The sequence below is a fragment of the Pagrus pagrus genome (assembly GCF_965226575.1).
Source record: "Pagrus pagrus genome assembly, chromosome: 10".
NCBI classification, from domain to species: Eukaryota; Metazoa; Chordata; class Actinopteri; order Spariformes; family Sparidae; genus Pagrus; species Pagrus pagrus.
This window is the reverse complement of record NC_140194.1, coordinates 26,547,852-26,659,315: the sequence shown is the minus strand read 5'-3', so window position 1 is coordinate 26,659,315 and position 111,464 is coordinate 26,547,852. Positions and strand designations below refer to the sequence as shown.

General features: G+C 43.0%; 1 protein-coding gene across 1 annotated transcript; it reads left to right on the top strand.

The window, feature by feature from the left end:
- The first annotated feature begins 4,506 nt into the window (after positions 1-4,506).
- Positions 4,507-106,062, top strand: tmtc2b (transmembrane O-mannosyltransferase targeting cadherins 2b). Its single transcript, XM_084364092.1, has 12 exons — positions 4,507-5,013; positions 49,228-49,804; positions 71,622-72,468; positions 74,915-75,029; positions 75,553-75,638; positions 77,391-77,575; positions 78,723-78,801; positions 82,148-82,269; positions 89,330-89,411; positions 91,214-91,328; positions 96,309-96,372; positions 103,667-106,062. The coding sequence occupies exons 1-12, from the start codon at positions 4,931-4,933 to the stop codon at positions 103,844-103,846; spliced, it is 2,535 nt and encodes an 844-aa protein (XP_084220218.1). The 5' UTR covers positions 4,507-4,930; the 3' UTR covers positions 103,847-106,062.
- Positions 106,063-111,464: the final 5,402 nt, after the last annotated feature.

Genomic DNA, 111,464 nt, shown 5'->3' with positions numbered 1-111,464 from the left:
CTCTCAGCGCTTCTGTACATTTCTTCTGCTGCTTTATGTGTTTTCTTGTTTGGTATTGTGCTGAATGTCAGTCCCTCCGAAACACCCACAAAGCACATTAAGCCTCATGGCTTCGTGCAAAGCCCTATTTAAGAAAGCCTGCGTTAAGCATCACTTTCTGTTTTTACCACACTCACGTTTCTTCTTTTTTTTCCCATGCAGAAGTGATTTGGCCCTCAGACGTGGGGCTGAACCTGTAATTATCGAACAGCCAGAACAGTGTCCCTGTAATTCCTTCAAACCGTCCAGGATCCCAAGACATTCAGGGAGGTCTCCTACTGTCCCACACATCAGCCAAGAGCCCCCAGTACCCCCCAGTACCCCCCAGTACCCCCCCGCCCTTTTCACTCCATCACCCACACACACATGTTTTCACTTTACACGTGTGAAGCTGAGAACTTCTCATCATTATGTACAGTCCCTGTGATTCCCTCACACAGACGTCCCAATGCAAATGCTTTCAATAATAAATTGTGTTTTAGACGTTCAAATATTTAACTATTAATATAGAAATGGCAGGTAGTTAAAAATTAATTCCTCGAATCCACAAGTCTTTATTTATTTATTCAAGTTGTTAATCCAAGTTCCCGAAAGCCCCGAGATCCCAGATTGATTTGAAAAGACGTTATTTTTACCCCCTCGACACACTTGTCGAGTTCATGCACCAACCTCAGATGCATATAAATAATCTATTAGTCTTTTTAAAGTTTTTAAAAAAAAAGTGTTTTTGTTTTTTGTTTGTTTGTTTGTTGTTGTTCTGTGCGCTGGTTTGTTTTGCAAACTTTATCACCAATAAAAAAAATAAACACATGTAAAAGTCCTGCATTTTAAATCTTTAAAAAGTTAATATCATCAGCAAAACACAAGGTATCAAAAGCAATAGTGCTCATTCTGTAGAAAAAATACTATATACTGTATACTGTTGTGTACTTTCATCCATTAGAATGTGTCATATTTTACATATAACAGTACATTTACTCAAGTACTGTAATAAAGTATAATTTTCAGGTAACGTCAACATTATTTCCAATTCATGGCACCGTATAGCTCTTCTAAATGTTGTGCTTTTATCTCCACCACATTTATTGAACTCTTATAGTTTATTTCAGAGAGAGATTATAAATACAAACATACAATACGGCAAGCTTACAAAATATGAAGCGTTCATTATTATTTATCAGACTACCACAGCAACAGTCAGCTGACAGTTTAGCTGCTTAATTGTGTGAAACTGTATAATTGTTTAAATCTGCTATCATGCAAAAATGCAAAACACTTCACGGTTGAAGCTCCTCAGATGAGAGGAAGTGCTGCTGGTCTTTGTCTTAAATTACAATAAACTGCAGAGTTTTGAGATAAGGAATATTATCCTTCGCACAAAACAACGGCAGCATTGCAAATGCATCTGACAGAATAATTGAATGATATAAGAAATATTAATACGGCAGTCACAGGGCAGCTTTTATGCATCAACCACTTTAACATTCATATCTTTCACTATTTTCTCATCATACAGCAATTTAAATGCATGCTTTCACATGTATTGGAGTATTTCTTTGTGGTATTACTACTTTTACTCAAGTAAAGTATCTTAATACTTCCACCACCACTGATATTTCACCAGCTGTATGGTGTGTAATGTCTTAATGTGTGAAGTATAGGGCTGAAACTGAGGAGTGTTTTCTTTATTAATTATGTTTATATTAATTAATTAATCCTGTTTTCTTTGTTTTTAAACAAATAACCAATCAATTGCTTGCTGTATAAAATATCAGAAAATGTCCAAAACCCAAATATATCCACTATCACACAAGGCAAAGAAAAGCAGCATATTCTCAGAAATGATTTGCTGGAATTAGGGAGTGTTTATTTGAAAAATGACAAATTGATTATCAGAATAGCTGCCAGTTCATTTTCCATTGATCAACTTCTCATCTCATCTCTACTGATGTAAATAGTAACTATAGCCGGCAAATCAAAGCCACAAAATGTACTGGAATATAAGCAGAACATGGAAATGGATGAAACTACTCAAGTGAAGGACGAGTACCTCAGATTCGTACAGTGCAGCGCTGCAGCCAGTGGTGGATGATCAAGAACAAGCAAACATCCTCAGCTGAGATACAGCCTATCAACCCCCTGTTACTTCTTCTGTGGTGTTTGGGGAGACAGACAGAGAGACAAATGTTAAGTAGAAGAAGAGCAGCTATAAAAACACATTACGTAACTTTTTGCATTTGATCATTTATTCCTCTAATAATCAGATTATTTGATCACAGTATTTGATCACAGCAAAAGTTTCTGTTTGTGGTCTCCTGCAGTGAGAAACGGTCAAAACACACACATGCTTTTGAACTTGATGGCTGGATCTTTCATTTTTGGATATTTAATCCAGTTGCCAACTAGAAGCAAAACTCTCGTGCCGGTCGCTCGGACCGGTCTAATTAATTCCTTAAATGTGTAACATGGAAGTGTCCTGCTGCCGTCCTGTGAAAGGCCACATTGAAGTCTGCTCCGACAGATGGGGCCTGTCCATTGAAACAACTCTGAATCAATATGCAGTGGGCCAGGCTACTTGCTTTGTCTGTGAAGCACTTTTTTTTCTCGTCGCTTAGCTGCTGCTGTCTTACATCTTTATATTGTGTAATATCCTCTGTGGAGAGGGGTCCAAGAACATTTTAACAGTCGGGAACATGAAGACCTCTGATGTTAAAATGCCACGTATTGATGTTGGAAATTAAAAAATAAAATTGATGAAACAAGATCCAATCTAGAAAAGTATAATAACTACCAGACATTACACTCATCATGGAAAAGAACACTTGTGTTATTTTATTCTATTAGTATTTTAAATGGGCCATTTTGGAATGATGGGATAATCATCCCTCATCAACTGAAACAATCTTGTTTTTTAATTAAGGACGACGAATTTAGTACAACAGAGACTGAAATAATGACCGTCCCCACAGACATCATGCACTGTGAGCCCTCTACTGGCCACTGTGGGGTCAGCTGATCTGTACGCTCATCTTTTAGCCTGCTCACACCTAAATCAATAGAAAACAATCACCATAGTGATGCTGAAGAGACTCTCAGTAGCCGGTGTGACGAACATGTCACCTAAAAAGGTCTTTTCCCTTTGAGATTTGATCTGAAGGACAACCAGTCTTTGAGATTGAAGTGGTCTCTACTCTGACAGAACTCCACTCACAAAACGATGATTTTTTACTAAAGGCAAACTATAAAGTAGCTTTAAAAACCAAATGTTCTCTTTTTATCAATATATAAATTGAAAGAAAAAACATAAAATGCTATTTATAACCGTTTTTTGCATTTACGTTCAGTTTATTGAAGCCGGATTAGTATTGAAGGCCTTATGAACGTTCAATAAAATCATCCACGACACACTGGATGATTTCATGGTTTAATCATTATGTATCTAATTACAGACTATTAAAGATATACATATTAGCCTGTATCATAATGTGCTGTATTCGTCTGATGATCAGAATGACATTACTGACTGAAATCATATCCCATTCATTATAGTGTAATCCCTAAGGAGGGACATAATGGTGAAAATAAATCAGATATTCAGGATTCTGCTCAGAGTCCACAGCACCCACCTGAATGTCTCCTAGATGTCCTTGAACGTCACAGCGAGGACCACCTCCACATTATGGACTACTGTTAGTGGTAGCAAGTGACCCTTAACCAACTGATCTCAGCATCATGTGCTGTGATTTATCCCCATCTCCGTTGGTGGCGCAGCGCGCATGCGCTTGAAAGCTCCCACACCACATGGATCGCGGCTGCGTCAATAACCCAGAGACAGCAGGAGCAGAAGCGGAAGTAAAGCAGGTTTATATCAAAATTAAAGCATAAATATATAGCTACATTACAAGGCACCTTACCTTACCTTTAAAGGTAATTTACCTTTCAGAATCACGTTTTAAAAGGTGATATGTATCTTATATATTTATGCTGTATTATTTGTTGACCTGGGGGAAATTAATCCCCCATGTGGACAATAAAGAACATGTGATATAAGGTTATCTTAATTTATTGTAGAAAAAAAATGTGACTATGATATGAATACTTTTAAATTATTTGCACTACATGTTAATCATGAAGCTAGGTGATTGATCGGCTATTTTAAATTGGGCATCGGTATAATGTATTAAGGTATAAATGGCAGAGGTAATAGGAAATTCACATGCATACATTGCAAATAATATCAGTTAGTAACACTTTTTTTCTTTTTTTTTTCCTGACCTAATGCAGTTGACAGATGATTTTAATGTCACAAAACCACATGAAAACTTTCTCATCTCACCATGTGTCGCCCACTAGAATGTGAGCTTTATCAGCGTGACATTATTCTGAAAGTCCAGCCGGAAGTAGCGCATGCCACTGCGGCTGTCTTGACGTCGGTGTGGCTCGCGTCGCTGATCCGGCAGCGGCCGCTGAGCATCAGAGCGCTGATCCTCCTCCTGTGTGTCGGGAGGGAAGGCGTGCTGTACGCTGCTGCTGCTGCTGCTGCCGCTGCCGCTGCTGTCACACATCCACTGAACGCTGCTCGTCCTTTATTTCCTGTCCAACTCCCAGCAGGATAAAACAGCTCACACTCAACATGGGTTAGAGAGAGAGGAGAGAGGAGAGGAGAGGAGCGACCGATGGATTATCCACTTTGTGCACTTCAGCGAGGATGATGGGGGGGGAGACGGACTTGTTTTCGCGGAGACATCCTGACAAAGACGGGGACTGAGAGGGAGACCGGGACTCGCTGCTGCTTTCTCTCTGTCTCGCTTTGCATCTCTTTTGTTTTTGATTTCTTTATTATTATATATTTTTTCATCACTTCCCCCCCGCGTGTGTGCGAGACAGAGAAATGTTTGCAGAATTGCTGTGCGGCGCCGTGGCTCTGGTCCTGTATGTCAACACTCTGGGCGCCGATTTCTGCTACGATGACAGGTACTTGTTGGCTGAATGACTGAATGACACATCCAGCCCCGTGTTACTAACACCACTGTCTCCACTGTGCCTCCACGCTGCACGACAGCATAGCATCACTGACGGGCTTTCATTCATTGTGATGCCATAACTGTGAATGAGCGGTGTGTCGGTGCACCAGCAGCACTGGCACTGGGGGCTTTTCATTAATAAAAACAGTCAGCCTGAGGGTGGTTATCACTTCATCATTAGAGCTGATACTGTGATGCAATGCTCTTCTTGGTATTCTTTCTTATTAGGTGTGCCAGTAACTTAGAAATCACTACATTCCTGTCTCCTGCAGACACTTGTTTTTGGAGAGTTCACAGGGATCATGATCATACACTGTTTCCGCATATTCCTGTCATGTTCCTGCAGCAGCAGGAGGTCATTTTCTTACAGGGTGAGTGCAATCAGAAGCACGTAGCCTCGGTGCAAAGTGTTGCAGCCTCCAGAGTCTAAACTTTCTCCAAGTCTCTGAGTTGTGCTGGAGAAATAATTGATCTCTGGAGGAGAAATTATGTCTTCCTACTCCGCAGCACGGGTCCCAAACTGTTGCGAATGTGCAGCCTGCTGAAAGTCTTTCCTGTTATGAATCCGCCTCGAAGTGAACAGCGAGTTGTTGCCCTCCGCTTGAAACCATCAGTCTGAGAGATGGAGCTCAGTGCCCGGGTTCAGCGGGGTAATGCATTACTCATAGCTGGCCTTTTGATATTTGATGGCTGAATGGCTGTCAGAGCCTCGGGCTCATTAATGCAGCACCCATGCCTTGATGTGGGTCAGAGGCGTCGTTAGTTCTTCCTGCCGCTAAAGGTTGATTAATAATGAGATATAAATATTAGGAGCGAGTGTTAATCTGCTGCATGTGCCAGCAGGTGTTGTGCATTATGTAGGTTCGGAGAGGACATGTAATATTTACAACATTAATGAGGTTATAATACAAACATTGTTTTCCATAACTGAGTAAACAAGCTGTTCTCAAGGGAAAATCAGGTCCCCAGAACTCTGTTTGAAGCTTGAAAGGTGGCAGGGTCCGCCACATATAAACAAAGTGTTGTCCTTTAAGGGCAGTTTGTTGTTTATTCAGTTTGTTCCAGAGGAGAGATGAAAGAGGAATCAGTCAATGAAGATCTTTCTCTTCCGATTAAAACTACGTAGTGCACCTTTAAAACCACCCAGAGGGAGCATCTCGGTGTAGAAACAGCGCATTAACACTCTCCACATCAGCCGGTGCTGTATTTTCCTTTACATCTCCGCTCCCCGCTGTGTGTATAGAACACTTCCTGTGTAACACGCTCCCCGAGGCCTCTTCTTGCTGAAAGTACGATGCTGTTCTTGCAGCGTGCCTGTGCGCTCTGCGTTGTGTTCAGGTGCAGCTCCTTTGCGAGAACGATGGCGTTCAGCGTCCGTAAAGCTGTCAGGGAGCAGCCTCGCCCGCGCAGAGGTGAGAGGCTACGGCTTTGCCGAGTCGGCTGCTGCTGCTGCTGCTGTGTGGCTGCCGGAGAGCCTCCAAGATCTTAATGCAAGACAGGAATCCAAACCATGATCATTCAGTGAGGAGATGTTAGCATAATGTTATTTATTACCACGCCAAGTTATTGCAGGCTTCTTAGGGAACAGATGAATGACACAGTCGTTCAGTGCCAGCCAGGGATATTTCTAGGCTTTTTTTTGTTGTCTGACGTGCTCTGCCTCTGATGTGTTTTTCATCGCAGGCTAATCTGTCAGGCAGCATTATCTGTTTTTAACACCATGTGTTTTGGTTGGGGCTTGTAATTAGCAGCCGTCTCCTGTCCCCTCGGGCTCCACTGGGGAGGGAGGGAGGGAGGGAGATAGAGAGGGAGAGAGGGTGCGACTCAGATGTATAATTTCCCGGCCGTGGACACACGGGCTGATCTAACTTGGTAATGCTGCGGAGGAAAAGAAGCTGATGTGTAAAGAAGCTGTCATCGTGGAAAATAGTGAACCTGTGCATGACGATAAATCAAACCGCGAGCCTGCCATTACCCCTGCAGCCTGTAGGAAGGATTCATTTCAGCTGCGAGTCTTGACAGTAATTTATGGATCATTCAGATGTTTTTCAGCAACTCAAAGGACATCAGTGCTGCACAATGTAAGGGCGCAGAAGTAAAGACGTGTCGCCGATGTCTCCTTTAAATGAGAGTAAACTCTGTCGCTCTTCCGTTGAATGAGGGTGGATGACGATGAGGAGTTGCAGAAGAATTGAATGTGGATAGTTTGTCACAGAGCAGCATTGATTCCTCTGTGAGGAGACAGATTGTGCCTCCCGTTCGCTCCTGGCTGTGAAACAGATTCATTAGCACGACTGAGCGTAGAAAGTTAGGATGCAGAATTGTGGTGTGTGTTTGGGACGGCTTCAGGCTGCTTCAGCGCCGGCGTTAACGACACCTGAGGAGCTGCAATCGATTGGCTGCTTGTATATGGCAGTGGAATACATAATGATTGGCTGCGTTCCCTTTATTTGTTCTTCTCGTGGTGAAGGGAGGGTTGTGTTTTTGAGTCCCATACTATATTATTTGCTACTTTATACTTTATAAATTACTTTTACTTGTACTTTTGATACCTAAGTACGTTTATTTCTGGAAAATTACTTTTAATACTCAAGTGCATCTAATATCAGATACTTTTACTCAAGTACTGTTCCTATGGGTGACTTTTTATTTTAACCCCATCTACTCAATAATGACTTTTGAGTACCTTATACAACGCTGAAGGTGAGTCCAGTGGCTACACATTAACTTAAGCAAACTATGCGTTCAAGGCCACCAGGAGTTCACGGTTAAAGCAAACACTAAACAGTTTACATGTTATCCGTCAGGCTTTGCAAAGCAGTTTTCCGACCCTGCAGTCAGCAACGGGCCCCTCCCTCGATTAAAAAAGACAGCCTGGACGAGTGGCCTGCTCCGCGGTGCCAAATCGCCTTCGGGGAGCTTTTCCTCTCCCTCCCGCGGACACACTCATCATGAGCACGTACACAGCTTTGACACCTGCGCTGGAAAACGGGGATCATACGTCATGTAGTTCATATCTCTGTAGCCTCACGGTTAGTGAAGGAATGGGAGAGCCCAGATAAATGTCAGAGGAGAAATACCGGTGCAATATGCTGTGAGGCTGCACACTCCAAACATGCGGTATCATAACAGCAAAACCTGGTTCAGGCATGAGTGCACATCAGCCTGATGCATGAATTAAAAAAGCTTTTCAGCCACAGGTTAACCAAGGTGAAAATATCAAGTGAAGTCAGAAAGGCAGAGATTTTCTCCATTCAGTTGAAAACACTGAGCTCTTTTCATGGCATATTTCAGCCTACACACACACACACACACACACACACACACACTGGTATTATGGATTACCGTTCTCTGTCTGGAGCTTGACGGATGTGATGAACTGCACCCACCTCATTTCTCCGCCCTGGTGTGATGTCGTGAGGTTTGACTGTGTGAGGATGTGTGAAGGTTGCGGGTCACGCTGAAGGACGCAGCCTCCCTGGGCATGGCCGATGATTTATAACGCTCAGACAGTTGGTAAAGGCGACCCGCTCCTGCTCTGCTCCGTGCCCCCTGAAAGCTTTATTAGAGAAGTCGGGATTGAACCGAACGCTTCGCGCTGATGCAGTTTGATGTGAGCTCCGGGTCCATGACGGCAAAGAAGCCACTCGGCTTTTTGGGCGGTGACTCATGTTGTTTAGTGGTCGTACCAACCGGGTTACGGGGAAACAAACAACAGTTAACGTTTTCATTTTTACTGTTTGGTGTATTTTTTATGTTTTCAAATTCATTTTTTAGGCAGAAGAGTAGACTTGAATATTCGATAAAATCAGTTTTTGCACAGCCGTACTGAAAGCTCTGTGTGGTCCGGCCTGTGCTGACCTACCTGGCCTGACGTGGACTCTGTGGACTCCATCTGTGGCCGTGGCTGCCTCTTCCTTGGCACCATCTCTCAGTGCAATGATCTGGAACCCTCCTCTTCATGGCCTGCGCCGTAGGACGGGCTGGTTGCGGTTATGTTGAGGGCGGCAACCCAGCAGTTTGAGTATCTCCGCTTTCCTCCCCAGTAAGGCTTTCTCCATCTGCGCCCTGTAATTACCGTCCTGTCTGCAGAGAGGGACTCACGACATGGTTTGGTAGACGTAGCTGCTCCACTGTCTCTCTCCTCTCTCCTCTCTCTTTCTCTGTCTGCCTTCTCTTCCACAACCCCCCAAAGCCTTTCAGGCCTCCAGCTCCCATCATCCAACGACTGCCTCCAGATGGTCCCGTTTGGTAAGCAGTTTAGGGTTTTTCTCCCTTCTGCAGTTTGAAGGGGAAGGTTTGAAGTGGATTCAAATGGAGGATGTTGTGTTTGCTCGGAGCTGCCAGGATGGAGACATCAAAGTTCCCAACGACACAGACAGTGCGTAATAGAGTCAGTGAGGATGGCCTCATTACAAAAGCACATGTCACATGTTCTAGTCATTTTAAGGCAGCTATAATCAATAATTTTAAAATAGCGGTGGATGAGTTATAATAATTATAGCTCTAAAAAGCCACTGTACACTACTTTTCCAGCAACTAATAGCAGATAAACAACTTAGCAACAAGCTAGCAACAAGCTACTGAACATGGAGTCAGTCATATTAGCTGACTCTGTCTGGGTCTGGGAGCTCAGGGCACCAGGGGAGCGTTGGTGTTGTTTACTATCGGAAGTGGCGAGGGGCTAGCCGTTTAGCATGCTACTTTTTAATAGATATCTCTGCAAGACAATACGTACACGTCTATGACATAACATCAAATGTTATTTCTTCACATTCTGTTGAAAAGTTTTCTTTTTTTTATGTTTTAAAGTAAAATTCTTACATATTCCACCTTTTAAAGACACACGTTCCTTCAAGAGTTGGTGGAGAACAAAAACGGAGCTAAAAGAAGAGTAAATATTGGACTTACCTTTGCTAGGTGGCCAAAAAATAGGACTCCAAATGTATGCTCACGTTGTTATGTATATGCGAGGTGTGCAACTAGCTAACTGTTGCTAACAAGTTAGCCGTAGCAACTTAGTAACAGCTTGTGAACACTGGACCCAAGTGGCAAATAAAATCAGGTATTGCAGGTTTAAATAAATGTCAAATAGAAATACAAACTGATGGTACAAATGACTGATGATCAGTGTGATGGTGGCTAATTTCAATGTGCAATGCATCTTTTGCTTAGAAGGTGAAGCTTTGATGTTCCTGCATTTCCTTCCTCAAACCACCAGAGTACAGTCTGTTGGCAGGAGAGCAGGGAGATATGTGGGAGGCATCCTTCCCAATCCTATTGGCCCCACACTTTCTCGGATAGATCGTCTCAAACAAGGGGAAGACGGTGTTTGTGATTTCTGAGCAACGTTTACAGATCGCTCGCAATTACTCTGCGCCAACTTAAGATTGTTCGCATTCCTGGCACAGAAGCGAGTAAACAAACTTGGATGTGAAAAGTTCTCGGCAATTTTCACTCCAATTACTCTCCCATTTTACAACACAGAAACAATAACTAATCTCCCGACACTGAGTTATTTTACAGAATTGGATAAATCCCTAATTAGGAATATGCCTCCACTGTTACCAGCTTTACTTGAGCTACGCCAGCCTGGAAACATCAGCTCAGTGTCTAACCACAGATAGATTGGCTCTCCGTTTTCCTAACCTCTCATTTTCCAACAGATAGCCGACGAGGGTAGAAATTATTTTCACCCTTGCCACAATTGCAAGATAAGCTACCCTGGCAGAATGCATTTGTGTCTAAAAATATCATTAATGAGGGGGTTTGATATGTTTGTGAGTTGCTTCCCTTACCCACAAAACCCTACAGAATTACTTGAAGCGTCAGAGTCTTGGATAGAGTGAGTTCATATTTAGGTCAATAGGAAACAGCTGACTAGATATGATGCTCCTTCTTCTCCCTCACTGTCAACAGGCCCAGAATGAGACTTCATTATTCTGTATCTTGGTTATTGAATTTCACCTTTTTAAAAATGTTGGCCTTTGTGCTGCACTCCCTGCGGTGAGAGCAGAGAGGAAAAATCTGAAATACCTGCATATCTGGAAAATGTGCAACGGCAATTTGAGAAAGTGTTTCACTGGTGTGCTTCCTAACATGTAAAACGTGTGGAAACGCACACATCGCGGCAGAACAGTGCATTCCTGTTGCCTAACCGTGAACTTCCTTTACCTCTCCATTCTGGGTCACCAGGTTTCTCAGTGACTGTCAAAACAGTTAAATTAGCTCCTCAGACTGCTGTGTGGCCCAGAGTGGAAAGGCAGCTTCCACTGTGATCTGTGTGTTGGTGGGTGTGACGCCGGCTGGCTTTCGGCAAACTTTCTCCTTCCAGTAGCTCTGTCACTGCTCTGGCAATTGAAAGGTTCGAAACGATTTTCTTCTCCAGAGGAAACAGAGGAAATGTAACAATTATTTTTGGTTTTGGATGCTTGCAATATTTTGCACTTTCAGCTAGCCAAGCATGTCGGCTGATGAATAATTGCAGTATAGACGTGCCAAACATCTAAATTAACAATAAAACCCACAACAACATCTTTATTAGCCACACTAGCAGCATTGGTCTGTGACGGATGGCAATTTGGGGCCGGTCAGTCCATCACTTTGGTTATTGGGTCTCATCACTTGGATTGCCATTAGATAGATTAGATAGTTTTAGCTGGCTTCCTGTCTGTTTTGCAGTTAGCCATCCCCTCCCTCCTCTCCACGTCACCACGCTTGCGCTACTCCTTTCTTGTTTCCGAGGCAGCCTCTTTGCCGCTTTCTTTTCTCGTTTGTCATTGCTTGGCCTGTTGGGTAGCATAAGCCGTCCCCTGCAGTGCTGGAATTGGCAGCTTACCCTGTTGTGTCAATAAGAGATCCTCATTGAATATATGTTGTTATGTAATGTGTTTACCTAAAATATCAGGTGGGTTAAAAGCCAGACAACAAGATATCTATTCACAGACCTTGCATTTATTATAAAGAAGATGCAGTTTGGCTGCAACTGATTAGTGTGTGAAAACAGGAGGCTGTAGAGCAGAGCAAGTGATTCACTCATTCACAGTAAACCTGAATGACATTTTTCACAGGAAACACGCTCCTTCAACGCCACCAGATACCCATAACCTCTGGATCCAGATGACGTCTGGACTCTTAGAGAAACTCGATACGCGCACGAGTCTTAAATACCTGTGATAGCTTGATCACAGTGTGGAGCTGAAGGCACCTTCCTTTGATTACTGGAGCGAACTGCAATCTGCTGTAACTGAATATGTCTGGCAGGGTGAAGAGAATCACTGAATCACTCCTGTGATTGCTCGCTTCAGCTGATTGTCGTTTGTGATACACTGCAGCACTGGGTCACCGGTCTTGCTGTGGGATCGAAAGCTGCTCATGAGCGGTCCCCGTGCCCATTGTTTCTTGAAAGCCCTCGTTGTGCTCAAACCCGGCCAGAGCAGGCTGCTTCAAAGCTGCATTAATCAGGCTCTAATGCTTTTAAATCACCCAACTGGTATGCAGTGGGATGAGAAATGGACCATATGTAGATGCCTGGTGGTAGATTGAGACATTGGAGATTGTCCTCGCTGCGCCGCACAAGGCGTTAACCTTAGTCCTCTTTGAATACTCTCAGTGCTCCTTGCCTGGCTATTTAATTAAAAGCCAACAGATAATCTCTCTTAATACATCATGCGGTTATAGCAGCACACACACATACAGTATACTTAGACAGACAGACTGACAGACAGACACACACACACAGCAATATTAATCGCCTTAAATGGGAATGGTGTGTAAAACCGGACTGAATCATCCAATAAGCAAATCCATCACATGGTCAGTGTTGCGTGGCAGACGTTCAACACAGCTACTCAATAAAGTGGGAAAGGCATTAAAGCTGCCAAGGAATACACTGAGTCAAAGTGATGGATCAAATGTGGTGTTTGACCAACAGAAACAGATTAGTCATGATGCATCTGGTGCGGCGGCTCCTGAAAATAACGTTTGAACGCGAGCAGAGATCAGTAAATGCTGGCTATAGGTTATGCTCCCGTCATTAAACATGAGTCCCAAATGATTTGACTCTGCCGGGGCTAAGTTGTTAATGGGTCTAGACAAGGGTTTGGATTTCGAGGGCTAATGCTGGCTGATGGCTCTTAAGCCGTGGCCACTCTCAGGCTCTTGGCCCTCTTCATATTAATGGGATTAACAGGACTGTGGATGAGAGGGGGCACGACGTGTAAGCAGAGAACCCCAAGCTATTAGAAACAAAAACTCCCCTGTCCCCCATACCCAACAGGGATGCTATAGTTTGTCCTTTTCAGTAAGGAAGAGGAGAAGGCTACCCCTCTTCACTGGGCCTCTCCATCTCGGTGGCCTTATTCTCCAACGAGGACCACTGGCGCGTTTCGATAAGGTTATGACACAAGTTGGCCGGTTCGGGGGCAATGCCTTTGTCCATTCTAAGACGAAGGGGCTGTGTGGTCCCTCTGTTCTCCCTGGACCCAATGAAGGAGGCCATTTGTCCCCTAAACAGAGGGGAATTAAGCCCTGGTTGTGTTGGCCTGTTGTTTATGGAGGACAAAGAAGCAAGACCTCAGCGTTCAGCGTTTGAACAAAGCAGAAAACTGCTGCAGCTCTGCGGACCAAACCTGTCAGAACCAATTGGGTGAACTCATTACGGTCGTACGTGCTCTGGTTAGCGTTTTCAAGAGGCGAGATGGAGCAAGGAGGGCAGAGGATTCATAGCTAGTGAGCTAACAGAAGCTGCTTTGTGTTAGGAATATGCCCGTTCAACCTGTGGCATGGATGTTTCGCTGGAAAGATGATTCGTCCGTCAGTGCTCTTGTGGGAATGAGGTCCGACAAGTTTTAGAACCGGTTGCCAGGCTGGAAACCGTCCATCAGCTATTGATTGCCAAAGCTGACAGAATGGTTGCCATGTTTCAGTCATTTATGATTAGAGCAATTATATTCTGGTGTAATTATAAACCATATTGTAGGAATGAAACGGTGACATCAAGACTGGTTGGGGCTGTGTAAAATATGGTCAATCTCTCACTGTGGAAGGTTTGCTGTGTTTGAGAATGAGGTAAACAATTGTGAAGCTTTCAAGAATGACCTGACTTGCTGCATTCCTGTCCTGACGTGTGTCGCACAGTACGTGGTTACTCCTGTGGCTATCTACTCCAACACTATACTAGTTTCTGATTCTCTCTCATTTTCATTTTGCAGTTAATTGTGCTGAATTGTGGGTTAATGTTCATATCATATTGATCAAATCGGTACACCAGCGGCACCGACATTCACTTTTTCTCCAGTGAAGACTACGTACAAAGGAAGAAAGTGTCCCAAAACGACCTGTAGTACTTATGATGGAAGCAAAGGAGGAAGTTGTTGTTATGAAGCAAAGTCTGCATACGGAGGAGGTCACGGTGGATGGTTGGGTCAACAAGACATCAGACTTGAACATTTTCTTTTCGCATAACTCAGATCCCTCCCTAACCCTAAACATATGTTTATCACTGTAACCATGACGACATAGCTCCCCTAACCTTTACGATGTAGTCATTTAAATCCAAACCATGATATTTCCCACAACCTAACCAAGTCATTTTTGTGCCCAAGCCTAACCAAACCCTAACCATAGCATTGTCACATCATAAAATGTATTTATTTTTCCACAGTGGTTTGTAACGGATTTGAGAGGCACAGACAAATGCTCTTCCTGCTGATAGGGTTGTAAAATTAGAAGACGCTTCCGTGTGTCGTACCAGACGGCAGATTCAAATGATTTTTTATGTCAGTTACATCTTGAGCACTTGTTGGGACTTTTTAAAACACGGTAGCAGTGGCAGATAAACCAGATGAAATGGTTTATCCCAGGGGAATAAATCTGGCACTGTCCAGAGACCCACCAGTGAAGACGAGTGATTGTGATGTGTTTTATTAAACACGTTTAATAAAATGTTTTATTAATTCAACTTTAATCCTCAGTCTTGTCAAGCTCAGGTTCAATTCTTGAAGGACACATGTGTTGGGATTTCTCTGACTTGTGTTACTATTGTGGTTAAAGTGGTTTTCAAATATGATTACAGTATCTGGTGTTTCCTAACTGTGGTGAGTGAGTCACGTTGAGAGCAGAAGGGCCTGCGGTCTGGCTAGTTTAGCCACTGTGGGTAACCTGCAGCTCCCCTTGGGCTTGTAACACTGGGACACAACTAAACATGTGCCCTCTGTGGCCTTTAATCTGATGCTGTGTGTTCTCTGAAGTCATTTGAGGTATCTGTACAGATGGAGCACACTGTACACCTCAGACGAGGGGAAGGAAATAGTAAGGGACCGTTCGAGTATTGTTATACACTCTTCTTTATTTGTGGACTTGTGAACAAGCTGACAGAGCGAATTGTGGACTGAATTCTGGTCCCCCACTGCCGGAGTCGCCTCCTCCCACTCTCTTCCCTCACTTCCTACCTCTGTCAGACCACAGCAGCGGAGGAAGCACATCTTTTCACAAGCTGCCTCTAATTGATACCGTTGAGCCCTGGGAACCCAGTGCGTGGTTTCAGTGCTCTGCAAAATGCGTGCAAAGCACAACAGCCTGCAGTATGCCACCCTCTGGGACACCACAGGTTATTTACAACCCGACGACCGGTCTGGCCCGGGCTCCTCGTATACTTTCATTTAAGTAAGTTTAGAAAAAAACATACCCACCGCACTTGGATGTGACCCTTGCCAAGCCTTTCATCAAATAGCTACAGTGAGAGAGGGCAAGAGTTGAATCCAATCCAGGGCTGTAATCTCAGCCTAAGGGGGCTTTTCACTAAATGCCCGTGTGGGTTATGAAGGAATGAAACCAGATATATACAGTATGTAGGTTAAGTTCCTACCGTCGGTGCTGGCTTTCTGCTACTGTTTCCTCACCAGCTACACCTGTAAAACACACAGTTGTTAAATAAATGATTTCATTTTCAATTAGTCGTGTCGAGAAAGGTGTTGGACCGTTTGTTTTTAGTGTTTGCATACATGTATGTCGCATTACCAGGTCCAATCAAACGTGGTGTAAATTGACAAGTTCTAATGTAGCTTGTCACGGCTCGGTGAGGCAGACGAGTCTGACATGTCTCCAGATGGGGAACAGCTTGTGTTGTATTGTATTTCACAGACAGAGCCAACTCTCTCATACGCTCTCTCGTGCTCACTCTTGCTCGCTCTCTGTCATCATGAATAAAATCACGCCGGTGACAGATTGATGGAATCATGATGGTTTGCGGGGTTTGACTCCAGTGGTTTATTTTGGCTGAGCGCTGACCCTCAGTATCTGCGGCCACGGTGTTCCCCCTCATCCTTGACCTCTCGCATGTGTGACTTTACCCTCCGGCTGTTTTGCCAAGTGAGGTCTTCCTCTTCGGCGGGAGGTGGATGCACACAATTGGCCCGAGTTTATTTTTGATCCGAGGAGGAAGTTTGGGTTGGGAGAAAGTGTGCACAAGTGTTTTTCCTTTAGCAGCCCCTGGAGTTCGAGGATCTGGGGGGAAGCGCTGTCAGCTGCTCTGACAGAATAATGAGACTTCTTCAATGCGCTCTCAAGAAAAATATTTTTTTCAACTGGGAGAAATTGACAGAGCATTATGGCATTAGATGGAAGGTCTGATCCCTCATTGTTTAAGTGTGACAGTGAAGGCCTGGAGCACGTGTTGTCCTGGCTGTGAACTCCAGCTGCTAAGGGTCTTACAACTTTACCTGATGAGATGTTAAGAGGGCCCGAAACCACACCGGATCCCCCAAGTGGCTCCTCCGAACGTGTCCAACCTGTACAGTAGACATATTTCTCTCCAACACATGGTAGAAACATCAGCGGCTGTTTTAATCAGGAAGCAGTTGGAGGGAAACTCATCCACGGCCCTGCTGGCTTGTAAGCTTTGTTTTCATATGTGTGAGTGACTGCTGAGGTCCTGATGAAGACCCTAACCTTCAGACACATGAAGCGCACCGCCTTTCAAACAAACTGTCACTCAGAAACCTCAAACCTTAGCAAGTCTTTGAGACTTTTTTTCATAGAAACAAGCACCATCATCTCAGAAAAAGACTAATTACGCTGAGCAGACTGACACTTATATCAGGAAACTTGGTGAGGCAAGTCGATTTCTGTCTGTGAAGAAGTGAAATTATCTGTCCCTGCTGGCAGATTTCCTTTACTTGGGTAAAGAAAAATGCATTTTCAGCACTAAACATTAGATGAAATGACTTGTGCGCTGCTCTCACCCGCCTCTGCTTCTCATTTCGTACTAGCGAAACATTTGCTAATGCAGCGCGCCCATCACTCCGCTTGATTGATGGAGCTGATGACTCTCCCACATGACAGCTGAAATAAAGCAGGCGGGCCTCCGGGGTACCTGCCGTGCCGGCTCCCTCGGGACCTTGTTGCCGGGAGACAATAGACCTTGATTGGCGTGTATGATTATGTCACCTCCCCAAAACTGCACGTCCTGCAGCTCGCGTTCTCATTCTCATCAGGGGCTATGCCATCAACCACTGGCAGCTCATTGAGAGGTTATTGATTTTTAGCGATGGAATAATCCACCATAGTTTCCCAGTGAGCACACAGATGGCTGGCCCTTATTAGGTGAATGAGGATTTCATCTATTTCTTCCTGCAGCTGTCCCATTCATTCATTTAATGAAGTGTAAATCCATAATGAGAAATGAATGGCTTATACCGTGCGCCTATTTCCTGCAGCGTCACAGCATCGCCCATTTGTAGGTAAAGTATATTCTCTGTGGGAGAGGGTAGCGTCCGAAAAAGAGGTTACGTTTATTATGGAGATGTGCTCGCATGTGGAAGTAAAACATCACGAAATCTGTTGCATGTGGCCAACGAGTACAGTTCAGACGTGAGGTGATGATCCATCTGACGCTCTACTGCTGGAGACGTTCGGCTGTAAATCATCCGGATGAATGATTTATACAGGTTGTCACAATGAACAGATGAGTTGGCAGGACACACGCTGGCATGTTTTCCTGCACAATGAGCTTCTAATTTGCGGTAACGACTCGACATCAGCAAATTAGGGCTCTTTGGAAAGCAGAAAATGAGATTTCGGTGGACGAATCAAAGGGCTGTTTCCTCTCTGGACTGCGTACAAAACGACAAAGATTGATAATGTTGTTCATTTTTTGCAGAGGGTTTTAGAAATTAAAGGTGCACTACGTAAGACAAACAGTTTTGCCGTTATGACGTCTATCTGAAGTTAGCATGCTAACCAGCTAGCCCCGGCCCATCTCAGTCCAAAGCTCTTATGCTAAAGGCTAACACCCTCCTGGTGCACCAAGCTAGTCAGTCCAGACCGCTAGCTGAATGGCTAACTGCGCTAACTAGCTGACAATGGCGACAGTAGGCCGCAGTTAGTTATCGCTGCCCCATGTCTGTTTTGAGTATGAATTCATTAAGATGCCAATTCTTACATACTGCACCTTTAAAGCTGAAAAAATCAGAAACAGTGTTGATGGGAACGTTTCATGCACAGACAGGTAAAAAATGCAATTCCATTCAAAGGAAACGTGCAAGAGAAAAGTGGTGCTATGCATCTTGGAGAAAGCTCCTTGACATGAGGCATTAGTCAGTAAACTGATCCTTCACTTCTGGTGCCAGTACCCCTCGACTTATTTAAAGACACTTCACAGTTGCCTCCATGGCTAGTTTATTAATCTTTATTGTATTTATTTATTTAGCACACAGAATTATCCCTCGCTCTCAGTTTGGCTGTGATTATGCATTCTGTTTCTTCCAGTGTAATTGGCTGTTGTTTTCATGGGTAGTTTGTGTTTTCACACTAAATTGCAAACTTGGCTTTCACTCCGCGCAATCATGATTTCCCATCTGAGAGCCGTGATTAGGCCGTGCTTGTTCTCAGCAACCTGCTTAACGCGACGAGGCCTCCTGTTGCACTAACCCAAAAATCAATGTTTTAAATAGAAATAAGAATATTTTTGGTAGAAATTTGAAATGATGTGCTTCAAAGTGCTTCCTCAATATGTTACTTGGATTTTTGTCCTGACATTCATGCTGCGTGTTGCCAAGGCCTAATAGTTTTACAATACACCGCCTGTGTGAGGATATGGTTGGACAGGAGTCATTCGGAGCCGTGCCATAATCACATAATCATCATTACGGATGATCTCATGGCATTTATTGAGAAGACCTCTGGTTTTCTTCAAGAGAGCAGCTCTGCTGTCTCACATCATGTCTATCATGTGATTGATGGAGAAAATAGCTGTATGAAATATGGCTTATTTATTCTTGGAAGCCATCAGTGGTCGTTTTTTTTCCGCAGTATTACATTTCCAGTTCATAACCTAACCAGTTCATCTCTGTTCAAATATCTTTAATCATTGGGAGCAGGGGGATCCTCGGCCTGAGAGTGAAGAAAGGGTAGTGAGGACTGTGTGGGAAGAAGAGAAGCCCACTGGCTGCTTTAAGTTGCCTGGTTTTATACGTGCAGCATAGTTACTGTGCTGCCCACAATAATCAAAAAACTGATTTTTATATGTGGTTCCTTCATCTGAACTGCTACTGATAATAATGATAATAATAATAGTATCGGCAAAGTTACTTCTTCTCATCTCGTCAAAAATATTTTGTTTTGTTGGCTGGAAAATGTCCTCACATCTCGTTAAAGTCTTCTTAATCTAAAACCATTTAACAGATGCTTTTCTCACATAGACAAATTATCCTCAAATTAGATTTGGGATGCATTAATTAATAAAACAGAGGATTCCCTCAAAAGCTTAAATTATTTGCAGATTTGTCCGACTTAGGAGGCTTTCTGTGTAACTGTCATTGGACTCCCAGGGGTGAGTCAGCTGCTGCAGCAGTAGACGCCTGCAGTCTAAACCAGATTAAGAGTTTAAACCTTTTAGTCGCCGGCCGAGAGGCAGTTAAACATCTCCCAATTTAGACCCATACCTTTCTTGCAGGGGGATTTCTGCATTCAAAGGACTGGAATTCTAAACTTTGTTCAATTTCTTACAAAGTAAAATATAATAATCGCCGGTTGATTCTTGACTACACTGAGAGATGATAAAAAGATAAAAGGGAGAGGGTTGAAAGAAAGGTGCATTTGATCTTGATCAGAAAGAGAAAGAAAAGACGGAGATCAAAGTGTATCAACACTGGTCAAACATCTTGATCATATTTAAAAAATTGATCAAAGAATGAACATTTCTTATTGACCGCAGCTGGAGATAAAACCCAGTTTCTCCTCTGCGAGTGTATGCACAGTGTTTCCACCTGAACACAGCTACACACTCTGACAGCTCAAACCTTTGAGCGGCGGTCTCTGGCATATTCAAAAACATCCGTGCGGTGGAGCTGATGTCTACCTGGAATTTCAGCTCTGAACATGTTCGCAGGTCTGCGTATGATGTAGTGTGGGTGACTTGTTGAGGATGCAGAACAATGATAGGCAGCTTCTCTCTACACGGATACATCATGATGGTGCATCGAGTATCATAATGAATCCAGAGTTGTCAGTCTCAGCACGCTTACTGTAGTAAACACGACCCGTCAGAACGCTGCTTTCAGTCTGACTATGAATGTACCATGTGGTGCAGCTGGGAGCCTTCACCTTGTCGATCCCATAAAGCGGCCATGATGCAAGTCTAGCTGTGTGTGGTGCAACCTTTGGCTGATCTATGACTCTCTCTCTTCCTGCCAGCGTCCTTCAGTAGCCAGCATTAAGTCTTACTGGAACACTCGGCTTAGCTTATCACGACGTGACTTCATAAACCTGAGCTGCTTTCCGCATTTTCCGCTTTTATTTTTTCACGCCATACGTATTGGACTCTCTTCTAATGCCCTCATTAGCAAATACTTAGGAGGTCAAGCAGACTTTATTAGCAGGAACACACAGTGTGTTGTTGGATGAAAGCACAGAAATATGAAATCAATCCTGAGGCCTTATGGTGTTAACTGCAAATGATGCAGGTTAATGAGGCAGTCCAACAATGGAAAGAACATCATGTACAAACTCAATACTTTTGCAAACATCCTGGCATGTCTCCAGCATCATTCAGCCAAACGCAGGAAGTAAACACTATTTTCCTCTATATGCTTACAGGGCCTGGCAGCACACACTTGCTTGCCTTATTCTCAGCAGCTTCGGTTTGGGTTATTAGCTCAGTTAGTGATGTGTTTATGGCTGTTGGGACTGTGTTTATTTGAGCAGGATTTAAGGCTGTTTGTTTGGGACCAGCTTCTGCAGGATACAGTAGGCCCACTTAGATAATTGTGAGATTTATGAGGAGGATAAAACACCAGCTCAGTGTTGTTTAGAGTTTCGGTACAGCTAAATCACTCTGTCTTACAGATAACCATGGCATGGTTTTGCCTGGCTCAGAATGAACAGAAAATACCTGTTAAATTTCCCTGAATGCTCTCTGATTAGGAGGAACTGCAAGTATGAGTGATGTTGAGTAGCCAAGGTGATTATCCTGCTGCTTTAGCTGTAAATAGACTGAAACAGATGTGCTGGGGTTACTCTTCTTTTCTGTGGCCTTCGCCCATGTGTTATTCCTGAAGACGTGAAAATAAAAAAGAATCACAAATATCCTCTTATTGAAAAAGACACTCAGTTATTTCCTTAAACAGCTGGGCACCGGAGGGTTTAGTAAACATTTAGTTAAAGGGGAGTAAATAGTGCACTTGTGGAGGACTACTTTCAGCGGGGCATGAATACGCATATATACACATTTCTGGTGCTCTAGTCTGTGAGTTTAAACACAAGCAGGATGATGTGGGATTGAAAATAAACTGAAGTGCCGTGCCTACGCTCACTGTAATGATGGAACACATCACTCAGTGCAACAGTGTGGCTCATTGATGTGGTTTTGGACAACAGCGGCGTTCTGTGGCACAGAGAAATAAGATATATCTGGCTCTGGCCACACTTGTTCCACTAAGGGATAATATGGTCACATTTCCTTTGAAGACCACAGCTGGCTTCATATCAAGACAGAGCTTTTTTTTAGTGTAAGTACGACTGAGATAATAATCCCAAATAGCGTTTTTATGACTATCTGAATTGGTGGTGTGTTTTTTTGTCCAGTTGCCAGTAAAATAGATTAATAATGTGAATCTGCAAAGTAATTAGGAGTCATTTTTGCAACATTTCCCTTTAAAATGTAGTGGAGTGGCAGTTTAAAGTAGCAGAACGTGGACGTCCTCAAATAAAGACACCAAGCTTTTCATTACCGCAAATTTTAGATTTTTATTCGTCATTTGGTGTCTTATTACTAATAATTCTGCCTGATCTCATGCCGAAGCGCGTAATAGACCTGGCGATCCAGTAGAGGTCAGCGTGTGAGGGTGACGGTTTGGCTCGCCTAGGTACAAAAGTGCATGCGAGTATGAAGGTGCAGTACCAGCAGGGGGCGATAATGCGAGGACAGCGGACAAACGCAATTCAAAAAGCCAGAGAGTCGACATCGGGAGCAGGTCGGGGATGGTTGGATGGTTCGTTTATAGGACTGTATCCCTGGCGATAAAGGTTTGACACCCACGTGAAGCAAGCAGCTGGTGGTGACTGTTTTCAGGAAGCAGTTGTTTTAAGTGAACCCATGATCTTTGATCCTTTTTAACCTAAGAAGTTTTGGTGCTTTTGTTTTGAACACGGAACCGGAGCATGTGTGTTATTGGTAACTTGACCACATAAAAGTGTTGTCTTCACAGATAAGTGAGGCTAAACGCTACAGTGACACAGTGGACAGGCTGGTCTGGTTGCGCCTCGTGGCTTTGAACGAGTCGAACGTAAAGCTGCACTGGCAGACGGAAACATTGTGGTTTCCCCCAGAATCAAGGGCTGGTGGTGGCCTCCATTAGAGCTAACCAGCGAGAGGCTGGTAATTGATTTGTTAAAGCCCCCCTACTGGCTCGGTGAAATGAGATGACAAGTACAGTCCGGAGGCGTAGTTGAGTGGAGGGAGGGATGATGGGGGGGGGGGAAAAGGTGGTCCATGACCCACAGAGGAGATCAATACTACATGATGAGGGTGTGGAAATGGTGCCGCACCTCTTTGTTCTCAGCCTGGCCTCAGCTATAAACCAGAGCATTTTGCCACAGTCCACTTGTGATGTTATTTGAAAAGAAACGTATCTCAGTGACACAGGCCGTTTGTTTTTACTGGCCATATGTTTGACCATGTGGTTTTCCATGCTACAGGCGGAGAATCATTCTTTTTAACTGCCCATCATTTTGAGTGATATCAAGGACATAAAGTGCAAACAAAGGCTTTTCATATACGATGTAATGGAGTCCCACTACAAAGGAATGGAGACGCCACACACTTGTGCTGTATTGTGTGCGGTTCAAATGCCACATTAGAAGTCGTTCGAAAGATTAATAACCGCAATTCTGCTCTATTGGAAGTAGATGATCTCACATCTCTGGGATGTAGGTTAGATTGCAGTGGACTACACCTGATGTGTGGGGAAAAATGGCGTCCATTAATTTCACCAAACGCTGGTATTTGCTTGAGGCAAGGTCTAAATAATTTGTTGGTATAACATGAATAATACAAGCGGAGGACACCAGTGCAGAGATGGCACGAGCCTTTCCTGCGGTCTGTCTCCCACTTTAAAAGAGAGACAGACCGTCGTGCTTTGTTCATCTCTTTGCGTGCACAGTATAGGATCCGGCCGTACGGTGCAGTATTTGGCAGCGACGCTTTCCAACTCAGCTTTTCTAAGCCAAAAAAGGGGATAGGTCAATTGCAAGTACACTTTTCAAGTCATAAAAATCCATAGACATGTATTTTTCTTTGGGGTTTAGAGAGAATTCCTCGCCCTCAGGAAAGGCAGCTGAAGGGGTTGGAGGGAATAATAGCTCACTTTGCACCTCATAAAAACCCTAGCACACCTCGAGTGCTGCTGCTGGAGGCCTCTCACTGAAGGTCCCTCACCTGCGGCCCTCAAAGCAGTCCCTGAGGATAATAGAAGTGATGAGGAGGGCAGTAGAGAGGATGATGTTTGCCTTCACACCACTGATGTGTGTGTTTTAGCCCTCCTCGCTCAGATTCAGCGTGATACAGGAGTGACAGAACATCAAGAATTTCTTTCTTTTTTTTCTCTTTTTTTGAGTGATAGCTGAGCAGCCTTTTCCTGCTGGCTCCTCTGGACGGCCGCAGCTGCCAGTCGACACTCCGGAGCGCTAAAGTGTGTATTTCTTTGCCACGAGTGCAAGAGTCTGGCCTGAGCCCTCGGCTACTGAGCTGGACTAAATGTGTGCGCTGTGTGGCGTTTTAACCCAGTTTGCGTGACTTATATTTTTAATATCTGCTAAGTAAATAATCCAGGAATGTGCTGTGTTGCACATGGCAGAGAGCAGGGGGGGTCTCCGTTGCATCTGCTGCAAGTGATTACGTAATTCTGTACACTGACTGCTACTTTTTGGCAGTGATACTGAACTTAAGTGGATGAATTACGAGTGGATAAACCGGCAGATGAGACCTTTGATTCATCCTTACTGACAAAACTAGGAAATTAATCTTAAACCTATTTTGCTGTTTGGGCTGAGACCAGAATTAGCTCAGGTTCGTCAGCCCAGAAGGCAGTGGCTTGGTCTCATCAGTTTGTAGTCGCTCTCCTTTAAAGGTGCATTATGTGAGAATTGGCCACCTGTCTAAGCACGGCCACTCCAAACAAAAAGGTGCAGCGTACACCAAAGTAATCGCTTACTGCTACTCACTGTAGCTGTTGTTGGCTAGTTAGCTCAGTTAGCCATGCAGCAAGTGGTCCATACTGGGAGCTTGGGGTGGCAGGACGTGCTGGGGCTAGCTGGTTAGCATGCTAAGTTCAGTAGGAAGTTTTGCTTGTATTTGTAAATTCAGCTTTGAACTGATGATTGCCAGAGATGAACAGTCAGAGGAATCACCAAATTCTTACAATGTATCCTTTGGGGACATGGAAAAGGCCATATCTGTCAGTCCATCCAGTAGTTGTCAAGATATTTCACTTCAAACCACAAATGCTGATTAGTTGGCGCTGGAGATAAAGTCAGGGGAACACCTGATATCTGTAGGATTTATCCACATGGGACCATGAATTCCACAGCAGTGAATTTAATGGTTTTATTTTAGTCTGAACTAATGTGGCAAACGATCAACCGACATCACCATCCAAGCAGCCATGGATGGTGATGTCAGATATTGTAATATTAATAAAAGAAATGCTTTGCTCTGCACCTGCATCGTAAGTCTAGATCTAAGAATTAGATGTATACAGTATGTAGCCAAAAATGGTTGACCTTATCATAATTCTGGATTGTATGGGCCCACTAGGTAGGAGGCTGAGATGAATCATTCCTCCCACTCTTAATTCACCGACTGCTTCTAGGTCAGACAGGAAGGTAGATCGTTCCTCTGAGAAGGCCTGTCCTCCTCTGAACTCTGTTATCAGTGATCTGACGTGCTCGCAGGTTCATATAATTAAAGCCCTCTGCTTTGTTCAAATCTGCATGCAGCCGTGTCTTACATGATCCGTCTCTGACTCTATCGCTTCAACATGATCTGCCCTCCACTGTGCCCTGCCGTTAATCATTAAGCATGCAGTTTGGCCCTAATTAAGTACATCAGTGAGTTAAGGGCTCACTGGTGCTGATTTGTTCTGGCGGTAGAGACGACAGTTTGTCTCTGTCGCTCGTTCAGGCACAGATATGCAAACACAAAACCTCGCCCACGCAACTTTCTGACACTGATTGGACCGAAGCCGCAGGATTTGCAGAGGACGTAAGCTTAGCAGTTTAGAGACTGCACCACAAATAGCCCATGGAGACGTCACATGCAGGTGTTGTCCTGGAAGAACTCATGTCACATTTATCCTACAAGACATTACGACCAACGCATGAGGGAGCCGGCTGTGTTTACCAGCAGGGATATTCATGTTCTTTGTTCATGTTCATGTTTGAATTTTATTATTTACCTTTCAGTGTTTTGCGGGAATTCGCCCGGTTTCTTCTTCTTCTAAATTTGTTGACATTGATCACACGTTTAAAGTCTTCACATCACCATGTTTTGTGATGTTCGATGTTTAGCTCACAAATTCAATTACTTTAATGCTTTTTGGGGCTCTCTGGATATCAATGTCAGTCCATCACATTAGTTCAGACTGGAATATGTCAATAACTATTGGATGATGCATGAAAGTTGGTACAGACATTCATGTTCCCCTCAGAGCGAAAGGGGGTGATCCTCTGACCTTTCTCCTATCGCCATCATCTGGTCCAAATTTCAGTTCCTCCAATACCTTGCATACTGTATGTTTGCATGTCTTGTCACTGAGAGCTTGTTAGCATGCTAACATTAGCATTTACACTGGTTGTAGACTACTTCTAAATAGCTTCAAGGCTGCAGCTAATAGTTATTTTCTTTATAGATTAGTCTGTGATTACGGTATTTTTAATTGATTAATCCCCTAGTCAAATAATTGTGAAAAAATTAACGATTTTACAGAGCTCAAGGTGACATTTTTGAAGTTGTTTGTTTAGCCAATGCCAAAGTTGTCAATAAAATAGAAAAAAGCTACAAATTGTCCTATCCGAGAACCTTGGAAAAAAATATATTTAGCATTTTTGCCTAATAAATGACGATTAATCATTTATTAAAACACCTGTCAGTAAATTTTCTAATCATTTCAACAGGTTATCTTTTACATTCTGTTTTTATTCAGGAATATCATAAACTACTATGTCAGGTGGATTGGGATGGAAGTTTATTCCTTCCCGCAGTGGTCTTGAATATTTCATAACTACTAATCTGCTCCTGTGAGTCAGAGGATCACAAACCGGGGCCAGTCTAATTTCTGCGCACTTCGCTGCTTTGGTCATTACCACGACAGCACTGGTAGCAAGACGAACGCACACCTTCTGTCAACATGTTATTTTTGCGATTATGGCTTCCTCGCTCCTTCACGAGGAAATTGGGTTGACACAGTGAATTTCTTTCCATTTAAGCAGCCTTAATACTTAATGCTGTTTTGTCTGCCCCTGGGGCCCGCTGAGTGCGCTTTGCACTTTTCTGAGGCTGGCACAGATTCTCATTACCCCTGGAAAAACTTCCCGTGTTCATGTAAAACACTGTAACCTGATCCAGAGACTCGAAATAGTTTGCCGGAGAGTCGACATCCTCCGTGATGTGGTGGAGGCAATGCTGCTTCCCAAGAAAAGTCATATAAATAACAAAGGGCCCGGCAGACGATGTAAGGAACCGGCATGTGCTCGTTTAACACCTATAAATACCTGAGGTGAGCTCGGCATCATCTGTTCTCTCTAGTGGGAGGAACTCTGGGTAATCGAAGGACAGAATGGGACCTGCAGAGTGGTGATATCTCACTTTCCTAAACTGTGTAAGGTATGTCTTTGGCTTAACTGGGAGAATATAGTACAGCTACCACAGTAATGGAAACCAGTAAAGGCTGACGACATTTACTCCATCAGAAGAATGGGACTGCAGAATGCTTACAAGACATCATCTGTTGTGTGCTGGAGGGAGTTATTTCTTGCTCCCTGGAGAGATAATCTTTTTTTCACCAGTAACTCTGGAGTCACGCTGGAGCCACCCGAACAGAAAATCAAACCTGCTGGATAATGGGCTTTTGAATCCTTCAGGACCGTTGATAGTGATTGCCTCTGCGTTCACTGGTACGCAGTTCAGTGTGTTTGTTTGTGCATATTCGGGCTAAGTGTGTGTGTGTGTGTGTGTGTGTGAGTAAACGCTCGTGTGTGCCTTTTTATGAGCTCGTCTGAGCGATTTCCCAGCGAGAGTTCGCTTTACAGCCGGATTCCTCCAGGATGAGTCTGGCTGTTTGATAGAACAGCCCCATGGCGGCCTCCCAGTCTCCAGCCTAATGAGCATCAAGTCTAACAGGTGGTCCATCAGAGCGCAGAGAACATGGGGAATTAGGCGGTTTGTGTCTAAGTTGCTTCTTTGCCGTGTGGAGAGCCTTTTTCTTTTTGTACCGCCGGTGTTACTTTTTTCTCGGCCCGGTGAGGAAATGGAATCATAAACACAATATTTCTTGGATCAGCGATTGGCAGCCTCAGATGCTCTGAGGTTTGTAGAGAGAGTCATCAAACAACTTCAGCAAACCTTGAAGGTAGTCGCAGTTTATTGGCTGATTTAAGGTTGTTGACATTTCATACATTCTGAGTTGTGCCGTGAACAAGCTGCTTTGTTTCATGATCCCCACATCAAGACCTTATAAAACAGGGGCACAATTTATACAGCTGGAATAAAAAGAGCTGTAAAAGTGTTAATTGTTTCCAGTCGCACTTCCAGTTTATGTAATGTGGACGACATGGCTCATTCCATATTTCAGGAAGATTATTTGTGGAATGTTAAGCAGCAGCTGCTTTAATGACTCAGTGGTCTATAAGATGAGCATGTAAAACATTGGCAGCCGTCCAATTCAGTTCCATTTTTGCATTCATTGTACTTGCATTGATAAAGATGTATTTATATCATTCTCATTTGAAAATGTAATGTTAGGTCAAGGCACACACAAAACGAAGACTTGGTTAGGGTCAGGAAAAGATCATATATTGGCTTACCCGGTTCTGTCGCCACAAGCTCAGCTGCAAAATGTCCTGACGTCTCTTCAAAAACATCCGCTTATGTTGCCATTAAATTGTCCTGACATTAATAATATACAATTGTTTGCGCTGACAAATGTTGAAATGCTGTGCTGAACAGTGGTCTGTGGCTTGGCAGCCGTCTCTTCTAGCTGTAAGGGCACCGACATCCCCTCCACCTTTAGGCATGGAAGCAGTTACAGTACATGACATCTGAACTGGATATGGCACGTTTTGTAGAAATCTTGACATGATAGGTATAAAAAGGCTCAAACTTAACACATTGGTGGTTTTTGCAGAAATGTACAATTGCAACATTTTACGCTGTCGACTAGGCTGTGAAAGTTATGACAACAGTACATTTGTAAAGTGCTGAACTAACGAAGGTTACATAATGATTTTTATTTGCTAGCAGGCTGACGATGTTGGTCTGTTGGTTAGTTTTTCCACCTCTTTGGTCAGAGACTGAAATATCTCAACAACTATTTGAGGGATTGACATTAAACTTTTGTCTTGCATGGTCCCCAGAGGATGAATCCTCATGACTTTGGGAATCTAATGACTTTTCCTCTGGTGGCACTATGAGGTTCAGATTTGTAGATTTCTGACACATCTAGTGCCTCAGCTGGTCTTTGTGTTTAATGAGAGTTACCAATTGCAATACAAATGTGTGAGCATATTAGCATGTTGCTGTCAACACTTAGCTCAAAGCCCCCTGTTGTACCTGGAGTGTAACTGACTGTGATGGTTTGTTGGGATCAAAAATTCATTTTTCAGGAGGTTATTGCCAGAAGCCCAGCGTAGTTGTGCTATAAACCATCAGTGATTCATCAAACATTCACAAACAGAAAGAGGAGGGAAATCGAAAGAAGTGTTTGATGACTAAAAAGCGAAAATACAGAACATTTTATTATCTCCCACATAGCACAGGGGCAACATCTTATTTCCTGTCCCTGCTGAATCTACTTAGGCTTCTCCCTGCGTTACTGGTCTTGAAAGGAGACGATAAACATGAAAAGAGGTTGTGCCTTGCTCCCAGCTGTAGTTGCTGCTGTGGTAAATGTCTGAGTCATGATGAATAACTGTGGTCTTCATGAGTCTGCACAGTTCGCTGATTTATCTGCGTTATATGAAACGTTTTATTTTTTCCCGCAGTGACGCCCTTATCTGAAATTACACCCTGCTACACTGGGTTTTAATTGGGTTTAGTTAGGTTAATTACTTCAATCATACTTGTATCTAATTATAATAAGATCCATATATCTGCTAATGGAAAAACATTATATGAGCTTTAGATATTGAATTCTTTGATTTTTTTTTGTAAGGCTGACAACAAATATATCTCTTTAATCTTCTTTCTACACTTTTAGTATCATCACCAGCATAAGAAGAATAAAATGTCATTTTATCTTTTCCTCTCCACTGTCCTCGTTTTATGACGATTTGAACCAATATACAGTCGGTTGGAAACAAAGCACCAGTGTTTAGCATGAATGTCTTTTGTTTTGAGCTCATTAAACAATGGTGTGTTAGAATGCAGGGGCACCGGGTGGGTTGGGTACGTCCCCCCCCCTCCTGCTGCAGCTGACTTTTAATGGAATCTGATTTAAAAGCTTGTGAATAATTCCTGTGGGGTTGTGGTTTGTAGGTCATTGTGCCATTATGGTTTGTTACTGGTCTGTCTGAGGGGAGATGTATGCGTGTGTGTGTACGTCTGGGGGTGTGTGTGTGTGTGTGTGTGTGTGTGTGTGTGTGTGTGTTGGTGGGGGAGGGGGAGCGAGGCGCGGAGGCTTCGCCCGCCTGTCTGGCCGAGGCATCGCAGCATCTCTCTCCACGCTGCTGTAGGTGGACACGGAGCGAAACCCACCCGCCCCCTCAGGGTTGACCCACAAATCCCTTCCTCTGGGCAACAAAGGGATTATGGGAGAAACAGACTAATCTACTTCTGTGAATTTACTTATGCAAAGTGTTTGCTGCACAAGCCCTGATATTAGAGAGCAAAAACTGCTTAAAGGTGCACTATGTAGTTTTGGTGAAGAAGAGACAGATCTTCATTGGCTGATTTTTTTTTATGCGTAAACAAACCAAATAAACAAACTCTCTTTGTTTTCATGACTGAATAAACAAACTGACCTTAAAGGACAACACACTTTCATACTGTTTTACTTTGTTTATATGTGGCGGACCCTGCCACCTTTCTAGCTTCAAACAGTGTTGTGGTGACCTTATTTTCCTCTGAGGACCGCTTGTTTATTCAGTTATGGAAAAAAATAAATACTTCTGAGTTTGTATTATCACCTCATTAACATTGTAAACATTAAAATTCAGAGATTGAAATTCTTCTCCAAAATTTCATAGTGCCCCTTTAAATATTGTTTTTACTGTTTTTTTAATCATCCAAAGCTGCACTTTTTTTAATACTTCATGCTCTCTGTGCAGAGCAAAGAAAGAGAAAGCTCTATATCCAATCTGAGAGCCTTTGTTTTCTTTATTTGGGATACTTGAGAAGGAACACTGGGCTTGTAAGGGGCCACCTGCAATAACAAATTACTCCCCAGTGTGCAGGAAACATCCAAAAGCAGCACTCCGGATGATTTCTGTCTTGATTTATTAATATTCTGCATATGCCTGAGGGTTGTGCATGAAATATAGCTGGAGGTGTTGCAAGATGAAAAATGCACCTTTGTGCGGGCCTTCCCAGCCAATTATATTCAGTAGCACATACCAGAAATGACAGTTTGTTACTTGGACAAATACTCTGAGAGCAACCTTCACCCCCCAAATGGTATTTCTGGCCCGCTTCAGTCAAACATCGTTGATCTCTTCTCTCAGTTTATATCTGGACGTCATGTCTTTATCTGGGAGTGGAGTGACGGTGAGTGGAGGAGACTGAATAATGATGAACTTATCACCTTGTCTTTGGCCAGACTGATCATGTGGAGGGTTTCACCATCGCTGGCTCGCTTTCACTTGTTTAAATGTTCCTGTCTCCACGGTGTGATACGGTGCATCCCAGGCTAATTCAAACAGTCCAGAGAGAAATAAGCCGAGGGAGTTTCTGCAGTAAAGGGTAGCACGCTGGACTGGCTGCAAACAAAGATACAATGAGAAGCTTCTTGGCAGCGATCACATTATTGTTCCTCCTCAGACTCCCTCAACATTTGTGAATTAGCCTCCATGTTTGCACGTACTGTAAAGTGATTGTTCCTCCTCCATGTTTGGCCTGATGATTAAAGAGCGTGTGATGCTCTTGATGGGTGATATTTATCTTAGAGGGAAGAGCTTTGATTTTGCACCACAGGAGGAACATGTGGGTTGTCTTTGTGTTGCACACTGCAGGACTCATTTCCAGACTAGATCCCAGATGCTGGACCTGGGTGGTCACACCCATAGCGATGTTGCACAATGGCTTCAGCTTGTTTGTTAACCAAATGTTGTTTCTGTCTTTTTCCTGGTTCTGGAAAAATTAACCCCACACATCAGGGGCGTTTAACTGGTGGACCACACTGTTTAACAGACAAAGCCACAGAACTGGCATTGTGATATTTCCCCTCCAGATGTTCTAATGATGGTCTCATCAGCTCTCAGCACCTCTGTTTTCACAGAGCGTTCACAATGTGAGCCAGATGGGTTGTTCTCCTCTGAGGGAGGAACACACACTGGACTATCATTTGGCCAGAATATAAGATTTGGATTACAAGACGACTTTCCAACATCTATTTTTGCAAACAGGCTCTCTGATAATAACAAACTCTTCATATCAAACTAGTCCTCTTGGGAAAGTTCCCTTGAGATACTGTCAGTCGGAGGAGTACTCTTTCTGTAAAAGTGAAACAGGAAATACCTCCATTAAACCAGAGCCTAATCTCTTATGTGCAAGCTTGTCCGCACAGCAAAATCCTCAATTTGTTTATCGCTCACAGACTCTCACACACTCTCATGCTCTTGGAAATGTTGACTCATTTTCACTTTGTTTTCCGCTGTTGCAGTTAATCACCTCACATTAGTCATCAGAAAGTCCTGCAGGTCAAACTCAACTAAGAACTGTTCAGGCTGACTAAGTCTAAATAGGCTTAAAGAAACTCGGCAACAGTGCAACAAAAGGAAACATCTGCTCCTCCAAACACATGAATGTCGTGTCCTCAGATATTAAACGCTCCTCCTTTTTGAAACATAATCGCCAGAAACACGCCGACTTCTGACCTCTGTACCATCGTAAGACTGCGACAGAATGAAAACAAGTGTGTTGCTGCTCAGTGCAACATTACGTCTCCATGTGTCCAGTTATGCATCCCAAGACGCTGGGTTACATTGTTGGCAGCAGTGTTTCTTCTCTGCGGGCCGCTGTTAGCCTGTTTCTCTCAATTGTGCCATTGTTATTTGCATTCCCTCGGCATAACGTTGTACGGCCATATGCCAGTTCGGACATCGCCCTACCCTACTTTGTACTCGTCGTATTATTTCATAAACTTTACCTCAAACCTAGTTTTCTTGTTAGCCAACACCTACAAAATACTGATGTACAGTATCTGCATATCCCGGAAAGCTCTAATTCAATGGCATTAATTGAACAATAAACATAGAAAGACACTGAAAACTGTTTGAATATTACATTGAAATGAGTAGAGCATGCAGATTTACTGTATATTAATGGCTGAAAGGTTCAAGCAGGCCTCTTGCACAAGTCTGAGTGTCCCCGCTCAGCTCTCTATAAGACATGAATGGCCCTCTGGTGACTTGTTGATCTTGTTACTCACAGTGTGAACGCGCGGTCAGACTGACCTGCTCACTTTATCGTTTAAATGCTGCCATGAGAGCAGCCTGGATATAAAAAAATATGTAGCTTTTGCAGCTGCGTGACATTAACTCACCGTGTTTTACAACAGTGAGACAAACCGCTCTGTCCAGGAGTAGAAAGCGCTCTCTGTGTTGCCGTTTATTTAACCTTATCAGAGCTGATTTCAAACACGGCCTGTTGTGTGGAAACAGGAGTACTGTTAAACCTCTCGAGCACAACCGGGCCACTCCCAGGCATCCATCACGGACTGCGACAAGCTGCTGAGCGATGTTTGAAGTGTGCGTGCTCATGTGCCGTGCGTGCTCAGCGCTGACGGATATGTAGTGACAGTTGTGAGATATGGTGTGCTGGACACCCGGCACAGGGATCGTAGTGTCTGATGAGAAGGATCGGGATAATGCAGCTCTAAAGCCTCTTGTGTAAGAGACCTGGTCGCACAAGACGGGACGGGAGGGGACAGGGGATGACGTAAGTGTCCTCCCGTTCTTCCTTCCATCCTCCCCTGATCTGTGATCCTGAGCGTTGGGAGGTCGTCGGAGCAGAGCCACTGACCCCAATTCCTTAAGGAAAGGTTTCCTGAGAACTGCCCCCCCCTTTTGGCGGCTGACCTGGAAACAGCGCGGGGAGCAGCTGACGTAGACGGCGGCTGCGTGTTTGTAGTGCCTGCAGACGGGGCGCTGAAGGGCCTGAACTGCCCGCCTGGGTTTTTGATCTGATGAAGGACACGGCTCCATCTGTTTCCTGCTCCCGACGGCTGCGGCATTCGCAGTCAGATCGGATGAAGACAAATGGATAAACGGAAGGATGAGTCACGGCTCTGCTCTCCTGTTATGACACGTCCTTCTGCTCGAGCGCGGTCGGCGGAAAATATTGACAAGTTTGCTAAATGACTACGAGGGTTGTTGTGTGTCAGGCATCATTACAAACAGACAAACAATAAGCAGTTCCGCCGACAACATCGCTGTCTGTAACTGTTTCAGTTCAACATGGCCGTGTTTGCTCGGCGGGGCTCCATTGTTTGCTCCGTCAATAAACAAGCCAACTCAAAATGTAGGACATAAATACTCGCGCTCCCCTCAGGAAGCCTGCCGCTTCTTAGGAGTGTCTCGCCTTTCTCTCGGCTCGTCACCCACCTCCACGCTCAAGCCGTGCCCTTTCTCTCGCCCTGTCCGTCTTCCTCCAACACCTGTCAGCTCCATTGTCCTCCCCCTGAAGAAGAGCAAGCCCATGCAGGCATGCTCCCGCGACCTTTTCAATGGCCCTCTCCCAACGGGGCGGGTGCCTTTGTTCCTCGCGCCTTTCTTAACAGGTTTTGGGGCAATCAGCAAGGGGGCATCCGTCTTCCAATTGAGGGAGGCGTGGTGCTCGCTCGCTGCTCGCTGGGTGTGATAATGGACCACACATGGTCGTGCTCCAGCAGCTCACCAAGACCTGGGCCCTCGGTGCGTGGGCACAGGGCTCCTCTCCCCTCCAACAGGCCCATAAAGCGCTCTTCTTCTCAGCCTTTTGTCTGGGGCCCTTTCACTTAGCCCGAGCCTTTCCCGGGCCCTTTGTCCTCCTATCTGGGGGCCCGGTGCCTCAGCATCCACTCCCTCAGCTTTGTTCACTCCACCTACAATATGCCACCAACAAGTATTCCAGAAATGCAATGAATGCAGGTCTTTCTGTCAGTGTGAATGTGCCTAAGTAAAGACGGAGAAAAGGAGGTTTTGATTTCATGTTGCTCAGGAGGTCTCGCTGACGATTCGGTGCCGTTTATTGAGCTGAGCTGATGATGTGGAGAAACAAATTCATGGGAGTACATGAAATCCCAGCATTCCTTGCCTTGCTAAATGAGATGCTCGCTTTAAGGGGTTTAATTAACATTTTTCCTGAGTGAGGGATTGTTGTTTACGTGCTGCAGTTTCTGAAAACTTGCTCTAAATGAAATGCAAGTATTATCAGGGAATTAAAACCACATGCATGCTTTAATTGCGGACGACTCAACAATAAGGAGCAGACCTCAGCCCCAGCAGTCCCCGCCAGTTGAGTAACCCCAATCACAGACCACATGAATCCAAGAAAGGGCTTTTTTTTTTGATCGAACCTGTAGACATATTTATCATACTTGACTGAATTATAGGGCCGGAACACAGACGTCGTCAGAAGTCTGGATACTACACTAAAAACTCAATATATATCCCCACGTCTCCACGTCCACCAACATGCCTGACTCTGCAACCATAAATCTTTATATCCGAGGCTTATTAACGTTGCTTTTTCTCTTTTTATCGGAGCTTTTTGATGTTTGACACACACGTCGGCGAGGTTTCTTTCTTCTTTCTCTCATTATGTCGGAGGCTTCGCTAATTTAGAAAACTCCTGTCAGGCCTCACAGCGATTGTACCACTGACACTTTATTAACATGCTGCCTGATGGTAATAATGTATATGTAATGAAATCCCCATCCTTCCTTGAAGAGGATTTCATTTTAAACAGTTTAAACTGTTAAAGGGATGTCATTTTACGTCCCTCGTGAACTCATTCTCCGCCCTGTCGTACGAGTGGCAGTGATTTGTCGCTGCCTGCACAGATCAGCAGGAGTGAAGCGTAACTGCAGCGCTTAATGCCGGTCCACTCAAGTAATAAGTCCTCCACACCACATGGTCCTTTGTTGTTTCGCCGCAAACCAGGGATACAGTGTGGGGAGACTTCAAAGGGAAACAGTTACCTCTTGGGTAGCCTTCGCAGGGGCCTTGAAAAAAATCCTGTTTCTTCTTCCCGTTCCACTCATTCAGGTCACCGAGCTGCCTGTAGTATTTGACACAGTTTTTATAAAGGCCAGTAAGTTTTTGATGTATCAGTGGGCTGGAAAAACTTTCACTTGGGGAGCTCGATACATGATGTCTAACTGATTCATATACAGAACTACGCACGTTAAATACTCAGTGCTGGACATGTAGACATCTAGATGTAAGAAAAGATATTATTTAGCACAGACCCAAACAAGTGTAACATCGTCATTATTTATATCATTTATCATTTCACAATCACATTATCCGTCAAAATCATGGCTATATGATTTTTTGTTATCGCATCATGCAGCTGTAATATGAAGGTATAAGGTCACTGTTTCATCACCTGGGGCTCTTTCTCAGTTTCATCGCAGGCCTCTCAGGGGAATATTGACATTGAGCGACTCTCCCTGTGGAGTCACATGACTCTGATCATTTACGTCAGCCAATTAGGAACAAGAAAACAAGCAGCTGTCTGTTCAACAATCAGGCCTGCCCTCGGGACGGAGCAGCTATAGATCGCCTTTTTGTGATACCAGCTCTCAGAAGTCGGCCGAACACATTGATTACCCACTTTATCCAATTGACTCTGCTCAGTTCATCCCACAGTAATTCAGAGCTAGTGATGCAGCCTCATCAACATGTACAGTTAATAAGATTTTTCTTATTTTATTATGAATATTACTTCATTTTTGGTATTGTATATTGTAGAATGAGGCAGTCTCTAAGCCCACTACTGCCTGTGTTGAACAAATGGTTTTAGGGAATCCAATAGTGCTGACTGTGGCGGTATATACGGTATCTTATTTTGGAATTCAATTTAAGCTGACAATGGGAACTGAAGAAAATTGCCTCTGAATGTTATTGAGTCAGAGAAGGAGATTTGCTGGGGGAAGTCTTTTGTGGTGCAGTGAGTGGAGTGACAGTACAATACAGAGGAGACATGAAGACACAGGAGGAAACATCGCCGTTAACGCAGGAGGGTTTTTGTACATTTCAGGACACAAAGGCCTTTCATTAAATGCCTTTATGCTGGATTTGTTTCAGTAACAGTGTTTCATTCAGTTGTGATTTTATTTTAACATTGTGCACTTAGGAGAGCAAAGAGGTTTATGCGCCGTGAAAGAAGAGCTGCGTGCGACGACGATTTGAACTCAGTGAATCAACTTCCGTCTGGTCACTGTGTTTACGTGTGTTGATTTATGTATTTTAGAGAGATTCTGTAGTGGAAAACTAAATGAGGAAATCCAAAGTCTGTTAAAAGCACGGGCCCTGGTTACGGGGGCGGTGTGGTTTGAGTGATTTGGTGGCCATAAACTTTCAAAATGCGTAAATGAGCTCCTTTGCAAAAATGCAAATTGACACCATGTGGAAGACAAAGCATTTAGAAACACGTAAGAGGCTATTTGTGTTCCTCGTGGACATGTTTATAGGTTCACCAGGCAGCGCTGTCTCACGCAATGGCAGGCAGCGCTGGAGATATTTACTTTTGCATTAAAAGCGAGCTTCAGGCCACAGAGATGGACTTGATATAAAGTTTTGCCTTTCTTGTTGTTTCCTCCCTATTATATTCATCTGTTTCACTCTTTCAGTTCCACATTTAAAAAATACTAAAGGGGCAGTGTGTAGTTTTGGAAAAGAAATTAAAATTCAGAACTCAGAGGAAAATAAGCTCCCAGAACACTGTTTGAAGCTAGAAAGGTGGCAGGGTCCAAAACTACATAATGCACCTTTAACCTGCAGTGTAGCCGATCTCTCAAGCCCCCTGAAGCCCTGTTTTCCATTTGCAGTTTAAATTAAAAATGAATAACAGATTACCATCATGCCTTAACCTGATTTCCTCCCGGTGCACAAGCTCACATCGACTATACGAGAGCAGGCAAAAGCTAACGAGCCGGCGATACCAGCTAGCTTTCAATGCGCCTGTCATCGGAAGACTGATCCCGGGAGGAGCGCCAGACCCCCTCCCTCCACGTTAACGCTGACAGCCTCCGCACACTCACGTGGCTGTCGATGGGGGCTCTCCATCTCTTTGTGAGTTACTTACATGTGCCTTCAATTATAGGGCCTGCAACTGGAGCCCAAATGGGAGAGGTTAAAAAAGGCTGGGCTGAGAGCAGTATGAGAACACTGGCCTGTTGTGATAGCATCTAATGAGATCACTCAGAGCTGCATCTCTGAACGCTGTCATTCATTAATGTAATGACTCTGTGTGCGTGTGTTCCAATTCACCGAATAAGCTTACACGCTGTGTTGTGGTTGCTGCCGCGTGGTGAGCAGAGGGAAGAAAGGGTTTATATAAAGCTAATGACAGTGAATGAAGTAATCAATTCTTTTCTGCTGGTCTCCATCTGCCTGCTCTCTCCAGTGCTGTCAGTGCCTTTAGCTGATTGGTTTGCTCTTGAATTTGTTTGCACAGGGCTTCTTGAAAGTAGCCACTAATCACAACAGCCCCCCGAGTGCTCCTGCACTTAGGCAGCGTCTTCATATTTAAACAGAAAGAGCCTCATGGCCGTGAGCAGAACTGGGACAAGTCACAGCTGTTTCAAATGCTGGAGATGTAAGATGGTCGGGGCACTAAAGATGTCTTCTCCTTTCTGCTCCACTGGCATCCTCAAAGGCTCTTCCTCCACCTAAGCCCCCATGCAATAAACATCAGTGAGCAGAGGCCTCTGCATTGATGTGCCATGATTCAGGCTCATCCTTCAGGGCTGCTGTGCCTCGTAAAAAGCCCCTCCATGCAAAAAAGGTTTGGGAAGAAGAATGGGAAATGCCGGACAGAGTATCCATTCACTCATTTGTTGCTTCTCTGCTCAGACGTCTGAACCTCTCTGGCTTGCGCAGGGTTTTTCCATCCCTCTCTGCCGGTCCCCTCCATGCGGCGCTGGTCTCGCTAACCCTCTCCATGGGTCAACATCTTCCGAGCCCAGACTAGAATGTTTAAACAGCCCAGTGGTCGCACAGGCCGGATGGGTCTTGCACGCAACGCGGCCGCAAGCTAGGAGAGAGCGGACTCCCTTTGCATTGATCGGCCTCTCCGTGTGAAAGAGGAGCACTCCAAACAGGAGAGGAGGAACAAATCAAACAAATTTATTACCACATGGCCGAAAAGGTCAGAGCATGACAAAAGGCCTCCTGTTGTGAGGAGGAGTGCAGTGGAGTATCTCCCCCCCCCATCTCCAAACAGGGCCTGTGTGACTGCGGCAGCATTAGACATGGGTCAGTCTGAGGGGAGACATGGAGGTAGAACTATTTAGAGGACAAAGAGCTTGTTCTTGTTTCTTGTTGCGCTGTGACATTAATTTAATAAAAACCTGTTTGGTTAAATTTTCCACTTTAGTGTTAAATTGGCTAAATAGCCTGAACAGACGGTGAGAAATTAAATTTTTCAATTTGGTGACCATCATTGGAAATTCAAGTCAGTATAGACAGTCAAGTTCATGGAGATTTTATTTCTCTGGCAGTCTGGTTGGCGGATCGGTATTTGATACCATTTATTTTTTAAACCTTTATTCCAGGAAGTATTCAGCGGTGATTTATCAGCTTCTTCTCTTTTTCTTTCATTGTTTTGAAAATCATTTGTCTTCAGCTGTAAGACTGTTTTTGTTGGCTACGCTAGAATGGCTGTAGGGATGCTAATGTCAGTCTGTGGGTTGGATGGTCCCTCTCTTTCAGTCCTGACTGAAATATCTCAACAACTATTGGATGGATTGCCTCGATACAGGCCCTCAAATCTTTACCCCCGCCAAGGAGGTTATGTTCTGGCTCGTGGTCCGTTGGTTGGTTGGTTTGTCAGCGGGATAACAAAGGAATTACAGATTTCCACGAAACTTGGATGGAGGATGGGTCTCGGCCCAGAATGGACCTCAATAAATTTTGCGGACGGATCCAGGAATTTTTTTCCCACTTTCTTTTACATTGTGAGATAGGTAGACATTTGCATGGGTTTCTCAGGGATTATTTGCATGGATCTTGATGAAAAAACTGTCTGTCAGTACTTTGGTGTTTGCTAATGAATTTTAGAATGCTAACGTGCTAAACTAGCGTGGAAAGATTATATCTGCTAGTTGCATGAGTGTATAAGCATGCTAATGTTAGCATTTAGCCCAAGTTTAGCCTCACAGTAGGCCTGGGGCAGTAAGGCCTCCAAATATATTTTTAGGCCATATCACAATATACAACATATATCTAGATATTTCATATTTTTGACCAAATAGGCCCTACTACAATATCAGTAATCACCAGTAATGGGAATAGTATGAAGAAGTGGGTGAAAGCAAGTATTAGAACAAGAACAGTCTGGTAATACTTCACTTTACTGTAATGCAGCCTTTAAAACAAGGAAAAGACAACACTTATGCCACATCAGGATAGAACAATATCCAGAATCTAAGACGATATATAGACTCATATCACAATAAATAAATATATTGTAAATATTGCCCAGCCGTACCCCACAGAGCTGCTAGCATGGCTACAGACTCTTTCCTACTTGAACAAACAGGTACTCGTACATCAATACATGTATGCGACTCTCCCACCAGGAGGGAAACAACTCTTATGAAAACCATCTGAGCTGCAGCCGTGGAGAGTCCTTACCTCTGACTGCCCACCACACTCTCCCATCTGAAGAGAGAGATCCAAAGCAGCAATTTCTGTTTGGACAGAAGAAAAGAGAAAGAGAGGAGAGTGTGTGTGTGTGTGTGTGAGAGAGAGAGAGAGAGAGAGAGAGAGGGGCCTACAGGGGTGACCCAGCAGCTCTTTGCTATCTCGCCACAGCCCTGCACATGCTGACAGATTTATTGGCTACAATAATCAGAGTGTATATCACGCTGCTCTGCTCTGCACAGGCAGCTCCTGTAATTGCCTCCTACACCTGCGATCGGCTATAAACATGACACAACTGTACACTTGGCTGCAAAATGTGACTTTTGTGATTTGTTTAGAGCGATCCTGGTTTGGACAGAGAGCAGCACGCTTCAGCCCTCTCAGGTTTAGCTTGAACACAAAGAGCAGCAACAACATCCCGAGCCAGTGTAAGGTAAAATGAGGCCGCATCCTACCTCACCGAGAAACAATGTTTCCATTTAACTGAAGTTGTTCAATTATATTTTGGATTCTTCAGCTTGCAAAATACTGTTTTTGCAGGCTGTACTGTCTGGGTTTAGATTGCCATCTAGTTGGTCAGAGAGTAATAGAGACAGGCTTCCAGACAGCTTTATCAAACAGAGCAGTGGCCCCGAGGCCTCTGCTGGACATCAGAGGATTGAGCAGGTCTCATACGTGCCCCTGGCAACTTTTCACCATTCAGTTCTGGGCTGCCAGGATTCCTTCTCTGTCAGCCCGGTTGGCTGGACAGAAGTGTGGCTCGCTGGTTGGTCCGTCCGCAGACTGGTTAGCTCTGGAGATCAGCATTCAGGTCATGCCCTACTGTGCCCACCCCGTACAGGACAAAGGGCTGATCAGGGATGCTAAACGGCAGGCACGGGTATTCACCGAGCTAAAACACACTGCAGAGCTGGATGAGCCTGCCCTGCTCCAGACTCAGTGTCTCAGTGTTTGCTTGTCTACTGTGCCATGAAATGCAGTGAGTGTGTATGACTGTGCCAGTGGAGCAATCCAAATAACCTCCCTGTAGGGAAGAGCCATTCCACTTAGTTAGGGAGTGTTGTGGATGAATTGGACACACTGTTGCATGTTGCACTTTGATAAACTCTCCGATCCTTTTTGGTGAGCCTTTTGTGAGATCTCTTTATGTGCATTTTACATGGATGCAGATTTGCAATATAAAACAGAACGTTACACAACATAATCTACTCTTTCAGCTGTGATTGAAGCACTGGATCCTGTATTCATACATCTGTTTCACTGTTCAAAAGAGCAGTTTTCTTGATTGATTGGCCAAGTTGCAACTTGACGATACTTTGATTGGGTAATATCAAATGCTAACATTGTGAAACATCATGTATATCTTGGTATTTTGAAATCTCCTCAAAAGCAACAGAATCATGGCCTTTCTGACTAAATACCACAATAAGAATATTTTGACAATATTGTTGGGATGACTATAGAGAATGGCAGGGATGGTGTATATTTGTTGGCTAACCCGGTAGTTAGCATTGCGGTGAGTCCCGCAGCAAAAAGCCTATTGGATTTTTTAATAGGATTTTGGATTATTGGAAGAAAAAAAGCTCAAAACTCAAACTATCAGGTGTAAGAACAGTGAAACGAAGAACTGTTCGTTCGAAGCAAAGAGTAGATTCAGTCCAGATCCACCCCTAATTACCATAGTCCCTGACCTTTATCCTGATTGTCCGTCGCCAGGGTCTCATCCATCCTTACTCTCCTGCCTTTCATCAATTAGCCTGCAGTGATGGAGGGAGGCATCAGGTCTCCACCGCCAAAAATAATAGTGTAACACCCTCTGCTTAATTTGCCCACAGGAACAGTTAAAATAAAGGACAAGACCGCACAAAAATTAAGAAAATGTTTTTCTGGTCCTGTAATTAAAGGTGCAGTCTGTCAGAATTTTAGTTCAAAACATTAAAAAAGTGACTAGAATTTTTAACAGAACGTGAAGAAATAACTCTATATAACAAATAACAATATCTCAAAGACATCTAGCCAGAATGCTAACCAGCTAGCCACTACCCACTTTGTTGTGACAGTAAGGATCAGCAACACGCCCCCTGTGCTCTGATCTCCCAGTGTGGGCAGAGAATACTAGCTTTGGGCACTAGCTTCACAGCAAACTGAGCTAACTAGCTAGTCGCTAACGGCAGCTACAGTTATTGACAGGCAGCCAATTCTTACATATTGCACCTTTAACACAATATTGGTTAGTTTGATGGGGCAAAAAAAGATGAAGGTGAACGTTGTATGTCACTCAGAAGACCTGTCGATATTTGCCAAATATTTTCAGGTCTGTTAATTAAAATGAAGTAGCATCACATACTGGTTTTTTTTTTGCGTTAAAAACTAAAAAATAGTAAGAAATTCTAAGAATTTTGTCCCGTGTGAAAAAATGTGCTCTTCAACACTCCCTGAGGCTGTTTTTCTTTTATCAAGGGCTTTTATTACAGGCTTACTAATCACATATGTCAAGCAGAAGAAAGCAGCCATTCATTCTCCACAATAGGGATTTTACGGCGCCCTCAGTGGTGGTGTGTTGGCTACAGTGAGCTTCCCCGAAACCACTTTCTCTGTTTGTCCTCAAGCCTTCCTCATCTTTCATTCGCTGTGCGGCCCTCTTGTTAAAGCTAAAATATCAAAACATTCAGTGACACTTTGATTCTGGAGTTATTAATTACATTTTAGCCTGAAGATATGGAGAGCTCTGAATAGAAGCCAAGACAAATGTGGACTTTTTCTCCATGTTGAACGGGACCCTGGTGCTTTTTTTTCTCCCTGGCTGAGCTAGACTTAAAATGTTAAAGTTTGAATACATTTTATCTTGTTTGGCAGCCCATGCCAGTTGTTTGCGGGTCTCATCCCCGTGCTTCAGGAAGCTGTTCGTAACAATGCCCCAAAATAGTAATTTTCCCCCTCTCATTTGGCAAATTATTTCCCCCTCCGTCTTTGTGCATTTCATCTCCATCACTGTCTGCATTAATAATTGATGTATTCAAATGAGCTTTTTGAGAGTTGGATTGCTTTTCTGAAGCCACTGAATACATTAATCACAGCACCCTGCGGGCACAAAATAGGACATTATTTATTTTTCTGTTGTTAAATAGCCCGTTAAAATGTGATTGTTAAGATGTTATTTTTAATTAATTTCCTTAGTTATACAACATTCTCATTAAATAAAATAAAATAAATATGATTATGAACTCTCAGCCATAGGAAAATACTGTCTTTCCTACATTAGGTACCATAAGTGCAGTGGAGGTATGCCATTAATGACCTGCTAGCATGCCCATGGGAAGAAACATTAGACAAAAGAGCTTGCCGGAAACAGTGAGCGGGCTACCCCGGTGTCTCTGTGGGCTGTCTAAAAATACCACTGTGCCTCTTTCAGATATTGAAGCCGGCTGATGACATATAGTTGGCAGACCTTCGATCACTTTCCCCTGACTCCCACCAGAGTTGATATTCTTTTCACATGCTGTCACAAATGGAAATCCTTATTTGCCTTGTAGTTTAACAGGCTGACTTTCTCTTCAGTGTTTCAGTATCCAAACTGGGCAACTTGTTAGTGTGCTTATGTCAGTGTGAACGTTAATAAGTGGTTTTCTTTGTCATTCTTTTGTTTTTCTGTCCATTTTGTGATTTTTCTGAGGTGATAATTTGTCTAATTATTGTGTTGTTGTTGTTTTAATCTGTTTTATTCTCCTGCGAACATTTGTGCAGTCAGTCTCAACGTGCTTTCCCTTCCTCAATGGATTAGGTGTCTGATGTAGAAGCAGCTCAGTTGAAGGTAGCTGTTGTGGTAGAAAATACGACTCAAGTTTTAAAGGTTGTGACTCATGAAACTGAAACATTTATACCAGACTGTTTCCTTCTCTCTGAAGGCTTTTGCCAAATTTCAACCAGATTGTTAAAAAGTGCAAGTGTAACCAAACACTGAAGTTCCCATTCAAAAACCTTACCCAACAGGAATGGTTTGACATTTTTCAGAAATACTCTTATTCACTTGCTTGCCAAAATAAGAAAGCAAGAAAGTGAATAACCTAATCGCTTGAATGTGTTGAAGTGTGGCTTTAACCTTGAGTTATCTTCTCCTTCTCAGATGTATTCAATAGAAAACTTCTATAATTGCTGAAATAGGATCAAGGTTGTGGTTGTGCACCCTGTATGTTTTGCAGACGGATACGTGCATATACATTCTTTGGTCGCAGTAGTTTGCCTATTTCTATGTGCTTTTCCTTCGGGCTTTGGAGGATTTCACAAAGGTTGTATTCTGGTCCTACAGCTCGATTTCACTCACAGCTTCATCTCAAATTCATTGAGTGATTGCAAAGGGAAGAACCAGATGACATGTCCTTGCTTTTCAATCTCCTTTCTAATATCCAGTCCCATCTCCCGTGTGCGCCCGCTGCTTAGACTCGGCGCCGAAGAGCCAATCAATCTTCAATTTTAGATAGCCTCTTTACGCGAGATCCTGTAGTCACTGGACCTGCCTATTTTTCTCCACCCTGCTGGTGCATTCACATTATAAGTGAAGCTGTTCCAGGGGTAAAGAGGTTGGCTCTCATGCGATTACTTCTCAGCTGAGGAGATAAAGAGATAGTGGGAGCATTTTTCATGGAAATGATTTTGAACTCAGCAGAAAGGACTCAGGGTACACCTAAACAGGGAACCGTTACCATACTCTTGGGTTATAATTACACGGTCAGCCATTGTCTTTCCTTCGAGGTTCATTTATGCAAATGCTAAATTGCATAAGAAAATTATCTCTGTGCTGGAGAAGAAATGGGTTATGTTTTCATAGTCCTGTCGTCTGTTGTGTTGAAGCAAAAGTGATCTTTTTTGTGATGCAGTAAGAAGAGTTAGTCAGTTAGCCTGCGACATGAGCAACAGACACAATGCTCTCTTTGTTTTCTCTCTTCAGCGGGATTCACAATTGTTTTGGTGAAGTCATGCAGCACTATTCTAAAAATACTGAGTTGAGGAAACGCTGCTAACATTTCAAGGGTCCCTGGGTTCACCACAGTTATTCTAATTAGTGCTATTGTGTACAGCGTAATGTATAGGCACAGAGAGCTTAGATTATAGCATTATCTGTCTTCATATTCCATACTATAAGTAAACAAGCCTTTACTTTAATAATCAAAGACTTTGCTTGCTTAAGGAAAATCTAAACAAGGATAAAACTTTTTGTTCTGACTTCACCTCTTGTTTCAGTCCACATTGTGACTAGCAAACAGACCGAGGCACATGACTGAGATCCAGACAAGTTGTGGTGGAATTGAGGTTGGCAGCGAGAAGTAGATGCTCGAGCCTGAGTAATGGGAGGTAAAAAGTTTTTCAGGGGCTTCTCTTGTTAGTGGCCACATGATCCCCTCGTTCCTCTGGGAGTCGGCGCACAGGCGCGCGGTCGGGGGAGGAATGTGCTCTCGGCTGGATAAGGTTTGCAGTGCACAGAGAGGTCCTCCCTGCCTCCAGCTCGACTGAGAAATGGGCCCAGCCGGCCGCAGAAACTCAATCTACCTCTGCAGCTGGCCTTTTAGCCCTCAGAGAGTCTGATGATGATGAAGATCTGCAGTGGATTAGTGATTTGACATAGATTGGAACGATCCGTCCTCATACCTGAACGTCTGAATTTCGGAGATTGCCAGTGACACCTGAAAAAGACATATAAAACACAAAAAGTTGGGACACTGTGTAAAACACAAATAAAAACAGAAGAGGTGAACCTCACCTTATTCTTCCCCAACTGAGCCTTTTGAGGAAGCTCATTTCCCACCCATCATGAAACTATCACCTGTTACCCATGTACCTGTTTACCTGTGGGATATTCCAAACAGGTGTTTATGGAACATGTTGCTGTATCAAAGTAAATATATACAAAATATAATGAAGTAAATGAGGCAAAACCTTAAAGGTCTTATGAATTTTGAGTCTCATTCCCAACTCGTCAAATACTGACGCTTTGGGTTTCATCATCATTATTTGACGAGTTCGTTAGTAGCTCAGTTGGTAGAGCATGCGACCCACGTACAGAGGCTTCGTCCTCACTGCAGCGGCCCAGTGTTTGAGTCCGACCTGCGGCCATTTGCTGCACGTCATCCCCCTTCTCTCATCCCATTGCTTGTCATCGCTCAAGCTGTCCTTACAAATTCGACCTTTAAATACAGTATATTTACTGTAAGTGTACCATACGTCAAAAACAATAAGCAAATCACATTCTGTTTTATTAGTTTTACCCAGTGTCCCAACCGTTTTGGAATTGGGTTTGTATGAATTTAAAACGACATACCATATATGACCGTTTGACAGTACCAGCGACAAGTGTGCTAGACGTTCTATGTCACGTGGTTAACATTTGGGAAGTGGTTGCTGTATGCTTAGGTTTAGGCACCAAACTACTTGGTTAAGTTTTGGTGAAGATCATGCACAGTGTGCTAGGTGCTCGCGTACCTCTGTCACTTAAAAGTAGTAGACAATCTGAGAACCTCCTACACACAAACTCAGGAGGTTCACCAAGGCTGTAAACGCGGTGGTCTTTTGACCGACTGGCACTGGCTCCTGTCTGTTCCCTCGCTGCCAAAAAACCTTAGTGTGGTTTCAAGTCAATATATAATGTATCTGGCCTTGCTGGCTCCACCGCACTGTGCAATGGAAAAAGAGCGCACTTGTCTCCAAAACGGCTTTGAGATGTAATTGAACCATAATACCTCTTATGTGAGCATCTTGCGGTGGACTGAAGATCTCACTTGACAAATGGGCCAGAGAAAATAAACTGGCATATCTGAGTCATTAAGTAGAGAGTTGGGCTACCGACGCTTAAGCCTGCTGGTGAAGGACTGGAGCCTCCGCCAGGCCGTCGGAGAAGCTTGAGAAACCCAATCATCTGTGCACTGACATCCAAGGCATTTCTATTAGATCCCAGCTGATTATTTCTATGCCTCTTCCAACATCCTGAGGCCAGGTTGTCTTTATTTCCCCTAGATCTAACACGTTTGCCGACCCTTCTCAGAGAAAGCCGGTCCTTTTTGTGATTTGATGAATGCTGCACCTCGCCGAACTCCCCGTGAGCTTTCTGGTATTGAGAGGTGTCAGTTGCCAAGGTAAAGTGTTTGGCTTAAGAGCTTCAGAACAGCCGAGAAAGACGTTCATCACTTTTTAGCGAATAGCTTTCTAGCTCATATTTATGCTGAATTTCACAGATAGAACGAATCATTTACCTTCTCTCATGTTGTCTCTGGCTCCCTCCCATCTTTTTCCCACCCATCTCTTTCTGAACTAATTGAGTGTGCTAATTGTGACTGCTGTGATGACACACCGCAACCTGGTGCACTTGGCTTGTTATCACGTCCCATCTATCTCGCCTTTAATTGCAACACCTCTGTTCTGCTTTTTGCCAACCACCCTCTCTCTGCGGAGGTTTATTCTGTTGCCTTCAAATCAGCAACACCGACATCTCCCACTGAAAGCACCAGAGACCTCGTAACGTGACGGAAAACATAGGAAAAACGTTTACCACTCCTGAAAGGAGAGCATGCCTTCCTGTTTCCCTCCTTTGACCCCTGCTGGCCCCCTTTCCCCAGCCATGACACTCGTAGCTTGTGGCTGATGTAGCATCGTTAGGTTAGGTCACGCAGGTTCATCCCTGACAAGGGAAGTCAAACCGGCCCCTTACTTAGTGGCCACGCCAAGTCAAGCTGAAAGCACACATTTGGTGTTTAGAATTGTCCTTAAAAATGGTCATATCTCTGTTCATGCACCACTGCTGCTTCATCCCCAGACAGACTCTGAGCTGCCATGTCGATTGTCGCCGCAGGTCGCCTCTCTCTCAGCTGCGTTTGCCAACATGGCGTTCCCCTACTGCGTGCCAGTATATGTTTGTGGTTAAGGGTGTGGCGCTTTTGCTTAATCCCCAGTTCCCCAGCTGTGAGAGCTGTGGCTGTGGTGGCAAAGCTGCCCAGAGCACGAAGCTCGCCCTCTGATTTTCTGTTTGTGAATGCCACATGACCACACTCCCGGGGTAAAGCTGTAAGCAAATGTGAAGTCTCAGTTCATTGCAACCTATATTTTCTGCCTAGTCTGCACTGGTAAAGAATAGATGTGCATCCTCCTTGGAGAGTCGGCCAGTGCGTTGCCAGAAGAAGTGCTGTACGCCATAAACACTGTTTTGAGACGGAGTGCTTTTCCTGAATGAGGCAGAGCATCGAAGTGGTCTGACAGGGAGGCAGTCTGACATTAATTGATTTGACAGAAGCATCAGTGTTCAGTACTGTATCAAATAGTTGATCTTTCCATCTACGGTATATAAATCATCTTCTTCTTTCCCAAGACGTGCTCTTCTAATCTTTTGCTCTTCTCTCTACAGCCGTGCAATCAAGACCAATCAGGACCTGCTTCCAGAGACCCCCTGGACAAACATCTTCTACGATGACTTCTGGGGCACCTTACTCACTCACAGTGGCAGCCATAAGTCTTATCGGCCCCTCTGCACCCTCTCCTTCCGCCTCAACTATGCCGCGGGTGGGCTGGAGCCCTGGGGTTACCACCTGGTTAACGTGGCTGTCCACGGAGCTGTGACAGGCCTGTTTACCTCCCTGGCTCGCCTGCTGCTCGGAGGAGGCCTGTGGAGCCTGCTGGCCGGCCTGCTCTTCGCCTCTCACCCAATCCACACCGAGGCGGTGGCGGGCGTCGTGGGTCGCGCCGATGAAGGCGCCGCCCTGTTCTTTCTGCTGTCCCTGCTGTGCTACATACGTCACTGTAAGCTACGGGGCCATGCCGGGCCCTGGCGGCTCTTGGCCTGGTTCCTGTGCAGCCTGGGCTGCGCTGCGTGCAGCATGCTATGGAAGGAGCTCGGAGTGACCGTCCTGGCTGTGTCAGCGCTTTACGACGTCTGTGTTTTCCACAGGCTCAAATTGCGGCAGGTCATCATGCTCCTCTACAAGGTAAACAGTTTGCTCTTGCTCTGTGTTGCTGCTTTTCACTTGCATTAGATTTCCTGCACCTGCTGCTGCTGTCAAACAGCAGGGGAAAGTTGATATACTGTAGGCGTGTGCGCCTGTGTGTGCTATATATGTGTGTTTTGTTTGCTTTTCATCACGATATAATTCGAACAGCATTTGCCGGTATATGCACAGCTGTGTCATTGACGCCAGATTGTTGTGTTTTCTGTTCAACGCAAGGAAACACACATTAGGAAAAGAAAGCAAACAGAATATTTATTCCTGTTTGTGAAGAAGGTGTTTATAAATGCATCTATTGATGAATAAAGTACCATTATGGTAATCAAGTATCACTATATCTGCAAGAGGTAGGTTATTGCTGAATTCATCCTCAGGACTAAACCCAGTCTAAAGCTCAAACCTACAGCTAACTGGCCTGTTACACTATTTAGGTCCCAACTTATAATTCAAATTGTTGCCTGTGTGAATCCAAATGTGTCTCTCCATGTGACTCTGTTTTCTTGTCTTGGAGAAAATTCAATTCTAAACATCACAATTAAGAACCAATTTATCGAATGAGAAGTTAATAAAACCCAACCCAGTGTGAGAATAAATAGCTTATTGACCCATTAGTGTTTATTATCTTGAAATGGATGATGTCTTTATAAAACATAATGACATAAAGTGAGCTGTTTGCCACATGTTACCCATTAGCATTGCAACCAATCATTTTGTGCACGTCTCTTAAGAGCAGGGCTGCCTGAAGTTGGCTTGCCATAAGGTTCAGATTGGCACACCAGATGTTTCTAGAGAGAAAAAAAATTATATTTAAAGGTGCAATTTTAGTCAGAAACATTAAAAAATTAACTAAAATTATCAACAGAATGTGAAGTATCATGTTGAGGAGGTATCTACTGGAGTTAGCATGCTAACCAGCTAGCTCTGGCCTGGCCTGTCCTAGTCCAAAGCTCCTGTGTTAGTGGTGTAAGCACCTACACTTCCCTGGCCTCTAAGCTCACAGTCTGGACCACTAGCTCTATAGCTACCTAACTCGCTAATGGTAGCTAGTGTTAGCAGCATTTAACGCTAACTCTGGTGAAATACTGCCCCCTATGTGTTCTTATTATGAATTCAACAGGTGGTAAATTCTTACATACTGCACCTTTAAATAATTATGATATAGACACTTTGAAGTCAGTTGGGATCCTAGTAACATTTTGCACCTTCAAGGGTTTTCCCCCCTTATGTGTGTGCTATACAATACCTGTACATTGGTGTGTGTGTGTGTGTGTGTGTGTGTTTGTGAATGTGTGTGTGTGCACGCCTACGTTTGTATATTCACAACACTCAAGGTGAGAGCAAGAAAAGAAAATGAAAACATGTTTCAAAAGAAATTGCTGAGATAACAGAAAGCGATGACCATTTTATATTTCCTTGTCGCTTCCGACGCGTTCAGCCATTAAGTTGCCTTTTTCCCCAACAGCTCCTGTCAGAAGTGTTTACTGTTTGCTCTCTAGTCAATGTGACACCCATGACTCTCTACCCATCATAACAAATTCAACAAGACGTGTGCACAAACGTGACAAAAGGCCTCCGGAGCAGCCAATGAGAGGTTGGCTCTCCGGCATGCCCCGGCAAAGAACAACACTTTGAGATGCGTTATGTGGCAAGGAGGGGTTGGGGTCAGCAGGGATAGAAACAAAGAGAGAAAATGGTTAAGTGAAGAGCAAATCCAGCCTCTCCTTTTCCCTGCCCAGCAGAGTGTTGAAGTGAGGCATGAGGGCCTATGCAGCCATCTTCTCCTCGCTGTCCTCTCATGATTTAAGCCTTATCCGACTCCCCGTGTCCTCTGGAGTATGGCCCATCCATTGCCGCAGGCAGACAGGCCTTCTAATGGCTTGTCAGGCATGGCTAGACTAGAGAGGAAGCCGGGCCAAGAGGGCTGAAGGAGATGATGCCTCATAGCTGACAGTTTTTCAACTTTTTGATTGAAAATCCACAAAGCCTGCTGATCCCATTGTCTTTGGAAAAAGAAATGGACTGGCAGATAGTTACAAGCCCTACAGATTTCTTTCATGGTGTGCCATCTTGGGTAACTAACTTGGCAAGGGTCTCCAGGGGCAGATGTGTTAGGCTAGAGGAAGACACAGCCAGTGTGGTGTCTCTACTTCAGACAGCAGCGCTTGTAGATTTTATTTAAAATTGTATCTTTGTTCAGTGGTGACCATAGGAACAATTCATAGAGTAAATAATTGCACCTTTCATACTTAAAAAGCAGCTCAAAGCTCTTTACAACGACCACAATTTTTAAAACATTTAAAAGGTTAAAAGCTCTCAGACAATTCAGAATACAATGAAACTATGTAGAGAGGAAAATAAGTGACCCAATGAGAAACTCCATCGTTTTTGTTTCTTGGCGTTGATTTACATTTGCAAGTTGCACGTTGAATGTTCACAGCCAGGCTTTTCCACGTTTTTGGTCAGTAACATGTTTAGGCGCCTTCTTGATTCTCCTCTGTTTTAACTGCTGTAACATCTAAAGCTGTAGCGTTTGATGACCGAAGTGGAGGCTAGACGAACAGAGGGAGATACAGTTGACCAAGTATTAAAGTGCTAAATCATTCAGAGCCTAATAGATTTTAAGATTGACTTTAAAGAGACGGGGAGGCGGTGTAGAGCTGATGAAAAGGGTGTGATGTGCTCTCCTTGACTTATTCTGGTCGAGGCTCAGGCAGCCTTTTATTTTTACATGCTGAAGTCTATTTAGTTTCATTGGTAATCCAGTTAAAAGAGCAGTGCAAAGTCCAAAAAGCAATGAAACCAGGCCAAAACAATGAAGCCCAGAGAATGAATCACTCTCTGTCTATTTTTTTTTTAACTACTCATTGAACCTGTTTGGCAGGAATTTTTAGGCCTCTCTAAATGATGGCTTTCTTTACCAGCAAGTGAAGCTAATGTTGGTTATATAGCAATGTCAAAGTCGCAGCTTTTCAGTTTGCTCCATTTACGACACCCTCTGTCTTGAGACCTTTGTGATATTAGAAACTCTGAAGCCATTTCTATTTAAAGCGTTAAAGCAGCAGGGTGTACTTTAACAGCTAGAGCCAAAAGATTCATCACTTCACACTCATTTGTAAGATATTAATACAAAAGTGAACTGTGACTCACTGAACAGCAACCATCCAGCCTGTTTCTATATTGTAGACTTAAAGGTGCACTATGTAGTTTTGGGGACGAAATTTAATCAGAAGAGAAAGATCTTTATTGTATTTATTATTGGATAAACTGAATAAACAAACTGACCTTAAAGGACAAAACTTCATTTATATGTGGCGGACCCTGCCACCTTTTCTAGCTTCAAACAGTGTTCTGAGGACCTTATCTTCCTCTGAGAACAGCTTGTTTATTCAGTTATGGAAAATGTTTTATGTAAATGTGTTATTACCTCATTAGTATTGCAAATACTGAAATTCTGAGTTTGAATTTCTCCTCCATAACTACATAGTGCCCTTTTAAATCACAAAGAAAGTGTCATGTCCAAAGGTTTTAAGTGAATTCGCCAGAAAAAAAATAGAAAAAACAAACACATATGATAGAGGCTGAAGAGAGAAATCCTTTTTCTTGCAGTAAAGAGGAAAAGAAAGGCTCACTGTGGGTAACTCGTGCACTGAAGAGGAAAATAAGGGACTGTGTGGGTTGTCAGGCACTTTGAGAAAACACTCTGCAAAACAACTAACTGTTTTTCAGAGAAAAGACCGTAAAACAGCACATTTTTCTGAAAATATATATCCATATATGGCTCGCTTTTCCTGACGTGCAACTCTGAGCTGACAATAGTCATTATGGCAGCATGTCATTTAGTCGCTCCACAGACAACATAAGAGGAAGCAGAGACGCAGAGCTGTCATCACCGCTTCAATCATCTTCACTTGGGAGGTTTCTGCCATATAAGTCTGCTCTGTAATGCGATGGTGCTGTGTGATCATAGATTCATATGTATGAGTGTTGTGACCTGATCTGTTATCCTCATGGAGCGCGAGCATTTGTCTCGATGTCTCTGAGGAGCGAGGCAGCCACTTTGAATGATGAGAAGCAACGGGGAGTTATTCCTCAGGGCGAGTCCAGCCTCCAACCGCCGCCTGCATGAACATGAGTTGTGTACAGAGCTGAAAATGATCACAGTGATGATAAATACAGTCCCCTCCCTGAAGTTAGGGCTCCAGATCTATCAGGTGCTGAAATCTCGGCGGCTAACTCCCCATACGGAAGTGTGTGCTGTAAATGGGAAAGCAGGACTGTAACATTAATGTTGTGTGATAAGAGGGGAAACAAAGCGTGAAAAAGGAGCCGTCGCCGTGTTGCAGCGTTTCCACTTGTTTGACTGCGTAAAAGTCATCCTTCAGTCGAACTAAGGCGTCCGGCTGGTCGTGTGACTGACAGGCCACAACGAGCCAGCGCCACGTTTTATCACCCGGCTCTCCACTCCAGCTGCAGTCATTTGACATTTAACGTTGGAAGCGGTGAAATGGGGCCTGCTTATCTGATCGTGGCACACAGTCAATTACATTACAGTTTCATATCTGCTGCAAATCTCCCGTCATGTTATTACGGCTTTTGTGTGCGGTCTGAAGGTTGAAGGGAGACTGAGCGCTTCGCTGCAATTCCGCGTAGGTTCATCAGGACGTCAAATGTAAACTCGCTGCATGCAAATCAGAGGGAAGAGGGAATGCAAGGACGGATGTTATCTTCATTTATTGCTTATATGTTGCAGAACAGAAGAATCATGCTCCATAATTAACTGTATGTAAAAATACATCTCCAAAATAACAGCTTTGTTTTAGGATTTTAGCAAAATGCAAGAAAGAATTGTGTAAAAAGAGACATTGCGTCAAAGCATGCTGTATTTAAATTAGGTCGTACCATATTGTCAATTTGAAAAGATTATAATTTGTTTGTACTGTTCATGGGTTTCTTATTGCGTGCTTTTGTCTGTGTAATGTCAGCTTTAGGGCTTACAAGGATCCATTTCTGCCATTCATCAAACCAAACTGTCCCTGGGCAATATAAAATCCTTAAAGGGATTAGACGAACACATATTCTCCAATAGACTCTTTAAATATTCAACATTCAGAGTCGTTCATTCAAGTTTAGCACACCTCCCGCCTGTGTTCATGTTAGTGCAGGGTCTTCTCTGACTGAAAGACTCATAGAGGGATCAGAGGCGGCGAGAGGGAAACAATAGTGCCCAGTCAGTAATTGAATAAGCACATGTTAGGTTAACGCTGACGCTGGAGTCAAAGCTCTTGGCATCCGAACTGTGAGGAAAGCTCTTATTAAGAGATTTGGTGTAACCTTTGCATGTGAGTGACCTTTCGAGGAAAATCCCAGTGCTCTCAAGTCTCCCATCAGCTCTTTAGAAAGTTGCTTTGAGGGTAAAATTTGAACTAAAATTTTCAAGATTTTGAGATTATGTGGAGGATGGAGTTAGCATGCTAACCAGCTAGCCCCCATGCAAGAGTTTGTAAGAGTTTGTCAAGAGGTGATAGTCCGATATCAAACAACACCAACCAGCATGTAGCTGCAGCTACAGTTAACAGTTACAGTTAGCAGCAGTTAGTGGCTACTCTGGTGATATGCTGCCCCCTATTTGTCTGGAGTATGAATTCGACAGGTGTCCAATTCTTACATCTTGCACCTTTTAATGAATATATACATACAAAACACCTCTTTATTACGGATCATGCATGGATTAAGTTTAACTTGTCATGATCCATAATCTCCTGTATGCCTCTGAACAAACGTTACCCCCGTCCTCTCCCTCCTCCCAGTCATTAGTGTGTATGTTTAGAGCTGAACCCAGCAGCCCTTACAGTGTTCATAACTGGTGCCAGTGTGAGCCGACAGCCTACAGTGTGTTCTAATTAGTTCTTTCCAAGACTTGTCTTCAGAACGTGGAACAAAAACCTGTCATTAAACTGTTTACTCAAGCTGACCTTTACAGTGCTGGTATTCTCCAGTTGCCTTTGTGCCTGATTAAAGCATTTACGGCCATGTGTTCTTATGTTTTGAGCTACTCTCAGGCAATGAGTTTACTGCATTCAAATGTAACATAGCTGGCGATGGATGGTGTGCGGTGTGACCACAGTTTATGTGGAAAAAACGTGCTTTTTTACGAGGCTGTTTCCTGCACAGCGTTAGTTAATAAGGCTCATTTTCAGCGAGAGATAGTGAAACACAATTGGAGCTCGTGATTTAGTTGAGGAAGGAATGTGTTTTAATGTGATCTCACAGTGTTTTTTTGTTTATTCCATAGCATGAGGCAATGAATCGTCTGTCCTGAGGACTTGGCCGGTCTTTGTTTGTTAGTTGACCAATAAATGTTTGGACAACTGAAGAGGTGAAATGGGCCTGAACACAAACTCTAACGATGGGAAAAACAGGACCTGTTTGGCTCCATAAATCAATGTAAACATCTCCACTATGATTGCAGTCCTTTTCTTTTTGATGGGCGGCTTTGTTTAATCACGACGGTCCATTGTTCTTTTTGTTTGACAGTCCTGCCCACATAATGCTACAGTCCTTGTCCACATTTGTAACCAGAAGCAGAAAGTGTCAGTGAGTTCTTTTCACACAGGAGAGAAGATACTGTTAACACACAGGTACTGCGTGAGCCGCACCGCCCGGGGGCCTCACACTCACGACGAGAACACCCTTTGAAAACATAATAGAGAAATCTGATGCTTTGAAAGTGTAAACCGGATAAAGAGGGTTATCTCGGTGATGTCATGTTGGTGCTGTAGGTCCATCAGGACTACACAGAGGCTCGGATATATCTTGAGAGAAACTTGAGGCGTCCCTCTGCGATCGCCTTTGTTCACGCCCATCGTACGACGACGCGGCCACCGGAAAATTATTTCCAAATCTGGGACGAGACCCAGCTGGCCCTTAGTGAATGTCAAGCTCACGCACTTTATCTTTTCACACTTCCCGTTTTCTGTTCACACTTTGGCTATTAGCGCAAGGTCACTGCTTTCAGCATGTGTGTGTTATGTGTCTGGAGGGTGATGGAGCTGACAGAGTTTACCTGTGCTGAGAGCTCAGGTGTCGGGGAGCTGGTGAGGCCGGCGAGGCCTGACCTTAGTGATGGGGAGGGAGGTCCCTCTGAACATATGTATGTGTGCGGCCACGTCTACATGCCATGGTGTGTGTGTGCGGGTGTGAGCTATAGACCCTGCATACCAAATATGACATCCATACATACCCTTGCTGTGTATTAGATGAGGTAAAAGGAAACACAGCCCAGCCAATACATTCTTACCTGGGGCTCCACAGATGCTCCTGCATGCTCTAATGGCTCCTGTCACCGTGTGATGGATTGGGCCTGGTGGGCTCTGCTAGTGCCCCCTGCCCTCACCCACCTGCCTCTCACATGGGGATACACACCACCGCTTCTGGTCTGGATATGGAGATGGGCAGTTGGAGGCATGCATAATGGAAACACATTTGTAGATAAAGGGTAACGCATAGAGATTTTACGTTGTCGCGAAACAAGCATGGTTTTCTTGCTGGAAATGAAACGAGAATACCACTCTTACATCTGTACAGTGAATAGGTAGCTAAGGCTAGCAGCTGAATAGCTTGACTTAGCGCACAGAGTGATCACACGTGAACATGGACCATATTCTGTCATTCTGAAGAACAGCACGTACAGCAGCAGAGTAAAAGCAAAGATATTCCCAGCACAGATGAATGAACAGGTCTGAAAGTCTTCGCTTTGGGGTAAAACGAGGCAAGAGCAGCCACACTGATAGAAAGTGACTTGAGCTGGGTTTGCTTCAGCCTACCGTCCATCAGGCATAAGTGAAGCTGACAGGCAGGGTGCCAGCGACAGCCAGCGCCGTGACCCTGACTCTGCTTAATGTGGAAAGATGGAAGCTGGTAGAAAGAATGAAAGGCCCCTAAAACAAAGCCTGGCGAGGGTACGAGAGCAAATGTGAAAAACAGCAAGAAATATTTCACATTGTCCCTCGCCTTCGCTCCCCGCTGAAAACGATCGCACGCCCTGTTCTTTTTATAGCCGGCATGTCTGTGAATCGATAGTGGCGTGTTATGTAAGACCTCAGTCGTGGAAAGGAATGTCCCGCAGCACCAGCGTCCTGCATGCATGCATCGGGCTGTCTTAATGGAGCCGTATAGATTTGCTGGTTTGCCTGTTTTCTGTAAATCATTAAGCTCTTACAAAGGGATAATCGATTCAACCGGAAGTATTACCGCAAATGACAGACGTACAATTAAGGAAATCACCTACTTTTAATGCTTTCAGTGTATTATTTCACATTTTGTCTTCCTCTGGACAGTCCTGAGACCCGCTCGTCCAGCTCATTCTAAGGTCAATTGATATTTTGCATTTAAAGTTCTGCAAATTATAGCTTCGAGCTTCAACACAAGTGAAATATAGTGTGGGCCTTTGTTTCAGTTGCTGACCATAGCGCCTATTTATGGCTCCTTTTTATGGTCTTAGCAAATAAACTGGCATGTAAAATCAGTCAGCCAGAACTGCATTACTCGAGACTTCCAGCTACAGTACCAGTAAAAAGCAGACTGGTGGAGGCCTTCGTTAGGCCTCATGTGGACGTGTGGTGCAGTTTCAGATTGAATCTACGTTTCTCTTTCTGTTTCTCCATGTCGTTTTGTAACTCGAATTACACTCAAAGGAGTATTTCATCCCAAACAATACTGTTTTGATTATGCACATAATTTGACACAAAGCGAAAAAAAAAAAAGCCACAGTTGTTCACAAACTCAATTAGTTTTGAGACATTTTGTGAGCTATTGTTTGGTGAGGCTCAACAATGGGGACGAATATAAAAACTGGAATAGCTCAAAGCCTCGTGACAGGTTTACTGTGCACGCGGGAGTTTTTCATGTTAGTTGTTTGTGTGCTTTGTACAGTTAATACGGCCTGTAGGAATCCTAATCAAAACAAGCATAACCAGATATCCAATAAACTCCAAACTGCTGCCAGAATCTTTCAGACGGATAAGAGAAATGAAATCATTCAGATGTGGAATGGGCAAGCGGCCTATTTCAACAAACAAGGGAAAGAGAAACAAATGTAGGGATATCTGCAAAAACCACTGCTGCCTCATTTCATCATGTCCTGTAATATCCCCAACGGCTCCTGAAGGCAGAGCGGTGTGGTCTATTACCTGAATAGGTTTGGTCCCAGCAGAAACTCCCCGTGTGCGTGTATCTACAAAGGCCTGCTGCAGAGGTCCTATCGTCACCGTGGGCACTCCCATCGCAGAGGAAGAGAGCTGAAGAGAAACAGAGCACGTGCGATGGAGACAGAGCAATACTGTGCTTAAGAGGAGGCAGAGAGACATTATTGGACGGGGCAGCCAGGGGACAGCGAGAGGGAGAGGGAGAGGGAGAGAGTCTGCCGGAGACATTTCCACTGAGCATTTCTTCTGTTAGATGGCCTGTCGCTCCCCATGAACCATCAGCCACTGGGTGCTCTATTTTAGGATACGCAGAGTAGAGATGGATTCATACCAAGCTGGTGTTACAGCTCTGTAGTAAACACAGGATGTGAATCAGTCAGAGAGCTTTCTCTCTGAGCACATGTCAAACCTGCAATGGCGCTCACTGCTCATTTTTACTGTTATTTATTTGTTCAGTAACATTTTAGACGTTTGTTCTGTATTTAACTGTAATATGTTCAGAGTTAAAGGCTGGAAGTGCTGCTAAACCTTAAATTATGTAAGCTGTCTTGGATTCAATATACAGCTATGATTCAGAGGCTTTACTCCCTTGTATTTATATTCTCTTTTTTTTTAATACTGTTAGTACTGACATTATTGATCATGTGCCTCATATGTATACAATAGACACAGGGTGTACAGATGTGTTCTCCAGGAAGACGAGTGTTCAGGACAAGGTTTAGGATCACGACTTGCAGCTTCATAAGTGTCTCTGTGTGTACACATGTATATAACAGAGCCCAGCCCATATATCATAGATCTGTATCTGCATATACTGTTACAGAATGTTGTCTGTTTACAAGACACAACGCAGAAAAAAAAGCTTAGGTAATTTATAATGACAACTATAAATGAAAATCATGCTAAATGCACGGCTAACTGAGCTAACTAGCTAATGGCAGCTACAGTTGGCAGCAGCCAGCAGTTACTCAGCCGTCTAGTTTTTAAGAGTTTGAATTCAAATGGTGGCAAATTCTTACATAATGCACCTTTAATCATGTAACTGTAAAATATCCTGCCTCCAATACAAACTTTGTCAGTGTTTGATGACTACATTTGAGGGATCACTGGAAAAAAAATGTTTGTGTATATATACATATATGAATACACACAAGCATATATCTTATATACGCATGTAGGCTACACACATCTTACATATGTGTATATACATAAAATATGTATCAATTGGAATTGGAATTCTGTAATATTCCTGCGAAATATGTTTAAGAAATGCAAGACAAAACTGGTGAAAAGAGGGATTTTGAAAAGGATTTAACAGCTGTTGAAACTGTAACTGGTACAACTGTAGGAAGATAAAGGCTCAATATTGAGCTGATTGATTTTTTCTGCTTTGAAACCTGAGAAAAAGTCCATGCGGCGTATGTAATGGTGAGGTTTCAAGGGACATTTGAGGATATGTCATTACGTCTTGCACAGTCCTCACATGAGGATTGTGAGCGGATCACAGTGCAGATATTGGAATTGCGTATCGATTCAAAATGTCAATGTAATCCATCTTAAACCACAGTAAGTACAGTCGTTATATAAGAGTCATAATAATGCTGTCGGCAGTGTGTGTGGCTTTTTTAATGGTTACTTTATCAACTAAATCCAGACATGATTTGATGATCAAGAGTTAGTCTCTCCTGTGAGATGAACCAAAGAAGACATTAAGCATTCTGAGTTCTTCTGAACTACTTCAAGACTCCTCCACTCACAGTACTTTTTGATTTATCTAATTTCTCAGCCTCACTAAAGTGCCATTTTCAGTTTGATGTTACATTCTCAGATTATATTCTCTTTAATATGTCAAAGCATTAAAGCAAAGTGATGAATGAGCAGCCAGGGAGCGCTCTTGCATCCTAATGAACTTCAAAATCCTTGTGATTAAACAAACTCATCTCACTGCCGGGCATGTTGCTGCTGCAGCCCCTCAAAGACTGAGAACTGCTCCTCAGCTGTTTTCCCACTCGTTCCTGCTCTCACACTGCTACCTAATTGCTTTCCAGTCTCTCTTGTTTAGCTGCTGAGTTGCAGTTTTTGTCCTTAAACATTAAGTCGACCGTGTGGACTAAATGGACCCTGGCCCACACCCAATTGCAATTTCTCTTCTGTGACACGTTGGAATGATTATCGCAGCGGTAAAGCGAAGCCACGCGGGACAATCTGCCGGTTGTAAACATCGATGCAAACAGTGGAAAGAATCCTCCTCCGCAAAAGGATCTATAAAAGGAAATTTAACTATTGAGACTCACATTGATGAAATCCTGTGTGATTAAGCCTTTGCTTTGTGAGCAACAAGATGTTAACTCAGCCCAAATAACTGTATTTTGTTGGCTTTGAACCGTTTGGCGTTGCATCTCACCATCATGTCTCAGACTGATGGAGTGCTGAACCGAATGGAGACACACAGGTGCTTGATTTCTGTGCCAGCACATGTGGGAATTCTTCTCTCAATCCCCAGATTCATTGGTAATCTGGGAGCGTATTAGTGTAGAATTGAGTTATCATGCCCTTGTGGGAGTTCAAGCCTGTATGGAGACACGTGGAGGCTCACAGACCTACAGAAAGACGTCTGGCAGGCCCAACGTTAACAGTCTCTGGGCTTTGTGTTTGATGTCTCGGGCTCTGTCTCTCTGTCTTTTCATCAGTTCTTTCTTCCCTGCCATTCCCTCTTCAGTGCTCTAAATATTTCTGTCTTTGTGGCCATTTTTGATTTACAGTCTTTGCTGAAAACTACAAATTAAAGTAATTTCAAGGTCCTCCAGTGAGTTTTATGATTCCATGATGATTTTATGAGTCTGATCTATGGCACTGTGACTTCACAAATTAAACAGGGCCCTGTTGGTGTTCTGAGTTTATTCTACCTGGTGATTTTCTCTGTGAGCTTTTATTTTGTGAAAGTCGTATTCTCTTTTACTTCTCAGGAATAGTGTTTGAACTGACAATGATTCATTGTTATTACTTATATATATTGCACTTGTGTTTTTACAGTGTTTAGTTTTATTCACTGAGGACGATTACTTTATTATTTTTTTAGCTGCATGGATCTCTTATCTTGTCTGTCCACACTGCAATATCTCAATCACTATTCGATGGATTGCCTTTAACATTTTGACATTAACGTTCCCATCAGTTGTAACAACTTTGGCAGTCTTAAGTTTTCATCTAGCTAAAATTTAAGTTTGTCAATTACTTTGGTTTATGACAAAAAAAACTGAAAACTATGACATTCCCATCAGCCTCAGCTGTACTTTACATGCTAATTAGCAAATGTTAGCACGCTAAAACACTAGAAAGCAAAGAAGGTAAACCTAGTGAACAGTAGCCTAGCTGCGAAACATTAAGGCTGTTACTAGCATGCTGGCATTAGCATTTAGTTCAAGTTATAAGTTGTATGTCAAAAATAAAGTACTAAGTACAGAAATGTTAATGACAGATGTGAAAACAAATACATGTACAATTGTTGTATATTAAATATATAAATTGTTGTTTGTTGTGCTTATTAAATATCATTTGTTGAATAAACTTTATTGTAACTGTTCCAACCCAATGTACTTAAGTTAAACATTAAGTCAGACCAAACCCGTGTATATACAGAAAGTTAAGTCAACTATAATACATTATGTTGACCTAACATAAGTACATTCAGTTGGACCAATAGAATTGCTCAATGCTGAAAGAAAGCCATTTAATCTTGTATAAAATACTGTCCATGATCTTTTAAAGTTCAGTCAAAGAGTTCACTTGGAGTGGTGTTTCTGGCCAGATGCTCCACTAAATTCCCAAGCTAGTTGCTAACTGTCTGCCGTTCGGTGCTGAGTAGGTCGTGTACAGTGAGGTTTTACAGCTTTTTTGCTGAAAACAGCTGCCTGTTGCATTTGGAAAGGATGCTGTGAAAGTGGTGAGATTGAACCAAAACAGTAAAGTTGTGGGCCGGACGGGAAAACAATGAGCTGAAAGTCACCATAAATCTCTGTAAAGCTGAGCGGAGCTGCAGACTCAGCGGATGATTAACGCCAAGTTCATTATTACCAGGCAAACGACCCCTTTCACCTTGTGCCATTGTTGTCACTTACATTTGATTTCATTTGATTTATCTGTGAAAGAGCATTTAATGTAAAGTTCCACAAGGTAAAAAGTGGAGCGTTGTCATCAGATGAGAAGCTCAGACTGGATCTTGACCTTGACTGCTTCATGGCCGACGCTTGTTTCTGCTCTTCGTCATCGTCCCACACCACAAGTCATCTTTTTATAATTGCTGAGCTCCTCTCGTGCTCGTTACCAGCCAGTATAAACAGAAACAAATGGCATGCTGTCACTGGGATTTGGTGGTCAACCGTAACATGACACACCAGAGAGCTATTTTCAAAATGCGGTTCGGATAAAAAAAATGCAATCGGAGCAATTTTCTACATCCAAAATCTGACATCCCTCTGACAGTATATCTGCTTAGCTGTGGACCCAGCTCTGGCTTTGTGTGTCTCATTCATTCATGTTCTGTAGGAGCTTACCGCCTCTGTAAAACCCTGCAATACAAAAGCTCTGATCTCCCAAATGCATAGTAATGACTAAGAATCCATGCATGGACAGGACTAATCTGGTTTGGATACAACTGGCAGCATCCCTCAGAAACAGTAAATTTTGGTTTATTTTCTTTCGGTATATTCTTTTACGTTTATCACTGAAGTCCTCGAGGGTCCGTGAGCATAAAGCACTTCCCTCAAACCCACATCTCACCCCCCTCTGTAGAGCTTGAATCAGCATCTTGTCACAGCAAATTTGCAGCAGCGGTCACACCGGCTAGTTGGCCCTCGCAGTACAAATAAATACGGGAAACGAAAGACCAGAAATCAGGAACACTCAGTTTATTTTTCAAACAATTACTGTGGTTTCACTCAATAAATATCTCCTCTGAAATGTTAAGGACTCTGAGTCGAAGTTGGTTTTCCATTGTCATTATGTTCTTATTGTTTGGTCTGCCTGAAGCTGTTGCCTTTTCCGGATAGGACTTCAGTGTGTACCGACTACTAATGAAGATGAGTTTGGAGTTTTTTCCTTTTTCCGGGACTTCCAGCTAATGAAATGCGATGCGTGACCTCGATGCAACCGGCAAGTACATCTTGAAAACAACAGAAAACAAGATGGCATTGGTATTTTTCTTACCACTTTGAGTCAATGGGCTGAGTGGTTGCGTGAGTTCGACTTTAAGAGGACAAACTCTCAAGACTTTTGGGAAATATTGTGAGACGCTTTGTTGCTTTTCCATAGCCTACACTTTAACAACTCAGGTTTTAGCAACCGCTAAGAACTTGGCAAACTGCAGGATTTTCCGCTGATTAACTGTTTATGTATCTTTGCCTTAGGCACTCCTTCATCGTCCTCCTGCTTACAGTACCTATAACACACTTCTCCATTTAAAGTCTGCCAGAAGTTCAGATTTCATCCCCTCCGGTGACACCGAGAGATCTCTCCTATCCCGTTATAAATCTATCCACATCTGATTACCGCTGATGACAAAATAAATGTACGCTGATTATGGCACAGGGAGAGGGAGACCTTCTCTGACCCCGAAACAAGGATCGTCTGGCTTCGGCATGACAAGGAGACATTTTGTGGCATGATTGGGCCATCTCAAATGAGTGTGTTCAAGGGTGAGACGAGCAGGAATGTCGAATGAAGGTTTCAGGGGAAATGGATCCCGTGTTGGTTCAGTGATTATGGTTAATAAAGGCTGACCAGGAGAGCATGAGCTGGCCTGTTTTACGACGTCTCGGTTGGAAATTTTCTTACTCGGATTTATTTGCTTTCGTCACATTCAAATTTCACCTTATTTCACAGTAGGACTCTGGAAATGGGCAGCGACAAAGAGAAAATGTTTTCATATTCAGTTTAGAAATGAATACTGTCAGTGCCTTTCATCATGTTGTGTGTTGCACTTGGTCTCCTTCCCGCTGCCTCCTTTGCGGTCTCCCTCAGCGCTGGAAGCTGCATGTCTTTAAGTCTCTTATCTTTAATGTTTCACAGTCAATAAAAGTCTGCTTTTTTTATCTCCAACCGACTCCTGCTCATCACTGGCCCTCTTCCAGAGCTTCTCGCTCTCCCGGCTCTCTGCTCCGTCTATCCACCAGCCAGATCGACCAGCTGACTCTGTGGGTTTTCTGATGGGTTCAAACAGGTTGAAAGCTTTGATGATTAGCGGTGCGAGGCAGGTCCGCTCTGGAGTTTGACCCGACGGCCTTTTGCACCATGAGGCCTCGCAAATCCAGCAGTTGTCCACTTGACTTAAAGTAAACTATCCACCGCAGCTATGAACACTCATTTTTAGAGGGTTATCTGAAGTGAGGACAGGACTGATGTAGCTTATCTTAGCTATGTGACAAATTGAGGAATGTGAATTTATTGCATGTGCCTTGAGAGGATTCACAGTCTGATTTGAACATCTGTTCATACAGTAGACTGTGAGAAATAGTTAAGAGACAGTTCTTGGGTGTTCGGCAACGCTCTGAGACAAGTGAGTGCACCTGTCACCTTTCACCTTTACATTTATCAAAACTCAGTGTTACATTCCTGTTTTACTAGTTTGGCATTTTGGTAGATATGCATTTTTGCTTTCCTGCCAAGTTTTTGATGCGAACATTGATACCACTCTCATGTCTGAAGCTAGCTGGGTAGCTTAGCTTGGCACAATGACTGGAAACAGGTAAACAAGCTAGGCTCCAGGAGGAACAACACATTTTTTGTACAATTGAAATTAGCAATGTAAAACGTGTTAATTAATTAGCTTTAGAGGTGCTGTTAAGCTGATTTTGTTTCTTTTGGACAGAGCCAAAGTAGGCATTTCCCTGCTTCCTCTCTTTGTGCATAGCTAAGCTAACTGGCTGCTGGCTTTTGCCCCATATTTATTCAAAAGGGGCTGTGTGTGTACCCAGGGAATAGAGTTCTTTCTCCAGACTAATTAATTAATAGTTTGGCATTTTGAGAATATGCTTATTTTACTTTCCTGCCAAGTGTTCGATGAGAACATTGACACTACTTTCATATCTGTACAGGATATATGAAGCTAGCTGGTTAGCTTTGCTTAGCACAATGACTGGAAACACAGAAACAAGGTAGATTCCAGAAAGCTACCACCATGTTGGATTGACAACATGTTGTTTTTACACTTCCACTTTTGTACAAATGAAATTAGCGATGTAAAACATGATAATTAATTAGCTTTAGAGGTATTGATGAGCAGATTTTGCTACTTTTGGACAGAGCCAAACTAGCCATTTCACTACCTCCTGTCTTTTCTGCTAAGCTAAGCTAATTGGCTGCTTGCTTTAGCTCCATATTTATCAAACTCCCTTCATCAGATCAAGTTAGCATATTTCCCCATCTGCAAATTTAGCCATTAGAAACATTTCCCCAATTTATTTCTGTTATTCTGCCATGAAATTGGCCAAAACAACAAAACAACAATATTCTGTGTGTGAGGATGAATTGTCAGGCATGAGCTTAATCACATTTTGAAAGCATGAGCCAGCTGGTGGTAATCCATAACATGTTGTTAGGAAGTGAAATAGTCGGGCTCTTATCTTGTCTTGCCCGCTTACTATCAGGTTCTTTACTGTCTCTAAGGACGGGAACACAACAGCTGCAGCTGATAACAAAGACAAAAGATAGGTGGTGAATTTGTGGTTCATCAGCCACGAGCTTGATTAGTTGATCCAGCAGTCAGGGAACAAGGACACAGGTCGAGAAAATGTCCACCCATCAAACCTGTAGAAAGATTTATGCAGACTTTTTAAGGGGATCTGCTGTTCTTCCCAAAATTGAGCGTTTTTTCTGTTTGCGTGTGCACGTGTGTGTGTGTGCACGGAGGCTTTGAAGGTGGCTTAACTCTCAGATTGGTACCCTGAGCTCATTTTCACTTTCATTACGAGTCCATCAATGTGAAGCAGGATCTTGATGAAAGGCCCTCTGCAGACAATTGATCTCAGTAATGATGAAGAGGAGGGGATAGGTCGGACACGCCACTTCTTCTTTCACAGGATTTTCTCCCCGGTGCTCGCTGTAGTGTGAGCCAGTCACGGCGGTGCAGTTTGATGGGCTAGTTAGATGTGTCATGTGATGGATTGTTCTTAAAACGCTCTTGAAAAATGGTATGGTGTGCGTCAGCCAATTATGCAGAAGAGGCTGTGTGTGTATGTACCCGGGGAATAGGGTACTTTCTCCAAAGCAATTTAATTAAATTTCTCTCTGAGCTCTTTTTACTTTATTTTGCTTCTTTTCACATCACCAAAACGGACATTTAGAAAAAAAAAACTTTTAGATTGAGTTTTCTTCTCAGTCAATTCAACCTAATCAAAGTGTGGTGGAGTAAAAAGACGGGCACAGGCACAAATGGGGATTCAGTAATTGGCCTGTTTTGCATTTCATCTCCAAGGATATTTTATTCACACGCTTTCCTTATAAAGGCTAAATTGTTTCAATTCTGAACTGATTGCGCTTGAAACACAAAAGGGAAGAAAAAAGCACTGCCCTCATGCCTCCTACAGGGTTGTGCTAAACCACTTATTTCAAACTAAACTGGATTAGAGACAAAAGACACAAAGCTGGAATGCTTTGGTTTTCCTGCATAATAGAGCCACAGCACCCGGGGAGCCGTTGCCCGGCTGGTAATTGAACTTATGTTTTTGAATGGTAGACATATTAACCGCAGGCATATTAGGGAGGATGCATATGTTTGTTTAAGAGATAATCGACTTCGGGCTCATGTCGTCCCCCCAGTAATGTGTCCTCCAGAACATCTCTGGAGCGCTTCCTGTTTGCTTCTTCCTTATGCACTTCTTTGCTTTCACATTTATTTTTCTTAGAAAGTCAGCGCAGTTGGCAAAGTAGGCCAAGAGGAGGAGCAGCGGGGTTACGACTGTGTGCTGAAGTGCAATCAAAGGATTGTTTTATGTTCTCAATGCTGCTCAAAGACTTTATTCTGAAAGACTGAAAAATTGAAATCTCGATGCGCAAGTGCAGCACAAGAATGTAAATGAAACTCCTTGGGATAGACAGATGGATGTGGTTAAGGTGGTGGTGTCTGAGTGTGTGCTGCGTCTGGGAAGAGTCAGGATGACATATCTGTTTGTAGCAGAGCCAGGGATGAGTATGTATGGGAGTGGCTGGCATCAGCACTTAAAGGGCTTCAGAGGTGTATACACAAAAACATGAAACGTGTACCTAACCGTTGCCCTCAATCAAAGGTTCTGCAGAAATCAGCCATAAACAGCACAGAAATTTGCTCTGAGGTGATGTGGGTGTTGTCTCCATATAACACCCAATTTCCGATGACCTGCTCACTCCAAAAATAGAAGAAGCCTTTCTTCTAGTATCTCCTCACGAGTAAACTCTCAGGTGGTGTCTCATAAACTCGTGCCTGGGCCAGAGAGACGACTTAAGAGCCTTGTGAATCAAAGCTGGATCTCCCCGAAGCAGAGATTGAGATGTATTAGCACTGCTCAGCAAGTCGGAAAAGTCAGCACGAAGTACAGCCCCCGGGCCTCACAGACCCCTTCAGTCCACTTCATTTCTTTGTAGAGTTTCTGCTCACCTGCTTAGATTAAAGGGCGGCCACGGGACCTCTGCCTCTCCGCTACAGTGATTTTTAGGGATTGACTCCAAGTGCACGATGAAATGTGGTGTGTGAGATTTGAAGAGGATGATCTCCATATATCCATCCATCCATCCATTCATCCATCAAAAGAGTTCATGTGAAGTTCAGATGGCAGATTTTTAGTTTGAGCTGTTGGAGGGAGTGTTGCTTTTGAGGGACTGTTGGAGCTGCAAAATCAAATATTTCATATTTTTGATCAAATCGATATTGGTACTTTCACAAAATAGTAACACGATGAGATTTTTGATAAATAATCATCACCAATTGTGGTTTTATAGTGTGTTGTATGCCGGACTTTCTTACACTAATAGTTGGCAAACTTAACATAACCAGCTGCTAGCTGTAGCTCCATATTTCTCATACAGACATGAGTGGTATCAAACTTCCCGTCTGACTCTCAGCAAGAATGTTTTTTTGAAAAATAATGAACTACTCTTTTAACCTTTATAAAAGCATCCGTCTCATCTGGTTGTTATGGTTGTGTTTGCTTTTGTGGTGAATCCCACAATCAGCAGGAACAGCGAGGCTACACTGCTGTCTGTCACTTAAGGCCTAATTAAAGTGATGCATAGACATGGTCTTAACCTTTGTTCGTCAGGAAGCGGGCTTATTTACGTCTTTTTTTTTTACCGGACCATTTGAACATAATTCTCGCTTCATGACCCATGTGCTTTCTGTTCCAACCCCGGCACAGTTGCAGTCACTCGCACCGGGTTTTCACATGGCAAAACCCTGTTTTAGTGCCACGTTTGGAGCCATGTTATCAGTCGTATCTGTATAGAATAACAGATGGTAGTACTTTTTTAGTTATGTTTAATAAGATTGCGATAATGATGATTGTTTGGCATAGACTCCAGTGTTTGATATCCAGTTGCCTGGCTGTGGTCGTTTTTATGTTCGAGCAATCATTGACGCAGTGGGTTTCCAGCTAAAGTAGGTTCATTATGGCTGAATAATTGAAATGGTTCATCCATTAAGCCCCTGCACGGCACCTTGACTTTATACACTTAATTGAGTGTTATTTAACAGCATCTGTTGCTATTTCTCATCATTCTAGCCTCCTTTATATTCATACTACATATATACTATATACTGTAAAATAGCTCACTGTGTCCTGTCTACATGTGGGATTCATGAGGAGCTGACTGTATCACCTTTGGCAGTTGCTCAAACTAATGAGAAATGGTGATATGGATTGACATGTTGACCTTTTGTTGCCAAGCGACTGAATAACTTCTTCAGCAGTGGCATATCTTCATGAAATACCGAAGCACTATGGGTTGTTGTCAGGTCTTCCTCATAGCTTTTGACAGAGCTGACCTTATGGATGTTGTTTCCTCATGTAAATGTAATATTTAAAAAAAAAAAAAAAAAAAACCCTGCTGTGAATATTGTATACCGATATTCAGCCACACTTGGTGCTCTACTAACTACTCAAGATGGTACTGCTCTACATGTTGCATCTTATTGCGTTGCATTTCAGTTATTTTATCGCACCGCAGTAAGAATTACAATTGATTGGTTTGCATATCAGTTTCATGATGTTGACTCCTGTGTTTCCAGTCTCATTTCCTGTGAGGAGGAGGGTTGGGCTGCAGCTCTTTGCATTAGTGGTGATGATGAGCAGACAACAAAGCTTTTCCCCTGCAGTCAGACGTCCCCAGAGGTTACTGAAGCCTCTCTTCACGGATGAGATCTGTAAATGACAATGGGCAGGCGAGGAAATCAATAGTACGCCCCCGAAATCAGTGGTGTTATGACGTTTATGATCACAGATGAGACATGCTCGTGGCCTTTGGCGTGTGGGGATGGAGAAAGATCACAGTCACTGAAGCAAAGGTACTGTGAGGTTAGCCTGTGTTTCCTTGGGTTTAAGTTTAAATAATGAAAAGGATTCCATCTCGGCCCTGGAGTTTTAGATTCAGACTGCTGAGAGTAATGCAGCAAGCCACTGGTGCATAGTTCATTTATTGATTGTCTACTTTTTGTCGTATTCTGTAGTGTTGAATTACTTTATATTCTTGAGGCAGAGTACAAGTTAATACTGCAGCAAACAAGTGGACATGGCTGTGCTGAATCTAGAAAAAGTTGTAAATGTGGTTGCTTGGTTGGATTTCCAACATGAACGCAATAAGACAGGTCAGTTGGTCCTAACACTGGAACATGCTTGCGGGGAAATATGTCCAGTCATTTTTCAGAGCTCTGCCAGCAAAAGTATTAAACAACCAAACACACTATAAATATTTCATAAGCGGTTCCCCACAGCATTCGGGAAAGTGTTTAATAATAAGTCTGGATTTTGATGAATGGAGTTCATATAGTTGTGTTTGTTTTGATATGTCTGTGGAGGCCATGGAGGAAAGAACTGAGCATGAATAGAAAGCTATTATGTAAGGTCACCTTCATTTATAAACAATGAAGGGATTGACTCAGTGTGAATGAGCTGGCTTCAATAAAAGTTAGTGTTCCGCTTCTTGGTCGGTTGAGAAAGTGGTTTAAAGAGTCGAGAAGAAAAAAGATACAGATGGCAGTGAACTGATTTGCGTAAACAAAACTTTTTCATGAAAAGGCATAAAAACTTCTCTACAAAGTCAACACTTTGTAAATTGTCATTCAGACTCATTTTGTTCCAGATGGCCTTGTGCAGCTGCTCTGTGGAGGCTGTGTAGTAGTCATTTTATTCCTGAGAGGTGAAGTGATGTAAGATCAGGCCGTCCTTTGATCAATCCCTAACCTTGGTCAGAGTGAATATAACGGTCCAAGAGTCATAAATATTACAACCATCCGGAAAACTAGCTTTGGCTTGATGCTCTCATATGCGCAGTATATTTTCTCCAACAATCTTTTTTTTCCCTCACAGTGAATTGAGGATCTGATCCCTGTTTCTGTTTTCTTTGTCTTCCAGAGAAAGAACGTCCACCTGCTGCTGAATGTATTTTTGCTGGCAGCCTGGGGAGCCATCCTGTTGGCCTGCCGCTTCTACTGGATGGGTAACAAACCTCCAAACTTCTCCAACTCTGACAACCCGGCGGCCGACGCGCCCTCGCTCCTCACCAGGGTGCTTACCTTTTTCTATCTGCCTGCCATCAACTTTTGGCTCCTCCTTTGCCCGGACAGGCTCAGCTTTGACTGGTCAATGGACGCCCTGCCGTTGATCAGGAGCCTTGCTGATTGGAGGAACTTTCATACGGTCGCCTTCTACCTTGGATTGCTCTTGCTGGCTTGGTTCAGCCTGATGACGCACCATACGGCTAAGGGCAAGGACACCAATGGCAAAGCGCATCATTACACCAATGGCAAAAATGGGAACACGAACGGACACAGTTACCAATATAACAATCATGAACATGTGAACAATTCCCACACAGATGCTCATATTAATAGTGCGCAAAATGGTACCAAAAAGCACTATGAGAGCAGGACTCCACTGCCCACCACTGAAAATGTCGTGGTGTTCTCTCTTGGCCTGTTGGCTATCCCCTTCCTCCCTGCCACAAACCTGTTTTTCTACGTGGGCTTTGTGATAGCAGAGAGAGTACTGTACATCCCCAGTATGGGCTTCTGCTTGCTGGTGGCAGTGGGGATGAGGTCCCTTTACGTCCGTCTGCGACGCAGGTCCTCCAGGGCTGTGTTGGTGTACTGCAGCGCCGCCCTGGTTCTGCTCTTTGGGGTCAAAACTGTTCTGAGGAACCGGGACTGGCAGAATGAGGAGATGCTCTACAAGTCAGGGATTTATGTCAATCCTGCTAAAGGTAACACCCGACACATGCACCGCATGCACTGTTACACGCACCGAATCCTCTTTCATCCATCATATTTGGTTGTCTGAATAGTGAGCGAGCTTTTAGGCAAGGTTTAGAACTACTGCCGCCATGAATAATTCAAAGTAAAGCTGCTTCAACATGTCTTCTCTCCATCACTCAGCCTTACCACTGAATATACAAGCACTCACGACTTGAACTCTATGCCCCAGAAGCAAATTTAAACTGGTGTGGGTTGTAACCAGTCAAGGCTAAAAGCACATGATTTTGCTGTTGTTCTATCTCTTCATCGCACGTTTTTATACCCAGCATGCAATCTGTTTAATGACACCAGATGCCCTGTCTCACTTGGAAGGGCACCATCTCCCGTCTCTGACTGGCACCTTTAACAGCAGATAAAATATTCAGTAGCCTTCACAGTCAAGGTCATCAGACACAGATTCCCATCCAGAGCAAAGTTCTGAGGAGGGAAAGCAGGGCAGGGTACTCGCAAGGCAACAGCGGGACACGTTGTGTTAGCTAATTTCCCTTTCAGATTCAGCAGCAGAGCTGAGGCATGACAGCTGTTTGTTTTGGCAGGCCATCAGCCGAACAGAGCAGCGGCAATGTCCTCGACTCACATTCATTATGGCTAATATGAGATTTGAACAGAGCCCAGCCTCAAACACAGACACACTCAGCGGATGCTCTGGACTGTGAAATTTCAGAATGCACAACTCTTTGCTGTAAAAGAAACGTCATGAATGAACTCGTGCACTAGCGGATGCACAGTTGAAGGCAGCTTTGGGTTGTTTTTCTGCTTGTTTATATTGAGTCGTCTTCTAGGATTTCATAGATGTTATGATTTTCAACAACTGCAGTCTGTAAGCACATTGCTTAAAGGCACACTGCATATTTTAGCACTTCAGACACTTATCTGCAAAAGCAGCATGAGCCAAGGCTTTGTATTCCTATTTGATATACCAAGTGGAAAAAGAACATCTTTAAACATACTGTTCTGAAACTTTAACTGGCAATAGAAGACTTTTCTGCTTCAATGTTTCATTATGAAGTAAATGTTGATTGCACAGTGTGATAGATACTGTATAGAATAATAGAACCATCTGTGTTTACTTTGCTTAGCTTTAAACATCAATATCACTACAATTTTGTCTGCCACTGAGAAAAAGAAAGTTAGCAGGTGATCCATTTCTGTTATAGACTAAGTGACGAGACTTATGTTTTGTCCTGTGTTATTGTTATTTGTGACTCTGAGGAAAATAAAAAAGATCCAGTTGTCTTTGCAACAGCGGCACCAACAATAATACCACTTGTAAACACTAGGGTTAAGTTGTCACTTAAAGTAAAATGAAACAAAATACTGTCTGCAATACTGTCATGCCAATTATGATGGTAAAGTTCACCCTCAAATCTATTATTACAGTTATACAACAGTTAGCAACAAAATAAAAGATTTCATCAAAATGTATTCATGTGTTTGGGGCAATTCACTTTAAATAAAAAACATATTGCTAGTGTTATCTCTGGTCCCCTGGTCAGACTAATAACTGGAAAACAATCCCCTCAGTAGATATGTGCAGAAAAAATGATTTATCCACGGACAAATTAGCTACACAAAGTCCACAGATTGGATGTTTTTGTAAGCTTGTACTGCCATGGAAGTGGCAAGGTAATATTTTTAGGTTTTTTTAGATGAGCAAGGAGAGCTGTCATGCCACCTTGATCACATTCTAAATGTCTAGTTGACCAATAAGATTGCTTGGTTGGAACTTCCTGTTGTGTAATTGTGCTGTGTATTCATGCACCATAAATGGCCTCTTTATACCTGTCGGTGTGTCTGTAATTCAGTTGACTTTTTCTGAAGAAATTCATTCTGGTATCGCAATTATTATCATAAAATGACCTTAAAAACACATCAGTGATGATATTATGTTACTGTATATAGCTATCAACCTTGGCTACTATTTTACATCCAATTATTTTCTTTTTATTCAATCACGCCCCTCTACCTCTATTTTTTTACTTTCCACAGCCTCTGCACAAAATGTGCAAAAGCTTTTAGAAACCTTATTTCACCTGTCAATTACTTCACTCTGCCATTCAGCAGCACTGCCATTAGCTGTGCAATAGCTCTGCGGTGGTCCTCCTTTCATTCACCGCGGTGCGTATGGCACAAACCTCCCCCGGTGCGTCAGCTCTCTTTACTCCTAATGTCTTCTTGGTATACCAGCTGCAGCAGAACAGCATTTTCTTTAGAGATTAAAAATCACTGAACCCATGTCAGTGAGTGGCTCTGAATAACAAAAGAGAATGATTACTTGACACAGAAATGGCCTCTCCTGCTGCTCCAATCAAAGAGCTTTCTGTGAGAGTTGTATTGAAGAAGTTTTTCCTTTTTTTTCTGTTCGATTAATCTTTTTCCTTTGTGATCCGTCAGCATGGGGCAACCTTGGAAATGTCCTGAAGAGCCAGGGCAAGATGGACGAGGCTGAGCAGGCGTACAGAAATGCCCTGTATTACCGCAGCAACATGGCCGACATGCTGTATAACCTGTGAGTTTGTGTTTCATCATATTTTTTACGCTGTAGTTTACATTTTCGTTATCCTCAATGCTCGTTTGCCTTTCATGTCGTTTAGCATCTGTCTGTGTCAAAGTGTGCCTGTAAGGCTCTCGTGCTCGACTTTCTTCTAAGTGCGTCTCCACTCGCGGCTGTTTCAATGACATACGACTGTGTGCGAACAAATGAACGAGTTCTCCGCTTACGTGCGTGCGTCCATTGATCAGAGCTGTTCTCTCAGAGGAAGTGCCTGTTGTCTTGTATTCCCCAGAGTGCTGTCTGTCTGACAGGATTATTAATGATGCTGTTTGAGCCTGAGGGGGAAACGCACAACATCCACAGCCAACACTCGCAGTGTGCTCAAATGTCTGTGGTTTGCTAAGATCTAAATCTCCCTCCTCAGTTTAATCAGCTGCCTGTCTGATCCTGACAGAGGCTTTTTAAGTTTCAGCATCTCCTCTTTGGAGTTTTTCAAGCTCTAAACTGTCTGTGCTGTCTTGTCTTTTGTCTGTTTCAGTGGTTTGCTGCTGCAGGAGAGCAACAAGTTCTCAGAGGCTCTCCACTACTATAAGCTGGCCATTGGGAGCCGGCCAACTCTGGCTTGTAAGTACAGCTCTTCTTTTTTATTGACAATCTCCAGCTCTTGTGGTTGTGGCTGTGCTGTGTCCAGGCAACAGTGAACACAGGCTGTGGTTATGTGGAGGGAGAGTAATAGGTGGCAAAGGGCAGTGGGTATACGACTGAATTGTGCATTCGAGACAGCTGTCTGACTTGGCTTTCAAAGCCGATTCACGTCAACAGATCAAGCAACTGCATGATGTAATTTATTATGAATTCAGGCCGTGACACTCTTGTTTCATTTCATCCTTCCTTCCTTCACTACATCTACTTCTTTGTGTCAGTTTTTTCGACTTTGCTCTTCAATCTTCCTCTCCTGCCTTTGCTGGAATAAAATATTCCATACAGTGTCATCGTCAGCAGCCTCACTCTCCTGATTAGTACAAATAGCTCGCAATCTTACCTGATCATGCAATAAATTAGCTCCCTATTGTTCCCGGCATCAGTCAATGACAGATAAACAGAGAATCTTAAACGTCCCCTCCTCTTCTTCCCGGATTAATTATAGACCTAATCAAGATCCCGGTTAGACTTGAAAATTTCCATCCAGCGTGCAATTATTCATTCTGTTCCAGCCGATAACAAGGTTAATTAATTACCTTAAGCAGAAGACATGTTGAAAGGAGAGCGAGGTTGTGACAGTTAAAGCGCTTTTCAAGGTTACACCATCACTCACTGCCTAATTGGGAGCTAACTCAAGCAAACTGTAGCACACTTTTATTTGATATGCAGAGCTCTCCTGTCTGTGATAACGTGCCATTGATTTCTGTCACATTTTCTGCACATAGAAAATCACTTAAGAAGGCTGATGAGGTAGAAAGAAACTTGCTTTTGTCCGTCTGTTCGGTGGGTTTTTTCTTATCTGCTCCGCTTTCAGTGCACAAGTCTAGTTATTGATCCAGAAGTGCAACACCATGCAGGACAGATAAGACTATGAGGTGTTAAGAATGTGTAGTAAAAATAATGTGAGCTTTTGAGATAACACATTCCAAGGACAGAAAAGAGAAGATAACATGTATGTTGAGGGATAAACAGGCCTGTTTGATTCTCAGCCTCCCCCCTCTGACTCGATTATACGTCAGCAGCTGATAGAGGAGCCTTCCAGATTGATCTGTTGTATCAAGTTAATGTATTCCAACAGCCACACTTGATGGGAAGTTGTTTAGAGAGGCAGGTCCACAGAGACTAATTACTCTCACCTACATATTGATCATTTGATGCTGTCTTTGGACACTCAAGAAAAGTTTAGCGAGAATCCAAAGCACACCCACAGGAACAGTCAAACTTACAGAACAGCAAAGATTGTTTCATATGAAAATGATCTTCCGCATCGTTTTAGCACCGTTGATGTCTGTTGCTTCAGGCCAGTGAGAGATGTCAAAGAATCGACCACTTAGGGAAAATGGTCTGCGCCTCGACAGCCCCAGCTGCAGAAACACAAACATGTCTGTTTAATTACAAATGAAATGGCTCTTGTCTTCGATGGAGCTCTCAAAGAATCCAAGCAGCAACAAGGTTCTGCTGGAAGAGCCGACCTCCCTTAATAAACACGTACATGAGCATTAAATGTCAGTCAGATCAACAGAACAATAAAATACATCACATACAGTAAGGAGGAGGTTGGGATGGGGGAGTAAGCAAATGAATGGTGTTGGCATGAACATATCTGCAGGTTGTAGTGACCTGAGCTTAAGCACTCCTCCCTGAACTGATCTCCATGTTTTGTTTTCCCACCAGCGGCCTACTTGAACACAGGCATCATCCTGATGAACCAGGGTCGTCTAGATGAGTCCAAGCGCACATTCCTGACCTGCGCCGATATCCCAGACGAGAACCTGAAGGACCCCCACGCCCACAAGAGCTCAGTCACCAGCTGCTTGTACAACCTGGGCAAGCTGCTCCACGAGCAGGGACACCAGGAGGTAAAGACCTGATTAGTGTTAGGTTCACATAATTCCACCATATACAATTTCATTAAAAGCATCAGTTTACCATAAAGAAATGTATATATCAGACTTACAGTAGCTAAGTGCAAAGTTGACCAACTCCCCAATGTGAGCAATGGCTTTGCCTCGTTGTTAATAAATGGTTTGTAACATTACATTGTAAACAGTGAATTAACTGTTAAAGGAAGTTCAGTTGACTATAAATGTACCGTCTATTAATGATGGTTATTATAAAGTGTTACTCTACCTTTACCTTTGAACTCAGTAGTAAACATAGTGTTGAATTTATACGTTACGGACAAGGTCAGCGAATAAAGTGTATTTTGCAACATATCTGTGACACACTCTGACAGTCAAACAGCTCCACTGCTAACAAGGGAGTCCAGAGAGTGCTCCTTTTCATGCAGGACACGCTGGAAAATGTAAAACCATGGTGAATTGAGATAAAAAATGCACGCAGTCGCCTGAGGAGCCTTTGGGGGACACCGAGAAAATGCTCCGTTTTATATGGACATGTTCCAGAATTGCCTGTGTCATTGGGGACTGAGTGTTTTGTGCAGATAATCTTCAGGCTGTCTCTAACAAATTCGCTCTCTTTCATGCCCCCAAAGACCTACAGTGCTGGCTAAAATAACGCTTTCCCAACGCTGCACATTTATATTGTACACAAGCACTGATGCTGCTGATTCAATCAGGACTGAAGCAGTGGTACCGCAGATTCAATAAAGGCTTTTATAAATTGTTGGCGTGCAGGAGAAAGCGAGCAGCCCCACTTCCTCCGACCTCTAACCACAACATTTCCCTTCGGCTATAAAGTAGTTCCAGCTCCCTCCACCATTTAAACTCCGAGGTGAATCGCTGTACCTCCACTCTATACATACCAGAGTCAATATGTGACACCGCTCTAGTCGTCTTAACAGCCGTGACACTGAGGATAGACCCTTTCTCTTTAGACTCTGTATGAACCAGCCTCCCAGCGACCCCCAATTCCACGCTGTGTATTCACTGTGTCAGGGCCCCTGGCTGCAGGGGAGGAATGACTAGTTACTCCAACGCCAGTTTCTCTCCACTTTCTAATGCAAACATCCCCCTCCTTCTCTTTTTTTATTTGTTTCATTCACAGGAGGCCCTCACAGTGTTTAAAGAAGCAATACAGAAAATGCCAAGACAATTTGCACCACAGAGCCTCTACAACATGATGGGTAAGAGCGGCTTTTGTTTCAAGACCTGGAGCATAAAATCTGTTGCTTTGTGGAACTGGACAGTGGAACGAATGCTTAAAGGTTATTTTTGGGCTATTTTTTCAGCAATTGGCAGCTATTTCTTTGTTTTTCTGGGTCGCGTAAAACATAAAACCTTTGCGTTTCCTCTGGACATGCACCTTAAACGCACAGTATGTATTTTCTGTCTGTCTCTGCCTAAAAACAATGCCAACAAAAGACCAACAACAGAGTTTGATGATGTTATAAAGTAGCGTGGCATCATGGGAGTTGTTGTCTTCATTATTAAACCACCGCCACCGCTGATCAAAGTCTATCTGACAGCGACTCGAGCAAAGTCAGGTTCACAGCCGAGGTAATGTATTAAAGTTTAACATTATTTGTAGACACATACATAGACTTCCTTCCTGACACGCATATCGTCTAATTGTTTTTTGTGGGTAATACCGATAGACGACCAAATGAAATGCACTGTTACCTTGAGAAATATTACAGATTTCTCTGGTTTGAACATTGTTGGAAACATTTGGTACAATTAAAAAATGTAGAATTAGGTTTTTTTCATGACAAGGTCTTGATGCCGCAACATGTTAGAGCTTGTTTTTAAGGACTAACATGGTGTGACAGTAAAGGAATTTTAATAGTTTAAAATAGTTTTGAGTTTTCTTGAAATTTTTATGTTGACATTTGGGATTATGTAAGTAAACAACAATAGAATAACCAAATGCAGGTTAAAATCACCGATTTCAGCTGAAGTTGCCACAAAACCAACAGTTGTTTGTGTTTGTAGATTTCCATTAATGATTCAAAATTTTCATGTGTACAAAAAATGGTAAAACATTTGATATCAGCTTTTCCCACACATAGACTTTACTCGCGCAGTCCTCTAAAGTACATCTGGTGAATGGCTTTAGCATTTTATAATCTTACTTTTTCTTTATCCTCACGAGAGAACGACGCTATCGGCAATCGGTTAACGAGTGGACGGTTCGCGCTCGCTCTTCGCCTGCCGTCCACTGTCAATCACACATGCATCCCTCCAGTAAACGCACTGATTGTGATGCCATGTCTGTGAGGTTTCAGAAGATATTAACCCCGGGTTCAGATTTCTGGGGGCTTACTGTAAGCCCTCGCTCAATGAATGTGAAGATGAAAATGAGATAGAGCTCTAGCTTCTAGCTCTAGCTTCCTGTGGAAAAGTGTTCAGCTTGAACCAGGGCTAAGATATATATACTGCAGAAAGTTTTCTGGAGTGTTGCAGTAAAAAATATTGTCAGATAATTGTGTATAATCAGCTTTAGATACACATCAAGCAAAAAGTAATATATCTATTTATATCAGTGAAAAATTTAATGTGAATTAATGCTGTTTACAGCCTTAAGACCAGACGGTTGTGAGGTTTACAAAACCATGTTAATTAGAGTTAATTTGCTTTTCACTACAAGAACAACCCAGCCTGTTAGACTACAGCTGGAGAACAGCTGCTTTCAGACTCATTATAGCTGCTTTCTCTTTGCCTTTTTTTTCTTTCTCTGTCTTACTTCTGCTTTTAACCCTCTCACACACATGTAGCCACTTACACACACACACACACACAAAACATGTCTGTAATCCAGACTAGGTAGTGCCACAGGTTCACTTATGCGTTGGCAAAATGCAATTTGACAGGCCGACTGAGATTATGTCAAAATGTTGATGAAAGCTCCAGTCACCGTTAAGGAGCAGCTCTGCGTCTGTAATGGCGGTGCAGGGCCAGAGTTCCGTGATTTCTGCATCTTAGCGTTGTTTCCTCGCTGGACTGATTTGCACACTTGGCCCACCTGCTCATATGTATTTCCAGTTCCAGTCACCGCGCAGCTCTCATGCTGTTTGTCAGACGCCAAAGAGCAGCAGCTTTCATCAGAGGCAGACCTGGGTGGTAATCTGCACCCCGCTGGTCCCGCTCCAACACTCTCCGGTGGGTCGAGGAATGTTCCACACCGAGGAGCTGGTTTTCGGTGTCACTTTTTATGGCGCGTTGATGTTTGCGCTAATCTCATGCAGAGGTCTGCTGCCGGGAAGGCGAGAGGAGTATTTTGGCTGCTTTAAAACCCGTCAACAAATGAAGAGGTCATGTCAGAGCAGACCTGAACATACGATTTGTTAAATAGTTCAGCGCCTTGGGTTGGTGGTAAATCTCTGAAAACCAGATGAGTTATTAAACTGAAGTTGAAGCTGGCCATGGTAGTTAAGGAGTATTTCCAAACTATCTCTATATGGCAACAGTTCTCTGATCCATTATTTTACTCTGTTTGATGTTAGCTATTGACAAGGATGTTTTCATTATGTTGCTACGTTATCATGGATTTCCAACACTTAAATCTGAAACATGAGGCTGTACTGATGGATATCATCTTGAAAATATATTCTCATGTATTACTTTGCCCCTCAAGAGAAAAGTCTTTAGTCTGGTGCTTTCATTTTTTTCCCAAATAAAGGAAATTACGTCTTAAATTTTACATACCTATGTGCTGAGTATGGTCATTACACAGCGTTATCGCTCCGAAAAAAGAAAAAGTATGTTTTCACATCATTAAACAGGTCCCTGAGTTGTGATTACGCATGTGACACCTGCTGCTTATCACAGTTTCCAATCAAGGAAGTCCTGATCCCCGGGGATCTGAAGTTTTAGTCCTCTCTAGCCTAAACAACCTGTCATCTGAAATAAAAACCATGTGACCGAGTTGTAGTGACTTTTTAACAACTCGGATAAAATCATTCTCTTCCCCTCATAATGTCATGATGCTCATTTTAACCGTGTTCAATTACTAGCTGATGTTGTCAGATTCTTGCAATAATACAAGTGTTATTGGATGGCTATGAAAGAGGAGTTATTGTTTTTTCAGGTGTGAGCAGGCGGAGGGTCAGAGCTGGTGGTGGAGGAGGTATCGGATGATGTCTGACAGATCAGGGAAAGTGAGGGAGTGTGGTGTAGGCTCAGTAATGTTCTCCTATCGTTCAGAACTGAAGGATATTTTACTTTTTAAGAAATAAAAACACCTCCAATGTCATATATCTCCATTACCCATTAGGTATCAAATGTTTGCTGCTGTAAAATACATCAAAAGTAGTTGTTTCTGCAGTATTAATGTAGAACTCTTAATGTTTCCATTCTCTTAGCTCAGTGTCAGATATACAAGTAATAATACCAAGGCCGGATTCCGTGCCCCACTGGACTGAAGTCCTGTCTCAGTGTCATGGAAACCCTGAGCTGAACAATGGGAAGATGTGTGATGTCTTAACCTCTGACAGCTCGACCCCTGACTCGACCCTGTTTCTGCTCTCACAGGGGAGGCCTACATAAGACTGAACAAGCTGACTGAAGCTGAACACTGGTACAGAGAGTCCCTGAGAGCCAAGCCGGACCACATTCCTGCTCACCTCACGTACGGCAAACTCCTGGCTATGACGGTAAGATTTAGGTTTTTGTGTCATCCTTTCTTGAAGGCGAGAATATGTTACTTTAGAAAGAAACCAAACGTTATTTATTTTACAAATGAAAAGTTAAATCCCTCAGGAACACAATTCTTTGTTTTTTATTTCAATACACTCTTTAATTCTGCTGTTGCAGCATTTCTTGGTCTGGTATAACCATTAGCTTTAAGTGGCTAATGTTAGCAAACGTAATAACAAACTTTGCGTGTGACTTGTGGGCCGTAGTATGTTCACTGAATGAGTGGACTTTTTCAACAAAACTCATACAGTTATAGACTAATGCAAGTAACCAGATAAAATATCTGTAAGGATTTATGCTCACCACTGAGCTGTAGCTTCACTTGTGCAGTTTTATGATCTGAATTCATACAGTACATCTGCGTTAAAAGCATAATATATAAGAATTATAATTGAAAACACTAAAAAATTCAAATTGTCAACAGAATGTGAAGAAATAACATTTATGAAATATCTACTGAAGTCAGCATGCTAACCAGCTAGCCAGCTAGCCCCAGTCCTGTGCTAGCAGTGTAAACACCAACACTCCCCCGGTTCTCTGAGCTCCCAGTCTGTACCACTGGCTACACAGCTAACTGAGCAAACTGGCTAATGGCAGCTACAGTTAGCCTAGCAGCAGTTAGCTGTTACTCTAGTGATATGCTGCCCTCTATTTAAGTATGATTTTGTCAGGTGGTCAATTCTTTCATATTCCACCTTCAAGGGGCCCGCCATATCTATCAAAAGAAGTATAAAGAAAGTGTCTCACATTCTGGTTCCATATTCATCTTTCCATTTTAATTTGATGCCGTTTCGGCCCTCAGGCCTTCTTCAAGACTTTCTCGTCTACTTCCAGTGATCAGCACCTCAAGACAGCCCTTGTATGATATTAGGTTAGGGAGAGATCACAGTCTGTTGTAATAAAGAAAAAACAGTGACTTAAGACATACGGTTATTTTTAAACATTAAACAGAAATAATGATCTTTTCCTAACCCTACCCAGAGTGCTTCTGGTGCCTAAACCTAACCGCAGACAGGAGTCTGGATGCAAACCCTGGATTCTGGTGTCACAGTCCTGCACTTTGTAATCTTTTCACCACAACGTCATTATGAAACTGTTTAGTAATATAAAAATATAATCTCCTGGAGACAGGGTTGTTTAGAGGCTTGTGGACTTTGCTGAGCCTGAAGACAACATTAAGGACTTTAAAGACAGACTCTCAGCAGCCGCCTCCTCTTCACAAACAAACATCTGAGTGATTATTACACTGCAGACCGTCAGTGGTTTTGTGCATGTCCCTCGCAAAGTAAATGAAACAATGTGAACACAGTTACTGTGGGGGATATAACTGAAGCCCGATGGAGCCCGATCATGTATTAAACTCTACACACATCTAGCGTTGCAGTGGTGAGATCAACACCTGAAATCTAATGCTCAGTTATTACATTAAACCTATTCCCATTAACAGATGAATACAGCTTTACTCATACATGGATGTGTGGGTAGTTGAATGCATCTGTCAGGTCTAAAGTCTGCCTGGCTGTCTTCTTCATGTGTGACCTCACATCGTCCACCTTCTTTCTTCCCTGACCCATTCTTATTCTCTACGTGTACTCTCTCTATGTTCTTTTCACTTTCTTTTTATTGCAATCTCTTTCATCTCTGCTGCCTTTTCATCTGTTCTCTCTAGCTCTTTACTGGTGGTCGTAATGTCCTGAAGTCTCTACAGTCAATCAATAGTGTGTAGGTGAGAGAGAGTGGTAAAGGATTGGAAGAGAGCGAGTGAGGAGCGAGAGCAGGTGGACACATTTCTCAAGATGCGCCCGTCTCTCGTGGCAATGGGGACTTCTTGATTAAAAATCTCGCCCCGGCTTGTCCTGCCTTCACAACTTTAAATCAACCTGCAAAACATGTCAGATATTTGACATGTTTGTGACGTCGCTCTGCGAAGTACAGAATTGAAATCGTAAAGAAAGGAATCTATCAACGCGCCCAGCCTTTACCAGGAGAGCAGAGATAAAAATCCTCTTAGGGTCACACAGCTGACTTGTGTTTCAAAAACCAAAGAAACTGTTGTCTGAGGGAAGGTCTCGGGGGCAGGAGAAGTTTCCAGTGTCCCCGAGTTTATGAGAAGGTGGTCATGCGGTCGGGTCACACAGTCATCCGTTACAGATCGCAGCTAGATAGGCGTTACTTTGGAGTAGAGCTGACCGAGAGGAGCAGTCGAAGCTGAAAAGGGACTGTCGGAAGAAAAATAAACAAATTAGAGGAAGAGTTGCACAGAAGGTCAGAAGAAGGGAGGGAGCGTTCTGCTGACACCCCTCTCCTCACAGTCTGGGCCTTAATGAAAGGAAGAAAATGTGTTTAAAAGCCTGGAGCAGTGGGATCTGGATTTCCACAGAAAGTCTTCCCAGCCCTGTCCCTTTTCATTTCCTCTATGGAGACGGAGTCTTTTCAAGTTCTGTTCATTCATTGCCTTTCCAAATTCTTCGATTGTGTGTTCATAATTGATATGTGTGAAAGAATTATACTCGCACCCCATTAACCTAAGCTTGCTGGGAAAAATCCGATTTTTTTCCAGTTTATCCAACCAGTTTGTATCCACAGATCAGCAACACGTTAGCCCTGACAGTTTGGGAAATATGCATTTTCACTTTTTTTGCAGAATATTGCTATTGCTCTCATTTCTGTATGGCAAATATGAAGCTATCCCTGGCAGCTGGTTAGCACTTAGCACATTGAACATTGCAAACAGCTAGCTTGGCACTGTCCATAACAGTGAAGTGTTGGCCTGGTGCTGATCGTAGCCTCATATTTACCGCGCAGACATGAGAGTAGCATGGATGATCTCATTTAACTCCACGCAATGAGGTGAAATATCAAACTTTTCCGTTACACCGCTTCCGTTAATTCTTCCTAATGGTTGTCAAGTGTTTTTGGCTCAATAATGCCATTAGTATATTGTCAGTGAAGCAGTTTTACGGTTGTAAATCATTGTGAGTCTAAATTAAATGGAGCCCCAGCACCAAACTGTATTGATTTTCCCATCTGTGGTCAGACTGATGGTCAGCTTAAAGAATTGTTCAGCTGACAACATTGATAAAAGTTGCTTGTTAAGCTGACATGAATTCCTTTCTGCACAAAAGCCACCGGGCATCAAAAATGATCTGAAAAGCAACCTCGGTCAGCGGGGACAGTGTAGGGGAACAACACTGTTCTATAGAGGAGAGTGTTAAGACTTGGTGAAGTGGATTCAGGGATGAATTCAGCGGGCCGTGAAGAGAAACTCATTTTATTTACGAAACTGTTATTGATTTTGGAGGCAAGCGGAGCTCAAACCTGCAGGGATGAATATCTGTAGATCTCTGACGATGATAGATGGTGGAGGGGTTCTGAGCCTCCGTAATCCCACGAGGGCAAATAATGTCATCAGAGAAGTTGTTTGGACAAGTTTAGGGCCTCTTTATCCATGAAAAAAACAAGCGTCTAGAAAGACAAAGTATATTATTTAACTCTAAACTGTTGGAAAGTTTGTACCCAAGACTTGGAGTTTAATGCGTGCTCTTCCTATTGTGGCTGTGGCCTCTGTGCCTGATGACAACAGCGTTTAAGCATGATCAAAACCAGTGCCGGAAGTCGTCCGCCCACCACCCCCTCGCCTCTTTCATCCCCTACCTCCACACTCCCTGTGGCACCAGTGAGTGATGAAGACGCTTCAGATACTGTCAGGGGTTTAGAGGTTCAGATCCCCGCGGGAGAGGTAGAAAGACTGCGAGATAAGGCTTGATGGCAGGGTCAGAGAAGGGTGACGAGCGGGATGGTGGAGCTGAGCTGGTGGCCGAGGCACACGGCGCTAAGAGCTGCTGTGATTTGAGGCTGAAGGGCGGACAGAAAAAGAGGAGGAAGGCAGAGTTAATCACACATATCAGTATCGGCCTCCCGCTGCGCTGACCCCTCCACACCTCCGCTGACACCCCAGGAAACGGGATGAATTTAGAGTTCTCTGTACACAAAGCAGGTCAGAGATGGACACGGCTTCCTTGACGCCTGCAATATTGGATTCAGTCGTATGCTTGTCACTTCCTCAGCTAATGCAATTCAGGCTTTATTCATAATCACTCCGGCGTCCACAGAGCCAGAGCTACATCTGCAGTTTATCTGACGGTATCAGGAGATTTTAACGTGAGGCACGCACCACACGGCTCAGCATGTGTGTGTCAAAAGGGAGGATATTGTATCCACACAACGAGCCGACTAGAATGAGAAGTGGATATATTTAATGGAAAGTTTGGTTTGAAGGGTGTCTGACATTTTGTTATCGACTTCCTGTACCAGTTTTGTGTTTTTCCATCCCCTTCCCGCGCTGGGCGCCTCAAGGTGCTTCCAGTTCAGCATCGGAGGAGCGTTCATGTCAGGAAATATGGAAAGTGACAGCGAGCAAGCTGGCTGTGGGTTCCACTGATCCTCGCCTGAGTGTCTTCCATTAGCACTCGTGTCACGCAGAGGAGATATTATATTTAGGTTACACTTTGGGAGGAAAAATCCAGGGCAGCATTAAAACAGGTAAACATGCCAGGATAATGGCAAATGGGTGCCTTTAAAAAAAGAAAAAAAAAAGTGCTTTTATCTGAAGCGTCAGGTCAAAATTTTAGTTTTTCTGATACTTCTGTTTACAACCAAATACCTGTAAAAGGCCTGGGTGATATGGCCTTAATATAATCTTTTAATATGATGATACACAATGTTTATCTAAATGTTTTCAAATCTCCTCAAAAGCACTTCATAAATATCATGTGACCGGTGACAAACTCTTATTTATAACAGTGTTTTTTACCTTCATATTCCTCATATTTACCTTCATATCAATGCGACAATATTGTAGGAATGACTACTGGTACATTCACAAAATATTAACCCAATTAAATTTTTGATAAATAATCACTTGAAATGTTGATGTAATGTCTAAGTGGGTAAAGGCAAGTATTTGAACAGGTCTGTTAAGTTTAGCAAATCACATTGATTTACTGTAATGCCAGAAAAAGACAACACTTCTATATCTATGTTCATATCTAGCTTATTGTCATATCATGACAACAGTGCAATATTGGTATGATCAGCCCTAACCTGACAGAACCCCGGCCTTAGCGGTACTTTATGTTTAGTGCTAATTAGCACATTTTAGCATGCCAAATAAGAGACCAAACTAGACGTCCAACTGCTTCATTTCATCTTTTTCATCACTGACTACTTTGCCAGGCATGTGCAACACATTGGCCATACTCTTTTTCCGTCTTCCCACTTGGCAATGCATCTCTTGTTGCAACACACAACACATTTGGACAGAGAAGATTGGCACAGTCAGAGAGAGAAGGAGAGAAAATTAAATTGCATTTGACAGTAACCAAACCTGATCTGTACAAAGCAAAGGTTAGGCAGCCGAGCTGTAGGACAGTTTGGTTTCATGATTATTCATAGAGACGTACAGGTGAGCCAAATGTGTTATAATCCAGAATGTTGCAGATGAAAGAGAATACAGTTGCCAGTTTAAGGGGGTTCAGTAGTGAAGTAATACAACAAGGGTAACAAATTGCCTCCAAAGGGATTAATAAGAACTGTAATAACATTTCTTTTAAGATGAATAATGACAAATGAGAACTCACTCCGGGCATGGGATCCATTCATATACTTGGACGTGTCATAATCCCAATCTTCCATCCATCCACTCACAACTGCAACTCATTTAACTGAGTGAAAACTTAATTCTGAGGTTTAACAAACAGACGCAGGCCTCTGTTATTATAAAACCAGCTGGCCCTCAAACATACACATTCCTCCATCTGTGAATACGAGTATAAAAATATACAGAGATTATGTTTTCAGACTAGAACTGTGATCACTGCTTGGACACTATCGACTATATTAAACATGTACTTATCGCCGGCTTGGTTTTCCACAGGATCAAGGGAAACCCTACTTAGATATTTACATTAGAAAATTATGTATTTATTGAATCCACAGCTCTCTGGAAATGTATATGCTCGACTAAGTATACAGTCATTAATGCTACCCTGTGACTGGATCAGAGCCCATTCTTCTGTTTGACTAAACAGAGGTATTTTGCACAGAGTTTAAATACATTATAGTCTTGGTACAAGTCCAAGTTAACAATATATGCAATTATTCATGCTAAGGCATTACATTTTAATGAAACGCACACTAATGGTTGCATTGCTAATGCTAAAACATCAGCTTTTATAGATGAGCGCACATTGTTAATTGTTGATCAGATGACATCTGGTGCCCAACTGAGAGCAGGGATGTGTCAAAGTCCCAGCTGGCACTTCTATTGGCCAGCTGCTCTGTTCTGTTTGAGCTTTGATTGGTTACGTGTCACGGTGTAAAGGACCTGAGGGAGCTCTTGAGGTCCACAGGGCTTCGGTGATGCTTCCCCTCATCATGGCATGCTCGCCCTCCCAGTATGGATTCTTTCATCTCGCTAAAGGCTTGAACAACATTGTCCACACGGATCAAAGCGTCAGTGTGTGTGTGCCGTGCACCTGCGTGCACCTACATGAAGCCACAGATTCCTATAGATGTATGATCAAGCTCACCGCTTCTCTTTCCCCTTCGCTCCGTTCCACCCTCCCGCTCCGATCCCATCCACTCCTCTCCGTCCTGCTTCACAGCGGTGAGGCCACACACACCGGCAATCTGCGGTTATGCTCTGGAAGTGTTATATGCACTGAAAAAGTGTGTAATGAATGAGCCTTTGCCCCCGTCTGGTCGGCCGTGCCAAGCATGACAATGTGCACTTTGACAGGAAGACACATGAGCCTGAAAGAATAACCCTCGTGGTGCATGTGTTTCATGTCTATTTATTAAGATTTATTGTTAAAGTAGGTCTGTGGTTTGGAGAGGGACATGAGGTACACACAATGGTATTTTGGCCCTGGAGCTGAGTGTGGTGTTTTTATAATGAGTAGTTTTGAGGAGCAGTTGAAACAATAATGACACTGTGTTTAATCCGTCTTTCCTCAGGGGCAGAAAACAGAAGCGGAGAGGTACTTCCTGAAGGCCATCCAGCTCGATCCCACAAAGGGAAACTGTTACATGCATTATGGTAAGCATAGATTCATATATTTTTCTGTTTTTTTTGCTCTCAATTTGACATATCCTAACTTTAATCCTACAGCCTCTGATATTGAATTTGGCAGTTTAACACGTACACAAAGGCAGGAACTTGCACACCTTGGCAGGTTGTTGGGACAGCATTGTTGGCTGACCTCTTTGCCATCCCTTCCTCTAATCAGCCGTGATGTCAGTCTGCACGTGGTTAGCAGAGGATCGCAAGAAGAGAGGATGGTTTCCTCAGATTGTTCTCTTTAATTTGGTGGAAATATGGAACGTGACAATTTCAGCGTCTCTCCTCTTATATTATTTTCACTGTGACTCAACATGAGTTGAAGTTGCCGCGTCGCCTCTTGGATATAATTACTGTCATAGCAGAACTGAGTTTGACTAAGCTGACAAGTAACTTCCCTCCTTCAAAACCCTTTAAAGCCACGTCTGTCAGAAGCAGCATTTTATAATGAACTGATGTGTCAGCTTGCCGCTACCATTGCACCAGCTTGTATTTGACATTTGAAGACATGAACTTCACCAGGTAAATGGAGAGTTTTTGAGGTATCGTTTGTCTGAGTTGTTGTCTTTAAAGGTCAATAACTTTGTTAGATCGGATAAGCTGTATTGATCCACACAAGGAAAGAGTGCAGAGACAAAGAACGGCATTCTGTGTGTAATCTGATCAATCGCCTCCAGTGATGTCACTTTGTGGCTAAATTGCATTGAGGGTAATGTAGGCACCAGGTTGTAAAAAGGAAGAAGAACCTGTTGGGGGTTCTGGTTCTGCTGTATCAGTTTTAATCATGTGTTTTTAAGCAGTCTATAATGAGTCAACAATGTTATTGGAGTGCAGTGCAAAGCAGTGGACTATTTTTCAAAAGCTTGCGCCTACACTACCCACAATGCAATTTAGCCACTGAATATTTTAACAGCTTACCATCAAAAACAAATACACACAATTGTGTTGTGAACTGCTGGAAATTCATAATTTCAATTTGACAAAGGTGACAAATCCCAGTGGGTGGAGCTGGCCATGTTCTGTGTTCAGAACTAAATCTTACAATGAATTACATCATCAAAGTCTGTACACACAGACCACCTTTATAATTTACTGAAAAATATAACAGGGCACTAGCATTTATTGATGGGACTGTCTTTCCTTTATGACTCATAGATTTGATACATCATGATTCCTACATAACTGCGGAGGTGTTTGTAACCTACAGCTATTTTTATTTTATTCTCAGTCATGCTCTGAAGTCTCACTTTACCTCTGTCTCTCACCTCAGGCCTGTACTCACAGCTCCAGTTTCATCCACAGTTATTAAGGAAAATATGCTTAGGTTCACATAGTGGGTTAGCATCCTGGTCCAGTAGTGGGGCTAACCAAAGTCAACAGGGTATTAATTCCACTTTAAACCTAACCCATACTAAGGGGTCCACCCTCAGTTCATGGCCTTGTCAAGCTACCACTATCCAGTCTCGTTCAGGTCCACAGAGGCTGACTTCCAACGCAGCCACACCCGTAATAAGACACAAAGCTCCAGCGAGACACATTTTCATTTTTAAAGAAACAGATCTAACAAGGTCGGCTAATGTGGACAAATGGGTCTGAGAGATGGCCAAAGAATGATGGTATTTTACACTCATATCTAGTGTTTCAGTGTATTATTTCAGGGGCAGACCAGGCTGTCCCTCCATCAGGGCCAAATTCAACACTTGCAGACTGCATATCCCTCTGTGCATCTGTGGGGATCCCTCAGCGTTTTAACAGCAGCGCTGTTCTCTCTCGGCCTTCAGGTCAGTTTTTGTTGGAAGAGTCGCGGCTGCTGGAAGCGGCGGAGATGGCAGAGAAAGCTGCGCGTCTCGACAGCGGGGAGTTTGATGTGGTCTTCAGTGCGGCCCACATGCTCAGGTGAGTGTTTGATTAGATTTTCTTTTTTTTATTTGGTGATATCCAAAGCCCCAGCACATGCACAGAGACAGTGAATATATTTCATTCCTTGTAGCTGAGACGGGTGGGCCACAGTTTTCCAGGGCTGAGCAGAAAGGCTGTGTATGAGAGAGGGAGGTCTTCTGTCTGCATGGTTTATCCAGGGGCTTACATTATTCCTCAGCCAGTGTGATTTACTTGGCTGTACTCTGTAATCCTCTTCTCTCGCCGCAGTGCCAGCCAGAGAGCTGCTGGTTTGTCTTAGCGTGCTGTGCAGCTATGTATCTTCATATGCTCTCCCTCGCTCTCTCTTTACCTCCGTCTCACTCTTTCTCTGCTGGCCCTGGCTCATACTTGAAAGTCTGCTTCCAAATCAGCGCTCGGTTCAGCTGATGATGAGCCTTAGCAGCCCACAAGCTGTTGTGTCTCTGAACACACGCCATGAGTGGAAATTTGTAAATACAGCCAAGTGCCAACTTACAGCATGCCGCCCCACTTACTGAATAAACCTACACAATTATATAGTTTGACCCGGTGTGGCGATTTCCTTCTTTAAACACATCATCATTTTAAATTACAGCTGCCTGAAAGGAAATGGTTATCTTTAAAGGGACAGCTCACCCTAAAATCAAGTATACTTATTTCTCCTCTTACCAGAAGTGCTATTTATGCGTCAAGGTTGTTTTGGTGTGATCTGCAGAGTTTTGAAGCAGCGTGCATCTACTCGTTGATGAGAGGCTCGTGCTCTCGACCGAACAGACGTAAACATCAATGTCCTCTGCTGAGCTGTAACATTAAAGGTGCGATGTGTGAGAACTGGCCACCTCTTCAGTTCACACGCCAAACAAATAGGGGGCAGCATATCGACAGAGTAACCACCAACTGCTGCTAACTGTAGCTGCTATTAGCTAGTTAGCTCTGTTAGCAGCTAGTGTTCTGGACTGGGAGCTTGGAGCACTGGGGGTATGTTGGTGTTGTTTACACCGCTAGAACATTAGCTTTGGGCCGGAAGTGGCCATAACATAAGTCAAAACTGTTATTTGTTTAAATTATGTTGAGAATTTTAATCAATTTTTGGATTGTTTAAAACAAAAATTCTTGCATATTGCACCCTTAACTAGCTTAGTTAGCTTAGTCAGCCTGCTTCACGTCTTTCTTGCCGAGGCTTAGTGAGAAATCGACAGTACTTTCATGAAGCCACAGCCAGCAGTTGGTTAGCATAGCTAGCTCAAATACTGGAGGCGTGCAGAAACAGCTAGCCTGCACACACTTGTCAATCAAACAATCAGTTTAGCTGATTTACCATGAGCTATACACATTTTTTATCATATTTTAATGAGCTGTTGACCAGTTTCTACTCTTTTTGTTGAGCCATGCTAACCAGCTAATGGCTGTAGCTTCATATTTAACGAGAGAGTGGTATCAATCTCCTCTGTTTCTTCAAACCCAACCCTGTAAGACCATTTACTTTTGTTTTAAGTCACCAGAGGCCAATAAGCAGCTGCTGCTTTAACCCTTAGGGTACAGCATTCTTACACAACTCTATATAAGATTTTGACCCAGCTGCTTTATGCATAGCTCTTCCCCCGCTACTCTGAACGCGCAGGATCTTCACCACCAACAGCTTTCAGTACTGAGGGCCTCTTCCAGGGTCCAGACCCCTGGCAGCTAAAGAGAGCTTCAAGCAGCGCTGGGGCTGAACTTTTCTCCGCCTGCTTGGCATGGGGTCTCACTCCTCCACAGCTCAACGTCTTTATGTGTTTGTCTTGGACGCAGACGTGGAAAGGCCCTCGGTTGGAGGGGACACAAGTGAATCTACACGGAGGAACGGAAGAGATTAAAAGGAGGGGCAGAGGCTCTCAGATGTGCAAATGTCTTTTATTGCTCTCTTGAGCGCTTGGTTTTCAACCATTTAGCTTCTACACTAATAATTTCCTTCTGCCTCCTTTGAACATTTCCGTCCTTTTTATTTTTTCCACCTAACTGGTTTATAGTATGAATATAAGACAGCAGAGGTTAGTTAATGGTGAGGCCAGTGGGGTTGTGCTTGTACTTGCCTTTAATGTGTCACATCTCAGTGAAAGTGCAAACTGTGACATCATACAGTAACGTTAAATCTGTAGATATTCACAGACATCAGGGGAAAACGAACCTCTAAAAAACGCACACGAGCAGATAATGCACGTTTAGTTCACCTCATGTATTTCGATCCAAACCATGTGTCGTATTTAATAATATAATACACCATACTTTTTCTATTACTGGCATGTCATGATGTTAGGTAGGCCAATTTGAGCATATTTGTCTATTCCAATTTCCAAGTGTATAAATTAGATTAAATTTATAACCTTATAATGGTAATAAAAGGAGATGGTAGCAAGTTACATTAGGTGTAGTCCATATTCAGCACTAGCCTTAGGGAAGCTGTCTGTGTTCAGTGTAGCATTCTAACAGAGAGAGTTTTGTAATTCTGTGCTCCAGACAGATGGGCCGGCTGCGGTTTAAGCGCGGATATCTGGCTGTTGTTGAAAATGCAATTTGTTCATTCAGTCATTAGTTTCCAACAGCGTCACGCTTATGAGCAATACTGTCAGTGCTGTGATTTGTGCATGTCTGGGGCTAATAAACCATCTCAAGACAACAAGATGTCAGAGTACAAAGATCAGTGGTGGAGTTTCTGGTTTGAAATATGGTCAAGATTTTTTTTTTACCTTAGGGGATTTTTTAAATACATTTCTCCTCCATTTTCCCATCCCTCTCGCTCTCTTTGTCCCTGAGCTCTTGTAGCCTCACACTGACTCTTCCTCGGGTTTAAACCCAGGCAGTGGTTTACATTCTTGGCCTCCATTGTCTTCTGCGCTCTCAGAACCCGCAAGCAGACAGCCCCTGGAGGTCTCCCTGCTCCCTCGGCCATGACGTGGCAGCTGTCCAGTTCTCGTCTGATAATGTGTTTATAAATGTGATAATGATATTATGGAATTAGATTTGTGCTTCTTTTTTGCTCATAAGGTTGTGCTTTCTAAATATTATTCTGGCAAACAAACATATGGTTGTGGTTGGACGTGTAACCCGCATTTATAATCTCAGGACAAATTCAGCAACTAAAGTCGGTGTCTGGATTGCCTCTGGAATGTAAAATGCTTCTTTGGAACATGGCTGGAAAAATAAAGTACTAAAAAAATAAACAGCAGCGGCACTCTCCATATCTCAAGTATGTAAGTGGATAACTGCAGTCTTTTTAAAGGATTCTTTAAGATCTAAATGCTGTTTTATAGTCATGTTAACATGACTCGGTTGGTCAACCACACAGACTGAAATATTTAACAACAATCTGTAAGATTACCATTAAGTTTTGTACAAGCATTCATGGTTCCCAGAGGATGACTCCTACTGACTTTGGTGATCCTGACTTTCCATCTAGCATAGTGGTTCTCAAAAGTATTCATCTGAAGGACCCATAATTAAACCATGGAACACTGTTTTATAAGATTTTGTTGCACTTTCCCCCGATCTGAGTGTATGAAACCCACGACCAAAAGAGTCATAACATTTCTTTTGGTTGGAATTACAGTGAAAGTAAATGAGTCCCCTTTTTGCTGTGGGGCCCTGGAACCCCCTCAAGGACCCCCTTGGCGGTCCCTGGACCCCATTTTGAGAAAAATGTCTCAACAATTATCATTATTGTGATCTATTTACTCTCCCAGTTCAAATATGAGTTCAAAATGTATTGTAAGTTGTCCAATACTTTTGTTTATAAACCAGAAAACTACAGACATTTCCATCAGCCTCAGCTGTACTTTGTGTTTAGTGCTGATAACTATTATTTTTTATTATTCTAAAAAATGTGTCCAGGCTTTGCATTTGAAGTTTTACCGTGGTATATGCAACTGAAAATCATGTGCTGCCTACCTATTCATCAGTGTAGAATAGTTTATAATATTAGAACACACAAGACAGTGTCTTTCGGACCAAACATAAATACTATTTGTTTACTTAGGCCACTGACCCAGTAATCCTTAAATAAAATGCCTTTTATCTTGAACCATATGGATGATGATCCCTTAATAGACTGCGACAGCCTAAATGAAACTTTGGTTCCAACGGCCCCGCTGCCTTTGATCATTACGACTTAAGGGGCGCCACAGCCAGCCGTCATTGACTCTGCCCTTGACTTCGTCAAAGTTAAATTGTTTGCAATGAGATTGTTACCATCAGTGAATAGCATGCAGCTGTGGACCATAAAGGTGATTTTTCAGATACCGGTGTATTAATAACAGGAAGTGTCCTGTAACAGAGGAGCCACAGGTTTGTGTATAACAGTAGGCAGAGCAGGGGGTTATGGAAGAAGATAAGAAGCATAATATAGGACATTCCTGACTTGACTGCAGTTTTATTTTTGTCCTCAGGAATAAAGCATTTCTGGTTCCAGGGAGTCATGCCGACAAGCCATCTGCCCCAAAAATCCTTTTTGCCGCAGTGTGGCATATACAGCATTTTTTGCCATCTACTCTGCTGTCCGGGTTGTTATGATAGTATGATGAAATGCAAACAGTGTGGGAACACAAACTCATTTAATCAGTGTCCCAGCATCCATCCAGCATATGAAACCACAGGCTGCACACATAAACGTATGGAGAATGTTCCTGATCAGCTTTGGTGTGTTGATGAGTTCTCTGCAAGTACCCAATAAGCCAAATGTCCTGACCTCAAGGTTCAATTAGAGCAGAAAGTGCTTGCTGTGCATTGCTCAGCACAGATGTTATCGAGTGAAAAGATGCTATCGGACAAGGACCCTAAAGGCGATTGGATCGGCTTTCTCTCATCCCTCACGCTGTTCCCTCCTGTTATTTTCTCACTGACCCCTGAGTGCCAGTAAACACGCCAGGTTCAAGGCCTCATCCCAAGCCAGGAGCAATAAAGATGAGTAATGATTGCCTCTCTCTCCCTGTTTTCCCTTTGCAGACAAGCCAGCCTGAATGAGGCAGCCGAGAAGTATTACGGACAAGCAGCCAGCCTGAGACCTAATGTGAGTACAGCCTCAACTAGCTAATCACCCCCATTACTATTTAGCATGATTGACACTGTGCAGTCACAGTCTGGGTGGCTTTCCAATATTATTGCTGCCCAGTCTGCCTTGTCACAACGGCCTTCATTGTCAGTGGATGTCAGAAAAGTGAGGGCTAGGTTTTTACTAAGCTCAGAGTTTTGTTTGCAAAGCATCCATCACCAACTTCAAAGGCCGGGCCAGGGTAAGTAGATTGAAAAGAATAATGATAATAACACTCGGGCGGGGGACTCTGACATCTTGAAAATGGATGGGTTCCAGTCTGAGAGCTTTGACAGGAGGGGTCGCGTTGTTTAAAGCGAGGTCCGCAGAGGGAGCAAAATATGTTTGGCATGTGGTCCCCCTGTTTGTTCCTGTGTCTTGATTAGAAGAAATCAGTTCAGGATTAATGATCAAAATATTTCTGGACAATGTCATACAGACGTTAAAGTTTGGTTCTGCATGCATAATCTATACAAACAGTGACGGACAAAAAGACAAACAACAGCCTGAGTCGAACAAAAGGATACAATTTAAGATATCCACAGAAACCATGAAATTGAGCTTCTATCCCCTTTGTTGTTCTCAGTGTCGATGGAGAGTTCAACTTTTGCCGGAGAATTGTTTATTTATTTAACATCTAATTAAACCCAGATGTAAAAAAAAGTAATGGTCGCATTACTTCAATTCAAACGCATACATAAATAATGTAAGAGAACAATAGAGTTTAAGGTGAGTTGTGGGAATGTTTCCATTAATCCTCTCTCTGTGCAGTGAGAACGCTCTCGATCCATCTGATCACTGCTAACATTTTTATCTGGTTATAGAAGGTACCAGAACCTTTTGAGAATTTCCAAATTCTCGAATTTCTCCTCTTGGGATCAGTAAAGGATAATCTTAAAGAAAGGATTGGAAATCTTAAAGGGACACTGTATTTTACAAGTAGGTACTGTTTCACAAGCAGATCACTGCTCGTTCAATCCCCTGCTGGCAACATCAGTGACCTATTGGATAATGCATAAGCAGCAGGCAGGACTTTTAGAATATGGACTGTAAGCTTTTATTTCATAAACAGTGGTGTGCCCCCACCCTGAGAGCTAATGGACTGTTCACACATACAGACTTAAGGGTTGCGACAGCAAATCACTGTGAACGGAACCTGGTGGTGCAGTGTTAACTCAGAAATCAACTGTCCAGTTGGTGTGTAAATTACGTGCAAAACGCCCTCAGAACAACAGGTTCAAGAGATGAGCAGGAGGCTGAAACTCACGTTGTGTTGAGTAGTATAAAGCACCCTTGAATAGCTGGGACTGGAACTGTCCAACAGCCCAATCAAGCCTGTTTTTCCAGCAGGATTTTTATGTTTCGTCCAACAACATAAGATATTGGTTGGTTCTGATGGTTGTTCATCGAGTCATTTTCTATACCTGTTTGTCCCTTTAAAAGTTTGATTTGTAAGATAGTTGATTGTTGAGTCTCATTCCTAGCTCATTCAAATACTGAAGCTTTGGTTTAGTCGGACAGGCCAGCCACCAACCCAATGGATCAGTATTTGACACTGGGAAACTCAAAACTTCAGTATTTGACCAGTTGGGACTGAGACTCAACAATCAACTGTCTTACAAATTGGACCCTTGAGGGTCATGGGTTCTGGACCTGATTCAGAATGCATTGGGTGAGAAGTAGCATAGACCTCAGTCACCAGTCTGTGGTGATGTAGTAGCACAATACATGTCTAAATGAGCAATTTTGTAGTTGATTGTTGAATCCTATTCCCAGGTCATCAATTACTGACGCTTTGGCTTGGTGGCCAGCTGATCTAACAACCTAAAGCGGCAGCATTTGACGACCAGGGAGTGAGACTCAACAATCAACTGTCATTCTTTAGAAACCCGTTTTGCACCTCTGAGAGAACATGGCCAAGATATGAGGCGAGGGAGCTTTGCTAACAAAAATGTCCCCTGCAACCAAAAAGGATTGTCTTTTTGTCTATAACACAAAGTGTTGAAGACTGAGAGACACCAAGAGACACAAATACACATGTGCAGTGGACGACACAATGAAAAAGGAAAAACAGGAAGAGCAATTGGACAAGCAACTTTCAATTAAATGAACTGCCGCCATTCTGGTGGTTTTTCAGTTCTCTTACATTTATGATTCACATTCACACCACAGTTCTCCCAACTTCAGGACCTTTGGACCCTTTGGGAGTTATTGTGGGGAGACAGGGTTGACCATTGAGAAGACCACAGGTTTGCCACCCACTGATGGATATGTTCTTCATTAAAAACATGCTTGTGTTTCTTACAGGGCCAGAACATTTTCACATTACTGCTTCTTGGTATTTGTAATTGTACAAACACGCATTTGATGTCCACATCCAAACACAGAGGCACTCTTTTGCCCCTACTTGGTCACTTTTGCTTGGATGCCTCTTGCCATCTGTATTGCTTACAGCTGAGGCACAATTGTAATTTAGCATCTTCATCCATCTTCCTTACCATTATCCTTTGTTCTCCCCGATGCGACTTGACTTAAGCCATGTACCCTGTCCGTCTTCATTTGTCATTTCATGCTTTACGGCGGCTTGACTCTTCACTCTCCAAAGGCCCTGGTGTTTTATATTAAGCACATATGTTTGCTCGCTCTGAGTGAGAGAGGACAATTCCTTCCATTCAAAGGATTTGGCCCCTTAGTCCTACAATTCCCCCTATCTAGATGAGCTAAATCCTATCGGATGCGTGGTTTGCTTTGGTCGATCTCTGCACCCTTTGACATCTGTCCTTTCAAAGTTTCCCATTCCATGTAGATATTCTTTACCTAAATGCCAATCTGAAGTCATTATGGTCAGGTCATTCCCCAACTTAGCTTTACTTTTAACTCTCAGTCTTTATAGCATATGTTGCTTTACGGTCTAGGCTAATATGCTCCACATCTGGCCTTGCCTCTGCTGCTACATGCCAATTGTGGGAAGGGTAGGGAGGCAGAGAGGTTACAGAGCTGCAGGAAATGAGGAAAAAATGAAAGCTTTTGACAAGGGAACATTTTGCAGAGTGTTGCAAGTGTTGCAGGGTGAGGATGAATGCAGGAGTAGGGGTGTAAATCAAGAGTCTTAGCTGAATGAAGTAGGGGGAGAATGCTTGAGTGAGATGAAGGTGGGAACCTGCACGGGAGATTGGAGGAAGGAAACTGAACTCAGGAATTGATAAGTTTTGCAAAGAGGAAAAGAAAACGATCTTTCAAGTCTCTGCTGCGTCGCACTGAGAGGAAAACCAGGAGTTGGTTGATATTCTACCCAGGAGCCTGCGCAAGATTTCAAAAGGCTTTCAGCAGTGTAGGTTTGGGCTGTTCAGGTCAGCTTCTTTCTCAAGATCAGTCTTCACAATGACTCAACAAAGGTTTTCAATTTATATCCTCAAATCCCATTTCAGAATTGTGGTTGATCTTCACCAAACTCTCATCCATTTTAAACCTACTCTTTCCTGAACAGATGCTTTTGACTCTGGCAAAAAATGAATATTTTTTAAAAGCTTGCTCCCCATTAGCCTATTCAGCGACCTGTGTCATCTCTCAGAGAAACATTTCCATCCATTCTATTATGTGAGAGCTCAAATGCACTATATTGCCACAGGCAAAAGAGAATGATACGAGAAGCTTTTATTGTGAAACATTCCTGTGTACATTTGCCAGTGCTCAAATCCACACATGCGATCAGATGTACAGTAGCTGTTTCTCCCCATGGCAAGAAGGATATTAGCTGACCAATGTCTTTGTTCGTTTAGTTACTGCAAAGACTCCATTTATTCTGAGTCATGTTACCTTATCAACTGACTGGTCTCGTAGGAAAAGACTGAGGGCATAATTTCCACTTCGGATGGGGGGACGTTTCCATTCATTTTTCAAATTCCTTTATTTTCCCCCTCACTTATACAGTTTCAGTTTGATTAAACGCACATTGTTTAATTTCTGCCTGTAGGGTTCTCTCAATCAAAATGATAGAAACGAAAAATGTAGTTTGATGACGTCATGAAGTAGTGTGGGATCATGGGAGTTTTTGTCCTCATTGTTAAACAATCATCATTGCCAATGAAGAAGTAATATATTAAAGTTTTATTTACATTATCTTTAGTCACGTTCGCCAACGTATTTCCTCACTCTCTGACGTATAAACTGGTGTTTCCCCTGAAGTCATAGTGACAGGTGGGTGTTGGGTTTTGAAAATTGCAACAAAACATAAAATAAATGTTTAATTGTTTTTTAGGTTAGGGTTGGGGTTAGGGTTAGACGATGTTTTTTGCCCTGTATTTTGCCTCTCAGGAAACACACAAGCCACCCTGCATTTGTGGTGATTGTTAGGTTTGCTTGCAGCTTTTGAGGACTTTAGACACGACTCCGGGCAAAAAAAACTAATTAAACTGTTCAGATTATAGAAGTGATGGCAGTCTATGCAGTAAAGAACAAAATGAAATATTAATAATCATTTTATATTAATGGTTCATTGTAGAGATTGGGTTTTTTTGTCAAACATTTTTCCACACACTCTTCTGGAACCAGTCTTAATGTCTTCAACTGAGGCTAAGGGATAACTGCAATTCACTGACCCTGGATCATCACCAACGGCACTAATAGCATTAACACTTATCTGCCAATATACACCTACTTGTCACATACATGTTGTTGATACACTATTTATGTGTAGCCCCTTCACTGTCACTTCCAACTATGTCCATATGTATAAACAGTTAGATTTTGGCTTGCATTATTCTAAGTTGTAAAAACCCCTAACTTGCAAATTGATCCCCCAGCGTTATTTTGTGGTTCGACCTTAAAATGGCGGGTCAAAATGAAGGTAATTTACTGCGCCAACAGCCTCAGAATTACCCCGACCATTAAAGTCAAAAACTCTGGCTGCTCCTGTGAGCAATAATTGAAACACAGAGAGAAAATGTTATTTTGCTTGGGGATTAATCTAATTGCACAATATGCAGGGAGTGTGGTGCATCGGTGTCGAGTAACATTAATGCTGCACCTTTTGGGTCGGTAAGCAACAGTAGAAGTGATGGTCATGCCAGCCTTTACTTTGGCCCAAGGCTTCTGTTGCAAGCTTTATATGTGTTCAGGGGAAAAGTGGCTCCTCTCTAAGGACAACAGGATTGTTCCAGAGACTCTTTGATTTATTCATCAATTTTATTCTGCCTATGAGAAAAGCAGCACAATTGGACATATTGTTCCCATTGAAATTCTCATGCATGGGGTATCACTCACCCAAGCTTGACACTGGAAAAACAGCAAGATGTTTTGAGAGTTGTGTGAGTGTGGTAGACGAGGGTGGACCAGCCGAGGAAAGGAGGGCAGATCACACAACCACGAGCGTGGACAAAGCAAGATAAATGGCCGTATGATCGGGGAGCGGTTGTGCTTGGTAAACTATCTCAATGCATGGATAACTAACTAAACCATGAATATGCAAAGTATGAACTTCAGATTCACTCTAATAGATATACGGCAAGTGTTTAGGTTCAAAAAGTCATCTGTGGTTGCCTGCCCTCTTGTTCAAAAACATAATTAACATTTCATAGTGTGTTAGGTGTTCAAAAACAATTGACCAAATTGGATCAACAACTTTTTTATAAGCTATGTAGTGCATGAAGAGGGCTTATTAAATCCTGTTATACGTTTTTTTATTTTTAGGAAGCACTCGCTCTCTTTATGTAGCACTGCTGTTGCTGGAAATGGTTCACATTTACAGACATTTCTCCTAATAATCCACAGTTTTTTGTAGCATTTATAGAAAACAGTATTCTCTCATTCGAAGAGTGTTGCTCTTACCCTTGATAAGTTATATTTAAAGGGACACTAGTTTTGCAGAAGAAATTCAAACTCAATTTTGGTAGTACAAACTCAGAAATATTTATTTTTTCCATAAGTTAATAAACAAGCTGCTCTCAGAGGAAAATAAAGTCCCAAAACACTGTTTGAAGCTAGAAAGGTGGCAGGGTCCGCCACATATAAACAAAGTAAAACAGTGTGTGTCCTTTAAGGTCAGTTTGTTAGTCATTGTTTGTCGTGAAAACAGAAAGACGAAGAGAAGTCAATCAATGAAGATCTTCCTCTTCAGATTAAAATTTCTTCCCGAAAACTACACAGTGCACCTTTCAATAGGTCATGAGAAAAAAATAAGGCTAATGGTTCAACACATCACTAAATGTTAAGATGCCATTCTGGATGATAACTTGGTATAAAGTGATAATTATGGGAGCAACAAGTCATAAATGGTGCAGTTAAAGCAAATGATTGGCCATTTTCTCTGAGACTGTTTTATTTGCACATTCTTTGTTTCCTTGGAGATTCAATTACATAAATTACAATAGTCTGAAGCAGTAAAACAGTAGCTTCGCTGCAGGATTAGACATCTTTTCCACACTTTAAACTCAAATGGAGATCAGATGTGGTCCCTCCCTTGGCCTCGATGCTTCATGGTCTCGCTGTGATTGCATCCCGGACACTTTTCTGTACTTATGTCTTCATCATGACTCACCCCCCTGTCACACTGATGATGATTTTGCCCCTTGGCACCATGAGGATTATACAGTACATTCATGTAGACCCACTTCAAAGTGGTGGTTGCTCCCTCTGACATGACAAGACACAGGACACGGAAAAGCAGCATGGTAACCAAACACCAAACAGTCTGGGTAATCTGAAAAACAGGAACCAATAGCATGTTGGGGTCTGCTATAAAGCCTCACAAGTTGACCAGATGCTCTTTTACGGTCACAAAATAATAATTTTTTTCTGTAGCTTTATATATTCATTCAGCCTGACATGATCCTTTGTTTTACACTAGATTCTTTTTTTAAATAAATCTCAAATTTACAGAAATGAGAACTGAATCTGTTCAAAGTTTGGTTGTGGCTGACATATAAAACATTTCTGGTCACATTCCAATCCTTGCTTAATTATGTATACCCCCAGTGTTCATTTGCATTATTCATCTCACCAAATATCCACACATGGCCTCTGAAGTTGTAAATTTTTCATCAAAAATGTCCTTAGTATAAACAAACTATTGGTGGTGAGTAAACAGCTGTTATTGCCTGTACGCCAGCTCACTGTGTCTCGGCAGCTGAATCACTCTCTTCATACTCATTGCTTCTCAATAACGGGGTGAAGTCTTGTGTTGCTATTCTTGGACGGACCACTTTAAGCTACCCTGAGGTGTATCTGATCTGATCTAATCCTGAACTGACTAAGATCCTCTATTTTTTGGTTTCAGTATCCTGCAGCCTTGATGAACCTGGGGGCGATCCTCCACCTCAACGGGAAACTGCAAGAAGCTGAAGCCAATTACCTCCGAGCACTTCATCTGAAACCGGATGACACCATCACCCAGTCCAACTTGCGTAAGCTGTGGAACATCATGGAGAAACAGGGCCTGAGGACCATGAGCCCCTGAGCTCATCTGCCCGCCCGCCTACCTGCCATCTGCACGCCAGACCTGGGGGAGAGGACGGCCTACGCGCTCTGCGTTCGCTCTTGTCATCCAGGAGAGATGGAAGAGAGACTCAGGGAGGATGTTTGCTCAGAGAGGCCGTGACTGTGCCGCTCAGGCCCTCCTAATAACTCCTGAGCTCTGCATACACCTCAGGCCAGCAGCTTTTCTCTAAAGCATTGCTCACAGTTTGGCAGGCGCTACATGGTATTTGGACTCTTTAGAACTTTCTTCAAACTTAGTGCTCTCACAGGAACCACGCTTTATTTGGTCTTTTTTTTTTTTCTTCTATAACTAGAGCACTTGAACTTGAAGTGAGTTAGGTACATCCTTCAACATTTGTGATGAATTAGGGTTTAATAAACAGGCTGTTGTAGTTCAAAGCGGTGAAATTTCTCCCTGAGCAGTGTGAGATAAAATATAAAAGAGGGGAAAATAATCTCAGAGCACTGCACTGAGGGGATTTTCCATCATCATTTAATAAAATTCCTGGTTTGATCAGATAATGAAGAAAAAAAGGTAATATGAAGAATTTGATACTATCAAGGATCACCAATTTAATCAAGTTTAAATCACTTAATTCTCCATGCACATCCTCAATGGGTCAATTTGTTTTGCTAATGAGATTACACACACTCCATAATGAAGGCATGAAAATTAGCACCATCATTGCAAACCGTTTGCAGCAGATGTCCTGATAATTGGTGAAAAACTTGAAAAAGGGAATTTAATCTAGCAGCCATCGCAGCACAACAATAGCCTCTTGAAGCTCCCTGAAGGCTGGATTTTGCCAAACACAGTACGTATTGGCAAGAGACCTCAAAAGCAAAGGAAATGGGCCTCCTTTCACATAGTAATGCCTTAGAATAGAAGGTGTGAATCTTCTTCGGCAGTGTAAAGTAGCATGCAGGTGGCGTTTTTACCACTTCTGCTGGCAAAGAAACAGTGAGAAGCTACAAATGGAAATAGTGAGCTATCTTCCTGTGGAAGTCACAGACAACACAGAGGCAGGTACGGTAGATCTGGTGACAGCTTCTCACCACACGCTTGCACGAGCGCGTGGAGTCAAAACAGATGAAAGTTCTTCTATAACCAAATACAACAGCTATGCCGATGCACACCTTTTCATCACAGAACAATGCACAGACATAGCACGTCTGAGGGAAATGTTTTAATGCCTATTGTTTTTATTGGAATAGAACTAATTTCATTGTGTTTGTATAAATGAATCCTAATATATACCTACATTGTGTACAGTATAGAGAAAAAGTCACGCAGCAAAAAAAAGCAGCCAGACTTAAAAGTGGAAGCTCAGATTCTGGGCGAGTTTGGTTCCTTACATGAAGTATTTCCAATATTGTCAAAACTCAGTCTTAAGGTCTCATTTTGTATATATTCTGTGTAATTAACATCTATTTGTCTATTTGTTTGCTTGTTGTCGTCAGCATACAGTAAGTGAAACGGCACCTTCCCCCCCAGAAGTATGAATATGTACAGTATTTGTCATCATTTGATTGTTATTGGCCGCAAAACCTCCTGAGCTATCTGTGTCCTGAGTTTATACATTGTAAGTTATTGCTTTGCGTTATCAGAGCAACTGAACCAGCTGGCACTGTGTTTTTTTACATGTTAAATGAAGGAAGTTAGCAGACATGATGTCCTAATGCAGTCGAGTGGCCACTTACAAATGTAATACAGAGCAACACCCACAATGGAGGATGCAAATTTTGAATATATTCGTCACGTGTTGCAGTCACAGTGGTGTCGACCCTAAAGCACTCACAGTTCATTCGTGCCCCACACACCTCACACTCCCCACAGTCATGCAGCGTTCTCATTTCTCCCGTGTGTGTATATAAAGTGTTGATGAACAAACACTGATAATTGTTACTGCTCGAGTGAAGATGTAAAAAAAAGAAAGAAAAAAAGAAAAAACAAGCGTTTCACTCTGTGTCTCTGCTCAGGGATCTCAAGCGGTGGGTTGTTGCAGAATCGTGTTCACAGAGCGTTTACTAAATTAAAGATTTATTTTTGAAAGTTGTTGTATTTGTATAAATTATCGAGATTTGTAGCCTTTCTCTCCTTTTTGTAATATAAAGATGAACAATGTGCCAGGATAGACTTTTTTCTTCCCGATGTTGCTTTCTTTTCCACAATAAATTTATGGTGTTCTGCTTTTGTTTCGCTTCCTGTGCATTTTAATTTATGGATTCATCGTTCTCCGCCATGCAAAAAAGTCACATTTCCTTCACACTCGGCAGCAACAAGTACAGTCCTGAGTCAGTTTCCTTTATATTCACGTGGGATATCAGACTTAATGGGGTGGTCTTGCACGTCGTGGAACAGGTTTTACAAGGCATTTAAAGTTCCCCCCTGCAAATTTGCTAAAATGTGTCATAAAATCAACTCAAATGGATCTCCTCCGCTTTGATGTCCGAACAACAAAGAAGACATGTAAAATATTTCCATATGGCAGGGGTAGCACAGTGTCTACATATGGCCGGTGTGTTTCGAATGCAACCGCCCCCACAACTCAGACCCCGCTGACAAGCAAAAGGCCCTTCCCTGTGAGCGAAGCAGTCTGCCTTGTGATGTTTCTCACATGTCTACATGGAGGCTCTGCTCCCATGATCGGCGCTCACCATGGTGCCCGGCTTTCCTTATTGGACTGGAATGCGCAGAGGCTTCCTGCACTGTCTGGTCCGGTTTGAATCTTCTTCTCATAACACAGGTGCGCCTCACTTATCTTGACAAATAATGAAATAGTGAGGCTGGCTGGTTTGTTGGCCTGTGGAATCACGCCACAAATGTGCTTTCGTTTTTCGGCTGCCGGCCTCAGGAGGCATTTGGGTTATTTTCCCATAAGATCTTAGACGTACCGCTGTCTTGGAAATCATACATCACTGCATATGGTAGTTGCAGCAGTAGCAGAGCATATTATTTTAAGTAAGAATTTGTGCAAGCAATTTCTCAGTCTATGCCCTGTCTGAAGCAATTTTAGCAATGCAAGCACCAACCCTCAACGGATGGTAATGTCAGTGTTGGTCAGTCCACCTCTTAAATATCTCAGCGGCCACCAGAGGAGTTCCATTACGTTTTGTTCAGAGATTTTTGGTCCCCAGAGCATGAATCATAATAACTTGGATGATCCCCTGACCTCTCCTCTAGACCCAGCAGAAGATGAAAGTTTTACTTAACCTTTTACTCAAATTTGTGAAGACATCCGTTGTCCCAGATAATATACCCTAATGACTAGTCCTCAAGCACCGCGAAGGTCCACATTTGCAGTTTTAAGTGAAATGTCTCACAACGACAATAGATTGTCATGGAATTTGTAAAATACATTCATGTCCGTCTCAGTAATCAGTTTGGTTATCTAGTTACATCAATGTGTCAAAACTTCAGTCTGTCCAGTACTCTGGTTTGGGACCAAATAGCTGCAAATCTAAGGACATTACTCAGTCTCAGTCTATGTAATGTTAACTAACACGCTTAACTGATATGTTGAAAGTGTCAAACGTTAACTTCCACTGTGAGGATTTTAGCATGCTGACATTTGCTTTTAGCTCAAATCACCACGTTACCTAAGTAGGGCCTTACACACCTCACAACATTCAGGTCAAACACACCATGACGTCACCCACTGGTGTGTGGACTACAGTTCTGAAGCCCCAAATCTGGTGTTAGGACATTGCCATCTTGGTTTTAAGAGCTAGACGTGACCATATTTGGTCGCGAGTGTGGAGTTGGGGAAGATACTATGCTTGGATCTGACTGAGAACTAGAGGTCATGTCGTGGTTGCGACTTGTCAACCACAAGGTAGTCACACCATAAAGCATAATCCGCTTTATTGCCTGTTTTACTTCAAATGGGACCATCATTTACAAGAAGAGCATCATGATTCATTGAAGAAGACTTGAAACTAGCGACTGAGGCCATACACTCATGAGAAAAATGTTAACAGAGGTAATAAATCAAGTGAGAAGTAGGGTCCTTTTCTCATAAGCTTCCATACAATTGGACTTATTTTTGAAACCCCTGCTGGCCAGTATAAGAATGCAGGTTTATGGTACTTCTGCATTGACTTCACTTTTAAGACTATGGGTCAAACATGGGTTGAGTGGAACTGCAACATTGAAAAGTTTGAGCAGTTTTGTCTTCGCCCCGTTCTAGAAGATTTTTTAAATATAGTAAATAGACCAAAATGTGGTCATGCAGTAGCACCACATACTGTTCAAATTCTCTACACAAATCTAGCTATAATATGCTATTACAGCCATAACACTCATGCAAGCTTTCCTAAAATGAACTAAGCGGATACACATTGAGCTTATTAGTTTATTTGGATCTCAGTGTCAGTGGCCTTAAAACAAACAGTGGTGTTTCTGGGCTCTCGTGTCCTCATTTGCCTTCAGAGTGTTTATGCAAGCATGTAATTTTGCCAGTTGTTATTAGTACTGAACAGTTTAAATTAGAGTGGTAATAATAAGTCAAGAGGAGGATCCTTTCCCATTGACACTGTATCATTATGTGAAACAGAAAGCCTGTAAATCATCTGAAGAATTACAAATTGATGTGAAGTGACATCACAGCCTAGTAATACTGATCCAATCTGTATATTTCTTTAAAGATTGACATGGAAGAAAATTGTTGAATTTGTAAAGTAAATTGAGACAAAAATACTTTATACTTCAGGACATCTCGTGCAACTTGATTTCCTGTTCTTAAATCAAAAATATTCACATTTCTCTCACGGCATGAGATAAACCCTGGATACCCTGCACCCAAGGAAATCCAAAGTCTGTCTTCCACTCTCCAAACTTCATTGCTTTATATCATCCAGAAGAGTTCAAGCTGGGAGAAAGGAATTTATCTTATACGGCTGTGATCTTGCAAATCTGCCAGCTGATATCAAGCAAATATGTTGTGGTATGTGCTGACGACCTATCAGCACTTTGATCTAGAGTGCCTGAGCCGGGCGCTCACAGCAGCCGGCCAGCTTCTTTAGAATGGACGGCTGTGCGTGATGCTGACAAGTCCTCTCCTCTGGACCCAATATCCATTGTTATTACTTGACAGAAGAAGCATTAAGATGAGACTCTGCTTCATATTATTAAAGTGTTTTGATGTCCAGAAAGGAAATTGTCTTTCTTTGGTGTTATGTTACTGCGCAATATCTGCTACTGTAGCCCAGCGTAACAGAAGCTACGACTTTTAAACACTAAGTGCTCATTAAAGCGTGGCACAGTTCACAATGCAGGGGATTCCTGTGTCCAATATCTCAGTGTATTGTAGGTAAATACACTGTAATGGATTTGTAAGCCACGCTCTATTTTGGAGTTATTGTTTAAAATGAAACACATGTAGACAGTTTTGGGTCGGCCGTTCACATCACTATCAAAATAAGACATAATGTGAAGTAATTTCAATGTGCTTAATACATTTTGCTTGACAGTTTTATTCAGGAAATCTCCACACCCTGACCTCAAAACATGGTGGGAAATTCAGCTAATTAAGTTAGCGGCCAAAAAGCATAGAGATGTTGGCCTGTGATTGGTCTACACATTTGGACCAAATTGAAGCATCATGAATACCGTTTGCTGAGAGGATGAGTCATAATGACTTTGGTATTCACTGGATTTTAGTCCAGTGGGACCATGAGGTTGACATTTGTGGTTTTAAGAGAAACCAGTTCAAACGTTCCCAAATGTCCCCTCTGGATGAATTCTAATAACTTCAGTGATCCCCTGACTTTTGATTTGTCCAGTATGTCCAAACATTCTCTCCAGGCTAAGCTATTCTTTTTGTTTACTGCATGCTAATGTTAGCATGCTAACATGCCCCACTAACACGATGAACATGCTGAGCGTTATACCTGCTTAGCACTAGCATAGCTTTGTCATTGTGAGCATGTAAGCATGTTGATGTTAGCATTTATCTCAAAAACCATATGTGACAAAGTGCAGCCCCAATCAGCAGCTAGCACGGCTGTAAGCTCTCATTTATTTGTGAGTGACCAATCCATATAACAGACTATACAATACGATATGATATACTTTATTAACCCCAAAGGACTATATAGCTGCTTCCATAGTGGTGACTGTAGCTAAACAACATAGCCAATAAAGCCATTGTCACAAATTAGCCCCGAACAATGTCCACAAAATCAGGTCCAGACATTGTCCGGAGGAAGAGGGCAAAATCTGTGTAAAGCAGCTGGAGGACTGTTTTTGCCCTGATATCGATACTACATTCATTTTTACTGTTAGGGGTTTTTTTTCATTATTATTGGAGGTTGGTCCAAAAACAGTTTCTCTATTTCCGCCTTTACGGCCAAAGACAACAGTTGATCCGGTGTCAAGTCTCTTGCGGTTGTTCACAGTGGTTCAGCACCAAAATCCACACCAAATGCTGTTTAGAAGCCTTATCACACCTGGGCCACTGGGTTAACTGTCAAAGCCCCACTCACTACCAGCCAGCCAAACCAAAGAAGGAAGTAATAATATGACTACTTGAGAGCATGCTGCCCAACCTAGCATGAAGAATCATCTATATCACCAAAAGAGTGGGAAGCAATAAACAGGCAAGTAGAAAAGATTCCAAAGCTTTCATGCAATGTCTTCAGCACATCCACTGCTCACTGTGAAGTATCCAGAAAATGACCTGCTCTATTCACACATGCACCCAGTCTGACTTTGTGCAGACATACAGCTCCTCCTGATAATATCTGGATAATTTCAGGCTAGCAGCGCATGTGTGAAAAGGGCTTATGACCAATGATGGACAGCGTCTTACCAGAAGTGACATCTCCTGTTCGTCACATTAGATCCTACTGCAGACAGATATGGAAACACATGCAATGAATATTCTCCTCACATAGTTTGGGAAACTCTTTTTATATAATGCATATATTCTAATACCAAATATTACAGAGTCATAATGAAAGCTTATCGCAGTCCAAACCCTCAGTCCCCATGAAGCGTGACCGCAAGTTTAGCCCGGTAAAATGAAAACACATTCATCAAATGGCATGTACGTATATTCAGTGGAATTAGTTTTGATATTATCGTTGAAATTAGTGTGTGTGTGTGTGTGTGTGTGTGTGTGTGTGTGTGTGTGTGTGTGCGTGTGTGTGTGTGCGTGTGTGTGTTCTCTGGCACACAGCAGGAAATGAACACATTGGGTGGTTCTCCTGTCGTCCACGCCATAAATCTTCTCTTCAACACTGCCGCACTCTATATTTGGGTTTCAGCCTTCACACCAGCTTCCTGACAAGTGTGCATAGTGCAATACGCGTTTGGAAAATGTCCTCTGAAAAGTTTGAAGCTGAAGTTGCCGATGCGTGTGATTCCCAGAACTCAAGGTTAGAGGATCCAGTGCCAGAGCTCACCTCAATGTCAGTACAGACATGTTGGACGCCTCCGAAACCAAATTAGGGGTTCTGACTAATTGTTGGCGAAAGACTGTTTCCTTTCTTTTTCTTTTTTTTTTTTTGTTTGGACTTTATTCCCACATATACTAGCTACCACAGTTAACACACACACACACACACACACGCATGCATACATGAGCATGTGATCT

Excerpts from the sequence above, each read along its gene's own strand:
- tmtc2b (XM_084364092.1), top strand. The coding sequence starts at position 4,931 with ATGTTTGCAGAATTGCTGTGCGGCGCCGTGGCTCTGGTCCTGTATGTC. Across the intron at positions 49,805-71,621 it reads TCATCATGCTCCTCTACAAG|AGAAAGAACGTCCACCTGCT; the intron begins GTAAACAGTTTG and ends TTTGTCTTCCAG. Across the intron at positions 89,412-91,213 it reads AAACTGTTACATGCATTATG|GTCAGTTTTTGTTGGAAGAG; the intron begins GTAAGCATAGAT and ends CTCGGCCTTCAG.